The sequence below is a fragment of the Ursus americanus genome, chromosome X (assembly GCF_024610735.1).
Source record: "Ursus americanus isolate L20-20 chromosome X, mUrsAme1.1.p, whole genome shotgun sequence".
NCBI classification, from domain to species: Eukaryota; Metazoa; Chordata; class Mammalia; order Carnivora; family Ursidae; genus Ursus; species Ursus americanus.
This window is the reverse complement of record NC_142164.1, coordinates 60,866,930-61,011,108: the sequence shown is the minus strand read 5'-3', so window position 1 is coordinate 61,011,108 and position 144,179 is coordinate 60,866,930. Positions and strand designations below refer to the sequence as shown.

Sequence of the window (144,179 nt, the reverse complement as noted above, 5' to 3'; positions counted from 1 at the left end):
CCCATCACCAGCCTATCCCATTCCCCCACCCCCCTCCCCTCTGAAGCCCTCAGTTTGTTTCTCAGAGTCCATAGTCTCTCATGCTTCATCCCCCCTTCTGATTACACCCCCTTCTTTATTCCTTTCTTCCCCTACCAATCTTCCTAGTTCTTATGTTCCATAGGTGAGAGAAAACATATGATAATTGTCTTTCTCTGCTTGACTTATTTCACTTAGCATTATCTCCTCCAGTGCTGTCCATGTTGCAGCAAATGTTGAGAACTCGTTCTTTCTGATAGCTGAGTACTATTCCATTGTATATATGGACCACAACTTCTTAATCTAGTCATCTGTTGAAGGGCATCTCGGCTCCTTCCACGATTTAGCTATTGTGGACAATGCTGCTATGAACTTTGGGGTGCATATGGCCCTTCTCTTCACTACATCTGTACCTTTGGGGTAAATACGCAGTAGTGCAATGGCTGGGTCATAGGGTAGCTCTATTTTTACCTTTTTAAGGGACCTCCACACTGTTTTCCGAAGTGGCTGTACCAACTTGCATTCCCACCAACAGTGTAGGAGGGTTTTCCTTTCTCCACATCGTCTCCAACATTTGTTGTTTCCTGCCTTGTCTATTTTTGCCATTCTAACTGGCGTAAGGTGGTATCTCAGTGTGGTTTTGATTTGAATTTCCCTGATGGCTAATGATTTTGAACATTTTTTCATGTGTCTGTTAGCCATTTGTATGTCTTCATTGGAAAAGTGTCTGTTCATATCTTCTGCCCATTTTTTGATTTGTTTGTTTCTCGCATATTGAGTTTGAGAAGTTCCTTATAGATCTTGGATACCAGTCTTTTATCTGTAGTGTCATTTGCAAATATAAGAGGTTTTCTTAGAAACGGATTGGCCTTTTGGGTTGAAGAAACATAGGGCAAAGTTAGCCAGTACTTTCTTTTCCTTCCAAGTTTTTATTTAAATTCCAGTTAACATGCAGTGTAATATTAGTTTCAGGTGTAGGATTTAGTGATTTAGTACTTACATGCAACACCCAGTTCTCATCATAACAAGTGCCCTCCTTCATACCCATCACCCATTTAACCCATCCCCTTACCCACCTCCCCTCCAGCAGCCCTGTTTGTTCTCAATAGTTAAGAGTCTGTTTTATGGTTTGCCTCTCTTTTTTCCCCTATGTTCATCTGTTCTGTTCTTGAATTCCACATATGAGTGAAATCATACAGGCTTTGTCTTTCTCTGACTAACCTCACTTAGCAGATAACTTTGTAGCTCCATCCATGTTGCAAATGGCAAGATTTGTCTTTGTTTATGGCTGAATAATATTCCAGTGTGTGTGTGTACACACGTACCACAACTTCTTTATTTATCAGTCTATGGACATGTGGGCTGCTTCCATATCTTGGCTGTTGTAAGTAATGCTGCTATGACCATAGAGGTGCATATATCCCTTTGAATTAGTTTTTTTGTGTATTTTGGGTAAATACCTAGCAAGTACAATTGCTGGATCCCTAGGGTAGTTAATGTTCTTAACCTTTTGAGGAACTTCCGTACTGTTTTCCAGAGTAGTTAGCCAATACTTTTGTCACTTATGGGACGTTCCTCTATTCCTTTGCCTTGATAGAAAAACGCAGGCACTATGCAGTATCACTTCCATAGTCCACCACTTGTTCTTTTGTTGATGATTCTTGCTTTCCCTTCTAGAGCTAAAGTTGCAGACAAGATCCAGCTGATTAATAATATGCTGGACAAAGTCAATGAGATGATTATTGGTGGAGGAATGGCTTTTACCTTCCTGAAGGTGCTCAACAACATGGAGGTAAGAAACCAATGCTAAGTGGATGTGAAATGGCTCTCCATGAGAAATAGCAGGTTATATAAATTTAAAAAGAAAACCAGTTTCTGACATGAGCCCGCAAAACTCCCATTTTTATTGATTTTGTAAAGTTGGTTTTCTTTTGTCTTGGAATTGATCCTTTATACTGTATCATATATTATTCCTGTCTGCTTCATCAGGTAATCGTGTTCTTAGTATAGAGGCTGATCTTTATCTTGCCTCCTGTGTATAGATTGGCACTTCTCTATTTGATGAAGAGGGAGCCAAGATCGTCAAAGACCTGATGTCCAAAGCTGAGAAGAATGGTGTGAAAATTACTTTGCCTGTTGACTTTGTCACTGCTGAAAAGTTTGATGAGAATGCCAAGACTGGCCAAGCCACTGTGGCCTCTGGCATACCTGCTGGCTGGATGGTGAGTCACTTGGGTGGGTAATAGAATGAGTGAACAAAAACATTTTGATTCCATTCCTTCATTCAACCAACCAGCAGGCATTCTAAAAGAATCCTTACAGGGATCTCTGTCAGAGAGGGCTCCGAATGTAGCAGTGAGACCCTCTTCAAGAGAATCTGGGGGGGGGGGGCGGGGAGAAACATGATTGCTGCTGTCTTCATCAGTAATGGGGGCAAAACCATTTTTTGTTTCTTCATTTATTTAATGTTTGTTGTTGAGTACTTAACTATGTGCTGGGGTTGGTGCTAGGTACTTTCATGACTTGGGCTGTTCTGGATTTTTTTGTTACCTAGAAACCTGTAAAAGAACTCTTAGATGAAAACATTAAGATAGTAGAAGTGTACTGATTATAAACAGGGAAAAATGTATGTGTATATTAAAGACTAAATATTTGGTTGTTAGTGTTCTCCATATACTATCATTTTAATAGCTGTATAAAACTGTATCATGTTGACATATGAATTTGCTTAGTTATTTTCCTCTTGTTAAGCGTGTGGGCATTATTTAGTTCATGTTTCTCAAAGTGTGGTTTCAAGAAAACAGCATCAGCAATATTTTGGAACTTATTAAAAATGCAAGTTTCTGGGCTCTATCCCAGAGTTACTGAATCAGAAACTCTGGGGCTTGCACCCAGCAACTTTTTCTTGCTAGAACGAGTCCTCCTGCTGATTGTGATGCATGACAAAGTTTGAGAACCACTGAATCTAGATAATTGTTTCTCAACCTTGGCACTGGTGACATGTCAGGTAGTTTTTGCTGTGGGAGGTGGCCTGCACATCGCAGGACGTTGAGCGGCATCCCGACTTCTGGTAGATGTCAGGAGAAACCCTCCCCCCCCACCAAGTTGTGACAACCAAAATATCCCCAGACATTGCTCCAGGACCCCTGGGGAGGGACAGAATTGGCCCTAGTTGAAAACTACTGATTTAGTCCTTCACAGTCATAAAGAGTGTGCTTAAGAATGTTTTTATCAAATAACCTGAAGTTTTGCCTTCCATTCGATCTTCCATAAAGGGCACAAGCAGGTTTACAATTTTCAAGACTGAAGGGTGTCTTTGGGTTCTACAAGAAACTCTGGTATTCATTCTTCTTGAGTTCAGGTCTTGGTGGAGGTGGTGTTTGCTTCTTTCTAAGTAGCTTTTCTTGGTAGCTCATCTTTTTTCACTCTGCCCCTTAGGGCTTGGACTGTGGTCCTGAGAGCAGCAAGAAGTACGCTGAGGCAGTTGCTCGGGCTAAGCAGATCGTGTGGAATGGACCTGTGGGCGTGTTTGAGTGGGAAGCTTTTGCCCAAGGAACCAAAGCCCTCATGGATGAGGTGGTGAAAGCCACTGCCAGGGGCTGCATCACCATCATAGGTAAAGGGTCCTTTACAAAGTTAATGCTAGTGTAGTCTGGCAGAATTCTGATCAGAGGAAAGTTGAAGGGAAATGATTAACTTTTACTAGGTTTCTTGGTGCCGGCTGACTCTTGAGAGCTGAACGGGTGTACAGTTCACAGAGGACCCTCTTAATGAGATGGAGTTGGGAGTTCATCATCTACCTTTTGGGCTTAAGAGCATACTGCCTTAGAGTTTGGTGCCAGTCTTTGGTCTTTCTTTTCTCTCCTTTTAACTTGGCTTTTATTCAACAGGTGGTGGAGACACTGCCACTTGCTGTGCCAAATGGAACACAGAGGATAAAGTCAGCCATGTGAGCACTGGGGGTGGTGCCAGTTTAGAGCTCCTGGAAGGTGAGATTCTTCCCTGTTACTCGACTTGTTGGGGGGAAGGAAGGTTGGGGGTTATGCAGTGACAGGTGGGTAGAATGGAGTGGAGATAGTATGTGGTGTTGTCATTAGTGTTCATTATTATCTGGGCAGTACAAATGGAGGAACTTCAGATAACGCTCCTGGCATCCATTTTGGGTGGGGAGGGGCAGAGAGGAAGACTTATTCCAGAGAGGTTATGCTCTAGTAGACCTGGGACCCAAAATGTAAAAGTTAGCCAGCTCTTGGTCATATGTCCTAAGGAAGAGCAGACATGTTATTGGGAAGGTAGGAGGCATATCTGGCTTAGTGGGTCTTATAGTAATGCTCTCTGTGTATGTGTGCTCTCTCAAAAACAGGTAAAGTCCTTCCCGGGGTGGATGCTCTCAGCAGTGTTTAGTACTTTCCTGCCTTTTGGTTCCTGTGCACAGCCCCTAAGTCAACTTAGCACTTGCCGCATCTCTACTTGGCATTAGCTAAAATCTTCCCCCATGTCAAGATTGAGCTAGTGGCCAAGAGATGCAGCACCAGGAACCCTTAAACAGTTGCACAGCATCTCAGCTCCTCTTTACTGCACCCTGGATTTGCCTACATTCTTCAGGATCCCATTTGAATTTCTTAGTGACTAAACCATTGTGCATTCTAGAGTGCATATATTTATATTTTGCCTGTTAAAAGAAAATGAGCTGTGTTAGCTTCTCTTTTTGAAGTAGCTTATTCTGATTAGCTTTGTCATTGTTTTACTACTCAGCATGGAAATAAGATGAAATTCCAATTATAGGTAGGTAGGGAGGCAAGGTGGTGATCTATTCAATAAATAAAAGTATCCATTGAAACTGGGATTTTTTTTTTCTCCTGTCATACTTTGTTAGGGTGAGAACAGACTCTAGAGGAAGGGATCAAACCAGCTACATTCTGAATGCAAGAAATGGGACAGCGTTGGTCGGGGAGGTAGGGGAGATCAGATAAATGCCTACTCTTTTATTGAGGTCACACTTTATGGTGGATAATGTGATAGATGCTGTATTTTAAGTTTTATCTTTATCTTTTACACATGACCATAGTTTTAAAAAATGAAGGCTTATGACAACAAAATATAGGATTCAGCCTATTCCTCCCATTTGTGATTCCCATTCCGCAGAGATGACTGCTTTTTACCTCTTAGCTTTTTTGGGTATTTACCTCCATATTTCTAAGTAACAGACTTACACTTTTAATTTCTTGATTTTTATAATAAAAGCTGTATATTAGTTTCATACATGGGAAGATTGAGCTCTCTTACAGCTTCTGTTCCTCATACTACTCCCCTTCTTCATTCGCCCAGTATAGTTTTGTTACAGATTAGATTGGTAGTCTACATTGTGATTATAAATACTGTTCACAGCTGAGCTATGTTGTATGCTATGATTCTATTATGGACCTTTTTGGGTTTTTTTGGAGTTAGTAAGTTTTGAAAGTTTTCTTTTTTTTCTATGTTCTTCTCACTGATTAGTTTCCAGTGTGTTCAAACTTATAACTCTGTTCATTTTTATTAGAGATAATCTCTCCTGGAGTCCCCTGTGCTTCCACTCTGGTTTGCCCTGGCTGCCTTCTAGGTTTGCTGTACAGCTGTTGCTCTGGGATTTCCTCTTTCCGAAGAAATCCCTTTGGGGTAACCCTGTTGGGGATTCCTTTTACCTCCTGTGAAGGGATTCTAATGTCATTGATTCATTTATTTTCCTTGTAACTTTCCCTTTTCTCTTTCCTGCCATTTTAATGGAGTTTTGGGAGTGAGCAAAAGGTAAACATGTGCTTTCATTTTTTTTTAAAGATTTTATTTTATTTATTTGACAGAGACAGCCAGCGAGAGCGGGAACACAAGCAGGGGGAGTGGGAGAGAAAGAAGCAGGCTCCTAGCGGAGGAGCCTGATGTGGGGCCTGATCCCAGAACGCTGGGATCACGCCCTGAGCCGAAGGCAGACACTTAACAACTGTGCCACCCAGGCGCCCCAACATGTGCTTTCAAAAGGCCATGTTTAATCAGAATTTCTCTGCTGGGCATTTTACATACTAGATGAGTATTTCACCTTTATGAAGAGAAATAAACTCTTGGGGGATCACAGAGATACTAGGCCAGAGCAGGGATTCAAGTCCAGGGTTTGTCTGATTCTAAAGGCTGCTTTTTCATTGTGCCTCACTCCCACAAATGATGCCTCTAGCCTAGGATTATTTGATGAACTCTGGAAAGAACAGCAGAAGAAAATTTTGGTGGTTGTTTTAAACAAAACCATTTTGAAGGCTTGAATTTTTTTAAAATTCATTTGCATTTTGATTAATACTGTCCTCATAGTTGTAGTTAATTTTAAAATGTACCGTGTTTCTGCATACTGCTAATGGTACACTGTACCCTGGTATGAGAAGCAGGAATTCTAGTCTGTTTTTGTATAGGGGGCCCAGAGGTGTTACCCACAGATCCAGCATGTTAATGTCACAGCCTGGCTCGAGCGCTAGCATACTGATGACCTTTTTCCCCTACTGATTACTTTCCCCCAGTATTTTATTATTTCATACGTACAGAGGGAGTAAAAGAGTTGTATAAACACCCATAAACCTAGCACTTAGACTACAACTGCCAATTCATCCATCCATCAATCTCTGATTGTACCTTTTAAGTACTTTCTACTAGACTGTTTCTAGGATAATTCCCCATTTATTTGTGTCATTAATCCAGAAAATGAATGTGGAAACACGAATAGCCAAATATTTGAGTACCTGTGATATACTTAGGACATAATGGAGGAAATCTAAGATAGCATGTCTTGAAGGAATTTATCTTCCTAGTTGAGGAAGATAACCTATAACAACTTGTGAGCACATAAACTAGAATAGTACAAGGGTGTACTTCCTGATTTAATACAGAACTATGAATTACTGATAAAATATTGCGAAGATTTAGGCTAAGTGTGGCAAATTCAATTTTAACCTCCAGATATGTGTATGCCTGTACACAGAAATTACAATCTTCGTGTCATAAACTAATTCAGTCTCTTAAGCTCAGTGTTTCCTGCTTCCCTTGTTTTCCTTTCTATGTCCAAAACTTCCCGCTAGCACATGATAAAAATGTCAAAAAGGGGTATAAAATGAGGAGACACCTTCCTACCTCAGTCCCCTAGCTACCAGTTTCCCTCTTTAGAAACAGCCACTGTAAGACAGGTTTCCTTCGGTCTAGATCTACATATAAAAAGCATATTTCCATGTATGTGTATATATATGAATTAAAAAATATATATGGTAGTGTATACAACTGCTTTGTACCTGCTATTCTGATTAGTGTTGTCTTTCCTAACTTGAGTACTTACCTTCACTCTGGACTCCTTAGGATCAGTGTGCATTATGTTTTCTCTTTCCCGCACATACTGGCTGTATTCCTATATTCATACTCAGATCAAAAACACTTGTTTCTGCTTGTAAAAGGAAGAACTTGGGACCACAATGTCCTCACCACATTTACCATCAGTACCTCTTCTAAAAAAAATGCGCCTGGAAGCTGGAGGACAAGAGCTGCCTTAAGTCATTCTAGAAGCTATATTAGGTAGACATAATTGAGGAAGAGAGTTCTGCAAGATAAAGCAGTCTTCATTTGAAGACTGGCTGACCTAGCAAGTGCCTCAATTATATGTACAAATTTCTGCCAAAGACAGCATGTTATGTTTTTAACAGACTTAAACCCATATTCATTTTTTTATTTTTGCTTTGCAATGAGTCACATGCTGATTCCAAATAAAAGCAAGCGATTTACTGATTATGATTAAGTCACCCATTAAATCTTAATTGCTTTTTGGACCTCAGATTTACTGGGTCTTGTTCATCTTCCTTGAATCCCTTAAATCAAAAATGAAAGATAAATGGTAAGTTCAATTTTTTATTAATAATCTTGGAACAAATACATTAACAATCTCTTAGAGTTACAAACCATTTTACAATTTTGAAGGAATTTTCACATATACCAATTAAACCCTCACAACATCCCTGTGAGGTAGGCAGGGTCGGTGTTATTTTCCTATTACCGAGAACTAGGCTCAGAGGTGAAGTAAGGTCACATAGTTGGTAAGTGATGCAGCCAGGACTAGAACCTAGGCTTTTTGACATGCTGCTTCCCTGAGAACATTCAAGTAATCATATCCTATGCTATATAATGAACATTTTTCTCGTATGATGATCAGACCTGTTTTTACAAGTTTGATACTACCTTTTTCCTACTATGCAAAAAACACCCAGTCTGTGATGAGACATGTCTTCTCTATCACTGGACTCTCTCTTTTTCTCTTCAGTGTATCAAGCACCATCATAATATGGAACTTTCTTGTGTTTTAGGTTTTGAGGATCCTTGGCTAGAAGTTCTAAATTATGATATGATATGAAATTTTATTTTAGAAAACTCTACAAAAGTATTCCTATATTGACTATGTCAAACTTACTTAAAAACAACAAGCCTATTTATATGTTTGAAAGCTTTGCAATCTTTCCCTAGAGAGGAAACATCTTTCACTAAGATGTTTAAATGCGTATAAATGGAAAATAGGGAAAGGTGTTAAGCAACATTACTGGGAAACCTATGCATAGTAACCTAAGTGCAGGTCACATTTTACTGACTTGTTTTTGTTGTTGACCTTCTAGAGAAAGGAAAACCATTAAGAGAATTTTCAGGTCTGATCCTATCTCATATATGGTATCCTCAGCAACAAGCTAGAAAAATGAATTCTACCAACAGAAGGGTTCAAGCAGTAGTGATTGTAGCATATATGTGATAGAAAAAAACACTTGCTCTTCAGTGGTTTTTGCCTAGGTCCAGTGTAAATATACTTACCAAGGCAGATTTTAAGCTATAGCATCATCTTTGTTAAAATGCGAAATGTGAAATGTGGTGGAGTTACTGACTTGAGATATAAACTGTAACTGACCCAAAACTACCTGTTAAAAGCAGAGTAAAGCTCAATGAACATAAAGGCAATGGATAGAACTCAATTGCTCTGGTATGGAGAGAAAAACAGCAAAGCAAACCTTCAGGCATGTAAAGCAGGTTTTAAAAATAGGAAAATGACACTGAACTGTATTATAAGGAATTACACTTCTTAAACTTGAGTTTTGGCCTTCTAAGAGCATTGGGAAAAACTTCAGCCTGTGGGGAAGAGGTGGTACAGAAAATGAATGGGATCTAGAAATGGGGTTGAGGACGTGGGAGGTTAGGGAACCGAGAAACATACACTCAAAATGAATTTAGAATCCCTTTAAATCATCCTTTCCAAAGAAATTTCCTAAATTTAAAGATTTGGTCAAAAGAGTTGGTGAAAACAAAAATTGTGCCTATTTTACCTTATAAAAGTAGTATTTAAATGTAGATTAGAAATTAGCTATTAAAGATTAGTCCACTTATCAGGCTGTAGAAACTGAAAACTTAAGTGCTGCTGTCAGTGATACGTGGCAGAAAACTTCCAAATATGAATTGGCATGGTAGAATTCAACATTAGTCAAAATATTAAACACTTTTTACTTGAAGCCTAATGAAAAAAACATTGGTATGCTTACCTAAGGTACCTAACAGTTAAAAAGAAATTAACAGCTTAACCTAATGTGAAAAATACTTCAGCTACATTTCAGTTTTCTAAGGTAAAACTTGAGAAGATGGAGAATATTCTAGTTCAGTATAATGGGCTCCAAACCAACTACATGTTTGAAATACATCTTGATTGTGTTCTTTACATAGTATCATCATCATCATCATCATCTTCGTGTTTTCTCTTCAATGGGTTTGATTCATTGGCCATGTTCTGTGATGAAACCATGTTGGTGGTAATAAGAATATTTTTGGGCCCAATTATTGAAGGATTAATCAGAACATTTTGAACTGCAGTTGTTGCAGGAACTGTAAACAGGAGAAAACACCCTCAAACTGAATTACCCCAAATCGAAAACATGGTAAATAGTATTCAACAAGGCTAAATACAATTCTAATAACTTTAATAGCATGAGTTTGCAACTATATCATAGAAGAAACTTGGTTATTTATGCTGCATTAAGAGTTGAATAACATTTTTTTAGTACTTTAAAGTACTTTAATATCTAGTACAACATTAAAGTTGTTTTTTTGTTTGACTTAATTACCTAAAATTTTAGCTAGTACTTAGCCATGGGAAGCAGTGCACTGGACTCATCATGGGACATGATGAGGGTCAGAAATCAAATTCCCTTATATGCCAATATTTTATATAAGTAGTTTACTATGTACAGTTAGGTGTCAGAAGATGTAAAACTGAAATATATGCCGTGATAAACTATGCTATAACAGAATTCTACTTATGTATTAGTCCAACTTTATATGTACCCTTCATGAAGTAGTAAAGGTGTAATTTTTATTTGATGTACGCTAAGTTACATCATTTTCTTGAGCTTTAACCCTAAGTGCTTTTCCCTGAAGAGGCCTTAGATTTGTGGACCCCAGCTTATTTTAATTCAGTGTTCTTTGAGAATCTGATGGTCATACTGATTACTCTGCCCTCCCAAAACATTACATATTTGTAAAATTTACATTTACAATTTTAGTGGGCTCATAGGCCCTTCTGAAGAAACCAGATTTGCAGCGTTAACTGCAACCTTCCTGGTATGATATTAAAACAACTCTTGCTATAGGAATACAAACTGTTCTATAATCACAAATTATTCACAAATTTTAAAATTCAAAAACACTTCTAAAAAGCACCACTTTCAAACGTCCCCACCCCCCACCCATCATGTTACCTGATTTGACAGGTGTGGATTGAGAAGGTGGAATCTGCACCGTAAATCTTTGGCTTGTCACTGACACTGGAGGTGCAACTTTACTTGGGGCAGACACTGTCTGTGGGGTTGCTGTAGTTGTAATTAACAGACCATGTTAGTTACAGGACTTCATTATATGGATTCATATTCTGCACTCCTTAGCTTACCAGAAACTACCTTCAAAGCACAAGGAACTAATGAAAGGTGAGGAAAAAAACATCAGAAAGTACAAGCTCCATAGTTCAGATGCTAAAAATTCAGGATAGTATTGTGGTAAAGAATGTAGGCTCCGGGGCCTACCTACTTGAGTTTGAATCCGGGCATTATCACCTACTAGCTGAATGTCCTTGGGCAACTTATCTTTTATTACTTCAGTTTTCTCATCTGTCAAATGGGATAACAGTACCTAGTACATAGGATTCTTGTGAAACTTAAAATAATCTCTGTAAAGCTCCTCAGATAGTATCTGACATTGAATTTTAGCTACATGAAGTTGTGTGTGTAAATAAGCTGGCAGAATAAAGACCCAAGTTTGCTATTCATTACGTTACGTGGCACTTTTAATCTCCGTCACTTACTGAGAATTAGGTAATGTCTACTAGGCTCGTGAAGCTAAATCAACATGCATCTAACAAAAGCATATCAAATACACCTTTCTAGGGTGCCCAGGTGGGTATGAAAGCCATACTGCTATTCTGTACCCAGGTACTTTTTTAAGCAGAAAGGGATGTTGGAGAAAATTTAGTCCAACCCCCTCAATCTTAATTCTACCCATTATTCCAGGTACAATTCAAATACCACCCTATTTCATAAAATTGCCTTGATTGGCTCAGAAGTCATTGCCTGCCTCTGAAATTCCCTTGTCATAGGAGCCTTTATTAGTATCTTACCTTGTTCAGTAAATTACAAGCATTGGCTGACACTTTTTTACCCTTATGAGCATATGGTTTTTGTGCCTTACTCCTAATAGGCACTCAACAAATTTTTGCTTAATGAATTTTGCAAGACTCAAAGACATATACTGACACTATAGTTCTCTTAAAAAATACATTTATGGAAACACGTCTGTTCCTAGTTTTTCCTTTGGGGATGCAGGCTTTCCATACGTCCCTTTCCCTGGAACCAGCAGTCTGCCCAGGGAAGAGTTGCTGAAAAAAACAACTATTCTCCCTAGGGACAAAGAGGAAGAAAGCCTAAATGGGGGAGTCAAGCTCAGAGGTACCCGGGAATCTGGCTTTAGTGCTTTCCCCAACTCAGGAGGTGAGACCTTACTAACATATCTTCATTCCTAGGCAAGGTTTCTGATGAATACAGGGACGGTTCAAAGAATTTGGTGAAGCTTAATGAAACAATATGTATTTTATTTTGTCAAGGAAGTTCACAACAGGTAGATGTTTTCTTGGCCATTACCATAAGGATTTGTTAACATTTAAGTAAGTATGGAGTTTCGCCTTTAAAACAGAACACAGTAGATGCTTAGCTCTTGAAAGTGTTATTAAATTCATTTTTTTAGAGTTAAGAACTTGTATCTTTAATACTGGATTTTAGCAGTTCCCTCATTCCAGATTTAAAAATCTCTAAAACATGTATAATAAGTGTCTAACTGGGATAAAAATCACAACTGATAACTAAAATTGGTTCACTTGCCAACATATGTAACAGATTACCACACCTAGAGTTTGTTTTTAAAAACTGGTATTCCCTGAAGTAATATGAATCCACAGGTAAACAGTATATGAACAAAAAGTTAAACGAATTATATATGCAAATTTCTGTTCACAAAGGTCACGTGCAGGTAAATTAGAAGTGTACAACTAATATTATACCAGGTTGGTTTTAAAATGTTGAAATGAGAATATGAAGAGATTGTCTACACATTGCAAAAACCAAATGCTGCTTATATTAGAGCTATGTGACATCTGTAGGACTCAAGTTAGAAGCCGTAAGAGCCAAAAAACCCCCCCACAAAACCCAATACTGGTCAAAGACAAGGATTATTTCTGAAAATACTTTGTGAAAGAAATCCAGCAGGAATGTAGGACCAAAAAATCAGGAAATCTAAATCCATTTGTTTTATTACCAAAACAATAACATTTAAAAAATGGTTTCTAAAGACCATTATTTCTCCACTAAAAGGAACCAGGGCTCTTTGAAGTGGCTGGTGGTAGGACTGGAGTAAGGAAAATTAAGGTGACCTCAGAACATCTTGTGCAAGTAAGCAAGAAATCCTCAAAGAATGATGGAGACCTCTCACAAAGGGCACAGGAGACAGCTTGAAGGGGCAACATAGTTGACAATCTATTTTTGAAAAGATGAGTATTGAAAACAATGATTTTTTTCTTTGATATACTTAAGCTTTTTGTACATTTTAAACTTCTTTCTTTTGGTTACATTCAAGTAAATGTATCAATGGCGACACACATTTGGGAATTTCTGACTCAGCTTTTGACTTGGATTATAGTTCAAAATCAAGTGCTGAGACACTTCTTTACCAGGCAGAAAAGTCATTCATTCTCTCACTTACCTACAGTAGGAGTGGAAGGTCTGCTACTAACAGCACCAACACTTAACCGTGGTACTAGTCTGCCTTGGTTAGGTCCCTAGGGGATTTAGAAAACTAATTAGTTTTAATGTTCAGATCTGACCCCTAAACTTACCACGAATGAAGTTAAGATTGTTGATGTGAATTTTTAATGGATAACTCATGGCAAGAATGTCCTGTTTTTGTTCGATTCTAAATCCAACATTTAAACAAGGGTTTTCACAAACATGTATAATATAAACATATCGATCTATATAAACATGGATATGAGCACACATACATAAAATTCTATACAGTATTTAAGTTTAGGATAGAGTCTTATTTGGGGATAACAACTAACATCCTTATGATTTTTAATTTTAACTAGTCAATATCTTAACCTAAAAAGAAAGATACTCTTTTATAGCAGAATTCCAGACAAAGGCAGCTAGCTGAATATGGGGAGAACTTTTTCAGTGGTGGGAGAGCCTTAGGTCATATTTCAGAAAGTGACTCCCAATTCCCGATGGTGTACCATTTACTCTAACAGGTGCCACAAAAAAAAACCTGATAAAATGTAAATACTAGGAGTTATGAGACCTGGGAATCCGTCCCAGCTTTGCTACTAATTCCATAGATGAATTAAGGAACAGATCCCTGATGCGAAAATTAACTGTTGAGTTGGATGAACACTAAAGATCCTTTTAGCTCTAAAAATCTTGGATCTTGTATTTGAATATAGTAGCTAACTGCAGACATGATATTTTCAAGGCTATAAATTTAATAGTGTTTAACCTAATCTATCTACAGGAATCTGCTTTTTACAAATTCCCCTAACACATCTCACCTTTTTAAAAAACAAAGCTGACCAAAAATTCTTACCTTTTTAATTAAGGACTTCAGCCTATAGTTTGGAGCTGTTAAGCAATATCTGTCCGGTGGCAGTCTGGGTCCTGCATATGGCTTAATCAGTGGTAAAGGGGTTTGATTTTTCTGCCTTGCAATATCCAGTAAAAACTAAAAAAAAAAATCCTTATTAGAACTACAATTTAAGAAATTTTATGTAAAATGAACTTAAAATAAGTTTGCTCACATCTCTTGGAGGAGGAGAAGTAAAAGATTGATCAGCGCGACACTGGATTGCCAGTCTTACATCATCTGCATCAACATTAGGTTTCTTAGCATGGCTTGAATAAATTTTTGCATCATCCAGGATTGTAGTCACATATCCTTTAAGAACAAAACATTATTAAACATGAAAACAGCTTAATATTTATGGTCACTTTTCTTAATGGGAGGTTCTACTAACTTCTAGAAAGTTGATGAATTTTGGTTCTAATATCTCATTGTCCTATCTACATGGCCAATTGCAAATAGATACTACAGTATAAACACTGTCCCCTTAGCTTGAGCTCCTTTTTACTGCTTTAGGCTGAATTCTATGATATTAACTGTTCAAGCAATTCAGTTGAAAATGTTCTTAAAATAATAAAACAATGTTTTCCAATTCACGAGTTAGGCTAATTTTGGGGTTAACTTACGGAAAGCAAATTCCAACATTTGATTTATAACCCTTGGTTCATACTCCGTAATTCCCATATCCTTCAGGATTTGTGCCATCACCTGTGGATTCGAATAAAAACGCCAGATGCATAATCTAGGTACTGGAAATCAAGACTGGACCGAAGGTAGTATTTATATTTATGATACAAGTTCCCCCTTCTCTGGGCTCCAGACTGTACTCATACACTTTTTCTCAGGAGTGAGTGTCAGGATCACACCAAAAGCTGTCGTAATCTCTGCTGAAAACTTTTTATTTTTTGGCGGGGGTGGGGGCGGGGGCAAAGAGAAGAAAAGGGCCCGGGTTGGCTTTCCCGTCGGGAAAGATAGGGGAGGCTACAGCTGGTTGTCATTTTCGGATGTGGCAATGGGGGAAGCTAGCATCAACACTGGACGTGAGAGTCAGCGCTCACAGACCTGCTAAGACGACAAAGCGTTTGGGCCCCAAGGCCCAGGAGACAAAGCCGGGTGGCTGAACTGCGCACTCCGGCGGGCCGCAAGCCTCCCCCTAGCGGGGCTGCGGGGGTTGCGGGAGACGCGCCCCGGGGTCCAGGGCACCCACGTATCCCACTCCTCCGGGCCGCCCGGGCTGTGCTGAAGCGGGCACGCGAGCCCGTCCTGAGGCCCTCCGCCAGGGCCTGCCTCCCAAGACGCTAGCCGCGCCGAGCTTCATGCCCCGCCTCTCATCCTTCGCACTTACCAAGGCATCTCTCGGAGCGTTCTTGGGAGGCGCCATCTTGCCCGACTCCATGTTATCCTGCCACTCGTCATCCGGGGAGAGAGGGCTGCTCGCAAGCTCCTCGCTCAGGCTCCACCCCTGCGGGGTGCGGAAGGCGGGGTTACAGCGCCAGCCTGGCTGGCTGCTGCTTCTCAGCTGTGGCTCAACCCCGTGGAGTCTGAGGGCAGCAGAACTAGCACTGGAGCCGCGGGCTCGGGAGGTGCGGAAGAGACGGGTAAGTCTTCCCTGAGGAACCCTCGGCCAACACCTGGAAGAGCCAAGAAGCTCGTCTTCCGGGAGCTGTTCTCCGGTAAAATGTACCAAATGGGTCACCCTTGTCTTTTCTGGGACCCCCTCCTCACACCTTCCCTGCTGCTACTCTGGCCCCTTCCATTTCCCTGCAATGCCTGCAGGGGCTCCGTCCACCTGTCCCTGTGATAGGGTTGCCTGGGTAAATTAACACCCAGTTAAATTTGTCAGATCAACAACGAATACATTTTTAGCTAAAGTATATCCCAGATACTACACGGCTGTACTTACCTACAAAATTATTTGCGTTGATCTCACATTTAAATTTAACTTGGCATTCTGTATTTTTGTTTGCTAAATCTGGCAACTCTACCCTATAGCCTGCTCTCCACAACAGCAGGCCTTTGGTCAACTCTCATCATGCTCAAAGCCCTACCATTGTCGCCCATTTCATACTGATGAAAAGCTTAAAGCCTTTGTGGGCCTGCAGGTTCTCTGCTGAAGCCCCTCCAGCCTTGTCCCTGGCCCTGAGTAGTTTCTTCTCTGTCCCTGCTGAGGCCCACCCAGGGCTGTTACTTTGCCTCACAGATGCCCACCCTTCCCTAGTCTCCACACAATAACCTGAGCGACTTTCAAAAAACATGCATCAGTTAACCATCTCCTGGCTTAAAGTGTCCCAAAGAGAACTCTTTCTTATTCCTCCACAATAAACCAATGCCCTAGTGTTCTCCATCCCAGGAAGAGGCACTCTGAGCTTCCCAGGCCAGAAATAGCAGTTATCCATGTTATGCACCCCCTCCCCACAATCCACACTCAGTCTATAGCAGGTCTTATTAGGGCCACCTCCCAAAGTCGCACCACGTCTATCTGTGCCTCCACATCCTCATTCAGTGCTACCACACGAACAGTCCAAACCAACACCCATACTCATCAAGACTACGGAAGTAGGTCCTCGAAATAGGGCTACCCCACATTCTTCACACAACCAAAGGGATCTCTTAGTCATAAATCACATAATTATATTCCTTTCTTTAAAACCCTCTGATGGCTTCCTTCACAAAACAAATTCATACCGATTTCTGGGGGTTAGCAGACCCTTCAGTTTTGGGCACCAGCTTACCTCATCAGGCTCATCTGAATCAGTCATCCACCAGGCAGCCATCTTGAATTTTGCGCAGGTGCCCCAAGAACCACGTGTTCTTAGAACATTATTTCCATTGGGAACCCTGAACTGTATGCTCCTGCAAGCACCTTTCTCAGCTTACTCTGAGCAATCACTGTGTAAAACTAATAGTGATTTTCTCCCTTTGGACTAGGTAGTACATGTACAAGGTACAAAGTTCTAAAAATACATTTTAAAAATAAAAAGAAACCCTTTCTGGCTTGTTCCACCCACTAATTTATCTTTCACAGAAGGCACCACGGTTTACCAGTTTCTTGTCAATGTAATTTACAAATGCTACCTTTTTAATATTTTGTTCCCCCATCCAAATGGTACTATACCATTGGGGTGACCAACCTTTAGAGCGTGAACACAGGACACAGCTGTATTAGATGAAAAGACCTATAATATATAATAAATAATTGTGCAAAAGTGTTATTATTTTAATATAAAAATATGAAAATAGATGTTTATTTAAGAATATGTTTTTCTGTACTGTTCTGTGACATACTATTATTTAAATAAAACAATTGGACTAGTTAACAGTTAAACAATTAGTATTAATAGTAGGACTAAGTAAATACTTGGTGTGAGAAAATATGACAGTGTTTTCATATTTCTGTCCTGTTACAGCAATTTATTTTAATTCTTGAATATTTAAATTTTATAGGTTGTAGTGTATATTGTTAATATACATAAATGTAAGACTTTTAAAAAGGAGAATGTAAATACAATATGACAAGTTAGACATATCATCTGTTGCCCATATTTAGTAAAAAATAACAATGAAATGTTTCTTTTGGCCCTATGGTACAGTAGGATATTTTTACTCTTTCTGTTTATTTTCTAATAATATTTCTCTGAACTGCCTGCAGCCATTAGGACATCCTCGTTTTCTTTTATGTAGTGGTAAAACTGAATATAGTCTAACATACTGTTCACTTTGATATGCATCTCTGGTCTTATCAAGCCCGCATTAGACTGATTCTTGGTGTTAGTCTAGTGTGGTGACATCAAGCTAAATGTCCTTTCAAAAAAAAAGTGTTTGAGGATATAATACTCCTAAGTAATACTTACTAGGAATAGCAGGTTTTTAGATTTGTGGGAGTTAGTTCTCAGTTCTCCAGAAATGTCTATTCATTTAGTACTAGAGGCTTGTCTTGGTAGACCAGCTATTTGTCAGGCAGTTAGGCCCTTTGCATCTATGCGTTCATCCTATAGGCTGTCCGTGACTAAAATGTTCAATTTTTAACATTCCAAAGCACGTTAGATGTCATCATAAACCAAACCTTTTTTTCCCCCTCAGGGAAAAAGATTTTAAAGCGCAGAGGTAATTTCAACTTGTGAAATTGAAGTTGGATTCCAAATAAATTAAAATTTTAGTAAAGAAATGAGAGTCCTGTTTAACTTGGGTGCCTTTCTGGTGAGTCTTTGTTGTTGTTCTGAAGTAGTCTTATTTCCAAAAACTGAGTCTTTTTTTTTTCTGTATGAGTTATTGTTATAGCCTACACATAACATCAGGCAACTTGGACACAGTTAGTTAATTCTTTTCTAGTCTCCATATAACCTCTTCAAAGATCATCAAACAGTTTTAGAGAGACAGCATATATATATATAGATATATCTATATATAGATATATCTATATATAGATATATCTGTTTTACTGCAATCCTTTCACCATTCTCATCCTCAATGTGTTTACAGATTAAAGGACATTTTCCTTGTTCCGCATTTTGAAAAAAAGTTTACAGCAGGCCAACGTTTTAACACCTTTTCTATGGCCAGTAACGATAACAGCCATCATGTAAGGCACATGTTTTATGGAGATTATTCCTTCCATTTCAGTACAGTAAAAAGTATCTTTAGGTGCTTTTACACATTTTGAGTAAACTTAAAAGTGAACAAAACTTCATTATGAAAGCTTCAATAGCCCAGTTAAGAAATCACATTCCTTTTTTTTTAGCACTATTGTGTACAAGATGTATGTACACTTAGCAGATAAGATCTTTTCATTTTCTTTGGTACAAAGTTTATAGACTGAATGGAATATGTCAAACTCAATATTTACATCTATGCTTGAATGTGAACATAGATGAGCAAAATATAGTTTGTATTTGGACAAGATACCAATATTCTTTTGTTTTGGGGCACCTGGGTGGCTCAGTCAGTTGAGCATCCGACTTTTGATTTCGGCTTCGGCCCTGATCTCAGGGTTGTGAGATCAAGCCCCACATTGGGCTATGCACTGGGTGTGGAGCCTGCTTAAGGTTCTCTTTCTCCCTCTCCCTCTGCCCCTCCCCGCTAAAAATATTCTTTTATGTTTTTTATAGTATTTTTAAAATTAAGGTATAGCTGACATACAGTATTATATTAGTTTCAGGTATACAATGTAGTGATTAGATATTTATATACAGTATGAAAGGATCAACATGACAATCTAGTTACCGTCTGTTATCATACATAGTTATTACAATATTATTGGCTATATTACCTATGCTGTACTTTACATCCCAGTTACTTATCTATTTTGTGCTGGAAGTCTGTTCACCTATTTTGCTCATCCTCCCCAACCCTCCCCTCTGGCAAGCACCAGTTTGTTCTCTGTATTTATGAGTCTGTTTCTGTTTTGTTTATTTTTGTATAGTATTCCACATGTACGTGAAATTATATAGTAATTGTCTTTCTCTGTCTTATTTTACTTAGCATTATACTCTCTAGGTCCATCCATGTTGTCACAAATGGCAAGACTTCACTCTTGTTTATGGCTGAATAATAGTCTATTGTATATATATACTACATCTTTATCCAATTTTCTATTGATGAACATTAGATTGCTTCCATATCATGGCTACCATAAATAATGGTGCAGTAAACATAAGGACACATATATCTTTTTGAATTAGTGTTTTTGTTTTCTTTGGATAAATACCCAGAAGTGGAATTGTTGGCTCATATGATATTTCTATCTTTAATTTTTTGAGGAAACTATTTTCCCCATGATTGTTTTTTTGACACTGAGTTGTATGAATCCTTACCTTTTAAAGATTTATTTATTTTATTGAGAGAGAGAGAGAGAGAATATCTCAAGAAGACTCCCTACTGAGTGCAGAGTCTGATGCGGGGCTTAATCTTAGGACCCTGAGATCACAAGCTGAGCTGAAACCAAGAGTTGGGTGCTTAACCAACTGCACCACCCAGGTGCCTTGGGTTATATGAATTCTTAATATATTTTGTGTATCAACCCATTATCAAATATCTTGTTGGCAAATCTCTTTTCCCATTTAGCAGATTGCCTTTGTTTTGTTGATGGCTTCTTTTGCCATGACAAAACTTTATAGTTTGATCTGGTACCAATGGTTTATTTTTGCTTTTGTTTACTTTGCCTGAGGAGACAGATCCAGAAAAATATTGCCAAGACTGTTGTCTTGAATTTACTTGAATTTATCTACTTGAATTTACTTGAATTTAGGAGTTTTATGGTTTTAGGTCTTTAATCTATTTGGTTTATATTTGTATATGGTGTAAAAAGTGGTCTACTTTCATTCTTTTGCATGTTGTTGCCTGGTTTTCTCAACACCGTTGATTGAAAAGAGATGGTCTTTTCCCCATTGTACATTCTTGCCTCCTTTGTCATTGAATGTTGACCGTATAAGTGGGTTTATTTCTGGGTTCCCTATTCTAGTTCATTGATCCATGTGTCTGTTTTTGTGCCAGTGTCATATTGTTTTGAATACTGTAGCTTTGTAGTATAGTTTGAAATCTGGGAGCTTGATACATCCAGCTTTGTTTTGTTTTGTTTTGTTTTCCCCTTCTCAAGATTGCTTTGGCTATTTGGGGTCTTTTGTGGTTCCATACAAATATTAGGATTATTTGCTCTAGTTCTGTGTAAAATTCTCTTGCTATTTTGATAGGGATTGCATTAGATCTGTAGATTGCTTTGGGTGGTATGAACATTTTAACAATATTGGATCTTCCAGTCCATGAGCATGGAATGCCTTTCCATTTCTTTCATCAATTTATCAATGTTTTATAGTTTTCAGAGTACAGGTCTTTCACCTCTTTGGTTAGGTTTATTCCTAGGTATCTTGTTATTTTGGGTGCAGTTGTACATGGGATTGTTTCCTTAATTTCTCTTTTTACAACTTCATTATTGGTGTATAGAAATGCAACAGATTTCTAAAAAAAAAAAAAGAAAGAAATGCAACAGATTTCTGTACATTGATTTTGTATACTGCAAATTTACTGAGTTTGTTTATCAGTTCTAGTGGGTTTTTGGTAGTCTTCCAGGTTTTCTGTATATAGTATGTCATCTGCAAATAGTGCAAGTTTACTTCTTTCTTACTGATTTGGATGCCTTTTATTTCTTACTGTTGTTCGATTGCTGTGACTAGGACTTCCAGTACTATGTTAAATAAAAGTGGTGAGAGTGGATATTATTGTCTGGTTCCTGACTTTAGGGAAAGGCTCTCAGTTTTTCCCCATTGAGGATGATATTAGCTGTGGGTTTTTTATATATGGCCTTTATTGTGTTGAAGTAAGTTCCCTCTAAACCTACTTTGTTGAGGGTTTTTATCATGAATGGAAGTTGTACTTTGTCAAATGCTTTTTCTCCATCTATTGAAATGATCATGTGGTTCTTATCCTTTCTTTTAATGATGTGATGTGTCAGGTTGATTGATTTGCAGATATCGAACAATCCACAAATAAGTCTCATTTGATTGTGGTGAATGATTTTTTTAATGTACTGTTCAATTCATCTTGCTAGTATTTTGTTGAGAATCTTCTCATCCATCTTCATCAGGAATATTTTTTTACTGGTGTCTTTATTTGGTTTTGGTATCAGGGTGATGCTGGCCTCATAGAATGAATTTGGCAGTTTTTGTTCCTTTTTCATTTTTTGGAATAATTTGAGAAGAATAGGTATTAACTCTTCTTTAAATGTGTGGTAGAATTTGCCTGTGAAGCCATCTTTCATTTGTTGGTGTTTTTTTTGATTACTGATTCAATTTCTTTGCTGGTTATTGGTCTTTCAAATTTTCTATTTCTTCCTGTTTCAGTTTTGGTAGTTTATGTTTCTAGGAATTTATCCATTTCTTCCAGGTTGTTCAATTTGTTGGCATATAGTTTTTCATAACAATCTCTTAAAATTGTTTGTGTTTCTGTGGTATTCTTTATTTTTCCTCTCTCATTTGTGATTTTATTTACTTGGGTCCTTTCTTTTTTTCTTGATACATATAGCTAGAGGTTTATGAATTTTATTGATTTTTTTCCAGAGAACCAGTTCCTGGTTTCATTGATCAACAGATCAATTGTTTTTTAAGTTTCTATATCATTTATTTCTGCTCTAATCTTTATTATTTCCTTCCTTCTGCTGGTTTTAGGGTATCTTTGTTGCTCTTTTTCTAGCTTCTTTAGGTTGTATATTTGAGATTTTTCTTGCTTCTTGAGGTAGGCCTGTAATGCTATATACTTCCCTCTTATGATTGCTTTTGCTGCATCCCAAAAGTTTTGGACCATTGTGTTTGGACCATTTTCATTTATTCTTGCATTTATTTCTATGTATTTTTTTAATTTCTTCTTTTATTTCCTGGTTGACCCATTCATTCTTTAGTAGCATGTTGCTTAACCTCCATGTATTTGTGGTCTTTCCAAATTTTTTCTTGTGATTGACTTCTAGTTTCATAGTGTTATAGTAGGAAAGGTGCATGGTACAACTTCAATCTTCTTGAATTTGTTGAGGCTTTTTTGTGTGGCTGATATATGGTCTATTCTGGAGAATGTTCCATGTGTACTTGAAAAGAATGTGTATTCTACTGTTTTAGGATGGAATGTTCTGAATGTATGTGTTAAATCCATTTGGTCCAGTGTGTCATTCAAAGCCATTATTTTCTTGTTGATTTTCTGCTTAGATGATCTGTCCATTGATGTAAGTGGGGTATTAAAGTCCCCTACTATTACTGTATTAATACCAATGAGTTTCTTTATGTTTATTATTAATTAATGTATATATTTAGGTGTTTCCAAGTTGGGGGCATAAATATTTACAGTTGTTCTTGATGGATAGACCCCTTAATTATGATAGAAATGCAATAGATTTCTGTATATTGATTTTGTTTCCTGTGACATTGCTGAATTTTGTATCAGTTCTAGCAATTTTTTGGTGGCGCCTTTAAGGTTTTTTTATATAGAGTATCATGTCTTCTACAAATAGTGAAAGTGACTTCTTCCTTGCCGATTTGGATGCCTTTTATTTCTTTGTGTTGTCTGATTGCTGTGGCTAGGACTTCCAGTATTATGTTAAAGAACAGTGGTGAGAGTGGACATCTCTGTCTTGTTCCTGACTGTAGAGGAAAAGCTTCAGTTTTTCCACATTGAGGATGATATTAGCTGTGGGCCTTTCATATATGGCCTTTATTATGTTGAGGCCTGTTCCCTCTAAGCCTACTTTGTTGAGGGTTTTTATCCTGAATGGATGTTGTACTTTGTGAAATGTTCTTTCTGCATCTTTTGAGGGGATCATAGGGTTCTTATCCTTTCTTTCATTGACGTGGTGTATTACGTTGATTGATTCGTGAATATTAAACTATGCTTGCAGCCCAGGAATAAATCCCATTTGATAGTGGTGAATGATTCTTTTAATGAATTGTTGGATTTGATTGGCTAGTGTTCTGTTGAGAATTTTTGCATCTGTGTTCATTAGGGATATTGTCCCGTGTTCTCTTCTGTAGTGGAGTCTTTATCTGGATTTGGTATCATGGTAATGTTTCCCTTGTAGAATGAATTTGGTAGTTTTCCTTTCATTTCCATTTTTTGGAATAGTTTGAGAAGAATAGGTATTCTTCTTTAAATGTTTGATAGAATTCACCTGTGAAGCCATCTGGCCCTGGACTTTTATTTGTTGGGAGGTTTTTGATTACTGATTCAATTTTGTTGCTGGTTATCAGTCTGTTGAGGCTTTGTATTTCATCCTGTTTCAGTTTTGGTAGTTTATATGTTTCTAAAAATTTCTCTATTTCTTCCAGGTTGTCCAACTTGTTGTCATATAGTTTTTCAAAATATTCTCTTATAATTGTTTCTATTTTTGTGGTTATGTTTGTTATTTCCCCAGTCTCCTTTGTGGTTTTATTTATTTTGTCCTTTCTCTTTTCTTTTTGATGAGTCCGGCTAGGGGTTTATCAATTTTTTTAAAGCACTGACTCCTGGTTCCATTGATCAGTTCTATTTTTTTTTTTTAGTTTCTATATCATTTATTTCTGTTGTAATCTTTATTATTCCCCTTTTTTTCTGTTGGCATTAGTCTTATTTTGTTATTCTTTTTCTAGTTCCTTTAGGCGTAAGGTTAGGTTGTGTATTTGAGATTTTTTGTACTGTTTGAGGTGGGCCTGTATTACTATATACTTCCCCCTTAGGACCGCTTTTGCTGCATCCCAAAGGTTTTGAACCACTGTGTTTTCAATTTCATTTTTTTCCATGTATTTTTATTTCTTTGATTTCCTGCTTGACCCATTCATTGTTTAGTTGCATGTTGTTTAACTTCATGTATTTGTGGCCTTTCCAGATTTTTTCTTGTGGTTGACTTCAAGTTACATAGTATTGTGGTCAGAAAATATGCATGCTTTGATCTCAGTCTTTTTGTACTTGTTCAGTCCTGATTTATGACCTAGCAGTACCTTTAGGGATTTACCTCAGCCAAGCCCACTGACCTTTAAAACTCCAGGCTTTAAGACACGCTGGTTACAAGAACTCATGAAAATCAGTCCTTCTCATTTTCCCAGCCAATGACTTTGGGGAAGTGTTTCCCTTATGCATTCCCATTTGTTCCTCTCTCCTGCCTTTCTCCATGACCATGGCTCCCTCCCCTACATAGTACCTGTGATCCATTTCTCCCCCAAACCACATCTCTACACTTCCTACCTTCTTCACTGTGGCTTCCCCCCCTCCCCTTTAGTTCTGGAGTTTGTTCTGTCAGTCTTCAGGTTGATTTCTGGGGTATTTAGAATGATTGGATAGTTATCTAGTTGTGTTTGAGGGATGAGATGAGCCTAGGGTCCTCCTACTATGCCACCATCTTAGCTCCTTCCCTTAATGCAGCTATTAAATTAAATTAGTTATACCATTACTTTTATAATTATTCATATTATTCAATAAAAGAAGACTAGAAAGCCATCACCAAATTGCTAATTATAATTATTTTTATTTTTTATTTTAGTTTATTTTTAAAGAGTTTTATTTATTTGAGACAGAGCACAAGTGGGGGTTGGGAGGAGCAGAGGGAGAGGGAGAAGCAGACTCCCTGCTGAGCAGGGAGCCTGGTGCGGGGCTCAGCCCCAGGACCTTGAGATCATGACCTGAGCCTAAGGCAGACGCTTGACCAACTGAGCCACCCAGGCATCCCTAATTATAATTATTTTTATATGATAGTTCTACAAGTGATTTTTATGTTTTTGTAGTGGTGTATTTAAATTTTTCATATAAACACACATTCCTTATGTAACAATAAAACACAATGCTTATAACTTATAAGTGGTGTGCTACAACTTTCTATCTCCTCATTTTTCTGGGAAAGTAAGAGGGTCATCTCTGGTCCTTCCATGGGATTGCTAGCTTAGTGGATAAATAATATGTGGAAGAACTGGTGCCCAGATTACCCTCTTGGGCCTACAGTCATGATTATTAAGGAAACAGGAATTTATTTTCTGGAACGTCTAGCTATTTAATAATTTTACCCATTTTTTGCACATCTAGTGTTCACCAGAGTGTCACTTCTCTCACAGTATTTGAGAGTAGAATCGTATAATCATAACTTTCATAGAATTTTAGATATTACAACAATGGAAGAATCCTTTCTATTACATTCCTGACAGATGTAGCTCTCAAACTTGTAATGATGAGAAGTTGAATTCAAGAATCCTTGGAGCAGCCAACTCCATTGTTGGACCTTTACTTGTTAGGAAAACGTTTCTATTGCGAATTGAAACTGGCTCCTGTTACTTTTACGTTGTTGATTCTAGTTCTACTTCAGGGAGCTAGAATCATTGCCTTCACTCTGCAATAGACAGCCTTGCTTGCTTATTTTTCTTCCTTGCCAAAGGATAGTTTTAGACCAGGTACTACCATTGACCACACAAAGATCAGTTTGCCAATCTGTACAATAAGAATAATCATAAGGATGGAGTAAGGATGAATGAGATAGTATCTAATGACCCCTAAAAGAAATTATGAATCCATTAGAAGAAAGGAGCTTCACCAAAGCAATTTAATATCATATGTGATTATTCAACATTTAGGTTGAATCTTGACGTTGAAGAATATTACTAACAAAGCAAGCATCCAATGAGATTACACAAACTTCTTATTCTTTTTCCTGCTGTTGCTGCTCAACTCATCACTCAACTGTTAGAATCATATTCTTTTACTCAGAATTCCTCTGATTTTGCTCTCTAGGGCATAATTCAATTTGCTTATAATACAATTAGACCCCATTGTCACTTCAGAGTAGATGACTATAACATCAAATGAAAGTCAAGGTTTGCCAGAAACTGTTAACTCACCTCTAGATAATAATATATTTTTTAACTTTTGGAAGCATGATAAAGATTTTTGTAGATGAGCTCAAAAAGACTACATTTTAATTCAGATTAAAACATCTGATTGTCTCCTTTATGTGTAGAAATTATATTGGTTAGATTGTCCTCAGCTTCAAGTAACAGAAACTCTGACTCAAATTGTCTTTTTTTTGACCAGTCATTATCTTTTTAATTTTCATGATAGCTTTCCCTTTTTAAAAATATTAAGCACTGGAGGAGATAATGCTAAGTGAAATAAGTCAAACAGAGAAAGACAATTATCATATGGTTTCTCTCATCTATGGAACATAAGAACTAGGAAGATCGGTAGGAGAAGAAAGGAATAAAGAAAGGGGGGTAATCAGAGGGGGGAATGAACCATGAGAGACTATGGACTCTGAGAAACAAACTGCGGGCTTCAGAGGGGAAAGGGGTGGGGGAATGGGATAGACTGCTGATGGGTAGTAAGGAGGGCACGTATTGTATGGTGCACTGGGTGTTATATGCAACTAATGAATCATTGAACTTTACATAAAAAACCAGAGATGTACTGTATGGTGCCTAACATAATGTAATAAAAAAAATTAAGTATTTAAGGGATGCCTGGGTGGCTCAGTCAGTTAAGCATCTGCCTTTGACTTCGGTCATGATTTCAGGGTCCTGGGATCAAGTCCCACATCGGGCTCCTTGCTCTGAGGGGAGCCTGCTTCTCCCTCTGCCTGCCACTCCCTCTGCTTGTGTGCTCTCTCTCTCTGTCAAATAAATAAATAATCTTTTTAAAAATATTAAATATTTAATATGTAGCTATTAAAAACAGACTCCTGCACAAGCAGTGGGCCAAATAAGAAATCAAATGGCAAATCAAAATATGTCTCAAAACAAAAGAAAAACATAATATTCCAAAACCTATAGAATGCGGTAAAAGTAGATGTTAGAGTGAAATTTATGCTCTAAGTGCTAGTATTAAGAAAAAAACAACATTACACCACAAGGAACTAGAAAAAGAAGAAAGGTAGCTGAAATTTAGTAGAGGAAGGAAATAACAAAGAAAAACCAGAAATAAATAAAATACAGACCAGAGTAAACAATAACATAACATTGAAAGCAAGGACCAGTTTTTCCAAAAAATAAACAAATTTGGCAATGCTTTAACTACATTAACTGATGAAAAATAGAGAAGACTCAAAAACCAAAATGAGAAATGGAAGAGAAAACAATACAACAGATAATCACAGAAATACATAGTGAGATAAGAGATTACTATAAATAATTATATACTAACAAATCAGATAACTTAGAAAAAAACCAGATAATTCCTAAAAATGCACAAGTTATCAAGATGGAATCATGAATCTTGAATCTAAGAAATGGGAAATCGTCTTCGACCAATAACAAGAATGAAAGTTGACTTAGGAGTCAAAAATCTCCCAGCACAGAAAAGCCTAAGACTACATGGTTTCATTGAAGAATTCTATCAAACATTTCAAAAAAATAATTATAATATTTATCAAAATCTTACAAATAGTAGAATAGAGGGAACACACTCAAACTCATTCTATGAGGCCAGTATTTTTTTTAATCTTTTTAAGAGATTTTATTTATTTGAGAGCGAGCGACATAGCAAGAGAGAGTACAAGGGGAGAGGAGAGGGAGAAGCGGGCTTCCCTCTGAGTAGGGAGCCCAATGTGGGGCTCAATCCCAGGACCCTGGGACTATGACCTGATCCGAAGGCAGAAGCTTAACTGATTGAACCACCCAGGGGCCCCCAGAACGTACTTTTTGATAAAAGTCTGCCTTCTTTTGTTCAGTGTATCTGTGGGATTCATCTGTATCACCAGTGTATCAGCAGTTCATTCTTTTTCACTGCTAAGTAGGATTCTATTATATTTTTGTGTATGCTTTTGTTTGGACTGTCACCATCCTCTGCTCTTACCTGGCAAGTTCCAAGAGCCAATGGACCACAGTAACTCCTGCCACAACCACGTTCTGCTCTCAGAGCTCCTTCTCTTTGATCCAAGGGAGAAAAAGCTTGATGCCTCACTTAGTACTTACTTCAAGGCATGGGTAGGATACAATTTCAGAATAAAAAGGAGTTTTTTTCTGGATTTACCTGCATTGATCTGCTCTGTCAATATATTTACTAACCACATGTTCAGACCAAAGTATTCAAAAACAGTCATTCTCTTAGCAGGGAGTTTTAGGGGGCTTGTAGTTTTGGTCTTATATTGCTGTGTCCTTTGCATTAGTAACAGGAGTATGGACATGCTTTTCATTTTATGCAAGCATAACTATCAGATCGCAGTGATGCGTAACTAACGCCATCCCTCCATGTTGAATTCCTGGTGGCTTGTGATGAATTGCGTACCTCACCAAACACTCTTATCCACATCCAGTGAGGCCAGTATTATCCTGACACCAAAGCAGGATAAAAATAACGCAAGAACAAAAAGTCTAGTTTGTCCAGTACAACCTTTGCTACTCCAGCTTTCTTTTGACATTCATCTGCATGATAAATGTTTCTCCACCCCCTCACTTTCAATCTAGAGGTGTCTTTACATCTAAAATGAGTCTCTTGTAGGCTGCATATAGATGGGCCTTGTTTTTTTAATCCATTCTGACACCCTTTGTCTTTTGATTGGAGTGTTTAGTCCATTTACATTCAAAGTAATTATTAATAGGTATGTATTCATTGCCATTTTATTACTTGTTTTGTCTTTGTTTCTGGAGATCTCTGATCCTTTCTTTTTTTATGATTTGTGGATTTTCTTTGGCGATATATTTGGATTTCTTTCTCTGGATTTATTTGCATATTTATTTGTGGTTTTTGATATATGGTTACCATTAGGTTTGTATATAACGTCTTCTGCATATAGCACTCTATGTTAGGTTGATGGTCATTTAAGTTTGAACCCATTCTTTACTCCTCCTCACGTTTTAGCTATATGTTGTTATATTTTATATCCTTTTACTTTGTGAGTTCCTTGGCTGATTTTTAAAAGAAATACTCATTTTCACTACCTTTGTATTTCCTACCTTTATACTGTTAGTTTTGTTCTCTCCTTTCCACTCAAAAAATCACCTTTAATATTTTCTGCAGGGCTGTATTAGTAGTCATGAACTTTTTAAGTTTTTGTTTGTCTGAGAAAGTCTTTCTCTCTCTTTCTATTCTGAATGATAGCCTTGCTGGATAGAGTATTCTTGGCTGTGCATTTTTCCGACTCAGCACTTTGACCTATCATGCCACTCCCTTCTGATTTGGAAATTTTCTGCTGAGAAATCCCTTGCTAGCCTTATGGGTTTTCTTTTGTAACTCACTGTCTTTTATCTTCCTCTTTTAAATTTTTTTCTTTATCACTATATTTTGCTAATTTATTACAAAATATCTTGGCAGGCATCTTTTGTTGAGTTTGTTGGGAGTTCTTTGTGCTTCCTGGATCTGGATATGTTACCTTCCCCAGATGAGGGACGTTTTCAGCTATTGTTTCTTCAAATAAATTTTCTGTGCCCCTTTCTCTTTCTTCTTCTGGGACTCCTAAAATGTGAGTGTTGTCATGTTTCATGGAGTCACTGAGTACCCTGTCTGTTTTCATGTTGTATAATTGCTTTTTCTCTCTTGTTCAGCTTGATTACTTTCCATTACTCTGTCTCCTAGGTTATTAATTTCTTCCTCTGTTTCTTGCATCCTGCTGTTCATTACATCAAGTGTATTTCCCATCTTTTTTTAAATTTATTTTTTTAAATTTAAATTCAGTTAATGTTGAATGTATTATTAGTTTCAGAGGTAGAGTTCAGTGATTCATCAGTCTTATATAACACCCAGTGTTCATTACATCACGTGCCCTCTTTAATGTTCATCATCCAGTTACCCCATCCTTCCACTCCCTCCCCTCCAGTAACCTTCAGTTTGTTTCCTATGATTAGGAGTCTCTTACGGTATGTCTAGTGTATGTTTCTCATCTTGTTTATTGAGCCCTTTATCTCTGCCATGTTATTTCTTTTTTTAAAAAAAAGATTTTATTTATTAGTTTTAGAGTGAGAGCGAGAGAGTGTGAGCAGGGCGGGGAGGGGCAGAGGGAGAGGGAGAGAGAGAGAAGCAGACTCACCACTGAGCAGGGAACCCGATACGGGGCTCCATCCCAGGACCCCGGGATCATGTCCTGAGCTGAAGGCAGATGCCCAACTGACTGAGCCACCTAGGCACCCCTGCCATGTTATTTCTTATCTCTGTGTTAAGGGTCTCACTCATGTCTTCCACTCTTTTCTCAAGTCCAGTGAGTATCCTTAAGATCATTACTTTAAATTCTCTATCAGGCATGTCATTTAAATCTGCTTCATTTAGATCACTGGCCATGGCCTTGTCCTCTTCTTTCATTTGGGATAAATTTCTCTGTCTTCTCATTTTGTTTAAGTTTTTGTGCCTTTTTCTCTGTGTTAGGAAAGTCAGCTGTATCTCCTGTTCTTGGAGGGTAATAGCCTTATGAAGAAGAGTTCCTATAGTACCCTGCTGTGTAGTGTCTGCTGTCCCCCAGGGCCTCGTGCTTTTGGGAGTGTCTCCAGTGGGTACTGTGTTTGCTCTGCTGTTCTGTCTTGGCTGCTTTATCCTTTGGGCTAGTCATCTGCAGAGTCTCTCTTTGCCTATTGTGGGCAGCATATTTGGTCCCTGGCCTGAATGTGGCACATTTTAACTAGGTGCGCTTTGGTCTTTTTGTGAAATGAGATGTCACCTGGCTCTGCAAAACTCCTATGTTGGGAGCTGTGGCATGAGCAGAGGTTTGGCTGGTCTTCTAGGGGATGGGGCCTACTGTGCTGGGATTGAGGCACACATGACTAGGAAGGGGGATTCCATGGGAGTGTGAGGGGGGCAGGGCTCAGTGTAAGCAAGTTAGGTAGCAAGTTTCAGTGCTGTGCTGGTTCCCACAGGTGGCCCCGTGCTTATGCTGAGGGGCAGGTATAGGAAAATGATGCCTGACAGTCCCTTTTTCGGGGTCTCTCTGTGAACATTCTCTTGAATGGGCTCTGAGATGAGTGCATAACCTCCCCACTGTGTGCCCTAGGCACTCTTCAGATTGCTGTTTCCACGCTGTGTATCCATAGGTTGTTTGCCTGCCTTTTTTTCCAGAGCAGTACACTGCGCTATGGGCTCTATCCCAGCCAAGCCCACTGACCTTTAACACTCTAGGCTTTAAGCCCTGCTGGTTGCAACAAACCACAAAATTTGGCCCCTCTCACTATCCAAGCCAGTTGCTATGGGGATTCATTTTCCCCACCAGCTCCCCTGTGTGCTAGTCTGTCTCTCACCAGAAGAAATCATTTTAATATAATATGTACAAATATGAGTTATTACATGTATGTTTAATCATTCTGATTACAGGGTAACCACCACTGGGAATATTTTAAAGAGTTTATAATAGTATAAAATGGCTCTCCACTTTCCAACTTCTACTCACAAAGTGCCAACAAGTTACTATTTACCCACTATCAAAGTAATTATCAGGGTACAAGCCAAACAGCTGAATATGTTACTTTGAAAAAATTACAGTACAGACAGTTGGTAGATATGTTTTTATTATTTCATATGAATGTAAGTTGACATATAGAATTGATTTTTCCCACTTAAAATTCCAAAATGCTCTCATAATTATCAAAATTTTGCAAAATATTACTTAGAAAAATTAAGGCAGAGAATAGTTTTCATGAGAGGTTTTAGATAGTTTTACATAATAGTGGAAGTGTTTTTGTTGCTAACGTTCTCAAATTTAAAATAGACCTATTTCCTCATAAAATCTCTTCTATTGTCACAATGAATTTCTTGAGTGTAAGGCAGTTCTTTTACTGTCAGATAAATGTTTACAAGGGTTTCTACCAAATGAGATTTACATTTAAATAAGAATTGAGATGCATCTAGCAATTTCTATATTTGATGTAATTTGTTTTAGAAATTCCTAAAAAGGTAAAATGCATAAAAATACATTAGTTGATTAGAAAATGTTGAATTGTAACAGCACACAGAAGAGCAACTAGTGCAAATCCTATCACAAGGATTAGAACAAACGTATCATCAGTCATTTCTATCGTGGGCTTTTCATCTTTCTCTTCACCAGTGCTGCTTCCCCCCTTTCCTCCACCACCTTTTCCAGGCCCTGGATGTTGCTTGTGTGTTGAGAAAAGAACACTGGGGCTATATGGTCCCCAGAGCTCTTCTTGTATTCCAGCAGAATTCTGATATTGGCGTCCAGCACAGACCTTGAAGCGATAATGTGAATTTGTCACAAAGTTGGAAAAGGAGAATGAAGTGTTTGGTCCTTGGTATATCTAAGGAAAAATGAGACAAAATGCAAATTATATTGTCTTACCAAATAAAAAAGTACGGTATAGTTTTTGGCAACAAGAAAACTATGAATTAACCCATTCACCTCATAAATATGTTCAAAGCAAAACTAAAAGTTTATGCTTACAGTCTCTAATATCATGAGGACCCAGTACTGTTCAGGTAATTTTGTCCAGTTTAAGAAATAACAAAGACTTAAAATTGTTAAACTTTAATTGTGTTTGGTTTGGAATGAGTTGTGCATGTGATCAGTGAAACCTAGAAATATCAAATCATTCAATAGTAATATTTTAATTGAATGAATAAGGCAATTGTCCCCAAATAATATGTACATAAAGCTTTAGGGAGAAGGTAGGACTTTTGAGTAAGATTTCATTACTTTAAATATTCTAAAAGGATATCTTACTCCTCAACAAGAGCTCAATTCCCAGTAGAATATAAAATTATAAAATTTTGAAGACTGAATTTGCAAGAATTTACCAGGTCAGTTCCTTTTTGACTGATGAGTTGAAGATTGTAAACAATGGGATCTCCTTTTATTGGCTCCAAAGACTCCCATTTGATCTCACAAATATTGCTATTCACATGCTGTAATTTAGGTGCTAGAAAAAGAGAATTTCAGTTTAGAGGGTTTCATTTTTCCTAGATAATCTTGAATATGTTGAATTCTGATACAGTTTTCCATGATGATTAAAAGGCAGTCCATGTAGTCTTAATCTAAGAAATATATAGTTATAGTTCTTATTATAAAGCCTTTTGCAATACCATAAGGCATCTGAATGATTGTACTAAAAACTTTTAGAACTTAAAACTGTCAATAATGCATGTTTTGTTTGCTAGTAAGACCTTATTACAAGTTTTATTACTGTTGTTTAATTCCTACTGGTATAATCTTTTGCATTGTATTTTTATGGTGCGTCATACATTTGGAAGCATTTCACATACATTAACCATTTTTTAAAAGATTTAATTTATAAGAGAGAGAGAGTGGGGTGAGGGGCAGAGGGAGAGAATCTTTTTTTTAAAATAATTTTTATTGTTATATTAGTCACCATACCGTACATCCCCAGTTTTTGATGCAATGTTCCATGATTCATTATTTGTGTATAACACCCAGTGCACCATGCAATATGTGCCCTCCTTAATACCCATCACCGGCCTATCCCAATCCCCCACCCCCCTCCCTTCTGAAGCTCTCAGTTTGTTTCTCAGAGTCCACAGTCTCTCATGGTTCATTCCCTCTTCTGTTTACCCGCCCTTCATTCTTCCCTTCCTTCTCCTACTGATCTTCCTATTTCCCATGTTCCATAAAAGGGTGAAACCATATGATAATTGTCTTTCTCTGCTTGACTTATTTCACTTAGCATAATCTCCTCCAGTCCCGTCCATGTTGCTGCAAACGTGTAATCGTTCTTTCTGATGGCTGAGTACTATTCCATTGTATATATGGACCACATCTTCTTAATCCAGTCATCTGTTGAAGGGCATCTCGGCTTCTTCCACAATTTAGCTATTGTGGACAATGCTGCTATGAACATTGGGGTGCACATGGCCCTTCTCTTCACTATGTCTGGAGAGGGAGAGAATCTTAAGCAGACTCTGGGCTAGGCGTGGAGCCTGATATAGGGCTCAATCCCATGACCCTGAAATCATGACCTGAGCTGAAACCAAGAGTCCAGTGCTCAACTGACTGCACCACCCAGGTCCCCCACATACATTAATAATTTTATTTTAGGATCATAGCAACTGTGTGAGGAAAGGAGGGCAGGATCTTTATTTATGTTATTAGTCTCTGTACATTTCAGGAAAATGGGTCTTAAATATATATATAAGATGAGAATAAGGCATTATTGTGGTCTAAGTCATGTTTAATTCCAGTATGTTCCAGTTAGCTTTTCACTGAAAACAAACTACTTCATAATAGTGATTGGAAGTGTATGGAAAGATTGGAACAGCTGAATTTCACAACTGAGAAGGAAAAAACCGCTCAAAGCTTGAGCTTTCATGACTGCAAATTGACCTTGTTATGTATTATAGAAAGCAGTTTATTTCACTGTTCAAATAGGGAGATGAAATTCAGAGTTTCAGAAAATACCAAATATATACTAATTACCAAATATGAGGTTACAAATTTGTACTCAATATGTACGAATATGTACCATATACTAAGTATATTTTTTTAACATCAGTATAATTATACCTGTCAGTTGATGTTTTTTTGTGTTTTAATCTATTTGAGAAAATGTGAGATGTAGCAAGGAATGGATATCATGACAAAGTAGAAGGAGAACTATGATGGGGATCAGGAGCCTACCATTCCAATTTTGGCTCTGCTACTGGCCCACAGTGTTCTTTAGTTAGGTTACTTACCTTTCAGGGAATTCGCTTCTTTCTCTTAAAAAGTGGCTGTGGTAGTAGAGTGATTGGCTGGATTAGTTGATTTCAAAGTTATTTTTAACATATTATTATTTTTAGGGGTAGAGTAGTAGGACCCTAGGCTTGTCATGACCCACTAACACTACTGATAACTATCAGATCACCCTAAATACCCCAGAAGTCGACCTGAAGACTGACAACAAACTCCACGACTAAAGGGAGAGAAGAGGCCACATTGAAGAAGGTAGGAAGTGTGGAGACATGATTTAGGGGAGATATGGATCCAGGATGCCGTGGAGAGAAGGGAGCCCTGGTTATAGAGAAGAGTGAGAGAGAGAGGAACACACAGGGGAATGCACAAGGAAAATGTTTCCTCATAACCATATGATTGGAAAAGAGGAGGGCCTGAATTTCATGAGTTCTTGCAACCAGTGAGTCTTAAATCCTGGAGTTTTAAAGGTCGGTGGGCTTGGCTGGGATAGAGCCCGGCTCTTGGAGAGAATGCAGGCAAACCACCCAGGGGCATACAGTGAGGAAACAGGGATCTGAAGAATGCTTGGGGCACATGGAGGGGGGATTATTCACTCTTCTTGGAGTGCTTCTTAGAGAGGCATAGTTTATGGAGATACCTCTCAGTGAACAAAGCAGATGGCTGGCACCATTTCTCTCCCTGGGCACTCAGCATAAACACAGAGCCACTTATACTGGCTGCCTAACTTTTTTTTTTTTTAAAGATTTTATTTATTTATTTGACAGAGAGAGAGAGACAGCCAGCGAGAGAGGGAACACAAGCAGGGGGAGTGGGAGAGGAAGAAGCAGGCTCCCAGCCGAGGAGTCTGATGTGGGGCTCGATCCCAGAACGCTGGGATCATGCCCTGAGCCGAAGGCAGATGCTTAACCACTGAGCCACCCAGGCGCCCCAGTGGCTGCCTAACTTGCTTACACCAAGTCCCACACCCCTGTGCTCTGGCAGTTCTGCCCTTCTCAAGCAAGCTTGTTTTGTCCTAGTGCGGCAGCCCCCTCCCCTAGAATAGCAGCACTAAACCTCTACCCACACTGTGTCTCCCAACCAGAGAGTTCTGCAGGGCCTCAGTTCTAGTGGAAGTTAGTATCAGGTCTCATTTCACAAGAAGATCGGAGCACACCTAGTTAACACTCACCACATTCAAGCCATAGCCCAAACACTGCCCAGAGAAGGCAAGGAGATCCTCTACAGATGACTGGCCCAAAGGATAGAGTGGACAAAATACAACAGCAGAACACACACAGCACACAGCATAGACACTTCCTGAATTGCAAGGTCTTGGATACCACATGACCTCTTCCTCATAAAGCCATTACTTTCAGGAGCAGGAAACATAAGTGGTTTCTCTAACACAGAGAAGAAGGAAGAGACTTAGACAAAATGCCATGATGGAGGAATTTATCCCAAGTGAAAGAACAAGGTAAGGCCACGTCAAGAGATCTAAGGGAAACAGATATAAGTAACATGCTTGATAGAGAATTTAAAGAAACAATAAAAATATTTTAAAAAGCAACCATCAGGGGTACTTACTGGGCTTGGGAAAACAGTAGAAGCCATCAGGGAGACCCTTACCCCAGAGATAAAAGAGTTAAAAAAGAATAAATCAGAGATGAAGAATGCAATAAGTGAGATTGGAAAGAGGCTTGATGCAATGAATAGCAGGCTGCAAGAAGCACAGGAATGAATTAATGACCATGAAGACAAAGTAATGGAAAATAATGAAACTGAACAAAAGAGAGAAGAATTATAGAAGAAGAGAATAGACTTAGGGAACTCACTGACTCCATCAAATGTAGTAACATATGTATGATAGGAGTCCCAGAAGAAGAGAGAGAAAATGGGGCAGAAAATTTAAGAAAATAAATAATAGCTAAAAACTAAGGGAGTTCATGACCACTAATCAGCCCTGTAAGAAATATTAAATATTAAATATTTTCCACTCATTGAGTGGAAAGGAAAGACCAAAAGTGACAAAGATAGGAAAGGACCAGAGAAAATCTCCAGAAACAGCAAAAAAAACAAGTAATAAAATGGCAATACATATCTATCAATAATTGCTTTGAATGTGAATGGATTAAATGCTCCAATCAAAAGACATAGGGTGTCAGAATGGATAAAAAACACAAGACCCATTGATATGTTACTTATAAGAGACTCTTATTTTTAAAAAATTTTAAAAAATTTACTTATTTATTAGAGCACGAGCCAGGGGGAGGGGCAGAGGGAGAGGGAGAAGCAGGCTCCCGGCTGAGCAGGGAACCCAACACGGGGCTTGATCCCAGGACACCGGGATCATGACCTGAGCCAAAGGCAGATGCTTAACCAACTGAGCCACCCAGGCATTCCAAGAGACTCAGTTTATTTTATTTTATTTATTTAATGAATTTATTTTATTATATTCAGTTAGCCACTGTATAGTACATCACTAGTTTTTGATGTAGTGTTCAGTGATTCATTAGTTGCATATAACACCCAGTGCGCATCACAACACGTGCCCTCCTTAATACCTATCACCCTGTTACCCTGTCCGCCCACCCCCTCCCCTCTGAAACCCTCAGTTTGTTTCCAAGAGACTCATTTTAGACATAAACACACCTGCAGATTGAAAGCGAAGGGATGGAGAAATATTTATCGTGCAAATATATGTCAAAGGAAAGCCAGAGTTGCAATAATTATATTGGATAAACTAGACATTAAAATAAAAGATTGTAAGAAGTGATTAAGAAGGGGGGGTGGGGGAATGGGATAGGCTGGTGATGGGTAGTAAGGAAGGCACGTATTGCATGGTGCACTGGGTGTTATATGCAACTAATGAATCATTGAACTTTACATCAAAAACCAGGGATGTACTGTATGGTGACTAACATAATATAATAAAAAAATATTAATAAAAAAAGAAGGGCAGTATATCATAATAAAGGGGACAATCCAACAAAAGATCTAATAATTGAAAATATTTATGCCCCCAACATGGGATCATCCAAATATACAAAACAATAACAAACATAAAAGACCTAATTGATAATAATACAATCATAGTAGGGGACTTTAACACCCCACATACATCAATGGGCAGATCGTCTGGGCAGAAAATCAATAAGGAAAAAATGGCTTCAAATGACACACTGGACCAGATGGTCTTAACAGATATATTCAGAACATTCCACCCTAAAGCCACAGAACACACATTCTTTTCAAGTGCAAATGGGACATTAGCCGGAATAGATTAGATACTGGGTCACAAATCAGGCCTCAACAAGATCATACTATACATTTTTTTCTGACCACAATGCTAAGAAACTTTAAGTCAACCACAAGAAAAAATTTTGGAAAGATCACAGATACATAGAGGTTAAACAAAGGGCCAAACAGGAAATCAAAGAAGAAATAATACATGGAAACAAATGATAATGGAAACACAGTGGTCCAAAACCTTTGGGATGCAGCAAAAGTGGTAACGAGAGGGAAGTATATAACAATAAGGCCTGCTGCAAGAAGCAAATAAACAACGTAACCTTACATCTAAAGGAACCAGAAAAAGAAAAACACACAAAGCCTAAAGTCAGCAGAAGGAAGGAAATAATAAAGATTAGAGCAAAAATAAATGATACAGAATCTAAAAAGCCCCCAGCCAGATTTGTCAAAAAGAAAAGAGAAAGACCCAACTACCTAAAATCACAAATGAGAAATAACCAACACTACAGAAATACAAACAACTGTAAGACAATATTGTGAGAAACTATATTCCAGCACATTGGACAACCTGGATCAAATGGATAAATCCTAGAGACATAAACTACCAAAACTCAATCAGGAAGAAATAGAGAACTTGAGCAGACCAATAACCAGCAATAAAATTGAATCAGTAATCAAAAAACTCCCAGCAAACATCCAGGCCAGATGGCTTCACAGATGAATTCTATCAAACATTTAGGGAAGAGTTAATATCCCTTTGTCTTAAACTATTCTAAAAACAAACAAACAAACAAACAAACAAAAAAGGAAGGAAAACTTCCAAACTCATTCTTTGAAGCCAGCAGTACCCTGAAACCAAAACCAGAGAAAGACTGCATTAAAAAAAAGAACTATAGGCCAATATCCCTCATGAACATGTATGCAAAAATTCTCAAAGAATGCTAGGAAAGAGAGTCCAAGTACACATTAAAAATCATTTAGTACAGTCAAGTGGGATTTACTCCTGGGCTGAAGTGGTTCAATATTCCCGAATCAATCATTGTGATACACCACATTAATCAAAGAAAGGATAAGAACTATAAGATTATTTCAATGTATGTATAAAAAGCATTTGACAGAATACATCTATTTGTGATAAAAGCCCTAAATAAAGTAGATTTAGAAGGAACATTCCTTGACATAATAAAGGTTATATATGAAAAACCCAGAGCTAATACTCTCCTCAATGGGGAAAAACAGAGCTTTTCCTCTATGGTCAGGAAAAAGCAATGTCCATTCTCACCACTGTTATTTCACATAGTACTGGAAATCCCAGCCTCAGCAGTCAGAAAACAGAAAGAAATAAAAGTCATCCAAATCAGCAAGGAAAAAGTCAAACACTCTTTGCACATGACATGATACTTTATATGTAAAATTCAGAAGAATCCACCAAAAAATTGCTAGAACTAATACACAGATTCAGAAAAGTTACAGGATACAAAATCAATGTATAGAAATCTGTTGCATTTCTGTACACCAATAATGAAGCAGCAGAAAGAGAAATTAAGGAATCAGTTCCATTTATAATTTCACCAAAAACCATCAATACCTAGGAATAAACCTAATGAAAGAGATGAAAGACCTGCACTCTCAACTATGAAACATTGATGTAAGTAACTGAAGAGGACACAAAGGAATGGAAAGACATTCCATGCTCATGGGTTGGAAGAACAAATATTGTTAAAATGTCTATATTACCCAAAGCAATCTACACATTTAATGCAATCCCTACCACCAGCATTTTTCACAGAGCTAGAACAAACAATCCTAAAATTTGTATGGAACCATAAAAGACCCTGAATTGCCAAAACAATTTTGAAAAAGAAAAGCAATGCTGGAGGTATCACAATCCCAGATTTGAAATTACACTACAAAGCTGTAGTGATTAAAACAGTATGGTACTAGCGCAAATATAAACACATAGATAAATGGAACAGAATAGAATATCCAGAAATGAAAATTGGTCGATGACTGAATGGTCAATTAATCTTTGACAAAGCAGGAAAGAATATCCAGTGGGAAAAAGTCTCTTCAACAAATGGTGTTGGGACAAATAGCCCTTTAATTTGTATGGAACCAGAAAAGGCCCCAAATCGCCAAGGAATTGTTGAAAAGGAAAAACAAAGCTGGGGGCATCACAATGCCGGATTTCAAGCTGTACTACAAAGCTGTGATCTAAAGACAACATGGTACTGGCACAAAAACAGACACATAGACCAATGGAACAGAATAGAGAACCCAGAAATGGACCCTCGGCTCTTTGGGCAACTAATTTTTTTAATGTTTTTTTTATTATATTATGTTAGTCACCATACAGTACATCCCTGGTTTCTGATGTAAAGTTCGATGATTCATTAGTTGCGTATAACACCCAGTGCACAATGCAATACGTGCCTCCTTACTACCCATCACCAGTCTATCCCATTCCCCCAACCCCCTCCCCTCTGAAGCCCTCAGTTTGTTTCTCATAGTCCATAGTCTCACATGCTTCATTCCTCCTTCTGATTACCCCCCCTTTCTTTATCCCTTTCTTCCCATGCCGATCTTCCTAGTTCTTCTGTTCCATAGATTAGAGAGATCATATGATAATTGTCTTTTTCTGCTTGACTTATTTCACTTAGCATTATCTCCTCCAGTGCCATCCATGTGGCAGCAAATGTTGAGAAATCGTTCTTTCTGATAGCTGAGTACTATTCCATTCTATATATGGACCACATCTTCTTTTTTTTCTGTATTATTTATTTATTTATTTATTTATTTTTAAATGATTTTTTATTATATTATGTTAGTCACCATACAGTACATCCCCAGTTTCCGATGTAAAGCTCGATGATTCATTAGTTGCGTCTAACACCCAGTGCACCATGCAATACATGCCCTCCTTACTACCCATCACCGGTCTATCCCATTCCCCCACCCCCCTCCCCTCTGAGACCCTCAGTTTGTTTCTCATAGTCCATAGTCTCTCATGTTTCATTCCCCCTTCTGATTACCCCCCTTTCTTTATCCCTTTCTTCTCCTACTGATCTTCCTAGTTCTTATGTTCCATAGATGAGAGAAACCATATGATAGTTGTCTTTCTCTGCTTGACTTATTTCACTTAGCATTATCTCCTCCAGTCCCGTCCATGTTGCAGCAAGTGTTGAGAACTCGTTCTTTCTGATAGCTGAATAATATTCCATTGTATATATGGACCACAACTTCTTAATCCAGTCATCTGTTGAAGGGCATCTCGGCTCCTTCCACGATTTAGCTCTTGTGGACATTGCTGCTATGAACATTGGGGTGCATATGGCCCTTCTCTTTACTACGTCTGTATCTTTGGGGTAAACACCCAGTAGTGCAATGGCTGGATCATAGGGTAGCTCAATTTTTAACTTTTTAAGCGACCTCCACACTGTTTTCCAGAGTGGCTGTACCAACTTGCATTCCCACCAACAATGTAGGAGGGTTCCCCTTTCTCCACATCCTCTCCAACAATTGTTGTTTCTTGCCTTGTCTATTTTTGCCATTCTAACTGGCGTAAGGTGGTATCTCAGTGTGGTTTTGATTTGAATTTTCTTGATGGCTAATGATTTTGAACATTTTTTCATGTGTCTGTTAGCCATTTGTATGTCTTCATTGGAAAAGTGTCTGTTCATATCTTCTGCCCATTTTTTGATTTGTTTATTTGTTTCTCGTGTATTGAGTTTGAGAAGTTCTTTGTAGATCTTGGATACCAGTCCTTTATCTGTAGTGTCATTTGCAAATATATTCTCCCATTCCGTGGGCTGTCTCTTAGTTTTTCTGACTCTTTCCTTGGCTGTGCAGAAACTTTTAATCTTGATGAAGTCCCATAAATTCATTTTATCTTTTGTTTCTCTTGCCTTTGGGGATGTATCATGAAAAACGTTGCTTTGGCCGATTGGACCACATCTTCTTAATCAGTCATCTGTTGAAGGGCATCTCAGTTCCTTCCACGATTTAGCTATTGTGGACAAAGCTGCTATGAACGTTGGGGTGCATATGGCCCTTCTCTTCACTACATCTGTATCTTTGGGGAAAATACCCAGTAGTGCAATGGCTGGATCATAGGGTAGCTCAATTTTTAACTTTTTAAGGGACCTCCACACTGTTTTCTGGGCAACTAATTTTTGACAAAGCAGGAAAAAACATCCAGTGGAAAAAAGACAGTCTCTTCAATAAATGGTGCTGGGAAAATTGGACAGCTACATGCAAAAGAATGAAACTTGACCACTCTCTCACACCATACACAAAAATAAACTCTAAATGGATAAAAGACCTCAATGTGAGACAGGAATCCATCAAAATCCTAGAGGAGAACATAGGCAGCAACCTCTACGACATCGGCCAAAGCAACATTTTTCATGACACATCTCCAAAGGCAAGAGAAACAAAAGAAAAAAATGAACTTGTGGGACTTCATCAAGATAAAAAGCTTCTGCACAGCCAAGGAAACAGTCAAAAAAACTAAGAGGCAGCCCACGGAATGGGAGAATATATTTGCAAATGATACTACAGATAAAAGACTGGTATCCAAGATCTACAAAGAACTTCTCAAACTCAATACACGAGAAACAAATAAACAAATCAAAAAATGGGCAGAAGATATGAACAGACACTTTTCCAATGAAGACATACAAATGGCTAACAGACACATGAAAAAGTGTTCAAAATCATTAGCCATCAAGGAAATTCAAACCAAAACCACACAGAGATACCACCTTACGCCAGTTAGAATGGCAAAAATAGACAAGGCAAGAAACAACAATTGTTGGAGAGGATGTGGAGAAAGGAGAACCCTCCTACATTGTTGGTGGGAATGCAAGTTGGTACAGCCACTCTGGAAAACAGTGTGGAGGTCGCTTAAAAAGTTAAAAATTGAGCTACCCTATGATCCAGCCATTGCACTACTGGGTGTTTACCCCAAAGATACAGACGTAGTAAAGAGAAGGGTCATATGCACCCCAATGTTCATAGGAGCAATGTCCACAAGAGCTAAATCGTGGAAGGAGCCGAGATGCCCTTCAACAGATGACTGGATTAAGAAGTTGTGGTCCATATATACAATGGAATATTACTCAGCTATCAGAAAGAATGAGTTCTCAACATTTGCTGCAACATGGACGGCACTGGAGGAGATAATGCTAAGTGAAATAAGTCAGGCAGTGAAAGACAATTATATGGTTTCTCTCATCTGTGGAACATAAGAACTAGGAAGATCGGTAAGAGAAGAAAAGGATAAAGAAAGGGGGGTAATCAGAAGGGGGAATGAAGCATGAGAGACTATGTACTCTGAGAAAGAAACTGAGGGCTTCAGAGGGGAGGGGGTGGGGGAATGGGATAGGCTGGTGATGGGTGGTGGGGAGGGCACATATTGCATGGTGCACTGGGTGTTTTACGCAAGTAATGAATCATCGAACTTTACCTCAAAAACCAGGGATGTACTGTATGGTGACTAAAATAATATAATAAGAAAATATTTAAAAAATGGTGTTGGGAAAACTGGACAGCAGCATGCAAAAGAATGAAACTGAGCCACTTTCTTATACCATACACAAAAATGAATTCAAAATGGTTTAAAGACCTAAAAGTGAGAGAGGAAATTATAAAAATCCTAGAGGAAAAAACAGGCAGTAAATTGTTTGACATCAGCTGTGGCAACTTCTTTCTAGACATGTCTCCTGAGGCTAGTGAAACAAAATTAAAAATAAGCTATTTGGACTTCATCAAGAATAAAAGCTCCTGCACAGTAAAGGAAAAAACAAAACTAAAAGGCACCTTACTGAATGGGAGATGATATCTGCAAATGACATATTCGATAAAGGGTTAATATCCAAAACGTATAAATAACCTTATGAAACTCAACATATATTAAAATGAATAATCTAATTAAAAATGGGAGAAATGGGTAGACATTTTTCCAAAGAAGACATACAGATAGCCAACAGGCATATGAAAAGTTGCTCAACATCACTGATCATCAGGGAAATTCAAATCAAAACTGCAATGAGATATCACACCATATCTGACAGAATGGCTAAAATCAACAACACAAGAAACAACTGGTCAGATTGTCTGAAATTAACACAAGAAACAATAAGTGTTGGTGAGGATGTGGAGAAAGGGGAACACTCTTATACTGTTGGTTGGAATGGAAACTGGTGCAACTATTCTGGAGAACAGTTTGCAGGTTCCTCAAAAAGTTAGAAAATAGAACTACTCTACAATCCAGCAATTTCACTAGTAGGTATTTACCCAAAGGTTACAAAAAATACAGATTTGAAGGGGTACAGGCAACCCACGGTTTATAGCAGCATTATCAACAATAGCCAAACTGTGGAGAGAGCCCAAAGGTCCATTGACTGATAAATGGATAAATAAGAAGTTGTATATTATACAATGGAATATTATTCCACCCTCAAAAAGAATGAAATCTTCCCATTTGTAATGACGTGGATGAAGCTAAAGTGTATTACGCTTAGTGAAATAAGTCAGTCAGAGAAAGGGGCACCTGGGTGGCACAGCAGTTAAGCATCTGCCTTCGGCTCAGGGCGTGATCCCGGCGTTATGGGATCGAATAAATAAATATAATCTTTAAAAAAAAAAGTCAGAGAAAGACAAATACCACGTGATATCACTCATGTAGAATTTAAGACAGAAAACATGAACACATGGGAAGGGGAAAAAGAAAAAAAAAAAGAGAGAGGAAAACAAGCCATAAGTGACTCTTAATGATAGAGAACAAACTCAGGGTTGATGGAGGGAGGAGGGTAGAGGATGGGCTAGTTGGATGATGGGTATTAAAGAGGGCACTTGTTGTGATGAGCACTGGGTGTTGTATGTAAGTAATGAATTACTGAACTCTACTGCAGAAACCAATATATTTTTTAAAGATTTTATTTATTCAACAGAGATAGAGACAGCCAGCGAGAGAGGGAACACAAGCAGGGGGAGTGGGAGAGGAAGAAGCAGGCTCATAGCGGAGGAGCCTGATGTGGGGCTCGATCCCATAACGCCGGGATCACGCCCTGAGCCGAAGGCAGACGCTTAACCGCTGTGCCACCCAGGCGCCCCTGCAGAAACCAATATTGTACTGTATGTTAACTAACAGAATTTAAATAAAGTGAAAAAACCCCTGCATTATAATGCAGCATTTGTAGTACTAGGTATTTACCTAAGGAATACAAAAATACTAATTAAAAGGGATACAGACACCCTGATGTGTATAGCAGCATTATCTACAGTAGCCTAATTATGGAAACAACCCAAATGTCCATCAATTGATGAATCGCTAGGAAACAACCCAAATGTCCAGTTGATGAATGGATAAAATAGTGGTATATATTTACAGTGAAATATTATTCAGCCACAAAAAGAATGAAATCTTGCCATTTGCAAGGATGTGGGTGGAGTTATAGAGTATTATGTTACATGAAATAAGTCAGTCAGAAAGGCAAATACCATACTTCACTCATATGTGTAGTTTAAGAAACAGAACAAATGAGCAAAGGAAAAAAAAGGAGTGAGAATTAAACGAAGAAACAGACTTAACAATAGAGAACAAACTGATGGTTACCAGAGGGAAGGTGGATGGGGCGATGGATTAAATAGGTGATGGGATTAAGGAGTGCACTTGTGATGAGCACCAGGTGTTGTATGGAAGTGTTGAATCACTATATTGTATGCCTGAAACTAACAGTATACTGAACGTTAACTAATGGATTTAAATAAAAACTTTCAAAAAAGTAAAACATTATAATTTATGGAGTCTTATCAAATTCTAAATTGGACCTTGAATCCATAATTAAGTACTAGAGGCTTTTGCTATTATATTGTTCAACATTTAAAATAGACTATACTGCAGAACGTTATATATGAGCTAGTGGAACTCATATTAATGCAACCTTCATTGTCTGGCTTATAATACTTACCTTTAAGTGTGGCTGGTGGAGTTTTGGATGTAGTGAAAGTATAGATACCAGACAGTGGTCCCTCACCAGCTTCATTACATGCTTGGATTTTAAATTTGTATTGTGTATATTCACTCAGTCTGTGCACTTTGTGAGTCTGACAAGGTCCATGGTAAATGATAGAAAATCTGGGAGTGGGAATCAAGATGGGAGAAGCAGTATTATTAATCAAAGGTCATTTAAATACAAGTAACTCTACATAACTGACTTGAAACTGGGTCCTCAATAAAGCCTAAATAAATCAACATGAAGCCGGGTGGGTACAACACAAAAGGAAAAAAAAATCAGGTTGTAATATCATAATGGCAAGATGCTGGCTTTCATATTCCTCTGGTAACTTCTATTCCTTGGTATTAATGTGTGTTATATAAAGGAAGAAGTGTTTTGAAAGAGCAAAAACACCTAAATTATCAGTAGAAATTTAAGAAAGTATATATAGGGGTGTCTGGGTGGTTGAGTTGGTTAAGCATCTGCCTTCAGCTTAGGTCATGATCTCAGGGTCCTGGGTTGAATCCCTCGTTGGACTCCCTGCTCAGTGGGGAGTCTGCTTCTCCCTCTCCTCCCCGCTCATGCTCACTCATCTTGCTCTTGCTCTCTGTCGCTATCTTTGTCTCTCTCTCAAATAAATAAATAAATAAATAAGAAAGTATATCTAACATAATATACTGCTTTCACATCTATCAGTTCATTGAAACCACTTTGGATTATACATTTAAGATAGGAAATTTTAAAACATTTTTATTAGAATACATGTTAAATAGTACAAATAGCTTACCTTCCAGATTGATTTCCTATTAACAAATTGTAACTTATAAGGTTGGAAAGTACTCCTTTGCTTGAAGAGCTACACCATTTCAGTTTGAGGCTCTGGTGTCCATAGACCACACAATCAAGATGTGGAGGATCAGGTGGTAGTGGCTTGGTTTTGGTTCTTATTGATTGGCTAAAAGGGCTTAGTCCATAATGATTGATAGCTTGGATTCTGATTCTAGTGGTAAGAAAAAAATTGAACTATTAATTTGGATTTAGAAAGGAAAATAAATTTCTACATTTAAACTATGCCTCTAGTCACCCTGTGAAAAGATATTGACCATGCTATTATACTGATTATTATAGACAATTTTTTGAGGCCAAAATCTTGAATTTGCATAATCAGTACTGACAATTTTTGATGAGGAGAAACTGGCTCTTAGTAATGCCAAATTTTTCTAAAACAGTAATATTCTCTTTCAAAAAAATGTGTAGATTATATAAAACAAAGAAATGTAGATTTGTTCAAAATTCTCAAAAAACTTCATCTACCCAGAGTAAGATACAAGCAACTTACTTGTATGTGGTATCAGGCTGTAGATTTTTCAGAAGACACTCTGTTACTCTTTCAACAGTTATAATTTTTCTGTCTCCATATTCAATGTTATATCCAGTGATTGGAGAGCCATGACAATCTGGTTCCTCCCATTGAATAGCAATGCAAGATGATGCCAATTTGGGAGGAACTTTGTTTTCAACTTCATGTAGCATTAGTACTACTGCTGGTACAGTTGCTGGTGTGGTTACTGTGCCAGTTTCTCCGAACAGTCCAACTCCAGCTACATTTGCAGCCTGAAAAAGTATATTCTGTTAGAGCTTCATTATTTTGTTTTGTGCATAAACCATTTTGTTGTATAAAAACAAGACAAAAATTTTAACCTCAAATTCTAAGAAAATGTTTTTTTTTAAAAAATTGAGATAGAATTGCTCTATAACATTGTGTAAGTTTTAAGTGTATAACATGTTGATTTGATACTTTTTTGTTTTTTTAGAGAGAGAGAGCATGCAAGTGGTGGGAAGGGGGAGAGGGAGAGGGAGAGAGAGAATCGTAAGCAGGCTCCATGCCCAGCACAGAGCCTGATGTGCGGCTTGATCTCATGACTCTGAGATCATGACCTGAGCTGAAATCAGGAGTAGGAGGCTTAACCGACTGAGCCATAGGCACCTCTGATTTGATATTTATATATTGCAATATAAAACAAAAATGATTTGAAGATGCTCACAGAGACGCCAAAATCTTTAGGTTGCATACTTAGGAAGGGGAAAAGTCCAAATATGTGAAGGTAAGTGAAGAGTGCTAATATGGATATTTCAGAAAAAATATACCTGAGCTGAACTCATCACTTAGCCAACCAAAGTTTCTTTCTTTCCTTTATTTTCTAGTTACTATCTCTGTTGGTGGTAGCCTGAATTTCACATCAGTTCTCTAAGTTTTATTGATTTTGTAATTTTTTAAAATTTCGAGATCATTGTGGACTTAAATGTATAATTTACACACTTTACCCCAAAAGGAACACTTTGCATAACTATAGTACAATATATAATCTGGAAATTGACATTGATAAAATCCATTGACATTATTCAGATTTCACCAGTTTTACATGCACTCATTTGTATAATGTTATATGTAGTTTTATTACACGTATAGCTTAATATGACGACCAACAGTTAAGATATCCCATTGCAATATCCCTTGTACTACACTTTTATACTCACAGCAACTTCCTTCCCTCTTTTTCTAATCCTTGACAACTAGTAGTTTATTCTTTAACCTATATTTTTGCTATTTCAAGAATGTAATATAAGTAGAATAATGCAATATGTAAATTTTTCAGATAGACTTTTTCAGTCAGCATAATTCCCCTGAGAGATCCATTGAAGCTGTTGTGTGAATCAATAATTTGATTCTTTTTATTCCCAAATAATGAACCATGGTATGAATGTACTGCAGTTTTTAAAACTATTTACATGTTGAAGGACATCTGAGTCATTTCTAGTTTTTGGCTTTTACAAATAAGAAGTTATGTTTTTATTGTAGACATAAGTTTTCATTTCTCTGGGGTAAGTGCCCCAAGGTGCTGGACATATTAGTAAGTGCATGTTAGTTTTGTAAGAAACTCCCATACTATTTTGCAGAGTGGATATAATTCACACCAGAAATGTATGATTAGTCCAGTTTCTTTACATCTTTGCCAGCATTTAGTGTTTTTACTATTTCTTATTAGCCATTCTGATAGGTGTGTCATGTTATCTCATTGTGCATTTCCCTAATGACTAATAATGTAGATATTTTCATGTGTTTACTTGCCATCTGTATATCCTCTTCTGTGAATGGTCTGTTCATGTCTTTTGCCTGTTTTGTAATTGGGTTGTTTGGGTTTTTAATGGTTGACTTTCAAGAGTTCTTTATATATTTTAGGTATTAGTCCATTGTCAGTTGTGTGTTTTCTAAAGATTTTTGTCCAGGCTGTTCTTGTCTTTTTTGTCCTCCTCACAGGGTCTTATGCAGAGTAAAACTTTTTAAGTTTGAAGAGGTCAGGGGCACCTGGGTGGCTCAGTTGGTTAAGCGTCTGTCTTTGGCTCAGGTCATGATCCCAGGGTCTTGGGATCGAGCCCCATGTCGGGCTCCCTGCTCATTGGGGAGCCTGCTTCTCCCTCTCCCTCTGCTGCTCCCCCTGCTTGTGCTCTCTCTCACTCTCTCTCTCTCTCCAATAAATAAAGAAAATCTTTAAAAGTTTGAGGAGGTCAAATTTATCAATTTTTCATTTTATGGATTGTGCTTTTGGTATGAAGTTTAAGAACTCATTGCCTACATTAGATCCTGAAGATCTTCTGTGATTTTTTTCTAAAAGTTTTATAGTTTTATGTTTTAATTTTCAGTTTTCTGTGGTCCATTTTGAGTTAGTTTTTATATAAGGTACGAAGTTTATGTTGATTACTCCAAAGAAGACATTCACATGGATTACAGACACACAAAACGATGCTCAACATCACTAGTCATCAGGGAAATGCAGATCAAAACTATAATGAGATATCACCTCACACCTGTCAGAATGGCTAAAATAAAAAAAAACACAATAAACAACAAACATTGGCTAGGATGTGGAACAAAAGGACTCCTCTTTTTTTTTAAGATTTATTTATTTATTTATTTAATTTTTTAAAATCCTTTGAGGCTTTATCGAACTGTTACAGTACATCATTGGTTTTTGATGTAGTGTTCCATGATTCATTGTTTGTGTATAACACCCAGTGTTCCGTGCAATACATGCCCTCCTTAATACCCATCACCGGGCTAGCCCATCCCCCTCCTCCCTCCCCCCTAAAGCCCTCAGTTTGTTTCCCAGAGCAAAAGGACCCCTCTTGTTCTATTGGTGGGAATGCAAACTGGTGCAGCCACTGTGGAAAGTGGTATGGAGGTTCCTCATAATGTTAAAAACAGGACTCCCCTACAGTCTAGTAATCACACTATTTACCCCCAAATACAAAAACACTAATTCAAAGGGATACATGTACCCCCTTTGTGTGTTGCAGCATTATTTACAATAGTCAAATCGTGGAAGCAGCCCAAGTATACATCAATAGATGAATGAGTAAAGGTGTGGTATATATGTATGATAGAATATTATTCAGCCATAAAAAGGAATGAAATCTTGCTATTCGTAATGACATGGGTGGAGCTAGAGAGTATAATGCTAAGTGAAATAAGTCAGAGAAAGACAAATACCATATGATTTCATTCATATATAGAATTTAAGGAACAAAAGAAATTAGGAAAGGAAAAAGAGAGAGAGAAACCAAGAAACCAAACTCTAAATATAGAAAAGAAACTTTTGGTTACCAAATGGGAAGGGGGTGGGGGGATGAGGTAAATAGGTGATAGGGATTAAACAGTGCACTTGTCATGATCACGGGGTGATGTATGGAATTGTTGAATCACTATATTGTACAGCTGAAACTAATGTAACACTGTATTTTAGCTATATTGGAATTAAAATACAAAAAGTGTGATAGCTATTCTGACAGGTGTGGAGTAATATCTCATGTAGTTTTGCTTCGTATTTCTCTGATGTTTATTAATGTTCATCTTTTTATGTACCTGTTGGACATTTGTATGTTTTCTTTGGAAATATGTCTATTCAGTTGCTCTGCTCATTTTTATTTTTATTTTTTATAATAATTTTTTATTATGTTAGTCACCATACAATATATCCTTAGTTTTTGATGCTCATTTTTAAATTGAATGATTAGTATTTTGCTATTGAATTATATGAGTCCCTCATATATTTTAATCTTTTATCAGATATATGATTTCCAAATATTTTCTCCCATTCCATAGGTTTCCTTCTAACTTTTTAAAAAATATTGTATTTATTTATTTGAAAGAGAGAGAGAGACTGAATGAGAGGGAGAGGGAGAGAGAATCTGAAGCGGACTCCACAGTATCACAGCCTGACACAGGGCTCAGTCCCACAACTGCAAGATCATGAGCTGAGCTGAAACCAAGAGTCAGAGGCCTAATTGACTGAGCCACCCAGGCACCCCACCTTTTAACTTTTTTAATGTTTAATTTGCTGTGCTGAAGGATTTTAGTTTGATGTAGTACCACTTATTTATTTTTACTTTTGGTGCCTATGCTGTTGGTGTCAAATCCAAAATATCATTGCCACAACTATGTCAAGAGGCTTACCCCCTATGTTTTCTCCTAGGATTTTTATGATTTCAGTTTTTTTTTGTTGAAGTCATTAACTCATTTTTGATTGATTTTTGTGTATGGTGTAAGATAGTGGTTCAGTTTCATTCTTTTGCACATGGCTGTCCACTTCATTATTTAGAAGAGGTAATCCATTTCCTCTTGTATTATATTCCACTTGTATTCCTCTATTCTTGGTTCCTGTGATATAAATTAATTGACCATATGTCCTGTTTATTTCTGGGATCTGTATTCTGTTCCATTGATTTGTGTATTGGTTTCTGTGCTAAAACCATAGTGTTTAGAGGAGGAGTTAAGATGGCGGAGGAGTAGGAGACACCTTTTTCAGCTGGTCCCCCGAGCCGAGCTGGATAGGTACCAGACCAGCCTAAACAACCACGGAACCAGCCTGATACGCAGGAAGATGCATCTGGATCTCTACAAATGAACATCTCCAGCGCTGAGTATTGAGGTACGAAGCGGGGAGCCATGAAACCGTGCACAGGTATTGGAAGATAAATGGAAGGGAGAGGGAGCTGCCGCGTTCGGGCGCTGGGAAGCGGCAGCCGCTTGCACGGGGGAGCGGGCGGGGCTTGCGGACGGCACCCGAAAAACAGCAGATTGAGACCGTGAGCCAGAAGCGTGCGCCACCAGGCATCTCGCGGAACACCGGAACCCCGGTGTGCTCACTGGATCCAGACTGAGACCGGGAGCTTCCACACATGAGGAGCATGTGCGGGGCGGCTGGCGGCTGGCAGCGTTAGAAACACAAAGGACAGAGACGCGCCGGCCCTGGAAGTGAGGGCTAGGATGCTGGGTGTGGGGCGCACATCCCGGGACGCTGCAGGGTTGAGCAGCACCAACAATAACAGAGTTAAAGTGGCCAGAACATTAGTAGAGAATGGGCCGCAATCCCTCTGTTCTGTGACAGAGGCTGAAATTTGGCCGCGGCTGCTCTGACTCTCAGAAGAGGCACAGCAAACCGCCAGGGAAAGCCGCCAGAGAACGAAAGCCTGGAAATACCGGCTCAGAGAGTGCCCATCCCCATCCCCCCTCGCAGGGGACACGGAGACTCTACCCAAACAGGGTTGCCTGAGTATCGGAGCGGCAGGCCCCTCCCCCAGAACACAGAAGGCAGGCTGAAAAATCAAGAAGCCCACAACCCGGGCGCCTGGGTGGCGCAGTCATGGAGCGCCTGTCTTCGGCTTAGGGCGTGATCCCCGCATTCGGAAAGGAGTCCCTCATCAGGCTCCTCCACTGGGAGCCTGCTTCTTCCTCTCCCACTCCCCTGCTTCTGTTCCCTCTCTCGCTGGTTGGCTGCCACATAAATAAATAAATAAAATCTTTAAAGAAGAAGCCCACATCCCTAAGATCCCTATAAAACAAGGGGCACGGCCTGGGACCCAGTCAATAATTTGGGCTCTGGACAACCCCGCAACCTCTCCTCATCAGAATGACAAGAAGGAGAAGCCCCCCCCCAGCAAACAAAAGACAGTGAGTCTGTGGCCTCTGCCACTGAAATAATGGATATGGATGTAACCAAAGTATCAGAAATGGAATTCAGAGTAACGATGGTCAAAATGATGAGTAGAATTGAAAAAAGTATTAACGAAAAGGTTACTGAGAATATAGAATCCCTAAGACAGAAATGAGAGCAAATCTGACAGAAATTAAAAATTCTATGAGCCAAATGCAGGCAAAACTAGAGGCTCTGAGGGCCAGGGTCACCGAAGCAGAGGAATGGGTTAGTGAATTGGAGGATGGGTTAATAGAGGAAAAAACCAAAATAGAAGCTGCTCTTAAAAAAATCCAAGCCCACGAATGTAGGTTACGGGAGATTACTGACCCAATGAAATGATCCAATGTTAGAATCATCGGCATTCCTGAGGGGGTGGAGAAAAACAGAGGTCTAGAAGAGATATTTGAACAAATTGTAGCTGAAAACTTCCCTAATCTAGTGAGGGAAACAAACATTCATGTCCAAGAGACAGAGAGGACCCCTCCCAAGCTCAACCACGACAAACCTACACCACGTCACGTCATAGTGCAATTCGCAAATATTAGATCCAAGGATACAGTATTGAAAGTGGCCAGGGCAAAGAAATTTCTCACGTACCAAGGCAAAGGCATCAGAATTACGTCAGACCTGTCTACTCAGACCTGGAATGAGAGAAAGGGTTGGGGGAGCATATTTAAAGCTCTTTCAGAGAAAAACATGCAGCCAAGGATCCTTTATCCAGCAAGGCTGTCCATCAGAATTGATGGAGAAATAAAGACATTTCAGAATCGCCAGTCACTAACCAATTTCGTAACCACGAAACCAGCCCTACAGGAGATATTACGTGGGGTTCTATAAAGGTAAAAAGGCCCCAAGAGTGATACAGAACAGAAAGTCACAGCCAATACAAACAAAGACTTTACTGGCAACATGGCATCATTAAAATCATATCTCTCAGTACTAGGTCTTAATGTTAATGGCTTAAATGCTCCCATAAAGTGCCACAGGGTTGCAGATTGGATAAAAAGAAATGACCCATCCATTTGCTGTCTACAAGAGACTCATTTCAAACCCAAAGATGCATTCAGACTGAGAGTAAGGGGATGGAGTACCATCTTTCATGCAAATGGACCTCAAAAGAAAGCTGGGGTAGCAATTCTCATATCAGATAAATTGGATTTTAAACTACAGACTATAGTTAGAGACGCAGAAGGGCACTATATTATTCTTAAAGGAAGTATTCAACAAGTGGATATGACAATTATAAATATATATGCCCCCAACAGGGGAGCAGCAAGATACACAAGCCAACTCTTAACCAGAATAAAGAGACATATAAATAAAAATACATTAATAGTAGGGGACCTCAACACTCCACTATCAGAAATAGACAGAACACCCTGGCAAAAACTAAGCGAAGAATCAAAGTCTTTGAATGCCATACTCGACGAGTTGGACCTCATAGACATATATAGAACACTACACTCCAGAACCAAAGAACACTCATTCTATTCTAATGCCCATGGAACATTCTCAAGAATAGACCATGTTCTGGGACACAAAACAGATCTCAACCGATACCAAAAGATTGAAATTATCCCCTGCATATTCTCAGACCACAATGCATTGAAATTGGAACTCAACCACAAGGAAAAATTTGGAAGAAACTCAAACACTTGGAGACTAAGAACCATCCTGCTCAGGAATGACTTGATAAACCAGGAAATCAAAAACCAAATTAAACAATTTATGGAGACCAATGAGAATGAAAATACAACAGTCCAAAACCTATGGGATACTGCAAAGGCAGTCCTAAGAGGGAAATACATAGCCGTCCAAGCCTCACTCAAAAGAACAGAAAAATCTAAAATGCAGTTTTTATATTCTCACCTCAAGAAGCTGGAACAGCAACAGAGGGACAGGCCTAATCCACACACGAGGAAGCAGTTGACCAAAATTAGAGCTGAAATCAATCAATCAGAAACCAGAAGTACAGTAGAGCAGATCAACAGGACTAGATGCTGGTTCTTTGAGAGAATCAATAAAATAGACAGACCACTGGCAAGACTTATCCAAAAGAAAAGAGAAAGGACCCAGATTATTAAAATTATGAATGAAAAAGGAGAGGTCACGACGAACACCATTGAAATTGGAAGGATTATTAGAAATTTTTATCAACAGCTATATGCCAATAAACTAAGCAATCTGAAAGAGATGAAATCCTTCCTGGAAATGATAAACTACCAAGATTGAAACAGGAAGAAATTGATTCCTTAAACAGGCCAATTAATTATGAAGAAATTGAGTCAGTGATAAACAACCTTCCAAATAACAAAACTCCAGGCCCGGACGGTTTTCCTGGGGAATTCTACCAAACATTCAAAAAAGAAATAATACCTATTCTCCTAAAGCTATTTCAAAAAATAGAAACGGAAGGAAAGCTACCAAACTCATTCTATGAGGCCAATATTACCTTGATCCCCAAACCAGGCAAAGACCTCCTCAAAAAGGAGAATTACAGACCGATCTCCCTAATGAATATGGATGCCAAAATCCTCAACAAGATCCTTGCTAATAGAATCCAACAGTACATTAAAAGGATTATCCATTACGATCAAGTGGGATTCATACCTGGGATGCAAGCTTGGTTCAATATTCACAAATCAATCAGCGTGATACATCATATCAACAAGAAAAGACTCAGGAACCATATGTTCCTCTCAATCGATGCTGAAAAAGCATTTGACAAAATACAGCATCCTTTCCTGATTAAAACCATTCAGAGTGTAGGAATAGAAGGTACATTTCTCAATCTCATAAAAGCCATCTATGAAAAGCCTACTGCAAATATTATTCTCAATGGGGAAAAGCTGGAAGCCTTTCCCTTAAGATCAGGAACTCGACAAGGATGCCCACTCTCGCCACTATTATTCAACATAGTACTAGAAGTCCTTGCAACAGCAATCAGACGACAAAAAGGGATCAAAGGTATTCAAATCGGCAGAGAAGAAGTCAAAATGTCTCTCTTCGCAGATGACATGATACTCTATATGGAAAACCCAAAAGAAGCCACTCCCAAACTATTAGAAGTTATAGAGCAATTCAGTATCGTGGCGGGATACAAAATCAATGCTCAGAAATCAGTTGCATTTCTATACACGAATAACGAGACTGACGAAAGAGAAATTAGGGAATCCATCCATTTACAAAGGCACCAGGAACCATACGTTACCTTGGAATTAACTTAACCAGAGACGTAAAGGACCTATATTCTAGAAACTATAAATCACTCTTGAAAGACATTGAGGAAGACATAAAAAGATGGAACGATATTCCATGCTCATGGATCGGAAGAATTAACATAGTTAAAATGTCCATGCTACCCAGAGCAATCTACACTTTTAATGGTATCCTGATCAAAATACCGAGGACATTTTTCAAAGAACTGGAACAAACAGTCCTTAAATTTTTGTGGAAACAGAAAAGGCCCCGAATCTCCAAGGAACTGTTGAAAAGGAAAAACAAAGCTGGGGGCATCACAATGCCGGATTTCAAGCTGTACTACAAAGCTGTGATCACAAAGACAGCATGGTACTGGCACAAAAGCAGACACATAAAGCAATGGAACAGAATAGAGAGCCCAGAAATGGACCCTCGGCTCTTTGGGCAACTAATATTTGATAAAGCAGGAAAAAACATCCGGTGGGAAAAAGACAGTCTCTTCAATAAATGGTGCTGGGAAAATTGGACAGCTACATGCAAAAGAATGAAACTTGACCACTCTCTCACACCGTACACAAAACTAAACTCCAAATGGATGAAAGACCTCAATGTGAGACAGGAATCCATCAAAATCCTAGAGGAGAACATAGGCAGCAACCTCTACGACATTGGCCAAAGCAACCTTTTTCATGACACATTCCCAAAGGCAAGAGAAACAAAAGATAAAATGAATTTATGGGACTTCATCAAGATTAAAAGTTTCTGCACAGCCAAGGAAAGAGTCAGAAAAACTAAGAGACAGCCCACGGAATGGGAGAATATATTTGCAAATGACACTACAGATAAAGGACTGGTATCCAAGATCTACAAAGAACTTCTCAAACTCAATACACGAGAAACAAATAAACAAATCAAAAAATGGGCAGAAGATATGAACAGACACTTTTCCAATGAAGACATACAAATGGCTAACAGACACATGAAAAAATGTTCAAAATCATTAGCCATCAAGAAAATTCAAATCAAAACCACACTGAGATACCACCTTACGCCAGTTAGAATGGCAAAAATAGACAAGGCAAGAGACAACAATTGTTGGAGAGGATGTGGAGAAAGGGGATCCCTCCTACATTGTTGGTGGGAATGCAAGTTGGTAGAGCCACTCTGGAAAACAGTGTGGAGGTCCCTTAAAAAGTTAAAAATTGAGCTACCCTATGATCCAGCCATTGCACTACTGGGTGTTTACCCCAAAGATACAGACGTAGTGAAGAGAAGGGCCATATGCACCCCAATGTTCATAGCAGCAATGTCCACAAGAGCTAAATCGTGGAAGGAGCCGAGATGCCCTTCAACAGATGACTGGATTAAGAAGTTGTGGTCCATATATACAATGGAATATTACTCAGCTATCAGAAAGAACGAGTTCTCAACATTTGCTACAACATGGACGGGACTGGAGGAGATAATGCTAAGTGAAATAAGTCAAGCAGAGAAAGACAACTATCATATGATTTCTCTCATCTATGGAACATAAGAACTAGGATGATCGGTAGGGGAAGAAAGGGATAAAGAAAGGGGGGGTAATCAGAAGGGGGAATGAAACATGAGAGACTATGGACTATGAGAAACAAAGTGAGGGCCTCAGAGGGGAGGGGGGTGGGGGAAGGGATAGACCGGTGATGGATAGTAAGGAGGGCACGTATTGCTAGTGCACTGGGTGTTATACACAACTAATGAATTATCGAGCCTTACATCGTAAACCGGGGATATAATGTATGGTGACTAACATAAAATAATAAAAAATCATTAAAAAAATAATAAAACCGTAGTGTTTAGGTTACTATAGTGTTGTAATACGGTTTGAAAGGAGGAAGTGTTATGCATCTCGTTTTTTCTTTGTCAGGACTTCTTTGGCTATTTGGTCTTTTGTGGTTCCATAGAAATTTTAGAATTGTTTGCTTTATTAATGTGACAAATGTTACTAGAATTTTTATAGGGGTTGCATTGAATCTGTAGATTCTGTGATAGTTATAGATATTTTAACAACATTAATTATTCCAGTCCATGGGCACAGAATATCTTTCCATTTATATGTGCCTTCCTCAGTTTCTTTCAACAATGTCTTACAGTTTCAGTAAACAGATCCTTCACCTTGGTCAAATTTATTCCTTAGTATTTTATTCTTTTTGATGCAGTCATAAATGGAATTGTCTACTTAGTTCCTCTTTCAGTTTGTTATTAGTGTATATAAACACAACTTATTTTTTTAAAGGTTTATTTATTTATTTGAGGGGGAAGGGGCAGAGAGAGAGGGAGAAAGAGAATCCCAAGCAGAGTCCCCAGTGAACACGGAACCCAACACAGGGCTCAATTCCACGACCCTGAGATTATGACCCAAGCCAAACCTGAGTCGGATGCTCAACCAACTGAGCCACCCAGGTGCCCCACACAGCTTAGTTTTGTATATTGATTTTGTATGCTGTAACTTTACTAAATTCAATAATGATTTCTTTTTTTTAAGATTTTATTTATTAATTTGACTCTCTCTCTCTCTCTCTCTCTCTCTCACACAGCACAAGTAAGGGGGAGTGGCAGGCAGAGGGAGAGGGAGAAGCAGGCTCCCCAATGAGCAGGTATTCCCAATGTGGGGCTTGATCCCTCTGGGATCATGACTTGAACTGAAGGCAGACACTTAACTGACTGAGCCACCCAGGCACCCTCAATTATGATTTCTAACAATTTTTTTGGTGGAGTCTTAGAATGTTTTACATATAATGTATCATATGAAAATAGGAATGTTTTACTTCTTTATGATTTGGATGCCTTTTCTTTTTCTTCTATAATTACTCTGGCTAGTAGACCATGGACTATGTTGACTAAAAGTGGCAAGAGTTGAGATCCTTGTCTTGTTACTGATCTTGGTAGAAAACCTTTCAGTGTTTTACTGTTGAGAGTAGTGTTAGCTGTGAGTATGTTATATATGGCCTTTATTATGTCAGGGTATGTTCACTTTCTAACCAGTTTGTTGAGAGTTTTTTTTTTTTCTGTGAATGGATGTCTAAATTTGTCAAATGCTTTTTCTATATCTATTTAGAGGATCATATGGTTTTTTATTATATGATTTTTATCTTTCATTTCATTAATGTGGTGTATCACACAGATTGAGTTGCAGATGTTGAACCATCCTTGCTTTCCTGGACTAAATTCCACTTGATCATAGTGTGTGATCCTTTTAATGTATTGTTGAATTTGGTTTGCTAATGTTTTGTTGAGGATATTTCTTGGGGATATTTGCCTGTAATTTTCTTTTCTTGTACTATATTTGTCTGGTGTAGTATTATAATGTTGGTCTCATAAAACGAATTTTGAAGTATTCTCTTCTATTTTTTGAAAGAGTTTGAGGATTGCTATTAATTCTTTAAATATTTGGTATAATTCACCAGTAAATCTGATAGGTCCTGGACTTCTCTTTATTGGAAAGTTTTTTATTACTGATTCAGTTTCCTTACTCATTATTGATCTGTTCATATTCTCTATTTATTCATGATTCAGTCTGTGTAGGTTGTATATTTCTAGGCATATATTCATTTCTCCTACCTTTTTCAACTTGGCATATAGTTGTTCATAGTACTCTCTTATGGTGTTTTGTATTTCTGGGACATCAGTTTTTGTATTTCTGGGACATCCTTTTTCATTTCTAATTTTATTTATTAGAATCCTTATTTCTTGGGATGTCTGGGTAGCTCAGTCAGTTAGGCATCTGACTCTTGGTTTCAGCTCAGGTCATGATCTTGGGGTCATGAGATCAAGCACTGTATCAGGTTCCCTGCTCAGTGGGGAGTCTGCTTCCCCTCTCTCATCCTCTGCCCCTCTCCCAGCTCATGTATTCTCTCTCTCTTTCTCTAAAATAAATAAATAAATCTTTTAAAAAAGAGAATCCTCATTCTTATTTTCTTGGTAAGTCTAGATAAGGGTTTGTCTGTTTTGTTTATCTTTAACTAAAAACACCCATGTCTTAGTTTTGTTGATCTCTATTTTTTTAGTCACCATTTGTTTCCACTCTGCTCTTTATTTCATTTCTTTAACTAGTTTATTGTTAGTTCATTGTGTTATTTCCTTCATTCTACTAGGCTTAGGTTTTTTTTTCTTTTTCTAGTTCCTTAAGGTATAAATTTAGTTTGAGTACTTTCTTTTTCATTATTGTAGCCCATTTATCATTATGAAGTTCCCTCTTAGAACTGCTTTGGCTGTGTTCCATTAAGTTTTGTATGTTGTATTTACATTTTCATTTGTCTCAAGATACTCTTTTTTTTCTCTTTTGATTCCTTATTTGATCCATTGACTATTCAGTAGCATGTTGTTTAATCTCCACATATTTGTGAATTTTCCAGTTTTCTTCTTAATAATTAATTTCTAGTTTCATACCATTGTGGTTGGAAAAGATACTTGGTATCATTTCAATCTTCTCAAATTTATTAAGGCTTTTTTTTGTGACATAACGTATGATCTATCCTGGAGAGTGTTCCATAAAGAATGTGTATGCTGCTGTTGGATGGAATGTTCTGTAAATATCTGTTAAGTCCATCTGGTGCTCCTATGTTGGGTTCATCAGTATTTACAAATAGTATGTCCTCTTGGGTTAGGCCATTTTTTACTGTATAGTAACCTTATCTGTCTCTTATTGCAGTCTTTGGCTGAAAGTCTGTTTTGTCAAATATAAGTAGATCTAACCCCTACCTTCTTTTGGTTTCCTTTTGCATGGAATATCTTTTCTTATTGCTTCACTTTTAGGTTGTGTGTGTGTGTCCTTAGAGCTGAAGTTAATCACTTTTAGACATTATATATAGTTGGGTCTTGTCATTTTATCAGCCACTGTGTGCCTTTTGACTGTAGAATTGAATCCATTTACATTTGAAGTAATTATTGATAGGTTTAGAATTCCTACTACAATTTTAAATGTTTTCTGGCTGTTTTTCCAGAATTCTCATTTCCTTTTTCTTCTCTTGCTCTTTGTGATTTAATAATTTTCTACGGTGGTATCCTTAGATTCCTCTCTCTTTCTCTTGTGTATGTATTATAGGTTCTTGCTTTGTGATTACCTTGAGGCTTATAAAAAACATATTTATAATAGTCTATTTTAAGCTGATAGCAACTTAAGTTTGAAAGTGTCCTAAAGGTCTGTATTTTTACTCTACCCTCTATTTTATGTCTTCAAAGGCACAATTTATATCTTTTTTTTAATTTAATGATTTTTTGTTATATTATGTTAGTCGCCATACAGTACATCCCCGGTTTCCGATGTAAGGCCATACAGTACATCCCCGGTTTCCGATGTAAGGCTCGATGATTCATTAGTTGCGTCTAACACTCAGTGCACCATGCAATACATGCCCTCCTTACTACCCATCACTGGTCTATCCCATTCCCCCACCCCCCTCCTCTCTGAGGCCCTCAGTTTGTTTCTCATAGTCCATAGGCTCTCATGTTTCATTCCCCCTTCTGATTACCCCCCCTTTCTTTATCCCTTTCTTCCCCTACTGATCATCCTAGTTCTTATGTTCCATAGATGAGAGAAACCATATGATAGTTGTCTTTCTCTGCTTGACTTATTTCACTTAGCATTATCTCCTCCAGTCCCGTCCATGTTGTAGCAAATGTTGAGAACTCGTTCTGATAGCTGAGTAATATTCCATTGTATATATGGACCACAACTTCTTAATCCAGTCATCTGTTGAAGGGTATCTCGGCTCCTTCCACGATTTAGCTATTGTGGACATTGATGCTATGAACGTTGGGGTGCATATGGCCCTTCTCTTCACTACGTCTGTATCTTTGGGGTAAACACCCAGTAGTGCAATGGCTGGATCATAGGGTAGCTCAATTTTTAACTTTTTAAGGGACCTCCACACTGTTTTCCAGAGTGGCTGTACCAACTTGCATTCCCACCAACAATGTAGGAGGGTTCCCCTTTCTCCACATCCTCTCCAACAATTGTTGTTTCTTGCCTTGTCTATTTTTGCCATTCTAACTGGCGTAAGGTGGTATCTCAGTGTGGTTTTGATTTGAATTTCCTTGATGGCTAATGATTTTGAACATTTTTTCATGTGTCTGTTAGCCATTTGTATGTCATCATTAGAAAAGTGTCTGTTCATATCTTCTGCCCATTTTTTGATTTGTTTATTTGTTTCTCGTGTATTGAGTTTGAGAAGTTCTTTGTAGATCTTGGATACCAGTCCTTTATCTGTAGTGTCATTTGCAAATATATTCTTCCATTCCGTGGGCTGCCTCTTAGTTTTTCTGACTCTTTCCTTGGCTGTGCAGAAACTTTTAATCTTGATGAAGTCCCATAAATTCATTTTATCTTTTATTTCTCTTGCCTTTGGGGATGTATCCTGAAAAAGGCTGCTTTGGCCGATGTCGTAGAGGTTGCTGCCTATGTTCTCCTCTAGGATTTTGATGGATTCCTGTCTCACATTGAGGTCTTTCATCCATTTGGAGTTTAGTTTTGTGTACGGTGTGAGAGAGTGGTCAAGTTTCATTCTTTTGCATGTAGCTGTCCAATTTTCCCAGCACCATTTATTGAAGAGACTGTCTTTTTCCGACCAGATGTTTTTTCCTGCTTTATCAAATATTAGTTGCCCAAAGAGCCGGGGGTCCATTTCTGGGTTCTCTATTCTGTTCCACTGATCTATGTGTCTGTTTTTGTGCCAGTACCATGCTGTCTGTGTGATCACAGCTTTGTAGTACAGCTTGAAATCCGGCATTGTGATGCCCCCAGCTTTGTTTTTCCTTTTCAACAGTTCCTTGGAGATTCAGGGCCTTTTCTGTTTCCATACAAATTTAAGGACTATTTGTTCCAGTTCTTTGAAAAATGTCCTCGGTATTTTGATCGGGATAGCATTGAAAGTGTTGATTGCTCTGGGTAGCATGGACATTTTAACTATGTTAATTCTTCCGATCCATGAGCCTGGAATATCGTTCCATCTTTTTATGTCTTCCTCAATGTCTTTCAAGAGTGATTTATAGTTTCTAGAATATAGGTCCTTTACGTCTCTGGTTAAGTTAATTCCAAGGTAACGTATGGTTTTTGGTGCTATTGTAAATGGAATGGATTCCCAAATTTCTCTTTCTTCGGTCTCGTTATTCGTGTATAGAAATGCAACTGGTTTCTGAACATTGATTTTGTATCCCGCCACATTACTGAATTGCTCTATAACTTCTAATAGTTTGGGAGTGGCTTCTTTTGGGTTTTCCATATAGAGTATCATGTCATCTGCGAAGAGAGACATTTTGACTTCTTCTCTGCCGATTTGAATACCTTTGATCCCTTTTTGTCGTCTGATTGCTGTTGCAAGGACTTCTAGTACTATGTTGAATAATAGTGGCGAGAGTGGGCATCCTTGTCGAGTTCCTGATCTTAAGGGAAAGGCTTCCAGCTTTTCCCCATTGAGAATAATATTTGCAGTAGGCTTTTCATAGATGGCTTTTATGAGATTGAGAAATGTATCTTCTATTCCTACACTCTGAAGGGTTTTAATCAGGAAAGGATGCTGTGTTTTGTCAAATGCTTTTTCGGCATCGATTGAGAGGATCATATGGTTCCTGAGTCTTTTCTTGTTGATATGATGTATCACGCTGATTAATTTGCGAATATTGAACCACGCTTGCATCCCAGGTATGAATCCCACTTGATCGTAATGGATAATCCTTTTAATGTACTGTTGGATTCTATTAGCAAGTATCTTGTTGAGGATTTTGGCGTCCATATTCATTAGGGAGATCGGTCTGTAATTCTCCTTTTTGAGGAGGTCTTTGCCTGGTTTGGGGATCAAGGTAATATTGGCCTCATAGAATGAGTTTGGTAGCTTTCCTTCTGTTTCTATTTTTTGAAATAGCTTTAGGAGAATAGGTATTATTTCTTCTTTGAATGTTTGGTAGAATTCCCCAGGAAAACCATCCGGGCCTGGAGTTTTGTTATTTGGAAGGTTGTTTATCACTGACTCAATTTCTTCATAATTAATTGGCCTGTTTAAGAAATCAATTTCTTCCTGTTTCAATCTTGGTAGGTTATAGGTTTCCAGGAAGGATTCCATCTCTTCCAGATTGCTTAGTTTATTGGCATATAGCTGTTGATAAAAATTTCTAATAATCCTTCCAATTTCAATGGTGTTCGTCGTGACCTCTCCTTTTTCATTCATAATTTTAATAATCTGGGTCCTTTCTCTTTTCTTTTGGATAAGTCTTGCCAGTGGTCTGTCTATTTTATTGATTCTCTCAAAGAACCAGCATCTAGTCCTGTTGATCTGCTCTACTGTACTTCTGGTTTCTGATTGATTGATTTCAGCTCTAATTTTGGTCAACTGCTTCCTCGTGTGTGGATTAGGCCTGTCCCTCTGTTGCTGTTCCAGCTTCTTGAGGTGAGAATATAAAAACTGCATTTTAGATTTTTCTGTTCTTTTGAGTGAGGCTTGGACGGCTATGTATTTCCCTCTTAGGACTGCCTTTGCAGTATCCCATAGGTTTTGGACTGTTGTATTTTCATTCTCATTGGTCTCCATAAATTGTTTAATTTGGTTTTTGATTTCCTGGTTTATCAAGTCATTCCTGAGCAGGATGGTTCTTAGTCTCCAAGTGTTTGAGTTTCTTCCAAATTTTTCCTTGTGGTTGAGTTCCAATTTCAATGCATTGTGGTCTGAGAATATGCAGGGGATAATTTCAATCTTTTGGTATCGGTTGAGATCTGTTTTGTGTCCCAGAACATGGTCTATTCTTGAGAATGTTCCATGGGCATTAGAATAGAATGAGTGTTCTTTGGTTCTGGGGTGTAGTGTTCTATATATATCTATGAGGTCCAACTCGTCGAGTATGGCATTCAAAGACTTTGATTCTTCGCTTAGTTTTTGCCAGGGTGTTCTGTCTATTTCTGATAGTGGAGTGTTGAGGTCCCCTACTATTAATGTATTTTTATTTATATGTCTCTTTATTCTGGTTAAGAGTTGGCTTGTGTATCTTGCTGCTCCCCTGTTGGGGGCATATATATTTATAATTGTCATATCCACTTGTTGAATACTTCCTTTAAGAATAATATAGTGCCCTTCTGCGTCTCTAACTATAGTCTGTAGTTTAAAATCCAATTTATCTGATATGAGAATTGCTACCCCAGCTTTCTTTTGAGGTCCATTTGCATGAAAGATGGTACTCCATCCCCTTACTCTCAGTCTGAATGCATCTTTGGGTTTGAAATGAGTCTCTTGTAGACAGCAAATGGATGGGTCATTTCTTTTTATCCAATCTGCAACCCTGTGGCACTTTATGGGAGCATTTAAGCCATTAACATTAAGACCTAGTACTGAGAGATATGATTTTAATGATGCCATGTTGCCAGTAAAGTCTTTGTTTGTATTGGCTGTGACTTTCTGTTCTGTATCACTCTTGGGGCCTTTTTACCTTTATAGAACCCCACGTAATATCTCCTGTAGGGCTGGTTTCGTGGTTACGAAATTGGTTAGTGACTGGCGATTCTGAAATGTCTTTATTTCTCCATCAATTCTGATGGACAGCCTTGCTGGATAAAGGATCCTTGGCTGCATGTTTTTCTCTGAAAGAGCTTTAAATATGCTCCCCCAACCCTTTCTCTCATTCCAGGTCTGAGTAGACAGGTCTGACATAATTCTGATGCCTTTGTCTTGGTACGTGAGAAATTTCTTTGCCCTGGCCACTTTCAATACTGTATCCTTGGATCTAATATTTGCGAATTGCACAATGACGTGACGTGGTGTAGGTTTGTCGTGGGTGAGCTTGAGAGGGGTCCTCTCTGCCTCTTGGACTTGAATATTTGTTTCCCTCACTAGATTAGGGAAGTTTTCTGCTACAATTTGTTCAATTATCTCTTCTAGACCTCTGTTTTTCTCCACCCCCTCGGGGATGCTGATGATTCTAACATTGGATCGTTTCATTGAGTCAGTAATCTCCCGTAACCTACATTCGTGGGCGTGGATTTTTTTAAGAGCAGCTTCTTTTTTTTTTTAAAGATTTTATTTATTTATGTGACAGAGAGACAGCCAGCGAGAGAGGGAACACAGCAGGGGAGAGTGAGAGGAAGAAGCAGGCTCCCAGCCGAGGAGCCCGATGTGGGACTCGATCCCAGAACGCCAGGATCATGCCCTGGGCCGAAGGCAGACGCTTAATGACTGCGCTACCGAGGCGCCCCCTTAAGAGCAGCTTCTATCTTCGTTTTTTCCTCTATTAACCCATCCTCCAATTCACTAACCCGTTCCTCTGCTTCGGTGACCCTGGCCCTCAGAGCCTCTAGTTTTGCCTGCATTTGGCTCATAGAGTTTTTAATTTCTGTCATATTTGCTCTCATTTCTGTCCTTAGGGATTCTATATTCTCAGTAACCTTTTCGTTAATACTTTTTTCAATTCTACTCATCATTTTGACCATCGTTACTCTGAATTCCATTTCTGATACTTTGGTTACATCCATATCCATTATTTCAGTGGCAGAGGCCACAGACTCACTGTCTTTTGTTTGCTGGGGGGGCTTCTCCTTCTTGTCATTCTGATGAGGAGAGGTTGCGTGGTTTTCCAGAGCCCAAATTATTGACTGGGTCCCAGGCCGTGCCCCTTGTTTTATAGGGATCTTAGGGATGTGGGCTTCTTCTTTAAAGATTTTATTTATTTATTTATCTGAGAGACAGAGACAGTCAGCAAGAACGCGAACAGAAGCAGGGGAGTGGGAGAGGAAGAAGCAGGCTCCCAGCGGAGGAGCCCGATGAGGGACTCCTTTCCGGAACGCCGGGATCACGCCCTAAGCGGGAGACAGGCGCTCAATGACTGTGCCACCCAGGCGCCCCGGGTTGTGGGCTCCTTGATTATTCAGCCTGCCTTCTGTGTTCTGGGGGAGGGGTCTGCCGCGCCGATACTCAGGCAACCCTGTTTGGGTAGAGTCTCCGTGTCCCCTGCGAGGGGGGATGGGGATGGGCACGCTGTCAGCCGGTATTTCCAGGCTTTTATTCTCTGGCGGCTTTCACTGGCGGTTTGCTGTGCCTCTTCTGAGAGTCAGAGCAGCAGTGGCTGAATTGTCACAGAACAGAGGGATTGCGGCCCGTTCTCCACTGATGTTCTGGCCACTTTAACTCCATTACTGTTGGTGCTGTTCAACCCTGCAGCGTCCCGGGATGTGCGCCCCACACCCGGCGTCCCTACCCTCACTTCCAGGGCCGGCGCGTCTCTGTCCTTTGTGTTTCTAACGCCGCCAGCCGCCAGCCTCCCCGTGCGCTCCCGGATCTCCCGGTCTCAGTCTATGCCCGGGGAGCACACCGGGATTCCGGAGTTCCGTGAGCAGCCTGGTGGTGCGCACCCAGTTCAGGGTCTCAGTCTGCTGTTTCACGGGTGCCGATCACGAGTTCGCCCGCTCCCCCGTGCAGGTGGCCCACCAGCCGCCAGCCGCCCTGCGCGCGCTCCGGGAGCTCCCGGTCTCAGTCTGGATCCAGTGAGCACACCGAGATTCCGGAGTTCCGCGGGATGCCTGGTGACGCGCGCTCCCGGCTCACCGGTCTCAGCCCGCTCTCTCAGTCCGCTCTCTCGTGGGTGCCGTCCGTGAGTCCGCCTTCTCCCCCGTGCGGGTGGCTACTGCTTCCTGGCGCCCGAACGCGGTGGCTCCCTCCCCCTTCCGTTTATCTTCCGATATCTGTGCGCGGTTTCATGGCTCCCCGCTTCGTACCTCAATACTCAGCGCTGGAGATGTTCATTTGTAGAGATCCAGATGTATCTTCCTGCGTCTCAGGCTGATTCCGTGGTTGTTTAGGCTGGTCTGGTACCTATCCAGCTTGACTCAGGGGACCGGCTGAAAAAGGGTCCCCTACTCCTCCGACATCTTAACTCCCCCTCTCACAATGTATATCTTTTTATCTTATGTATACATTAAACTGTTGTAGTTGTTTTTAGTACTTTAACTTTTAACCTTCATAATACATTTATAATTATATTACCTACCAATGTTACATTATAGTATTCAGAATTTAGCTATATAATTACTTTTACCACTGTGATTTATACTTTAATGTTTTCCTGTTACTAATTAGTATCCTTACATTCAGCTTTAAAAGTCCCTTTAACATTTTTTGTAAGGCCAGTGTGTTGGTGATGAACTCCTTCAGGTTTTGCTTTTCTGGGAAATGCTTGATCTCTCCTTTAATTCCGAAGGACAACTTTTCTGGGTAGAGTGTTCCTTGTTGGCAGTTTTTTCTTTCAGCTCTTTTAATATATTATGCTGCTGCCTTCTTGCAAATTTTCTGCTGAAAAATCTGCTGATATTGTTATGGGGGTTCTCTTGCATATAACAAGTTGTTTTTCTTTTGTTGTTTTTAAGACTCTTTCCTTGTCTTTAACTTTCGACAATTATGTGTCTGGGTAATGGGTCTTTTTGAATCATCTTAGTTGGACTTTCTGGGCTTCGTGGATCTAGGTGGCTGTTTCCTTCCCTAGTTTAGGGAATATTTTAGCCACTGTTTCATTGAATAAACTTTCTTCCCTTTTCTCTCTGTCCTTCTTCTGGGATCCCTATAATGCATGTATTGGTTTACTTTATTGTATCCCATAAGTCCCCTGCTTTTTATTTTTTCTTTTGTTCCTATGATTGTATGAGTTTCACTGCCCTGTCTTCAAGTTTGCTGATCCTTTCTCTTCCACTTGCTCTTGTCTACTGTTCAATCCTTTTATCAAATTTTTCAGTTCAGTTGTTATATTTGTTACCTATGTGATTTCTGTTTGGTACTTTTTAACTTTCTATCTCTTCGTTGAAATATTCATTTTGTTCATGCATTGTTCTCCTGACCTTGGTGAGTATCTTTATGACCACTACCATCTGGTCCCAGGAATTCAGCTAGATAGCTAACAAACCATTCTGAACAGCTGCAAACTCAACTGGAGGTTGAAGAAAAGAATAGCTGCAACTCTACAAATAGACAAGCGACCATTTACCGCAAGGTAAGAGGTGCAGAGAAGTGAATCCAAGGTGATATATGGGAAGATAGACTGCAGGGAGAGGGAGCCTCTGTCATTCAGCTACCGGCAAGTGGTAGAGCAGAGGAGCACAAAATTAGAACTTTTAGAAGTCTGCTCTGGTAAGGGACATCGCTCAGGCAGCTCAACCAGGAGGGGGTGTGTGGAACCCTAGCTGAGACAGTGTGGTCTCAGGATCCTCGGGGTTACAGGAAGACTGGGGGTGTCTGAGTGTGGCAGAGCTCCCAGGTATCAGAGGAGAGAAGCCGACCGCAAAAAGTGAGCCCAGTAGTGGGCTCTCAGCTTGGGGTTGCCATAAACTGTGATCCGCAGCACAGTTGGGCCCCTGTGCTTCAAGCAGGGGCCCAACAAGTGGCAGAACCAGGGAGAGCCCCCTTCCTCACCCGGGAGGAGTGGCGCAGAGTGTGTAGCAGGAATCTGCTGGGTTTGGAGGCTCCAAATGGGGTTGTGTGCCAGAGGTCACAGGCCGTGTGAACATGGAGTGCTGGAGACTAGGGAGGCTAGGAGTGACAGGAATGATTGCTTTTTTCTGAGGGCTCACTGAGGAGTGGGGCCCTGAGCTCCCAACTCCTCCAGGGCCAGAGATTGGGAGGCCGCCATTTTCTTTCTCATCCTCGAAAGCTGTGTGGAAAGCCTTCAGGGAACAAAAGCTACAGAGAGCAAACCAGAGCCGATTACTTAGCCTGGCCCCAAGGGTGGAAAATTCCGCCTGGGCCAAAGACATTTGAGAATCAGTGCAATAGGCCCCTCCCCCAGAAGATGCAAGAGTCTGTGGAGTTTGGTATAGGCAGAGGTGGAGATGGATTGAATTCTGAAGGATCTGTTGAGGGGTCTGGCCTGCGGCATTGCGGCTCTGGGCCAGAGATTCCCCCAGGGCCATGTTTGCTCTGACCCTCTAAAGAGAAGTGGAAAGATGCCAGGGAACAAAAGCCATGCAGCCAACCAGCTCACCTTAAGCCCATCCCCCTGACAAGGAGTGGGGCAACTCCACCCAGGCAAAGACCTGAGAAGCTGAGCAGCTGGCCCCTCCCCCACAAGACGGAATGGAAGAATAGGTGAATAAGCTTAAGCTTAATTCCCACAGGACTGTAAAACTCCAGTGCCAGGGGAAAATAATATAGGGAGCTCCAGGTGTTCCCTCATGACTTGCTTATACTTCAGGCTCAAATTTTAATTTCTTTTTTAGTTTCTTTTCTTACTCATTTTCTTTTCTTTTCTTTTTAACCCTGATCCCATTTCAAATAGATTCGTATTTCCCAATGTATGTTTTAAAGTTGCTTCTTAACTTTTATTTTCTTTTTCACATATATGTTTTATAGATTTATAACTCATACTAGGCCGTTTTTCACTCTATTCAATTTTATCTTGATATATATGTAAGTTCTGATTTCTTTGCAATTTTGGGATATCATGTCTTCTGACACAGAGACCAAAAATCAAGCAGGAACAGGCAGATCACCCTGCTGTGTCCACCCTGAGAGATTATAATTTCCCTCCCTGCCCCCCTCTTTTTTCCCCTCTTTTTTCTTTCTTTTCTATTGTTTTGGATAATCTTGGCTTTGATGGCATATCTGTGGTAGTTTTTCACTACTTTGGATTTTTTTCATAGGTGCATTTTGCTTGGGTCGTGGTTGATATTTTGGACCCTGTACATTCTCTCAATCATCCCTCAAGAGAATGACTAGGAGGAGGAACTCCCAACAAAGAAAAGAACCAGAGACAATGTCCTGTGCCACAGGTCTAATGGATATGAGTATAAGCAAGATGTCAGAGATAGACTTCAGGGTAGCAATTATGACATTAATAACTAGGCTTGAGAAAAGCATTAGTGACAGTATAGAATCTCTAAGGGCAGAAATGAGATCTAATCAGGCCAAACTTAAAAATGCTTTGAATCAAATGCAGTCTAAACTGGATACTCTAATAGCCAAGGTAAATGAGGCAGAACAATGAATCAGTGATCTAGAAGATAAGCTGATGGAAAGGAAGGAAGCCTAGGAGGATTAGGATAGGCAGCTAGAAGCCTATGAGAACAGACTTAGAGAAATCAATGACGCCATGAAACATTCCAATGTCAAAATTATTTGGATTCCTGAGGGGTGGAGAGGGAGGACTAGAAGGTATATTTGAGCAAATCATAGCTGAGAACTTCCCTAATCTGGGGAAGGAAACAAGCATTTGTGTCCAAGAGGCAGAGAGGACCCCTCCCAAGATCAACAAAAATAGACCAACACCTCGGCGTATAATAGTGAAACTTGCAAATCTTAGAGCCAAGGAAGCTACCCTGAGAGCAGGTAGGGAGAACAGATTTCTTATGTACAGAGGGAGGAATATCAGAATACCATCAGACCTATCCACAGAGACCTGGCAAGCCTGAAAGGGCTGGCAAGACATATTCAGGGTACTAAATTAGAAAAACATGCAGCCAAGGATACTTTATCCAGCAAGGCTGTCATTCAGAATGGATGGAGCAATAAAGAGCTTCCAGGAGAGGCAGAAACTGAAAGAATATGTGACCACCAAGCCAGCCCTGCAAGAAATATTAAGGGGGATTTAATAAAAGAAGAAAGACCCCAAGAGTAATATAGACCATGAATTTAAAGAGACAATCTACAAAAACAGGGACTTTACAGGAAATATGATGGCACTAAATTCATACCTTTCAATAGGTAAGAATTAATAAGATGGATAAACCCCTGGCCAGACTTATCCAAAAGAAATGGGAAAGGACCGAAATTAAAATCATGAATGAAAAGGAAGAGAACCTGACTAATGCCAAGATAATAGAAACAATTATTAGAAATTATTATCAGCAACTATTAGCCAACAAATTAAGCAACCTGGAAGAATTGGATGCCTTCCTGGAAACTTATAAACTACCAAGACTGAAACAGGAAGAAATAGACAGTCTGAATAGAACAATAACCAATAACAAAATTGAAGCAGTGATCAAAACCTCCCCCAAAACAAGAGTCCAGAGCCACATAGCTTCCCAGAGGAATTCTACCAAACTTTTAAAGAAGAAGTAATACCTATTCTGAAGCTGTTCCAAAAATAGAAATAGAAAGAAAACTTCCAAACTCGTTCTATGAGGCCAGGATTACCCTGATCCCAAAACCAGACAAAGAGTCCATCAAAAAGGAGAATTACAGACCAATATCCATGATGAACCTGGATGCCAAAATACTCAACAAGATTCTAGCCAATAGGATCCAACAGTACATTAAAGGATTAATTTCCACGACCAGGTGGGGTTTATTCCTGGGATGCAAGGGTGGTTGAACATTTGCAAATCAATCAGCGTGACAGATCACATTAAAAAAGAAGAGACAAGAACCATATGATCCTCTCAATTGATGCAGAAAAAGCATTTGACAAAATACTGCATCATTTCCTGATTAAAACTCTTCAAAATATAGGGATAGAGGGAACATACCTCAATATCATAAAAGCCATCTATGAAAAGCCCACAGCGAATACCATTCTCAATGGGGAAAAACTGCGAGCTTTTCCCTTAAGGTCAGGAACATGACAGGAATGCCTACTGTCACCACTTTTGTTCAACATAGTACTAGAAGTCCTAGCCTCAGCAATCAGACAACAAAAAGAAGTAAAACACATTCAAATTGGCAAAGAAGAAGTCAAACTCTCTCTCTTCAAAGATGACATATTATTTTATGTGGAAAACCCAAAAGAATCCACCCCAAAATAATTAGAACTGATGCAGCAATTCAGCAATGTGGCAGGATACAAATCAGTGCAGAGAAATCAGTTGCATTTCTATACACTAACAGTGTGACTGAAGAAAGAGAAATTAAGGAATCAATTCCACTTACAATAGCACCAAAACCCATGAGATACATAGGAATAAACCTAACAAAAGAGGTAAAGGATCTATACTCTAGAAACTACAGAACACTTATGAAAGAATTTGAGGAAGACACAAAGAGATAGAAAAACAATTCCACGCTCATGGATTGGAAGAAGAAACATGTGAAAATGTCTGTGCTGCCAAGAGCAATCTACACTTTCAAATCCATCCCTATCAAAATACCATCAACATTTTTCACAGAGCTGGAACAAGCAATCCTAAAATTTGTACAGAACCAGAAAAGACCCCAAATCACCAGGCGATTGTTGAAAAAAAGAACACCAAAGCTGGGGGCATCACAATGCCTGACTTCAAGCTATATTACAGAGCTGTGATCATCAAGACAGCACGGTATTGGCACAAAAAGAGACACACACATCAGTGGAAAGAATGGACATCCCAGAAATGGACCCTCAATTCTATGGTCAACTAATCTTCGACAAAGCAGGAAAGAATATCGAATACAAGAAGACAGTCTCTTCAACAAATGGTGCTGGGAAAATTGGGCAGCCACATGCAGAAGAATGAAACTGGACCACTATCTTACACCATACACAAAAATAAAATGAGTGAAAGACCTAAATATGAGACAGGAATCCATCAAAATCCTGGAGGAGAACATAGGCAGTAACTTCCTCAACATTGGCCACAGTGACCTCTTTCAAGACATGTCTCTAAAGGCAAGGGAAACAGAAGAAAAAAGGAACTTTTGGGACTTCGTCAAGATAAAAATCTTTTGCACAGCAAAGGAAACAGTCACCAAAACTGAAAGGCAACCTAAGGAATGAGAGGAGATATTTTCAAATGACATTACAGATAAAGGGCTGCTATCCAAGATCTATAAAGAACTTCTCAAACTCAACACCCAAAAAACAAATAACCCAGTGAAAAAATGGGCAGAAGACATGAACAGACACTCCTCCAAAGAAGACATACAAATGGCTAACAGACTCAGGTAACATGCTCAACATCACTAGCCATCAGGGAAATACAAATCAAAACCACAATGGGTTACCACCTTACACCAGTTAGAATGGCAAAAGTTAACAAACTAGGAAACACCAAATGTTGGCGAAGATGGGGAGAAAGGGGAACCCTCTTACATTGTTGGTGGGAATGCAAGCTCGTACAGTCACTCTGGAAAACGGGATGGGGGTTCCTCAAGACGTTAAAAATAGAAGTACCCTATGACCCAGCAATTGCACTACTAGGTATTTACCCCAAAGATACAGAGGTAGTGAAAAGAAGGGGCACATGCACCCCAGTGTTCATAGCAACAATGTCCACAATAGCCAAACTGTGGAAGAAGCTGACATGCCCTTCAACAGATGAATGGATAAAGAAGATGTGGTTCGGGGCGCCTGGGTGGCATAGCAGTTAAGCGTCTGCCTTCGGCTCAGGGCGTGATCCCGGCGTTATGGGATCAAGCCCCACATCAGGCTCCTCTGATATGAGCCTACTTCTTCCTCTCCCACTCCCCCTGCTTGTGTTCCCTCTCTCACTGGCTGTCTCTATCTCTGTCAAATAAATAAATAAAATCTTAAAAAAAAAAGATGTGGTTCATATATATAATGGAATATTACTCAGCCATCAGAAAGGATGAATACCTACAATTTTCATGGACATGAATGGAACTGGAGGGGATTATGCTAAGTGAAATAAGTCAAGCAGAGAAAGACAATTATCATATGGTTTCACTCATATGTGGAACATAAGGAATAGTGGAGAGGACCATAAGGGAAGGGAGGGAATACTGAAGGGGAAGAAATCAGAGAGGGAGACAAATCATGAGAGACTTTGGACTCCCAGAACCAAACTGAGGGTTACAGAAGGGCAGGGGGGAGATGGGTTAACTACGTGATGGGTATTAAGGAGGGCACGTGTGGTGATGAGCACTGGGTGTTATACACAACTAATGAGTCATTGAGCACTACATCAAAAAGTAATGATGTACTATATGCTGGCTAATTGACCATAATAATAAAAAAATAATATTGTATATCACTTAAACTACACTTCAATTGAAAAAAAATAAACTTCTCATTGGGCTTTAGTGACCCAGGGGTAGGAAGAATGTAGAGTGCTAACTAGCCTGAATCACACCACCTTGGTCAGTCCATTGCTGCTGGGTGAGGGTGGAAGTTGAGTTTGCCAACACTAACCCTTCAGGGGATTTAGAATGCTGCTTCCCGCTTCCATCAGAGAGGTGTGGAGGATCATAAGGTCCCTGCTTGGCCATACTGACACTGGTCGTCTGGGGAGTGGGAGCAGAGCACTGCCTGATTTTGCCAGGCAGGGAATGGAAGATTAAGTCTGTGCTTGGCCCTGCTGGAACTGAAACCTCTGGGTAGGGAAACTGGAGCATGTTCTTTGCTTCTGGGGTGGCTTGGATGGTCAGCTTCCCACTCTGCCTATTGGCATTTTAAGGGTGGGGAATAGCAGTAATGTGTGCGGTTTTTTAATTGAGATTTCAATTTCATTTGGCTAGAGTAAGGTGGGCATTCCTTAAGAGATTTTCTCTGGTTAGGCTAGCATTTTCCCAGTCATTTTGTTGGTGGGATGTAGGCTTTTCTTGAAGGTTTTTTTCCTGTCTGTCTCTGTTGGCAGAGCCCCCAGGGGGCTCACTACTGTGTTGTTTTTCAAGTTGTGAGTTCCTTAGGATCTTTTCCTTTGTACATTTTTCTTTCTTTCCATCATTCATAGTCTTTCTATGCTTGTGTGTTGTGTTGTGTGCAGAGCTTTTTTTAGTTGTAAGAAGGAGAACCTGGGAGGTATGGGGATATTCTATCTTGGCTCACATTCCATTGATTTTTACCTCTCAGATATCTTTACAATTCATTAATGTCTTAGCATTCCCACTGTAGCATCCTTAATATTCATAAACTCACCTGTCCTTTGGACAATTGTAGTGGCCTTCTCACAAATACATATTGTCAGACATTTTGCCAAAAAAAAAAAAAATAGGTACCCAAAAAAGTCGACAAAGGATTTAAAAAAAATTACTTCCAGTGATGCAAGGCAATCTGGGAGTTGGAGCTTAGATTTTCAGTATTAGGGCTCCTATGATTTGATGGCTTTAGTTTATAGGGACAACATATCAGATCATTCCAAATTTGGATTCTCTTCCCAAACCTTAGAATCATGTGCCTTATAATTCTAGCAGTTCAGAGAAGAAAGATCATTTCCAGCTAAGGTTTTCAAGGAAGCATTCATGCAAATGCTTGGTTTTATGGGAGAAGATAGGCAATGAATAAAGCATGAACAAATGTGCAAAGCATACTTGGGGTGGTGGTAGAATAGACTTGTTTGTTTGAAATAGTTTCTGAAGTTTTTCCTAATTGATAATTATCACTTTGCATACTTTTTAATTTTACAGATTAACAAGTCACTGGATTAGAAATTTTGACTCAGTGGGTCTGAGTGGTGGTGCAGGAATCGGTGTTTTAAACAAGCATTTCAAGTGATTGTTAAGTTCAAGGTAATTTGGGAAACAGAAGTGTAGAGAAAAGAATGGGAGATCAAGTTGGAAAAAAAAGTAGGTTCCAGATTATGTGGGGTTTTAAATGTTAGCTGAAGGAGCTCAGAATGATGTTGCTGAATGTGAGAAATATTTAACGTTTGGAAGTCTGTGACTCCCTTCTAGTCACCACACTGGAAATGGTGCCAGTATTATGGATGTGGATAGTATAGGTTAATGACTGTCATCTTATTTACATTGGAATAACTGTTAGGATTACCTGAACTCTGCAAAAATATGTAGTTGCAGGAATGAGACCTTTAACTTCATAGCTCAGACAAGGGCCAGTGTAAATCGAGTGCATCGATTCTTCACCTTGTCGCCACTCAAGTCTATATTCAGTGATTTCAGCACCATTACACACAGGAGTCTAAAAGATGCAACGAACACAGAAATTGAGTTCTTCCTATAAATTGTTATTATACTAGATATTGTGGAGAGTTACAACATAATTCTTTCAATATCAAAACTCATAATCTATTAAATGGTATGAGACAAGTGTAGAAATAATTAAACATAAGGCAGAACACTATAACATTAAAAGGCTGAAATAAAATTCAGAGAAAGGACTAATACCACATATTTGAAAATTCTTATTTTTAATATGTTAAAATTATTCTCAAATAGGTTACTTAAAAAAGACCAAACTTAGATATATTAATGTTGCTTAATATTACTATTGATTAGTGGGGTCGAACAAATTCCAGTGTTCTCTGGATTTTGTACAGTTCTGTAATCAGACTTGTCATTTGTTATTATCAAACTAAAGCTTTTGTGTCAATGCTAAAAACCCTCTGCTAGAGTCTGGGAAAAATAGAAGAAAAATTCAAATATACATAGGTGGCTTACTAACTAAGCCAGTTTTTAATTTTTCATCTTGTTTAAATGGGGAGCTATTCACATGGATGCAAAACATTTTTTAAAGCTTCACTAACTCATAGTCATTTGGCTACATTTTTAATGTATCAAGTTGTAGAGTTACATGTACACAAACAGTACCAGAGATTTACCAATGAAACTTTAAAAAATAAGTTCTATAAATTGATTTAATTTTATTATCTCTTGTTTTGGTTTTAAAAATTAAAATAGTCACCTATTGATCACCTATTTGGTTTTCCAAATTTATCAATCTCTATAAATATAGAGTCTGGAAAGCAGGATTACCATAGGATTACCATAGTTTTAGCCATTTATTTATTTATTTATTAAAAATTATTTCATCCATTTATTTGACAGAGTGAGAGTGAGCACAAGCAGGGGGGCAGTTAGAAGGAGATATAGGCTCCCTGCTGAGCAAGGAGCTGGACATGGGGTTCTATCCCAGGATGCTGGGATCATGACCTGAGCTGAAGGCAGATGCTTAACCCACTGAGCCACCCAGGCACCACTCTTTTTTTTTTTTTTTTAAAGATTTTATTTACTTATTTATTTTAGAAAGCACGAGCAGGGGGAGGAGCAGAGTGGGAGGGAAAAATTCTCAAGCAGACTCTATGCTGAGTGTGGAGCCTGATGCAGGCTTGATCTCAAGACCCTGAGATCATGACCTCAGCCAAAACCAAGAGTCAGATGCTCAATCGACTGAGCCACCCAGGTGCTCCTGGTCTTAGTGTTTCTTTCTTTCTTTCTTTCTTTCTTTCTTTCTTTCTTTCTTTCTTTCTTTCTTTCTTTCTCTCTCTCTCTCTCTCTCTCTCTTTCTTTCTTTCTTTCTTCTTTCTTTCTTTTCTCTTCCTCTTTCTCTTTCTCTTTCTCTTTCTTTCTTTTTAAAAAGATTTTATTTATTTATTTGTCAGAGAGAGAGGTAGGCAGGGGGAGAAGCAGGCTCCCCACTGAGCAAGGAGCCCAATGCAGGACACGATCCCAGGACCCTAGGATCATGACCTGAGCTGAAGGCAGAGGCATAACCAACTGAGCCACCCAGGCATCCCTAGTCTTAGCCTCTCTAATAGTACTAGTATCAGGTCTTATGTGTGTTCTAGAACCAGGGTCCGAGATTTATGAATCCTAATCTAAACTCTGACTCCTTAGGGAGTTGTAGACTTTCAAAAAAAAATACTAAACAAATCACTGTGCTCTTATATCCACAAAATTAATAAAAATAAATTCATAACATACCTCCCAACTAACAACAACACAGGTTGGACCCATGCAGGTTAGCACAGGTATACCACATTGAGAAGGAGGGATAGGGACTGGTGCAGTTTCAGACTTCAATGGATGAGATCCAAACTACAAATAAACACGAACAAATAAGAAAACACAAAAATGATTGTGCAGGTATGGTCACTTCCCACCCTGACAGGAAGTAGAAGCATATATTCATCCAAGGTGAAATGAACCATGAATGGGTCAACTGAACGATATAACTTCCCCAGCACTATTCACTGCTTTTAACCAGAAACTGGATTCTTCAGAAATTAATTTACTCAGTATGCATCTCACTTTGGAACTAGGGCGCCCTTGTTTGTCATCTTGGTTATCTTCTGCCTTTTTGACATCTGCAAGTGCTTCAGAGTTTCCATTAGGATGATTATCTACAAAAATGTACAGAATAAACTTTAAAAATTTGCAAATAATTTTAAGGGTGGTCCTTTAAAATAATACAAAATAATTTTAGAAGACACAATGTCAAAACAATAAAGTAACAAAACTCAAATTATATTAATTTGTGTCAATTAACTTTTAAATTTAATTTTAAAATTTAAAACACTTGTGACAAGATGGGTGGACCTAGAGGGTATTTACTAAGTGTTGTGAGTCAGACAGAGAGAGAAATACCATATGATTTCACTTATATGTGGAATCTAAAAAACAAACCAACCGAACAAAAAAAACCAAAAAACCAGACTCTGAAATACAGAGAACTGTTGGCTGCCAGAGGAGTGGTGGTTGGGGGGATGGGCAAAATAGATAAAGGGGATTAAGAGGTCCAAACTTTTAGTTATAAATAAATCATGGAGATAAAAAGTACAGCATGGGAATATAATCAGTAATATTGTAATAACATTGTATGGTGATAGATGGTGATTATACTTATTGTGGTAAGCATGACTAATGAATAGAATTATTGAATCAATGTTGTACACCTGAAGCTAATATAACATTGAATGTTAATTACACTTCAAAGATTATTGTGATTTCAATTACCAAGTAAGAAAGTTTTCTAAATATTTGATTTTGTAGTAAAAAAAAATGCATTTGCTCTGCTTTAATAACAATTAATTAATTAAAATCAGAGGTTACAAAACAAGAAATTTAGGTGATGTCATTCAAATCATACAAGAAGCCTCACCATATTTGATGTTGGTTTCTCTGGTCTTTGCTTCACCATTCAAGGGTGGAGGATGGCAAGATGCAGGAGCAAGAGTAGGTGTTTGAATAGTCAGTATATCTGAAGGCTAGGAGAAATACCAAATACCTTATGATTATCTTAAATTCAAATTCAGTTTTTTAAAACATTTAGTAATATAGGTCATTTAAATCCTCAATTCCCTCTCTGTTTCCTCACCTGGCTTTGGCCTATAGGTGATGTACAAAAGACTCTCAGTTTATATGTAGTACCAGGTTGCAGGTGATCATATAGAAATTCCTTTGTGGTTCCATTGTAGATTATGTTCCAGGAATTCTCTGAAAGGATAAAAGCAAATTTATCTAATTTATTTATAGGTAGCTTATAAATTTTATGGGTACCATTATTACCTCATGTATATACTAAGAAATAAGCATTTTGGAAATCGTGGCCCAGTTACCTATTTACAATAGTTAAATAATTATATTCCTTATAGAATTAGCCATAAAATAATAAAAGATCAGTAAATAAACATAATTTGCTACTAAAAAATGGAGAAATCCAAGTAAGTCCTGAATTAGTTTATATAGTATTTTACCAATGCCAATTTCCTGGTTTTGATAATTGTACTGTGGTTATGTAAGATATTAATTTTAGGAGAAGCTGAGAGAAGGTTATATACAGGAATTCTCTACACTATTTTGACAACTTCTGCATAAGTCTAAAACTATTTCAAAATAAAAACTTCAAAAAAAATCATGATGCACAGTTGTGATGAGCACCAGGTGTTGTACAGAAGTGTTAAATCATTATATTGTACACCTGAAACTAATATTACGCTGCATGTTAACTAACTGGAATTTAAATAAAAACTTTTTAAAAACCTTATAATTAGACTTTGAAAAAAAATCATGATGTCTTACCATCTGAATTTTCACTAACTTCTAAACTGTAACTTGAAATGTATGTCCCACCATTATCTTTGGGTGGTTCTGAAAAAAAAAATAAAATTAAAATTATTCTTGAATAAACTTATAAGTCTTCCACTAGAGCATTATCTTATAAATTAAATTTTTTATGGAGAAAAAAATGCAAGCATGAAACTTAATAGGATATTAATATTAGACATGAAACAAGTAAGATTTTAAAGTTCTTTGGAAGAGATTAAAATGCTAACTGTTTGTACCTTGAAGTAGATTTTGCCAGTTTAGAGGCAAAATGATTTGTACGAACATAATTTCTTGTCAAGATGGCATTTATCATTGATGTGTTTTTTTAAATTGTGGCCTCTATATTAGATATAATCTTACTTGGAATAACTATAATTTTTGAGGGCTCATGTAAAATGTAGTCATTTGTTCATGTGTGAATTAATGAGATAGCAATAGAGAACTATAAAAAATGTCATTTACAACTGAACTCATTTATATGGTGAAATATTTCAAATGCAAATAATTAGGAGAGTATTTTATAGAGTGGAGGGCAATTAGAGGAAGATTTCTTCTCAATAGTTAATATTAAGACAGAAAGGGTACATTTTAAATATAAAAACATTACCCCATCCAATTTTTACTCTGTGTGCATAGATTTTTCCCTTTATATATGGTGTTTTAGGGGATCCAGGCTTATCTGGACAGGTAGTATATTTTACTTCTCCACTGGGGTTACTCCTTCCTTCCAGATTGTAGGCAAAGATCTGTTTGAGTAAAAGAGAATACCTTGGTTGACTACTGGAAATAAATATCTGATATGAGAATGTGCAGTTTGCAAATAATAGTATAAAGCAAGTTATTTGAAGATTTCTGAGAGCTAAATGCAAAATAATGTTTAATTTCAACCAAAAAAGGTATTCATTTTTTATCTCCAGTGAAGAATATAATTTAATATTAAAAATATGATACAAATTAATAAATTATACCACATACCCTACATTTGTATGTAGTACTTCTCTGAAGATTTCTTATAGTGCATGAGAGGTCTTCTCCGTTGTATTTAGGTTTAAAACCCAGCCCCTGGAAATGAAAGACAATGAACTTAGGAATTAGGTTTGGGTTCAAGTTCTAACTTCAGCTGATTTTTCCATCTGGGTGGTCCTGAGCAAGTCCCTTAGTCTCTCTGAACCTTAGTTTCTCTATGAAAAAAATGGAGACACTTTCTACTTCAAAGGGCTCCTTTTTTTCAGGATGTAATGAGATAATGTATATGAAGGCACTTAGCATATTAATCACACAGAACTCTTCTTAAATTAGTTGCTTTATATAAAATGTAAAAAATATATAACATAAAATGTACAGCTGCCTTTTAGGTTGAATAGCCTATTTAGTATAGACTTGAAAGTTCAGAATGCAATGAAAAAATTTGCCCATCCACATCAGGAATCCAGGGAGATGAGGAAAGGTTTTGCCCTAGTAGAAGTATGCAGAGGATCCGTATGACCAAGCAAGGTCATCTGGGATTGGCCCAAAGTTGAAGAACTAACACACTTCACTGTGGATCTCTTGTGTTGTTATGGCTGCTGCTGCTTTTAGCTAATCTTCCAGGACTTAGGTACCTTCAGAACTCCCTGTACTGGCTTGCCTAAACTTGGCTCAGCATTGGTTCCATCTAGAACACAGAGACTTGGGAATCACATGGTTTGATTGAGTAGAAATTAGCTTAATCATAGGGAAAAAAAGAGGAAAGCTGAGAAATAGACTCAACTATAGAGAACAAACTGATGGTTACCAGAAGGGAGGTGGGTGGGGGGATGGGTTAAATAGATGATCGGGATTAAGGAGTGCCCTTGTGATGAGCACTGGGTGTTGTATTTAAGTGTTGAGTCACTAAATTGTACGCCTGAAACTAATATTACACTGTTAACTAACTGGAATTTATTTATTTATTTTTAAAGGTTTTATTTATTTGTCAGAAAGGGAGAGAGAGCACAGGCAGGGAGAGCTGCAGGCAGAGGGAGAAGAAGGCTCTCCGCTGAGCAAGGAGCCCAATGCGGGAATCAGTCCCATCATGACTTGAGCCAAAGGCAGAGGCTTAACCGACTGAGCCACCCAGGTGTCCCAACTAACTGGAATTTAAATAAACACTTTAAAGAAAGAAATTAATTTAAATGTAAATTTTTTCAGTATAAAATGCATGTAAAATGAATCTAAAACTGAAGTTGAAGATTAAAGCATGTGAAAAGAAAACTTACGGATCCTGCTTCTTCCATTTCTAGTACATAAGTAAGACTGTCATTTAGGTTTGTGTTAGTTGGGGCACACCATTCTAGTGACAAATCACAGATTCCTGCTTCTTTTAGCTTAGGAGGTGAAGGTGTTGGAGGCATAGTTCCTGATGTATGGAAAACTGCTATTTCACTGAAATCACTGAAAAGCAAATTAATATTGGAAAAGTTATTTTCAGGTTCTTATTAAAGTATAGACTTTTAAATATTGCAATAATTCAATGTACCTCAAGCCAAAGTTATTTTTGGCAGCTAGTCTGAATGAATATTTTGTAGAAGCATTCAGTTTAAGGATCTTGTGCTGTTTCATGGTACCCATATAACAACTTTTGAAGCCTTCACCTTTGCCCTTAATAATAGATGCAAAATGTTAGAATATTAAAAAATGCTGCAAATATAAAAATTCATCATAACAATAATATACATTTACAAACAAGTGCTTTTAAGAGATAAAATGGTTTACCTCATCCCATTCCAAAAGGAAGCTGTTTATTTTGGAACCATTATCATTGGAACCCTAAATATATCAGAAAGATAAAATTATGATGGTCTGTTTTTACACAGTATATGTACATACACACACTATATAATTAAAGTGATTGAATCCCTCAGTTTGTTTCCCGGGGGGGGGAGGAGGAATGGGATAGGCTGGTGATGGGTTTTAAGGAGGGCACGTATTGCATGGTGCACTGGGTGTTATATGCAAGTAATGAATCATGGAACTTTACATCAAAAACTAGGGATGTACTGTATGGTGACTAACATAATATAATAAAAAATATTATTATTAAAAAAAGTGATTGAAATTACTGTAAAATTAATCTGCTTACATTTTGTTTTTAAAGCCATCCAGATTTCAAAGTTAAAATGCACTTTTTTTTACAGTCTATAAGAGATACCCAAATTCTATGTCTTGTTTTGTTTCCCAAATTTTATGTAATAAAGTTAATAATTAAGAGGTAGATTTATTGGTAGGTACAATTATAAATAAATTTAGATTATAGTAATTGACACTTCAACTTTTACTAATTGAAATTATGATTGACATTTCTTAATTTACTTGATGCTTGACATAGAAAAGAAAGATGATTATGGAAAAAGGAAAAGTGCTAGGGAAATAGGTCAGATGAGGCAGGCATAATTTCATATTTAAATTCAGGACAAAGTAGAAAGAATGTTTTTAAATTAAAACATGTTGAGGAGACTTTGGCAGTAAAATACTTACTTTCCACTGTAAATTCAGGCTGCTCTTGGATCGGTTAATTAGTTTGGGTGCAAGTGGAGGGTCTGGTTCACAACCTGGAGTTGTGAAGCTAACCACTTCAGACATAGTTCTGTGTGCTGAGTTTCTTATGGTTGTAATTCTAAAAATTTAACGACAATTGTAAGTTTTCAAATATTTATCCTTACACGTACTAAACTGGATACTTGAGTTCCCTGATACATATTAGGAGCTAATTAGAAAAAATTTTCTAATAGAGCCAAGTTGGATTGTTACAGGTGATGGCTCCCAAATCACTCTCTCACCAGTACTAAGTGAAAGAAAGAGAACTAATGATGGATTTGGAGGAGGCTGTTTTAAAGCATGAAGAATAGGCCACTCTGCTGGCAAGTAGCAATGTTGACCATAGAAATCAAAAGTAGTAAACTGATATAGACCGGGGAGTCTGCCTAGCTACAGGGTGGGTGGGGTTGTGTAGGATGGAGTTCTTACCTTATAAAATAGGCCGTGGATGGTTGTAGATCAAGTAGAGTAAATATAACCCCATCACCACTGTGAACATAATATTTGTTTATAAATGATCTCACAAATATTTAATAGCTAACAGTCTTTTTTTTAATGTTTTTTATTATATTATGTTAGTCACCATACAGTACATCCCCGGTTTCCGATGTAAAGTTCGATGATAGCTAACAGTCTTAATCCTACATATTCAAATGATAAACAAAGAAACACAATTTTCCTTGAAATTTAGATAACTTTAGCCTATTTTATATGAATGCAAAAAAGCGATACTAATACTACAAGTTCTTCATTTGCATGTGAAATTAATATGGCTTTATGAAGTGAAATTTTATAATTTTTCCCACTGCAACTTCTTCACACTGTAATAATACAGATTTGTCTTTAATTAGCTTATTTAAAATAGTGTTGATATGAAAAACCTCAAAGATACTGTGCATCATGCAATTTATTCATTCAATTACAAAAGGAAATCTTTCTGGGGAGGGCACCTATTTGCTACAGTGGATTGAGTGGCTGTGCTTCCACATCTATATCTTCCTGAAACAGTCGTAAGTACCTAGGTGTACTCTACCAACTCAAAGAGTTCTTTCAGGCTCCAACCCTAGAAATTGCCTCCAGAAAGAGCTAAAAGATTATTATTTTTAAGCAAAGGCTGATACTTCTAAGCAAAGACCACTCAAGGGTATAGGGTGATAAGAGTATTTTTATAAAAAACATATTTATGAAATACATAACACCAGAAAAAGACCAGCGTGTAACCTCCTATAAAACTTAATTTTATAAGTAGCTTTTCATCACATTTTACATATTCCCATCCCTCTACCCAATGGAGAAGATTGTGTATTATAATTCTTAAATTTAAAATTTCTAGCTGCTAATTATAAAGGAAGTAAAACGTTACATGATAACCAATTGCATTTAAAATTTCACTTTGAGTCTCTGAGTAAAGATGACAAATTCTAATAAATGAAGTTTAAGATGTATTATGATTTTTAAAGTGCTGTAGAGACAGCTCCAGATCTCTGACTAATTTCTTGCATAATTGTTTGGTGAGCAAAGGAATTTCTTCTTCCTCACTTGGGATTTCCTTTCTACTGTGCCTTTCTCTGTCTGTTCTCTTTCAGATTACATGTTCCTATTCAGTCGAGAAGCAGTTTATTCAGAGTGGTTGGGTATGCTCTTGCTGTGTCCTCTACTGTATCCTCCCTAGTCCTGGTTGTATTTTTTTTCCTGGTTGTATTTTCTGAGCACATTCCTAAGCTCATCCTGCTGCTAGCATAGCTCCACATTATAACTAGCTTCTGTAATGAAATTTCCAGGAGAGTCTCTCTTAAATCCAATTGCAATGGATTTGCATAGCCTACCATAAAGTGAAACTTTTTTTTCCCCCTAAAATGACCGAAGTGAAAAAAGAGAAGGGAGAATTGGAGGGAACATTTTCTTCCCTAAGTCTAAACTTTTCAAATAGGAAAGCTGTAAACTGAAGAGAATGGATCAGTTGATATTTAAGATCCTTCTCAGCACTAACATAATTATGATTCAATGAATTTCATGGACTGACCTGGCAACCACCCACCATTTATAAAACTATTTTAGTATAAAATTGCATTCAAAGCTTGGAAAAAATGGCAGAAAAAATCTTGAGAACTCAGCCTAGATTTAAGTTGAGGTCTTTAAATTATCATATGATTTCAGTCATTTATGGAACATAAGAAATAGGAAGATCGGTAGGAGAAGGAAGGGAAGAATGAAGGTGGGTAAACAGAAGGGGGAATGAACCATGAGAGACTATGGACTCTGGGAAACAAACTGAGGGCTTCAGAGGGGAGGGGGGTGGGGGATTGGGATAGGCCAGTGATGGATATTAAGGAGGGCATATCTTGCATGGTGCACTGGGTGTTATACACAAATAATGAATCATGGAACACTGCATCAAAAACTGGGGATGTACTGTATGGTGACTAACATAACATAATAAAAAATTATTATAAAAAAGTTGAGGTCTATACATTTAGATAGCATATTTGAATTAAATTATGAGAAATGAGAAATGATTAAAAAGAGACTTACATATATACATTTTTATATTTTCCATTTTTACCACTGTTAGATACTGCCAGTTCAAATGTCACATGAGATTTGGTGTGATCACATTTCTCAGCACCACATAGTTTCCATGAAATAATAGCAGATCTTGTTTGAACATCAGAAACCTAAAATAAATAACAAAAATTCCAGTAGGGTATTTAAAAAATATAATCTGTAATTTATGATATAATCTTTCCCTAAGTCTTTTTGATGCTAAATATATTGTTCTCCTCATATTAGGTGCTTAAATACTGTGATTAAACAATGCCGTTAATATTATCTTTATATTACCATTCTGAATCTTTATGTATTAAATAGTTAATGGAGATTATGAAATTTTAATCAGGTAAAGGGTTCAAATTAAAACTTTTATAGAGAAAAATATCAGTGAACTTGCATACTTTAGAATGAAAAAGTAAATTAAAAGGAATACTTAAATATTCACTTGAGTTACTTACTACAGGTTTCTCAATGTTGAAATAGCATAACTTTCCATGTTCTGTTATGCATTCTAAAAGAAAACATCCCAAAATAAAATATTACATTGGTAAAAACAATAAAAAGAAGTTAGATGTCTATTATCCAACTACAAATACATCATCACCAGGAGAGCTACTAAACACCTAGTAGCAATTTATGTTAAAATTTTAAAAGAAGAGAGCAGTCTAAAGTGTATGTTATTAAACAAACTCTAACAAAAGACAGAGTCCCCAGTTTAAATGAAATAATGTGAATTCATTAGGACTGTAGAGTAATTTGCAATGTTTCACTGGCAGACAACTAGAAAAGAATTACGTGGTGTGCACAGAAGATACATGACACATTTTTGCATGAGGATGGTCGTTTCTCCATGATTTAAAAAGGCAGCTCAACTGTGATTTCATTAAGAGTTTAGGTTTAGGGGTACAAAGAGGACAGGAGGAAATGGAAACAAAATGGCACTTAAATATTTAAGATGCACTGAGATTCCTAAACATTAGGATGTTTATTCCTTGGCAACAAAATTAAACTCCTGACCTTACCTTTTTCTGCAGCATTTGATGATGGGCTCTTTCTTTGTTTTCCACCTGGTTTCTGCTTGATGCTTCCACTACCTGCAGCACTCCATTTCTTTCCATGACTGGTCTCAACATGAGCACTGGCAGTGTTGGAATTGCTGGCAGCATTGGAAGCACTGAGAGCACCGTCAATGGCAGAAGTGCTGGGAGCACTTTCAGAGATGGGAGTGTTGGGAGCGTGGTCAGAAATGGAAGAGCTTGGAGTGCTGTCAATAGGTGATGGTCTGGGAGTACTGTCAGAAGTGGAAGTATTGGGGACATAATTAGTGCTGGAAGGGTCTGGAACACTGTCACTGGTGGAAGGAAGAGCATTGTCTGTGGTGGAAGTACTAGGGGCATGGTCAGTGGAAGAATTGCTGGGAGTATTGTCAGCAATGTAAATGTTCTGAGCATTGGTCACAGTGTAGGTACATGGAGCATTGTCCACAGTGTAAGTGCTTTTAGTGTTGTCTACAGTGTAGGTACCTGATGCGCTGTCAACAGTACAGGTGTGTGGAGCATTCTCCACAGTGTAGGTGCTCAAGGTATTGTCAACAGTGTAGCTACTTGGAGCATAGTCCACAGTGTAAGTGCTTGGAGTAGCAGGAATACTGGAAAAATCATTGGTTTCGTTCACAAGCAAAGAGGTGTTGTTAACTATATAGCTATTCTTGTGTCCGCCAAGTTGGCCTTCTCTCATTTTTTTCTTCATATGTTCTCCAAGGTTAGCAGCCCTTTCATCAAACTGGTTATAATTTGCTCTTCCGTGGGAATAAATTTCTAAAAGAGACAATGGAGTACTGCTTAATAATTATAATAACTACATATCTCAAGGTCTTTTTAATCTTTTCTTCAAACCAAAACCACTGATAAGCCATGTTTTACTTTTAAAATTTTTCTTGTTTTGCTTTAATACAGATATTTGGTGTGTATTTTTATAATGTATTGATATGTACAGAAATAAAAAACCATGACCAAATACAGATAATGTTTTCCTAGGGAGTAATTCCACTTCCAAATTTTAAGGTCCTAAGATGATTGTAATGTTGTAATGTTGACCCTTCAGTGTCTTTTATATTCCCACTGTATGGCATTAATAATCAAAACATTCTTTTATAATTTTCCAATATGATTTTATAGACCAATCAGTAAAAATATATATAAATGTTATATCAAAGTACAAAAATATATAGAAAATTATGTTTATGAGCATTTTGCCTTAAACACAAACCAGTACTTATTTTCATTAATCCTAATATACATTCATGAAATGTGATCATTCATGGAAATGTTACTACTTTCTACTTTTTTCATCATAATAATTTCCCAAAGCTGTTGATCTTAACAAACTCAAAATATTTTCTGTTTAAGAAAATTGTATACTACCATGCTGCTCTTGGTATATAAATGTTGCTGGTGGTGGCAGCAGTGGTGGCAGCTGTGGTGGCAGCTGTGGCGGTGGCAGCTGTGGTGGCAGCAGTTGTGGCAGTTGTGGTGGCAACAGTTGTGGCAGCTGTGGTGGCAGTAGTTGTGGCAGCTGTGGTGGCAGCAGTTGTGGCAGCTGTGGTGGCAGTAGTTGTGGCAGCTGTGGTGGCAGCATTTGTGGCAGCTGTGGTGGTGGCAGCAGTTGTGGCAGCTGTGGTGGCAGCTGTGGTGGTGGCAGCTGTGGTGGTAGCAGAGGTGGTGGTGGCAACAGTTGTGGCAGCTGTGGTGGTGGCAGCTGTGGTGGTGGCAGCTGTGGTGGTAGCAGAGGTGGTGGTGGCAACAGTTGTGGCAGCTGGGGTGGTGGCAGCAGTGGTGGTAGCAACAGTTGTGGCAGCTGTGGTGGTGGCAGCTGTGGTGGTGGCAGCTGTGGTGGCACCAGTTGTGGCAGTGGTGGTGGTGGCAGCTGCTGTGGCAAAGGCTCTTGGATGTAAGGTGGTGGAAATTCCCCTTGAACTGCAGGATACATAAGTTGAGGACCTTGTGTATACGTAGGAGCGGATGGTGCAATGAAGTGTGATACTTGTATAGGAGCAGGCACAGTTGTATTATAGTCAATTGTCTGAGGCACAATGATAATTTTGCGAATGCCATTGTCTTCCACCACCTAAGTTGGAAGACAGAACCATATAAATATATTAGAATTAATAAAAGTTGTCATTTTTTTTACTAAGTTTAAGATTTATATCCTATGCTCTTAATTTAGAAAACCTAAGGAATCAAAAAGTAATAACCAAGTGAAACTATGTCAAGCAGAAGACAAGATAATTCTTCCTTGTCTCTATATGTATGGCTTTCAGAAAGGTAATTTTTTGACAATAGATAATATGTTGACATTGTTTAAAACAATAAAGTATAAAAAACTATACGTGTAAAATTTCCCTCCTAAATTTTATCTGCTCAGTGCCCCCAGTGTTCTTAGTTTCTCATGAATCCTTACAGAATTTGTCTGTATAAGCAAGAATACAGATTATTTTCCTCCTTTTTATTACATAAAAAGTATAATTATTTGCACTATTACTATCTGTACCTTGCTTTTTACACTTAGCAATATATCTTAAAGATCTTTCTTTATCAGTACATAGAACTTCCCCACTTTTTTCCACAGCTGCATAGTACTCCATTATATGGATATCCTCCATTGTACACAATCCTCCGTTGACAAGCGTGTGGGTTTTTTGCAGCCTTCTATGATCACAAACACTACTGTGATGAATAATCTTGTACATTTATTATTCCAAATTTGTGAAAAACACATCTGTAGGATAAATTCCTCAAAGTGGAATTGCTAGGTGAAAAGGTACATGCATTTGTATTTTTGTTAGATATTGTTGAAATAGATAATTCCATTTAGAATCAAACCATATTATATTGACTTATTTAGCATGTTATTGATTTCCACAGCTGTGCAATACAAAAAGACATGTTGTCAATGATAAAATTTTGAGGCCACGAAATATCTTGTTAATGTCTATAGGAGACATACTTCCCTGTCCATTTTAGGTGCTTGGTAAATATTTGAGGAATTTATAAAAAAGTGCCCTTTGTTGTCCAGCAACTGAGAATGAAATACTACTGAACTGAAAATAGTAATTTTAGGGACTAAAGCCTACACACTATTAAAAGCCATTACTGTAGCAATTGTAATAGGTAATTAAGATTGGTTAAGGTACTCAGAAACAAAAAACAATAGGGGATTAATGAATATGATGAGATGCAAATTCATTAGATGAATAAGGAATTATTTACAAGACAATCTAAGGGAGATTTGGTTAAGCTTAACTGCAATTGCTTTTTAGCAACGATGATAACAATAAAATGAACAACTAAATAGTATTTCAGAAGTTCTATCATATAGTGACATATTAACTGTTAAATGATGCCTTAGGGCTAAATACTAAATAAAACCATACTCATATACCTGAGACATGTAACCAGGAGGAAGATATATTGGTGGCAAATTACCACTTGGTGACATCAGAGGTACATCAGCGGGTCCTAAAACAGAATTATTATTAATAAATTTTTTAATAACTTTAAACAAAGTCCATTTAACTTTTCACAGTGAAAAGCCATTTTCAATGTGTCTGTTGCTTACTTGCAAAGGAAACTTAGGTATGAATGTAGATGAATCAAATGCAAATTCATCACAACTGATGGAAAATAAAGCACATAATGGGAAATTGGGTAAAATTTATATTATAAAAACGTTGGTTGGGGCGCCTGGGTGGCACAGCGGTTAAGCGTCTGCCTTCGGCTCAGGACGTGATCCCAGTGTTATGGGATCGAGCCCCACATCAGGCTCCTCTGCTATGAGCCTGCTTCTTCCTCTCCCACTCCCCCTGCTTGTGTTCCACCTCTCTCTGGCTGTCTCTATCTCTGTCGAATGAATAAATAAAATCTTTAAAAAAAAAAAAAAGTTGGCAAATTTTACTGCTAATAAAAACGAAGTCAGCTTTCCAGTAAATTCTTCTTTTACTTATGTATATATTAATAGAAGTTTTACTCTGAACCATAAAATATATTTCTTTTAGTGATGTTACATAATAAAATTTTAATTTTAAGCTTTCATTGATAATGGTAAAGTGAAATAGTTTTTAGAAAACAGAATAATATAGAGAAGGACCCAATGCTACTCATGTGATACCCTGATTTTATACTATGTATTCTTACTGTCTTAAACATACAGTTGCATAGGAACTAAAAATCCAACACAGAATGGAAACTTTTATGAGTCATCATTCTTTATCTGAAATTATTATTACTGCTTAGTTTTAAAAGTATATGTGGTTCTCAAGTCCTAGAATGGTAATTTGCCTTTAATAATGGGGAAAATAATAAATATCAGTTTACAATAAACTTTATATAGCAGCCATATGGAATCCATTGCTAAATGGTAATTTTTAAAAAAATGTTTTAAAAATTTTTGAGACATAGCTCTAGAGCACTTCAGGATACAAAATAATTGGCATAAGAACCAAAAACAATCATCACAATTTGAAATAATACAAAATCTTATAATAAGTAAATATTAATTTTATATTGCTATGAAATCAATTCTATATGCTATAAATTTGATATGTATGTATACTTATATATAGCAAAATAATATGTATATATAAATAATTTATCCCCTTCTTGTATATTGTTCTATCTTGAATACCTACTATAGTGCTAGAACACGAAAGGCACTAATAAAATACTTGAATATATGAATGGATAAGCTCTCTGATGGCATCAGTAGTCATCTCCTACAAGCAAAGAGTCTAAAACTCTCAGTGGCTGTCATTATATCCCAAATATGAACTTTTTCCAATGAAATTCCTGAATTAATATTCAATTTTTAAAAAGTAACTTATATGAAGGTCTCTAGTAAGACTAGCAATGTGAGCCCTGGTTGTTATATTGATACTATGCTTCTATGAGGACTATATAAATTTAAGAGGATTCCATCTGGCTCAAATGGGAAGGGATACTAATGGAATAGTTTACTTGTAAAGTCATTTCATACTAATATTTAAATTTACTCACTTTGCTTTCAAGAAACACACATCTAATTATACCTCTACTGACCTTGGATATTCTGAATGTTCCCATCATCAGACTTGATAGTAAGTGTCTCCCCAGGGTTAACTTGCACCAATATAATCTAGAAATAAACCATTCTTTAATAACATACTTTTCTGTTAATTAATCTATGAAAAATCATTGTCATTTTTTAAAAGTTTTATTTAAATTCCAGTTAGTTAACATACAATGTAATATTAGTATCAGGTGTACAATTTAGTGATTCAGCACTTACATACAGCACCCCATGCTTATCACAAGTGCACTGCTTAATCCTCATCACATATTTAACCCATCCCCCTACTCCCTCCACTCTGGCAACCATAAGTTTGTTTTCTATAGTTAAGAGTCTATTTCTTGCTTTGTCTGTCTCTCTTTTTTCCTTTGCTCATTTGTTTTGTTTCTTAAATTACACATATGAGTGAAATCATATGGCATTTGTCTCTCTGTGACTTCACCTTAGCATTATGCTCTCTAGCTCCATCCATGTCATTGCAAATGGCAAGACTTCATTCTTTTTATGGCTGAATAATATTCCAGTGTGTGTGTGTGTATACCACATCTTCTTTATCCATTCATGAGTCAATGCACATTTGTGCTTATTTCCATAATTTTGCTATTGTAGATAATGCAGCTATAAACATTGGGGGGCATATATCCGTTCAAATTGGTATTTTTCCTTTGGGTAAATACCAAGTAGTGCAATTGTGGATTGTAAGGTAGTTCTATTTTTAACTTTTTGAGAAACAAGACAGGGATGTCCACTCTCACCACTTTTATTTAACATAGTCTCACATGTCCTAGCCACAGCAATCAGACAACAAAAGCAATAAAAGGCATCCAACTTGGCAAGGAAAAAATTGAACTTTCACTATTTGCAGATGACATAATACTCTATATAGAAAGCCCAAAAGACTCCACCCCAAAATTGCTATAACTGATACAGGAATTAGTAAAGTTGCAGGATATAAAATCAATGCACAGAAGTCAGTTGTATTTCTATACACCAATAATGAAGCAGCAGAAAGAGAAATTAAGGAATCAATCCCATTTACAACTGCACCAAAAACCGTAAGATATCTAGGAATAAACCTAACCAAAGAGGTAAACAACCTGTGATCTGAAAACTGCAAAACACTTGTGAAAGAAGTTGAAGTTGACACAAAGGAATAGAAAACCATTCCATGCTCATGGATTGGAAGAACAAATATTGTTAAAATGTCTATATTATCAAAAGCAGTCTACACCTTTAATGGTATCAAAATACCACCAGCATTTTTCACAGAGCTAGAACAAATAACCCTAAAACTTGTATGGAACCACAAGAGACCCTGAATAGCCAAAGCAATCCTAAGAAAGAAAACAAACCTGGAGGAATCACAATTCCAGACTACAAGCTATATTACAAAGTATGGTATTGGCACAAAACCGGACACACAGATCAGTGGAACAGAATAGAACATCCAGAAATGGACCCACAGCTATATGGTCAACTAATCTTTGACAAAGAGGCAAAAAAGATCCAAAGGGAAAAAGACAGTCTCTTCAACAAATGGTATTGGGGAAACTGGACAACAACATGCAGAAATATGAAACTGGACCACTTTCTTGCACCATGCACAAAAAGAAACTCAAAATGGATGAAAGACCTAAGTGTGAGACAGGAAACCATTAAAATCAGAGAGGAGAACAAAGACAGCAACTTCTTTGACATTGGCTTTAGCAACATCTTACTACATATCTCCTGAGGCAGGGGAAACAAAAGCAAAAATAAACTATTGGAACTTCATCAAGATAAAAAGCTTCTGCACAGTGAAGGAAACAATCAACAAAACTAAAAGGCAACCTATGGAATGGGAGAAGATATTTGCAAATGATTTATCAGAAAAAGGGCTGGTATCCAAAATCTCTCAAGAACTAATAAAACTCAGCACCCAAAAACCAAGTAATCCAGTTAAAAAAGAAGACGTGAATAGACATTTTTTCAAAGAAGACATCCAGATGGCCAACAGACACATGAATAGATGCTCAACATCACTGACCATCAGGGAAATGCAAATCAAAAGTACAATGAGATAGCACCTCACACCTATCAGAATGACTAAAATTAACACAAGAAACAACAGGTGTTGGTGAGGATTTGGAGAAAGGGGAACCCTCATACTCTGTTGTTGATGGGAATGCAAACTGGTGCAGCCATTCTGGAAAACAGTATGGAGGTTCATTATTGTCATTTTGAAAAATATTCCGACTCACTGAGTACTGGGGTCTTGAAATGCTCAAGAAGAATACATTTGGATCAATGGACACTTAGGAGAAATTCAATATCCCTAAATAATGGGTCCTCCCCCATCCAAGTAAAACTTAATATAATAACATCATAGAAAATAGGTGCATTGACATGGAAAAACCATTCCCACTCTCCAGGAAAAAAACCCTGCAAAAAATGAAAAACAGAAAGCAAAACTTGTCTGATGGTAAAATTCAGATGTACTTGTTGTATCCAGTATTGAGGACAAGAGGGCCATTTTGTATATTTCTTGGGATGAGCCATTTGTGAATAATTAGTAGTATACTGTGTTCCAACAGTGGTGTCCATATGATAATTCTCCATCTAGTAAGAAAAAAAAGTACATTTAATTTCAGGAAGGTCATTTTTATCTCAGTTCCTTTTGATATGGTGATGTCAAACCAAATTATAATCCAGAAGTACAGTATTTACTTATTTTTGAACTCCAAAGGAAAAAAATTAAGTGATCTTTTCACGTTGTATATGTAGATAAGATTTTTCCTGAATAGGGATGCCTGGGTGGCTGAGTGTCAATTAAGTGGCTGACTCTTGATTTTAGCTCAGATCATGATCTTGGGGTCCTGGAATCAAGCCCGGCATCAGGCTCTGCACAACGTGAGGAGTCTGCTTCAGGATTCTCTGTCACTCTGCCCTCCCCTTGCTTTCTCTCTCTAAATAAATCAATCTTAAAAAAATACGTTTCTTGAATCAATTGCTTTAAATGCATAAATGCTAAATCTAAACCACATTCTTTCTTGAGACCAATGCTGTAGGTAGAAGTCATTGCTGCTCAAAATAATACCTTTAAATATTAGAAAATTGAACTCACAGACATGAATGAGTATGAAAGAAGTATAGTCTGCTTTAGAGTCATATTTTTAGACTATTCTTTGAAAGATACTGTCTTACGGATAGTAAAAACTTTCAACACCAGGACTTTTGAGCTGATCGAGGAAGGCTGAAAAAGCAGCTAAAGCAACCCAAAAGGAGGTTATATGTGGCCTATGCTAATGTTAAATATCTCTAATGGGATTTTAAAAAGCCTACAAGGAAGATATATCAATGTTTGTGAAAAGACTGAAAACTTCCAAACTAAGTGACCAATTATAAAAATGATACACTTTTTCTGAATAAAAGCTAATACTGGATTCAAGAAAGATTTGACCAGTTATGATGAAAAAAGATAAAGCAAAACTATCCTTACCTGATGCGTGGGGTCGCCATTGATAACTGAAGCTATAGGAGGTATTTCGGTAAGAGTAGGTGCAAGCCCATGCTCAGCCATGTCTAAAAAGATTGGCTTTCACAGTAACTGATGTTTCTAAAAAGAGTATAACCATAAATTAAACAAATGAAGTCAAAGTGGTTATTTTAAATGACAAAATCTGATGAAACACACCTTAGAGAAGCTATTTTAAATAATTTTTCTCTCCAGAAATGCTACTTAACTGAAATTGTTTTATGGCAACATTTCAAAATAATCATTGGTCTTCATAAATAAAAATATATGAAATTTGGTGTCAAGAGATTGGAATTGTTCACTCTTCACTCATGAAAACAAGTGAAGATAGCTCCATTTCACAGCATGAAGAATTGTTTAGTTAAACAAGTCATTGGTCATTTGATCCACTCAGATCAAGTCGAATTAATTTCCAATCTATGATTTTAATTGCCAAATAAGACTTCATATTGATTAGAAGGCTGTAGGAATTAACTAGATCCCTTTAAAAAGAATGGGAACATAGACAATTACCTTAACTCAGATACTAAACCCAAATATCTTAAACATAACCCAAAGCTTCAAACCCAAACCTTTAGACTCAAAATACTTTCCAGGTTCAAATACCTCATGTGTAGATAGCACCAAGTGATGAAATATGGTAGGTTAGTCCAGATCCTTGATTCCATAAACACTGGGACAAAAATCAGAAAGAAAAATATGATTCTTTTGAAGGTGGAGAAGGAGGATATTCAAAAGAGGACCTCTTGGAGCTAGTCAAGTCCTCCAAATGAAGTGTACTGTTGTGGTTCACAGCTCCTTGGTAACACTGATGTAAAAGAATGTTCACTATGTCATAATTCTAGTCACTACTTACATCATTTCCTTACCAAGATTTTTATGTAGTCTTAGGAGACTTTTTACTTATAAATACAATTTTTCATAAGTGAGAGACTCAAATTTTTTTAAAAAGAAAACTTTTGGGAGTCATAACTATGGAGCCTATACAGCAGGAAAATGTGTATTTTCTCTTAGGTTAGGGATATAGGAAATAGATGTGTACTTAATGTTTTTTAAATTATCTACTCAGCAGTGAAAAGCACTTTAGGCTAATTTAAATCTCTCTCGTATTACCACAGAATTTGTTTCACTTATGGCAAAAGTCATTGTTCTTCAGCTCACTGGAATGATTACATTGATCAAGATTTGAAACAACCTACAATGACATTTTAAAAATAGAGACTCTGGCAACAAACTCTTTGCGTGTGTGTGTATGTGTGTGTGTGTATCCCCTCCCATCCCTTAACCTCTTGATTTTCATCAGAACTTCCAATCATTGGTGCACATGATACGTCAGTAAGTTCACTGCTGGGGTGGTGGTCCAAGATGGCAGAGGAGTAGGAGATCTAAGTTTCATCTGGTCCCAGGAATTCAGCTAGCTAGCTATCAGACCATTCTGAACACCTGCGAACTCAACAGGAGATCAAAGAAGAAAACAGCAGCAACTCTATGAACAAAAAGGTGACCACTTTCTGCAAGGTAGGACATGTGGAGAAGTGAATCTAAGGTGATGTATGGAAAGGTAGACCGCGGGGGAGGGAGCCTCCCTCAGCTGGCTACCAGCAAGTGATAGAGCAGAGGAGCACAAAATTGGAACTTTTAGAAGTCTGCTCTGCTGAGGGACATTGTTCTGGTGGCTAAGCATGGGGTGGAGCCCTAGCTGGGGCAGTGTGGCCTCAGGATCCTCAGGGTCACGGAAAGACTGGGCAAGTGGCAGAGCTCCCATGTATTGGAGCAGGGAAGCTGGCCGCAAAGAGTGAGCCCAGGAGTGGGCTCTCAGCTTGGGGTTGCCATAAGCCATGATCCATGGCACAGTCAGGCCTCTGCTCTTTGAGCAGGGGCCCAACAAGTGGCAGATCCGGGGAGACTCCCCTTCCTCCCCTGGGAGGAGTGGCTCAGGAGCACACTACAGGAATCTGCTGGGTTTGGAGACTCCAAACGGGGTCATGTGCCTGCGATAAAAATGTTTGGTCACAGGCCGGGTGAGCATGGAGTGTGGCCAGACACCAGGGAGACAGGAGTGATTGAATGCTTTTCTCTGAGGGCTCACTGAGGAGTGGGGCCCTGAGCTCTCAGCAACTCCAGGGCCAGAGATTGGGAGGGCGCCATTTTCATTCTCATCCTCAAAAGCTGTGGGGAAAGCCCTCAGGCACAAAAGCTACACAGAGCAAACCAGAGCCGATTACTTAGCCTGGCCCCTGAGAAGGGTGGTTCAATTCCACCTGGGGCAAATACATTTGAGAATCAATGCAACAGGCCCCTTCCCCAGAAGATTAGCAAGAACATCCAGCCAAGACCAAGTTTACTGATCAATGAGAACTGCAGAACTCCAGCGCTAAGGGAATACATCACATAGAATTCATGGCTTTTTCCCCATGATTCTTTAGATGTTCAACTTTAATTTTTAAAATTCTCTTTATTTTTCTTCTTTTTTTTGAATTTTTCTTTGTTCCCTTTTCAACTAAGCTATCAATTCCTTTATAAAAATCATTTTAATTTTTATTTTTACAGTCATTATCCATCCCTTCATTGTATTTAACCTTTTTTTACTAATAATTTTTTATTATGTAATGTTAGTCACCATACAGTATATCCTTAGTTTTTGATGTAGTGTTCCATGATTCATTATTTGCATATAACACCCAGTGCACCATGCAATATGTGCCCTCCTTAATACCCAGCACCGGCCTATTCCAGTCCCCCACCCGGCTCCCCTCTGAAGCCCTCAGTTTGTTTCCCAGAGTCCATAGTCTCTCATGGTTCATTCCCCCTTCTGTTTACCCCCCCTTCGTGCTTCCCTTCCTTCTCCTACTGATCTCCCTGCTATTTCTTATGTTCCATAAATGAGTGAAACCATATGATAATTGTCTTTCTCTGCTTGACTTATTTCACTTAGCATAATCTCCTCCAGTCCCATGCATGTTGCTGCAAATGTTGTGTAATCGTTCTTTCTGATGGCTGAGTACTATTCCATTGTATATATGGACAACATCTTCTTAATCCAGTCATCTGTTGAAGGGCATCTCGGCTCCTTCCATGATTTAGCTATTGTAGACAATGCTGCCATGAACATTGAGGTGTATATGGCCCTTCTCTTCACTATGTCTGTAACTTTGGGGTAAATACCCAGTAGTGCAATTGCTGGATCATAGAGTAGCTCAATTTTTAACTTTTTAAGGGACCTCCACACTGTTTTCCAAAGTGGCTCTACCAACTTGCATTCCCACCAGCAGCGTAAGAGGGATCCCCTTTCTCCACATCCTCTCCAACATTTGTTGTTTTTGTAGATCTTGGATACCAGTCTTTTATCTGTAGTGTCACTTGCAAATATCTTCTCCCATTCCGTGGACTGCCTCTTAGTTTTTTTGACTGTTTCCTTGGCTGTGCAGAAGCTTTTTATCTTCAATAAGTCCCACAAGTTCATTTTTTCTTTTGCCTTTGGAGATGTGTCATGAATAAAGTTGCCATGGCTGATGTCAAAGAGGTTGCAGCCTATGTTCTCCTCTATGATGTTGATGGATTCCTGTCTCACATCGAGGTCTTTCATCCATTTGGAGTTTATCTTTGTGTATGGTGTAAGAGAGTGGTCAAGTTTCATTCTTTTGCATATAGCTGTCCAATTTTCCCAGCACCATTTGTTGAAGAGACTGTCTTTTTTCCACTGGATGCTTTTTCCTGCTTTATCAAAGATTAGCTGCCCAAAGAGCCGAGAGTCTATTTCTGGGTTCTCTATTCTGTTCCATTGGTCTATGTTTCTGTTTTTGTGCCACTACCATGCTGTCTTGCTGATGAGAGCTTTGTAGTATAGCCTGGAATCTGGCAACGTGATGCCCCCAGCTTTGTTTTTTCTTTTCTTTTTCTTTTTTTAATTTTTTTTATTGTAATATGTTAGTCACCATATAGTACATCCCTGGTTTCTGATGCAAATCTCGATGATTCATTAGTTGCGTATAACACCCAGTGCACAATGCAATACATGCCCTCCTTACTACCCATCACCAGTTTATCCCATTCCTCCACCCCCTCCCCTCTGAAGCCCTCAGTCTGTTTCCCAGAGTCCATAGTCTCTCATTTTCATTCCCCCTTCTGATTACCCCCCTTCCTTTATCCCTTCCTTCTCCTACCGATCTTCCTAGTTCTTATGTTCCATAGATGAGAGAAATCATATGATAATTGTCTTTCTCTGCTTGATTTATTTCACTTAGCATTATCTCCTCCAGTGCCGTCCATGTTGCAGCAAATGTTGAGAACTCATTCTTTCTGATAGCTGAGTAATATTCCATTGTATATATGGACCACAGCTTCTTAATCCAGTCATCTGTTGAAGGGCATCTCGGTTCCTTCCACGATTTGGCTATTGTGGACAATGCTGCTATGAACATTGGGGTGCATATGGCCCTTCTCTTTACTACGTCTGTATCTTTGGGGTAAATACCCAGTATTGCAATGGCTGGGTCATAGGGTAACTCAATTTTTAACTTTTTAAGGGCCCTCCACACTGTTTTCCAGAGTGGCTGCACCAACCTGCATTCCCACCAACAATATAGGAGGGATCCCCTTTCTCCACATCCTCTCCAGCAAATGCTGTTTCCTGCCTTGTTGATTTTTACCATTCTAACTGGTGTAAGGTGGTATCTTAGTGTGGTTTTGATTTGAATTTCCCTGATGGCTAATGATTTTGAACATTTTTTCATGTGTCTGTTGGCCATTTGTATGTCCTCATTGGAAAAGTGTCTGTTCATATCTTCTGCCCATTTTTTGATTTGTTTATTTGTTTCTCGTGTATTGAGTTTGAGAAGCTCTTTGTAGATCTTGGATACCAGTCTTTTATCTGTAGCATCATTTGCAAATATATTCTCCTATTCCGTGGGCTGCCTCTTAGTTTTTTTGATTGTTTCCTTTGCTGTGCAGAAGCTTTTTATTTTGATGAAGTCCCAGATGTTCATTTTATCTTTTGTTTCTCTTGCCTTTGCAGATGTGTCATGAAAAATGTTGCTTTGGCTGATGTCGTAGAGGTTGTTGCCTATGTTGTCCTCCAGGATTCTGATGGATTCCTGTCTCACATCGAGGTCTTTCATCCATTTGGAGTTTATCTTTGTGTATGGTGTGAGAGAGTGGTCAAGTTTTATTCTTCTGCATGTAGCTTTCCAATTTTCCCAGCACCATTTATTGAACAGACTGCCTTTTTTCCACTGGATGTTTTTTTCCTGCTTTATCAAAGATTAGTTGCCCAAAGAGCTGAGGGTCCATTTCTGGGTTCTCTATTCTGTTCCATTGGTCTATGTGTCTGTTTTTGTGCCAGTACCATGCTGTCTTTGTGATCACAGCTTTGTAGTACAGCTCGAAATCCGGCATTGTGATGCCCCCAGCTTTGATTTTCCTTTTCAACAATTCCTTGGCCATTCGGGGCCTGTTCTGGCTCCACAAAAATTTAAGAGCTGTTTGTTCCAGTTCTTTGAAAAATGTCATTGGTATTTTGATCGGGATGGCATTGAAAGTGTAGATTGCTCTGGGTAGTGTAGACATTTTAACTATGTTTATTCTTCTAATCCATGAGCATGGAATATTTTTCCATCTTTTTGTGTCTTCAATGTGTTTCATGAGTGATCTATAGTTTGTAGAATATAGATCCTTTATGCATCTGGCTAAGTTAATTCTGAGATAACATATGATTTTTGATGCTATTGTAAATGGAATGGATTCCCTAATTTCTCTTTCTTTAGTCTCATTGTTTGTATAGAAATGCAAACTGATTGCTGAGCATTGATTTTGTATCCCACCACATTACTGAATTACTGTATAAGTTCTAGTAATTTGGGGGTGGAGTCTTTTGGGTTTTCCATATGGAGTATCATGTCATCTGTGAAGAGAGACAGTTTGACTTCTTCTTTGACGATTTGGATACCTTTTATCCCTTTTTGTTGTCTGATTGCTGTTGCAAGGTCTTCCAGTACTATGTTGAATATGAATGGCGAGAGTGGGCATCCTGTCGTGTTCCTGATCTTAAGGGAAAGCCTTTCAGCTTTTCCCCATTGAGAATGGTATTTGCTGTAGGCTTTTTATAGATGGTTTTTATGAAATTGAGGAATGTACCCTCTATCTCTACACTCTGAAGGGTTTTAATCAGGAAAGGATGCTGTATTTTGTCAAATGCTTTTTCTGCATCAATTGAGAAGATCATATGGTTCTTGACTCCTTTCTTGTTGATATGATGTACCACACTGATAAATTTGTGAATGTTGAACCACCCTTGCATCCCAAGGATGAATCCCACTTGGTCTTGGTGGATAATCCTTTTAATGTACTGTTGGATCCTATTAGCTAGGATCTTGTTGAGAATTTTGGCATCCATATTCATCAGGGATATCAGTCTGTAATTCCCCTTTTTGATGGGTTCTCTGCCTGGTTTGGGGATCAAGGTAATACTGGCCTCATAGAATGAGTTTGGTAGTTTTCCTCTATTTCTCTTTTTTGAAACAGCTTCAGGAGAATAGGTATTATTTCTTCTTTGAATGTTTGGTAGAATTCCCCAGGGAATCCGTCAGACCCTGAACTCTTGTTTTTTCAGGAGGTTTTTGATCACTGCTTCAAACTCTTCATAATTAATCAGTCAGTTTAAATAATCAATTCTTCCTGTTTCAGTCTTGGTAGTTTATAGGTTTCCAGGAAGGCATCCATTTCCTCCAGGTTGTTTAATTTATTTGCATAAAGCTGTTGATAAGTTTCTAATCATTCTTCCTATTTCATTGGTGTTGGTTGTGATCTCTCCCCTTTCTTTCATAATTTTATTAATCTGGGTCCTTTCTCTATTCTTTTGAATAAGTCTGGCCAGTGGCTTGTCTATCTTCTTTATTCTTTCAAAGAACCAGCTTGTAGTTCTGTTGATCTGCTCTACTGTGCTCCTGGTTTCTAATTCATTGATCTCTGCTCTAATCTTGATCTACTGCTTTCTCGTGCATGGATTATTCCTGTTCTTCTGTTGCTGTTCCAGCTTCGTGAGGTGAGAATATAAAAACTGCATTTTAGATTTTTCTATTCTTTTGAGTGAGGTCTGGATGCTTATGTATTTTCCCCGTAGGACTGCCTTTGCAGTGTCCCATAGATTTTGGACTGATGTGTTTTCATTTTCCTTGGTCTCCAAAATTGTTTAATTTCCTTCGTAATTCCCTGGTTTACACAATCATTCTTAAGCATGGTGGTTCTTAGTTTCCTCGTGTTTGAGTTTCTTCCAAATTTTTCCTTGTGATTGAGTTCCAGTTTGAAAGCATTGTGTTCTGAGAATATGCAGGGAATAATTTCAGTCTTTTGGTATCGGTTGAGACCTGTTTTGTGGCCCAGTATATGGTCTTCTTGAGAACGTTCCATGCGCATTTGAAAAGAATGTGTATTCTGTTGTTCTAGGCTGTAGTGTTCTGTATATATCTATGAGGTCCATCTGGTCCAGTATGTCATTCAAAGCTCTTGTTTCTTTGTTGATTTTCTGCGTAGGTGATCTATCGCTGATAGTGGAGTGTTGAGGTCCCCTGCTATTAACGTATTATTTTCTATATGTCTCTTTGTTCTGGTTAAGAGTTGGCTTGTGTACCTAGCTGCTCCCCTGTTGGGGGCATAGATATTTGTAATTGTCATATCCACTTGTTGGATGCATCCTTTATGAATAATATAGTATCCTTCTGTATCTGTAACTACAGTCTTGAGTTTAAAATCTAATCTGTTTGATATGAGAATTGCTACCCCAGCTTTCTTTTGAGGTCCACTGGCATTAAAAATGGTTTTCCATCCCTTCACTTTCAGTCTGGATGTATCTTTAGGTTCAAGATGAGTCTCTTGTAGACAGCAAATGTATGGGTCAAGTCTTTTTATCCAATCTTCAACCCTGTGGCGTTTTATGGGAGCATTTAGGCCATTCACATTGAGAGTGATTATTGAGAGAGTATTTTAATTGATGTCATGTTGCCTGTAAAGTCTTTGTTTCTATAGATTGTAAATTTCTCTTCTGTATTACTCTTGGGGCCTTTTTACTTTTATAGACCCCCCCCTTAATATCTCATGTAGGGCTGGTTTGGTGGCGGTCACAGATTCCTTCAGTTTCTCCTGGTCTTGGAAGTTCCTTATCTCTCCATGAATTCTGAATGACAGCCTTGCTGGATAAAGTAACCTTGGCTGCATGTTCTTCTCAGATAGAGCTTTGAAAATACCCTGCCAACCCTTCCTAGCCTGCCAGGTCTGTGTAGACAGGTTTGATGTTATTCTGATATTTTTCCCTCTGTACGTAAGGATTTTCTTCCCCTGGCCACTTTCAAGACTGTATTCTTGGATCTAATATTTGCGATTTGCACTATGACGTGATGTGGTGTAGGTCTGTTCTCATTGATCTTGGGAGGCGTCCTCTCTGCCTCTTGGATACGAATGCTTGTTTCCTTTGCCAGATTAGGGAAGTTCTTAGGCTACAATTTGTTCAAATATCTCTTCTAGACCTCTCTCTTTCTCCACCCCCTCAGGGATGCAGATGATTCTGACATTGGAACGTTTCATTGAGTCAGTAATCTCCTGTAATCTACATTCTTGAGGTTAGATTTTTTTGAGCCAAGTTTCCGTTTTAACTTTCTCTTCTACCATCCCTTTTTCCAATTCACTTATTCATCTTCTGCCTCATTTACCCTGTCCGTCAGAGCATCTAGTTTAGACTGCATTTGATTTGTAGCATTTTTATTTTCTGCCAGATTCACTCTCATTTCTGCCTTTAGAGATTCTATATTCTTTTTACTATTTTTGTTAATATTTTTTTCAAGCCTACACATCATCTTGACCATTGTTATTCTGAACTCCATTTCTGACAATTTGGTTATATCCATATCCATCAGTTCTGTGGTAGAGGCCATGGACTCTGTATCTTTTCTTTGTTGGGGGGGATTTCTCCTCCTCGTCATTCTGATGAGGAGAGGTTGCGGGGATGCCCAGAGCCCAAATTATTGAGCAGGACCCAGGCAGTGTGCTCTTGTTTTATTGGGACCTTAGGGATGTGGGCTTCTTGATTTTTCAGCCTACCTTCTGGGGGAGGGGCCTGCAGCACTGATACTCAGGCAACCCTGTTTGGGTAGAGTTGCCCCATCCCCTGTGAAGGTGGATGCAGATGGGCACAATGTGAACCAGTATTTCTGGGGTTTTGTTCTCCGGTGGCTTTCCCTGGCAGTTTTCTGTGACTCTTCTGAGAATCAGAGCAGCAGTGGCCATATCCTAGCCTCTGTCTCAGAACAGAAAGATCTCAGTCCCCTCTCCACTGAGCTCTCTTGGCCACTTTAACTCTGTTTCTGTCAGTGCTGCTAAAAACCCTGCAGCATCCCGGGTTGTGTGCCCCACAGCCACTCTCCCAGCCCTCGCTTCCAGGCTGGCACGTCTCTGTCCTTTGTGCTTCTAACACTGCCAGCCATCCCCAGTTCCCGTGCACCCTCCTGAGCTCCCTGTTTCAGTGTGGTTTGCACGCGCTCCGGAGTGCTGGGTTTCCGTCTGGTTGTGTGCGCGCTCCCAAGCTCCCGGTATCAGTCTGGTTCCAGTGAGTGCTCTGGAGCTCCAGTTTTCAGTTATGACATGCATGCGCTCCTGAGCTCCCGGTTTCAGTCTGGTTCCAGTGAGCGCTCGGAGCTCCAGTTTTTAGTCTGGTTGCACGTGTGTTCTTGGGGTCATGGTCTCAGTCTGCTTACTCAAGGGTGCCGGTCTGCAAGTCCAGCCCGCTCCCCAGTGCAGGTGGCTACTGCTTCCCTGCACTCGAGTGTGGTGGTTCCATGCCCCTTCCGTTTATTTTCCGATATCTGTGCGCAAATTCACAGCTCTCCGCTTCATACCTCAATACTCAGTGCTGGAGATGTTAATTTTTAAAGATCCAGATGTATCTTCCTGTGTCTCAGGCTGATTTCATGGGTGTTCAGGACGGTCTCGTAGATATCTAGCTCAATTCAGGGGACCAGCTGAAAAAGGGGTCCCCTACTCCTCTGCCATCTTTTTCCCCTCCCTGGAAAAGTTTTTCTAAACTTATTTTTGTATATATATTTTTCTTTAAAATTTTGGGATGCAGTTTCTTCTAACAGACCAAGATATACCCAAAATCTAGTGTATGGGTCTGTTCTATTCACCAGCCTGTTCGTACTCTTTTCTTTCCCCCCTGGTTTCGGATCTCTTCTGATTTCTTTATTTTATGTTTCTCTGGTGCCATTGTTACCCTTTTAGCATTTTGTTCTCTTGTTCATCTATTCTTCTCTGGACAACATGACAAAACGGAAAAACTCACTACAAAAAAACCCCGAAGAGGTAGTAAAAACTGTCAGGGACCTAATCAACAGGGACATTAGTAAGATGTCAGAACTAGAGTTCAGAGTAACAATTATAAGGATACTAGCTGGGCTTGAAAAAAGCATAAAAGACACTAGAGAATCCCCTTTCTGGATAAATAAAATCTAACCAAGTAAAAATAAAAAAGATTATTAATGAGGTACAATAAAAAATGGAGCCTCTACCTGCTAGAATAAATGAGGCAGAAGAGAGAATTAGTGATATAGAAGACCAAGTGATGGAGAATAAAGAAGCTGAGGAAAGGAGAGATAACTACTGGATCATGAGGGGAAAATTTGAGAAATAAGTGAGACAATAAAAGTAAACAATATTAGAATAATTGGGAACCCAGAAGAAGAAGAAGAAAGAGAGAGGGGGGCAGAAGGTATATTGGAGCAAATTGTAATGGAGAATTTACCTAATTTGGGGAAGGAAACAGACATCAAAATCGAGGAGGCATGGAGACCCCCAAAGTCAATAAAAATAGGTAAACACCCGACCTATAATAGTAAAACTTTTACTGATGCTGAGTGATGTTGAATATTTTTTCATGTGTCAGCCATTTGTATGTCTTCTTTGGAGGAGTGTCTGTTCATGTCTTCTGCCCATTTTTTCACTGGGTTATTTGTTTTTTGGGTGTTGAGTTTGAGAAGTTCTTTATAGATCTTGGATAGCAGCCCTTTATCTGTAATGTCATTTGAAAATATCTCCTCTCATTCCTTAGGTTGCCTTTCAGTTTTGGTGACTGTTTCCTTTGCTGTGCAAAAGATTTTTATCTTGACGAAGTCCCAAAAGTTCCTTTTTTCTTCTGTTTCCCTTGCCTTTAGAGACATGTCTTGAAAGAGGTCACTGTGGCCAGTGTTGAGGAGGTTACTGCCTATGTTCTCCTCCAGGATTTTGATGGATTCCTGTCTCATATTTAGGTCTTTCACTCATTTTATTTTTGTGTATGGTGTAAGATAGTGGTCCAGTTTCATTCTTCTGCATGTGGCTGCCCAATTTTCCCAGCACCATTTGTTGAAGAGACTGTCTTCTTGTATTCGATATTCTTTCCTGCTTTGTCGAAGATTAGTTGACCATAGAATTGAGGGTCCATTTCTGGGATGTCCATTCTTTCCACTGATGTGTGTGTCTCTTTTTGTGCCAATACTGTGCTGTCTTGATGATCACAGCTCTGTAATATAGCTTGAAGTCAGGCATTGTGATGCCCCCAGCTTTGGTGTTCTTTTTTTCAACAATCGCCTGGTGATTTGGGGTCTTTTCTGGTTCTGTACAAATTTTAGGATTGCTTGTTCCAGCTCTGTGAAAAATGTTGATGGTATTTTGATAGGGATGGATTTGAAAGTGTAGATTGCTCTTGGCAGCACAGACATTTTCACAATGTTTCTTCTTCCAATCCATGAGCATGGAATGTTTTTCTATCTCTTTGTGTCTTCCTCAAGTTCTTTCATAAGTATTCTGTAGTTTCTAGTGTATAGATCCTTTACGTCTTTGGTTGGGTTTATTCCTATGTACCTCATGGGTTTTGGTGCTATTGTAAATGGAATTGATTCCTTAATTTCTCTTTCTTCAGTCACACTGTTAGTGTATAGAAATGCAACTGATTTCTGTGCATTGATTTTATATCCTGCCATGTTGCTGAATTGCTCTATGAGTTCTAGTAATTTTGGAGTTAAGTCTTTTGGATTTTCCACATAAAGTATGATGTCATCAGTGAAGAGAGAGAGTTTGACTTCTTCTTTGCCAATTTGAATGCATTTTATTTCTTTTTGTTGTCTGATTGCTGAGGCTGGGACTCCTAGTACTATGTTGAACAAAAGTGGTGACAGTGGGCATTCCTGTTGTGTTCCTGATCTTAAGGGAAAAGCTCTCAGTTTTCCCCCATTGAGAATGATATTTGCTGTGGGCTTTTCATAGATGGCTTTTATGATGTATGGTTCATATGGTTCTTCTCTCTTCTTTGTTAATGTGATCTATGACTTGCAAATGTTGAACCCCCCCCCCCCCGCATCCCAGGAATAAACCCCGCCTGGTCATGGTGAATAATCCTTTTAATGTGCTGTTGGATCCTATTGGCTAGGATCTTTTTGAGTATTTTGGCATCCATGTTCCTCAGAGAATTTGGTCTGTAATTCTCCTTTTTGATGGGGTCTTTGGTTTTTGATCAGGGTAATGCTGGCCTCATAGAACGAGTTTGGAAGTTTTCTTTCCATTCGTATTTTTTGGAACAACTTCAGTAAAATAGGTATGATTTATTCTTTAAGTGTTTGGTAGAATTCCCCTGGGAAGCCATCCATCCCCGGATTCTTGTTTTTTGGGAGATTTTTGATTACTGTTTCAATTTCCTTGCTGGCTGTTGGTCTTTTCAGATTGTTTCTTCCTGTTTCAGTCTTGGTAGTTTATATGTGTCCAGGAATGCATCCATTTCTTCCAGATTGCCTAGTTTGTTGGCATATAGCTGCTGGTAAGTTCTAATAATTGCTTCTATTTCCTTGGTATTGGTTGTGGTTTCTCCCCTTTCATTAATGATTTAGAACTTAGTAGTTTTTATAGACATTTCAGTATTATTAAAGAAAAAGGTAGAATAAAGGCAATATAATATTTAATTTTCTTATTTAGAACCTAATTTAATATCTGTCTTAAATGTAACTCTTATCTATTATACTGGAGTAAAAAACTTGCTACATAATGACAGGACAATTCAATAAGGATTTAGTTGCCAATGATTTTTTCCAGTGTAGTGAATTTCTAGGCTTGCTTAATCAAATATGTCCTCCGATCAAAATCTATTTTTCATTTCATTAGATAGGTCAACGAACTATAAGGTGAAGTACTTTCAGTGCAGTTTGAATGATTTTGCTTTTCAGCCTCTTGAAATCTCTTGATAAAATTCTTTTTTTTTTCAAATTTCTTAAATGTATTATTTGTTTTTTGGGTGTTGAGTTTGATATGTTCTTTATATATTTTGGATACTAGCCTTTATCAGATATGTCATTTGCAAATATTCCCATTCCATGGGCTGCCATTTAGTTTTGTTGATGGTTTCCTTTGTTGTGTAGAAGCTTTTTATTTTGATGAAATCCCAATAGTTCATTTTTGCATGTGTTTCCCTTGCTTCCAGAGACATGTCTAGTAAGAAATTACTACGGCTGAGGTCAAAGAGGTTGTTGCCTATGCTGTCTTCCAGGATTTTAATAGTTTCCTATCTCACATTAGGTCTCTCAACGATTTGAATTTATTTTTGTGTGTGATGGAAGAAAGTGGTCCAATTTCATTCTATTGTGTTCCTGTCCAGTTTTCCCAACACCACTGGTTGAAGAGACTCTATGTTTTCCATTCAATATTCTTTCCTGCTTTGTCGAAGATTAGTTGACCATATAGTTGTGGGTCCATTTCTGGTTGTTCTATTCTGTTCCATTGATCTGTGTGTCCAGTTTTGTGCCAATACCATACTGTCTTGGTGAACACAGCTTTGTAATATAGCTTGTAGTCTGGAATTATGATTCCTCCAGGTTTGCTTTTCTTTCTTAGGATTGCTTTGGCTATTCAGGGTCTCTTGTGGTTCCATACAAGTTTTAGAGTTATTTGTTCTAGCTCTGTGAAAAATGCTGGTGGTATTTTGATACCATTAAAGGTGTAGACTGCTTTTGATAATATAGACATTTTAACAATATTTGTTCTTCCAATCCATGAGCATGGAATGGTTTTCTATTCCTTTGTGTCAACTTCAACTTCTTTCACAAGTGTTTTACAGTTTTCAGATCATAGGTTGTTTACCTCTTTGGTTAGGTTTATTCCTAGATATCTTATGGTTTTTGGTGCAGTTGTAAGTGGGATTGATTCCTTAATTTCTCTTTCTGCTGCTTCATTATTGGTATATAGAAATGAAACAGAATTCTGTACATTGTTTTTGTATCCTGTGACTTTGCTGAATTCATGTATTAGTTCTAGCAATTTTGTGGTGGTGTCCTTTGGGTTTTCTGTATAGAGCATCCTGTTGTCTGCAAAGAGTGAAAGTATGGGAGTCCAAGATGGTGGAGAACTAGGAGACCTTATTTTTGTTTTGTCCCAGGAATATACCTAGATAGCTATGAAATCATTCTGAACACCTGTGAACTCAACTGGAGATCTAAGAAAACAATTGCTTCAACTCAACAGATAGAAATGCGACCATGTTCTGCAAGGTAGGAGATGGATAGAAATGAATCTGAGGCGATATATGGGAAGATAAGCCACAGAGGATGGAGCCTCCATAAGCCGGCTACTAAAAAGTGATATAGCAGCAGAGCCTAAAATCAGAACTTCTAGAAATCTTCTCCAGTGAGGTACATCCCTTCCTGAAAGGTGTTCACGTGGCAAAGCAGAGCAGAATCCTAGGTGGGACAGTGTGTTCTCAGGATCTCTGGGGTCACAGGAAGACCAAGGGTCCCTGAGTGCGCTAGAGTTCTCAGGCATTGGAGTAGGGAAGCTGGCTGCAATCAGCAAGCCCAGGAGTAGACTTTCACCTCAGTGTTCCCGTAACCATGAACCATGGCATGGTTGGGCAACTGCCGAGCAGGGGCCCAGTGAACATCAGAACCTGAAGGAGAAACCCCTTCCCCCCCTGGGAGGAGCCCCACAGATGTGCACTGCAGGAGTTTGCAGGGTTTGGAGACTCAAAATGGGGTCATGTGCCTGAGATAGAAATGCTCCATCGTAGGTTGGGTGAGCACGGAGTGCAGACGGAAACCAGGGAGACCTGAGGGTGCACTGAGGAGTGGGGCCCAAGCTTTAGGCTCTGAGGCTGGATATTGGGAGCCCACCATTTTCATTCTCGACCTCTAAAGTTATACAGAAAGGCTTCAGGGAACAAAAGCCACATCGAGCAATCTGGAGCAGCTTACTTACCCTGGCCCCCTGGCAAGGGCAGTGCAGTTCCACCCGGAGCGAAGACACTTGAGAATCAGTGCAACAGGCCCTTGCCCCAGAAGATCAGCAAGAACATCCGGCTAAGACCAAATTTACTGATCATAGACAACTTCAAACTCCAGTGCTAGGGGAAAATAGTATATAGAATTCATGGTTTTTTTTCCCCCATTATTCCTTAGTCTTTCAATTTTAATTTTTTTCTCTTTCCTTTTTCAACTTATTTCTTATTTTGTCAACTCTTTTTTTAAAAATCATTTTAAATTTTCATTTTTACAGTTACATTCTATATTTAGTTTGTAATTAATTTAATTTTTAATATATATAATTTTCCTTTCAATTTTAGGATGCAGTTCTTCTAATAAAGACCAAAATACACCCAGAATCTAGTGTATGTCTCTGTTCTCTTCACCTGTCTTATCATATTCTCTCTCTATCTTTTTTCTTCTTTTTTTGTTAATCTTGTTAAATTTCCATCTTTACAGTTACATTCTATTCTTTCAATGTATTTAATTTTATTTTTGTATATATATGTTTTTCCTTCCTTAAACTTTTGAGATATAGTTTTTTTTTTCTAAAAAACCAACCAAAATACACTAAGGATATAGTACATTCTATTCTTTCATTATATTTAATTTATTTTTGTATATATATAAGTTTTTCCTTCTTTACAATTTTGGGATCTAGTTTTCTAACAAGCAGACCAAAATACACTCTGGATCCAGTTTATTGCTCTGTTCTGTTCACCTGTCTGATTATACTCTCTCTTTTTAAATTTTTTATTTATTTTCTTTTTGGTTAAAGGTCTCTTCAGATTTGCTTAGTGTATATTTCTCTGGGGTCGTTGCCATTTTAAAATTTTCTTCTTTCACTCATCTGTTCTTCTCTGGACAGAATGACAAGACTGAAAAACTCACCTCAAAAAAAGAGAACAAGAGGCAGTACTGACTGCCAGGGACCTAATCACTATGGATATAAGTAAGATGTTGGAACTAGAATCCAGAATAATGATTATAAAGATACTAGCTGGGCTTGAAAAAAGCATAGAAGACACTAGAGAATCCACTTTCTGGATAAATAAAAGAACTAAAATCTAATCAAGTCAAAATAAAAAAGGGTATTAATGAGGTACAAAAAAATGGAGGTTCTAAGTGCTAGGATAAATGAGGCAGAAGAGAGAATTAGTAATATAGAAGACCAAATGTTGGAAAATAAAGCTGAGAAAAAGAGAGATAAACAACTACTGGATCATGAGGGGAGAATTTGAGGTATAAATGATACCATAAAGCAAAACAATATCAGAATAATTGGGATCCCAGAAGAAGAGGAAAGGGGAGGGGCAGAAGTTAAGAAGTTATATTGGAGCAAATTATAGCAGAGAACTTGTCTGATATGGGGAATGAAGTAGGCAGCCAAGTATAGGAGGCACAGAGAACCCCCCCCTCAAAATCAATAAAAATAGGTCAACATCCCGACATGTAATGATGAAACTTGCAAATCTCAGAGACAAAGAGAAAATCCTGAAACCAACTCAGGATAAGAGGACTGTAAATTTCAAGTATAGAAACATTAGATTGAAAGTAGACCTATCCACAGAGACCTGGTGGGCTAGAAAGGACTGGCATGATATATTCCGGATGGTAAATGAGAAGCATATGCAGCCAAGAATACTTTATCCAGCTAGGATATCATTCAAAATAGAAGGAATGATAGAAACTTCCAGGACAAAGAGAAACTAAAAGAATCTGTGATCACCATACCAGCCCTATAAGAGACAATAAAAGGGATGCTTTAAGCAAGGAGAGAGCCCAAAAGAGACCAGAAAGGATCAGAGACAATATACAGAAACAGTGACTTTACAGGTAATGTAATGGCACTAAATTCATATCTTTCAATAGTTACACTGAATGTAAATGGGCTAAATGCCCCGATCAAAAGACACAGGGTAACAGATCAGAAAAAAGTCAAGACCCATCAATATTCTTTCTGCAAGAGACTTATTTTAGACCCAAAGACACCTCCACATTGAAAGTGAGGGGGTAGAAAACCATTTATCATGCTAAGGGACATCAAAAGAAAGCTGGGGTGGCAATCCTTATATCAGAAAAATTAGATTTTAAACCAAAGAGTAATATGAGATGAAGAAGGACACTATATCATAATTTAAGAGTCTATCCAACAAGAGGATTTAACAAATGTAAATATTGATGCCCCTAACGTGGGAGTGGCCAATCATATAAACCAATTAATATCAAAATTAAAGAAAAACATTGATAATAATACAAAAATAGTAGGGGACTTTAACACCCCCCTCACTGCAATAGACAGATCATCAAAGCCGATCAACAAGGACACAAAGGCTTTGAATGACACACTGGACCAGATGGACTTCATGGATATATTCAGAGCATTTCATCCTAAAGCAACAGAATACAGATTCTTTTTGAGTGCATATGGAACATTCTCCAGAATAAATCACATACTGGGTCACAAATCTGGTCTCAGTTGGTACCAAAAGACTGGGATTATTCCCTGCATATCTTTAGACCACAATGATTTGGAACTCAAACTCAATCACAAGAGGAAACTTGGAAAGAACTCAAATACATGGAGGCTAAAGAGCATCCTACTAAAAATGAATGGATCAACCAGGAAATTAAAGAAGAATTAAAAAAATAATGGAGAGAAATTAAAATGAAAATACAACTGTTCAAAACGTTTATGATGCAGCAAGGCTGTCCTAAGAGGGAAGTAGATAGCAATACGAGCCTTTCTCAAGAAACAAGAAAGGTCTTAAATACACAACCTAAACTTACATGTAAAGGAGGGGGGGAAAGGAACAGCAAATGAAGCCTAAACCCAGCAGGAGAAGAGAATTAATAAAGATTAGAGCAGAAATCAATGAAATAGAAACCAAAAGAGCAGAACAGATCAAAGAAACTAGGAGCTGTTTCTTTGAAAGAATTAATAAGATTGATAAGCCCCTGGCCAGACTTATCAAAAAGAAAAGCGAAAGAACCCAAATTAATAAAATCTGAAATGAAAGAGGAGAGATCACAACAAGGAAGAAATATAAACAATTATAAGATAATATTATGAGCAAGTGTATGCCAACAAATTAGGCAATCTGAAAGAAAGTGGATGCATTCCTAGAGATGCATAAGCTAACTAAACTGAACCATGAAGAAATAGAAAACCTGAACACACCCATAACCATGAAATAAATTGAATCAGTAATCAAAAATCTCCCAATAAACAAGAGTCCAGGGCCAGATGGCCTCCCAGAGGAATCCTACCAAACATTTAAAGAAGAATTAATACCTAATACACTTCTGAAAGTGTTTCAAAAAATAGAAATGGAAGGAAAGCTTCCAAACTCATTCTATGAGGCCAGGATTACCTTGATTACAAAACCAAAGACCCACTAAAAAGAATGACAGACCAATATCCCTGATAAACATGGATGCAAAAATTCTTACCAAAATACTAGCTAATTGGATCCAACAGTACATTAAAAGGATTATTCACCATGGCCAAGTGGGATTTATTCCTGGGTACAAGGGTGGTTCAACGTCTGCAATCAATCAGTGTGATACACCACATTAATAAAAGAAAGGACAAGAACCATATGATCCTCTCAACAGATGCAGGAAAAGCATTTGACAAAGTATAGCATTCTTTTTTGATTAAAACTCTTTATAGTGTAGGGATAGAGGGAACATACCTCAATATCATAAAAGCCATATATGAAAAGCCCATAGTGAATATCATTCTCAATGGGAAAAACTGAGAGGTTTTCCCCTAAGGTCAGGAACATAGCAGGAATGTCCACTATCACCACTGTTGTTCAACATATTACTGGAAGTCCAAGCCTGAGCAAGCAGACAACAAAAAGAAATAAATGGCATCCAAATCAACAAAGAAGTCAAACATTCACTCTTCACACATGACATGATACTCTATGTTAAAAACCCAAAGACTCCACCCCAAAATTGCAAGAACTCATACAACATTTCAGCAAAGTGGCAGGATATAAAACCAATGCACAGAAGTCAATACCACATTTCTATGTGGTAGCAATGAATCAGAAGAAAGAGAAATCAAGGAATTGATCCCATTTACAGTTGCATGAAAACCCATAATATACCTAGGAATAAACCCAACAAAAGAACCTGTGTTCTGAAAACTATAAAACACTTATGAACTAAATTTAAGTCTACACAAAGAAATGGGAAATTATTCCATGCTCATGGATTGGAAGAACAAATTTTGTTAAAATGTCTATGCTACCCAGAGCAATCTACATATTCAACGCAATCCCTACCAAACTACCATCAGCATTTTTCACAGAGCCGAAATAAACAGCCCTAAAATTTGTATGGATAAAGAAAAGACCAAAGTCATGTTGAAAAAAACAAAAACAAAACAAAACCCAAAGCTGATGACATCACAATTCCAGATTTCAACCTCTATTGTAAAGCTGTAATCATCAAGACAGCATGGTACTGGCACAAAAACAAACACACAGATCAATGGAACAGAATAGAGAACCCAGAAATGGAGCCTCAGCTCTGTGGTCAACTAATCTTCAACAGATCAGGAAAGAATATCCAATGGAAAAACGACAGTCTCTTCAACAATTAGTGTTGGGAAAATTGGGCAGCCACATGAGGAAGAATGAAACTGGACCACTTTCTTACACCACACAGAAAAATAAACTGAAAATGAATGGAAGACCTAAATGTGAGGCAGGAATCCATCCAAATCCTAGAGGATCCTCTTTGACCTCATCTGCAAAAAACAAATAAGAATAGATGCTTTATTTTGTCAAATGTATTTCTTCATCTATTGAGAGGATCATATGGTTCTTATCCTTTATTGTATTAATGTTGTGTATCCCGTTGATTGTTTTGCAAATATGAAACCACCTTTGCAGCCCAGGAGTAAATCCCACTTGATTGTGGTGAATAATTTTTTTAATGTCCTGTTAGACTCTATTTGCTAGTATCTTGTTGAGAATTTTTCCATCCATGTTCATCGGGTATATTGGCCTGTAATTTTCCTTTGTAGTGGAGTCTTTGGTTTTTAGAATCAAGGTAATACTGGCCTTGTCAAAGGAGTTTGGAAGTATTCCTGCCATTTTAATTTTTTTCAAACAGTTTGAGAAGAACTGGTATTAACTGTTCTTTAATTGTCTGGTAGAATCCCTCTGGGAATCTATCTGGCCCTAGATTCTTGTTTGTTGGGAGATTTTTTGTTAGTTTCTGTACTTCTAGGAATTTGTCAATTTCTTCCATGTTTCCCACTTTGTTGGAATATAATTTTTCATAATATTCTTTTATGATTATTTGCATTCCTGTAATGGTTATGTTCTCTCCTCTTTTATTCATGATTTTATTTGTTTTGGTACTTTCTCTTTTCTTTTTGGTATGTCTGGCTCGGGGTTTATCAGTTTTATTAATTCTTTCAAAGAACCAGCTCTTAGTTTCATTGATCTGTTCTAATGTGTTTTGTTTTTTTTTTGTTTGTTTCAATATTGTTTATTTCTACTCTGATATTTATTATTTCCCTTTTTTGCTGGCTATAGGCTTTACTTCCTATTCCCTTTTGAGTTCCTTCAGGTGTCGGGTTAGCTTGTATATTTGAACCTTTTCTTGCTTCTTGAGGTAGACCTGTATTGCAATATAGTTCCCTCTTAGGACCACCTTTGTTGCACTCCAAAGATTTTGGACTGTTATGTTTACATTTTCACTTGCTTCTATATACTTTTTTATTTCTTCTGTAATTTCCTGATTGACCCATTCATTCTTCTGTAGGATGTTCTTTAACCTCCATGTATTTGTGGTCTTTCCAAATTTTGTCTTCTGTTTGACTCCAAGTTTCATAGTGTTGTGGTGTGAAAATATGCATGGTATCTTATCTTGGTCTTTTGGTACCTGTCGAGGGTTGGTTTATGATACAGTATGTGATCTATTCTGAAGAATGTGCCATGTGCACCTGAAAAGAATGTGTATTCTGCTGCTTTAGGATGAAATGTTCTGAGTATATCTGTTAAGTACATTTGGTCTTGTATGTCATTTAAAACTCCATTGTTTTCTTGTTGATTTTCTGCTTAGGTGATCTTTCCATTGTAAGTTGGGTTTTAAAGTCCTCTACTATTATTGTATTATTATCAATGAGTATCTTTATGTTTTTATTAATTGATTTATTAATGAATTGATTTATATTCTTGGGTGCTTCCAAGTTGGGGCATAAATATTTACAATTGATAGATCTTCTTGATGGATATGCCCCTAAATTTTCATATAGTACCCTTCTTCATTTCTTGTTACAGTCTTTGGTTAAAAATCTATTTTGTCTGACATATGAATGGTTACTCTGGCTTTCTTTTGATGACCGTTATTATGATAGATGATTCTCCATCCACTCACTTTCCATCTGCAGGTGTCTTTAGGTCTAAAATGAGTCTCTTGTGGGAAACCTATAGATGAGTCTTGCTTTTTAAAATTCATTCTGATACCCTATATCTTTGGAGCATTTCATTCATTTACATTTAGAGTGATTATTGAAAGATATGAATGGGGGCACCTGGGTGGCTCTGTAGGTTAAGCATCTGCCTTTGACTCAGATTGTGATCCCAGGGTCCTGGGATTGAGCCCTGCATTGGGCTCCCTGCTCAGCAGAGAGCCTGCTTCTCCCTTTCCCTCTGCTGCTCCCCCTGCTTGTGCTCTCTCTCTCTGTGTCAAATAAATAAATAAAATATTTTAAAAAAGATATGAATGTAGTGCCATTGTCTTACCTCTGGAGTTGGTGTTTCTGGTGATGTTCTCTGTTCCTTTCTAGTCTTTGTTGCTTTTGGTCTTTTTTTCCCACTAAAAGAGTCCTTCTTAATATTTCTTGCAAGGCTGGTTTTATTGCCACAAACTTCTTAATTTTTGTTTGTCTGGGAAACTTCTACTCTCTCCTATTTTGAATGCCAGTCTTGCTTGATAAAGTATTCTTGACGCATATTTTTCCCATTCAACACGTTGGATGTATTCTGCCACTTTCTACTTGCCTGCAAAGTAGTGGACAGATCTGCTGTGAACTTGATCTTTGTTCCCTTGTATGATAAGGACTTTTTTTCGCTTGCTGCTTTCAGGATTCTTTCCTTTTCTGTGTGGTTTGTGAAGGTACATATGATATGCTTTGGCAATGGCTGGCTTTTGTTGAATTTAATGAAAGTTCTCTGTGCTTCTTGGATTTTGATGTCTGTGTCCTCCCTCAGATGAGGAAAGTTTTCAGCTGTAATTTGTTTGAATAAACCTTCTGTCCCTTTGTCTCTCTTCATCTTCTGGAAGTCCTATGATACAAATGTTTTACATTATGGTGAGTTCCCTAAGTCTACCTTCATGATCCATTACTTTTCTTTCCCTCTTCTCCTCAGCTTTTTTATTTTTCATAATTTTGTCTTCTCTTTCAGTGATTTGTTCCTCTGCTTTGTCCATCAGAATTGTTATGACATCCATTTGGGTTTGCATCTTGGTTATAGAATTTTAAATTTCAGCCTGAGTAGATTTTAGTTCTTTTACCTCTGCAGTAAAGGATTCTCTAGTGTCTTCTATGCTTTTTTGAAGCCCAGCTAGTATCCTTATAATTTTTGTTTTAAATTCTAGTGTAGACATCTTATATCTGTATTGATTACATCCCTGGCTATGAGTTATACTTCCTGTTCTTTCTTTTGGGGTGAATTCCTCCATCTTGTCATTTTGTCCGAGACAAAGCCAAAGCAAAACAAAACAAAACTAGATCCTGGATGTATTTTGGTTTGCTTGTTAAAAGAAGCTAAATATATCCCACTGCCATTCATGCTCTTTCTCTCTAAAAAAAGGAAAAAAACAACAAAAAATACCCCCAAACCACTGTATCATCTATTAACTTGAGGCAAGAAACTCCACCAGGTTTCACCTGCAACACCTATTCTGTTGGGGCACCTGGGTAGCTCAGTTGGCTAATCATCCAACTGTTGGGTTTGGCTCAGGTTATGATCTCAGGGTCATGAGACTGAGCACTGCATTGGGCTCTGTGCTCAGTGCAGAGTCTGCTTGGTATTCTCTCCCTTGCCCTTCACCTCTGGCCCTCCCCCTGCTAGTACTTTCTCTTAAATAAATAAATAAATAAATAAATAAATAAATAAATAAATAAAATCTTAAAAAAAGCTAGATCCAACAATAACAATAAAATAAAATAAAATGAAAATGAAAAATTTAAAATATAAAGTACATATAAATAAAAATTTAAAAAAGAGTAAAAAATTTAAAAGGAATTAAAAAAATAATGAAAAATAAGCAGTAAAAATAAAAAGGAAGTTAGATTTTATTTCTCCTAGAGCTGAAGCTTTGCAGCATTCTATGATCAGCATGTTGTGCATAGGAGGTGCTTGTGCTGGCCTTCTGGGGGAGGGGCTTGTTGCACTGATTCTCAGGTGGATTTGCCCTTATGCAGATGCACCTGCAGGGCACAGTGGGGTGGGGCACATTGTAAGCAGCTCTGGCCTCCACTCAATGGCGCTCTTCCTCCCTAAAAACTTTCAGCATTGGTTCATGGGCTCTAAATGGCAGGCATCAGCTCTCTAGCCCTGGAACTGGGAGTTCACCCCCACCACTCTTCAGGAGGCCCTCAATGAAGAGCAAACAATCACCCCTCTTGTGTCCCAGCTTCCATCAGATTCCTGCTCTCACCCTGCCTTTGTCCAAGCTCTTTTATCTCAGGCACACTTCTAGGTTTCAAAACTCCAAATTTGAGGGACTCCTGCAGTGTAGACTGGTGCTGATCCTCTGGGGAGGGTCTTGCCCTGCTTTTATCATTTGCCAGCCTATTCCAGGAATGTGGTTGCATGACTGCACAGCAGTTCAGTATTTATGGCAAGGTGGAGCAGAGAGCCGGCACTCAGGCTTGCTGTCCTCAGCTGGAGTCCCCACTCCTATGCCTGGGAACGGTGCAGTGTGTTGGCACCACCCATTCTTCTTGCAACCCAAGTGATCTTCAGATCATGCTGTCCACTCCTGGGTCTCTGCCCTCCTTCACCACCAGGTCACCTTTAATCCAGGCATGACCTCAACAGTGGTGGACTTCTAAAATGTCAGATTTTGTGCTCTGCTGCTTATAATACCTTGTGATAGTCTCTGTAAGCAGGGCTCCCTCCCCTCTGCAGCACCCACAGTTTTTATCTCCCCCACATCAATTCCTTTCACCTCCTACCTTCCAGAAGGTTGTCACTTTTCTACTTGCAGACTTATAGTTTTGTTCTCTCAGTCCTCAGATTGATTTCTCAGGTGATAATTATCTGTGTTTGAGGGATGAGGCAAGCTTAGGGTCCCCCTACTCCTCCACCGTCTTAACTCTTCCTCTTGATAAAATTCTATGAAAAACTCCATTTTGCTATTCTGTTGTTCTCAGAAATTTACCTTTATTTCCCTGCTACTTTGCTGCCGTAGGACTATAAATGTAATGCTTTAACATTAAACAGCTCTACTAAGAGTAGAGTAGAGTAGTAGTACATGAGAAAAAGCAGAAAATGTTGAGTGGCATTACAACAAGTGAAGCAAAAATCCTCAAAAACTTGTCATAATAAAGTCTGCATCTGAACAAAAATCATTAACTCTGGTTGAAATAAGGAACAATAGAACAGAGTAAAATAGTAATGTTAGCAGAAAAAAATCTTATTAGCTGGGTAGGAAATGTTAAAATAGATACATTTAAGTTTCGTAGTAGTTTTGATAAATTTAATTTCAAACTGAGTGTAAGTTCCTTAAGGATCCTTACTGTTCCATAAATGCAAAGGGAATGCTACAATTAAAAAACGTTGATTTGATGCCCTACTGCATGTTGCAGTAAAGGGTTTTTGTGCCCCACTCCATAAAGCCCAAGCTAAACCATATGACTATACACAAGTAATACTAAAATAAAGTATAGCAATAGGGGAAGGACTATAAGGGAGTATTCTGCTTTATGAATTTTCATAGAGTTTATTTAATTCAGTTCAGATGACAGTATTAAAAATTATACTAAAATATATAGTAAGAAAATAGACATTTTAAATGATTTCTAATGGATTATTTTGATATCTAATTTTTTATGTACTATGACAAAAGTATAACTTCAGAACCCCATTTAAGTACATTTTATACTATCCCACATGTAATCATTTTGAAGAAATTTGTGAACCTTAAACACTATGTTCAACCTCTTTTAGAGAAGGAAAATACCTCAAAAATTTAACCTGATGAGGAAGCAATGCTTACTTTCCAGAATTATGTTTTAGACTTAGAATTTCCTTATAAGCTTATAATTTGTGTATTTCAATTTAGAATGCGTAGTTTTGATCAAAAAGTGCTTGTGTTCCCTACTCTTTCCTTCAGATGTATTATTCATTAGATAAAGTTCCTTACAGCAACCTTTTATTTTGATTCCAAAGTCACAAATAATTTCTTCTAAAACTGGAAATAAATCATTAAAAAAATGTACTTTTTCCAAAGAACTGCAGTTTAAATTTCACTTCTAGTTTGATAAAAAGTCTATTCTGATACTCTGGCAATAAATGTTAATTATGTAAGCCACTGATCAGGTAAACTAAACCTTGGTGAAAGAAAACGTGATCTTTCGGAAAAGGTAAAATTGGATTGTTTTATAGTGAAAGTCTGAGAATCAAAGGCCCTGAAGTCAAATTCCTGCTTGCTCCTTATTAGGTAAGTCTCGTTTATATTTGTATTCTGCATTACCTAGCACATAGTAGACACTTAAGAAATGTGGAATAGGTGACATCACCAACATGGCAGAAGATTTTTTTTACCATCTTCTCCCCCACCCCCAAAAGCACCAGTTTTGACAATCACCCACAGACAAGAGTACCATTGTGGAAGTCTGGGAGATATCATTTCACACCTGTTAGAATGGCTATTACCAAAACCACAAGATATAACATGTGTTGGTGAGGATTTGGGGAAAAGGGAACACTTATGCACTGTTGGTGGGAATATAAATTGGTACAGCCACTATGAAAAACAGTGTGGAGGTTCCTTAAAGAATAAAAAAAGAGAACTATGTATGTTCCAACAATTCCACTTCTATGTATGTATCTGAATGAAAGGAAATCACTATCTCAAAGGGATATCTGCATCCAATGTTCATTTTAGTATTATTAACAATAGCCAAGACATGGAAACAACTTGTGTCTATTAATGGATGAACATATAAAGAAAATGTGGTATATATACTCAATGGAATATTATTCAGCCATAAAAAGAAGGAAATCTGCCATTTGTGACCACATGGTTGGACCTTGAGAACATAAAGTGAAATAAGACAGAAGAATACAAATACTGTGTGATCTCATTTATATGGGGAACCTAGAGTAGTTAGGATGCCAGAGGAGTAGGGGGACCCTAGGCTTGCCTCATCCCTTGAACACAGCTAGATAAGTATCAAATTGTTCTGAATGCACAAGAAATTGATCTGAGGACTGAGAGAACAAACTGCAAATTTAGAGGGAGAAAACTTCTCTAGGGATGAGAGAGTGGGCAATGCCATATTCTTCCTGTCCATCAGCACTCACGCCAATTTAGTGAGCAACATAACACCCCCCCCCCCGTGTAGCCTGGAACAGCTTACACCAAGCCATGAACCCCTGAACCCTACAGGTTCATCTCCACTATTGCATATCCATCTGAGAATTAGTACAGCAGGCCCCTCCCCCAGAACATGAACACAAACCCCTCACACAAACCAAGTCTACTGATCATAGAGTGCTGCAAGTCTTCAGCTCTAGGGGAAGTAGGATCTAGCTTCTTTTAACAAGCAGACCAAAACACACTTAGTTAAAACTTGCCACACAGTGGACAAGGTCTAAACACCCCACACTACAGGCAAGGAGAACCTCTGCACAGGACTGACGGAAGGAAGGAGCAACCAAAACACAACAGCAGAGTGCACACTCTGAAACACCTCCTCATGCATGAGGCCCAGGACAGTATAGGACCTCTTCTTAATATAACCATTACTCTCAGGAGCAGGAATATAACAGGCTTTCTTAACAATCACACAAAAAGGACAGTGACCTAGAAAAAATGACAAGACAGAAATTCACCCCAAAGGAAAGAACGGGAAGAAGTCATGGCCAGGGATTTAATCAAAACAGATATAAGTCAGATACCAGAAGGAGACGTTAAAACAACAATCATAAGGACACTAACAGGGCTTGAGAGAAGCATAGAAGACACCAGGGAGTCCCTTACCGCAGCAACCCCCCCCCCAAAAAAAAACTAATCAGACCAAAATTTAAAAAAGCTATAACTGAGATGCAAAACTGACTGGATACAATAATAATGAAGATGGATGAAGCAGAGAAATGAATCAGTGATTTAGAAGATAAAATTATGGAAAATAATGAAGCTGAAAAGAAGAGGGAAAGAAAAATATTGGATCACAAATGTAGGCAGAGAGAACTCAGTGACTCTTTAAAGCATAGTAACATTCATATCGTAGGAGTCCCAGAAGAAGATAGGAAAAAGGGGGCAGATGGTTTATTTGAGGAAATTATAGCTGAAAACTTCCCTAATCTGGGGAAGGAAACAGACAATTGAAATCCACGAGGCACAGAGAACTCCCATCAAATTCAGCAAAAGCAGGCCTGGATATTTGCCATGTGTGGTCCTTAACCTACAAGGGAAGAAAGATCAGGTTTGCTGCAGATCTGTCTGCAGAAACTTGGCAAGCCAGAGGAAAGTGGCAGGATATATTCAATGCGCTGCATGGGAAAAATATGCAGTCATGAATACTTTATCCAGCAAGGCTGTCATTTAAAATAGGAGAGAGAGTTTCCCAGACAAAAACTGAAGGAGTTTGTGACCACTAAACCAGCCCTGCAAGAAATATTAAAGGGTACTCTTTGGGAAAGAAAGACTAAAAACAACAAAGACTAGAAAGGAACAGAGAACATCAGCAAAAACACCAACTGTAGAGGTAACACAATGGTACTAAATTAATATCAATAATCACTCTAAATGTAAATGGACTAAATGTTCCTATCAAAGACATAGGGTATCAGAATGGATAAAAAATTGTGACCCATCTATATGCTGCCTACAAGAGGCTCATTTTAGACCTAAAGACACCTGCAGATAGAAAGTCAGGGGCTGGAGAACCATCTGTCATGTTAATGGACATTAGAAGAAAGCCAGAGCGGGACATCTGGGTGGCTCAGTTGGTTGTGTCTGACTCTTGATTTTGGCTCAGGTCATGATCTTAGGGTCCTCGGATCGAGCGTGAGTCAGGCTCGTCACTCAGCAGGTAGTCTGTTCGTCTTTCTCTCCCTCTTCCCCTCCCCCTGCTCACATGCTCTCTCTCTTTCTCTAAAATGAACAATTTTTTTTTAAAGAAAGAGTAGCCATACTTATATCAGACAAGCTAGATTTTAAACCAAGGATTGTAACAAGAGATGAAGAAGGACACTATATCATAATCAAGGGGTCTATCCATCAAGAAGATCTAACAATTGTAAATATTTATGCCCCCAACTTGGGAATATCCAAATATTTAAAACTTCATAACAAACATAAACATATCATCACTGATAATAACACGATAATAGTAAGGGACTTTAACACCCCACTTACAGGAATGGACATATAATCTAAGCAGAAAGTCAACAAGGAAACAATGGCTTTGAATGACACACTGGACTAGATGGACTTAACAGATATATTCAGAACATTTCATCCTAAAGCAGCAGAATACACATTCTTTTCAAGTGCACATGGAACTGTAACCAGAATAGATCACATATTGGGTCACAGATCAATCCTCAAGTACAAAAAGATCAAGATAATACCAACTACATTTTTTAAAAGATTTTATTTGTCAGGGGAGCGGCAGGCAGAGGGAGATGCAGGCTCCCCACTGAGGAAGGAGCCTAATGCGGGTCTCGATCCCAGGACCCTGGGATCATGACCAGAGTTGAAGGCAGATGCTTAACTGAATGAACCACCCAGGCATCGCAAAACCATGCACATTTTGAGACCACAACATTATAAAACTTGAAGTCAACCACAAGAAAAAATTTGGAAAGACCACAAATACATGGAGATTAAAGAACATCCTACTGGGGATGCCTGGGTGGCTCAGGTGGTTAAGTGTCTGCCTTTGGCTCAGGTCATGATCCTGGGGTCCTGGCATCAAGCCCCACAACAGGCTCCCTGCTCAGTGGGAAGTCTGCTTCTCCCTCTGCCCCTGTGTGCTCTCTCTCTCAAATAAATAAATAAATCTTTAAAAAAAAATTCCCAACAAACAAAAGTCCAGGGCCAGATGGTTTCCCAGGGGAATTCCACCAGACATTTAAAGAAGAACTAATACCTATTCTTCTCAAACTGTTCTAAGAAAATAGAAGTGAAAGGAAAACTCACTCTTATGTGGAATATAAAAAACTGAATTCATAAAAGAAGAGTAGGTTGGTGGTTTCTGGGTGCTGGGAGGTGAGGGAACTGGGGTGATGGTGGTCAGAGAGTAAAAATTCCACCAATAAAATGATTAAATTCTGGTGATCTAATGTACAGCATAGTGACTATAGTTAACAATACTGTATTATGGAATTTGCTAAGAGAATAAATCTTAAACATTCTTATCACACACACAAAAGGTAATTATGTGAGTAATTGGAATGTATTAACCTTATTATGGTAATAATTTCACAATATACATGTGTATCAAGTTATGCTGTACACCTTTACCCTATACAATCTTATGTGCCAATTATATCTCAGTAAGATGAAAAAGATTAATTTTGAATAAATGATGAAACTTTTAATGAAAAAAGTCTTACTCTAGTAGACAATCATTTAAAAATATTCCTACTTTCACTGTTCAAAAGGAAACATTCCATTTTCAAAGAAGGGAGAACACTTTAAATAATATAGTTTAATATCTAAGGGAATCATTTCTAAAGCCTCTGATTTATTGATATCTAAGATATACTGGTGTGTGTTTCAGAGTTAGAAATGAAAAATTGCCGCTTTGGAGATAAAAGCAAGTCCATAAAAACCATTCAGTATATTTATTATGCATTTTAAAATCTACAGGTGAATCATTTCAGAGGAATTTATTTTATTTAAACCAAAAAGTAAAATTGTGGACTATTATCTATCAGAATTATATTCCCAGTCAAATTTCTCATGAATAGAATGATTGTATCAGGATCCTGGAAATGGGCTATGAGGGATGGGAATGATGCAAAATTATCAATATTTCTAGCTTTTCACTAAATAAGAGGGCACAAAGAGGTCAGTCAACATCAGATGATATAGTCAGAGCTTACCTCCATGCTCCTTTCAACCCAACCCCAGTCCCTCTTTCAAAAGACCAGTTTAATTCTGAGGCCAAGGCTGGAGTCTACATCTACTCTAAGGTAAGTTCTAATTAGTTTGGACAGTCAACTTTCATCATCTTTTTAACTCACAGGGATATATGCAAGAGGTTTAATCAAAGAAAGCTAACAATAATAGTAGTAGTAGTAGTAGTAGTAGTAGTAGTAGTAGTAATATTGATAATAATGTTAATGATTAAGAGCAACACGTATTGCTCTCTTACCATGGGCCAGGCACTATTCTAAGCATTGTGCATGCATTAACTCTAATCTTCACAATAAACCTATGAAGTAGACATATTATTATGTTGTTATTATATGTTGAGCATCTTTTATGTCATTGGTTTGTGTTTTGTATGGTGTGGGATACAAAAAAAATACACTGTGAATTTCCTGATCTCAAAAGTAAGTTTTTCTTTTGTGAAAGGCCATTTGGAAACAAAGCAAATAAGACAATACAATGTAGTCATTTCCTGAGTTCTTTCTTGTCCTGCATATCCCCTCCAACCTAACTCTGGACCTGATGTCATCATCTCGTGGCCAAAATAGATAACTTACTTAAGATCATTTTCTTTCCAATTCATTCCCTAACCTAATTCACCTGTAGCTTATAGTTTTCCTACTTAGTAAATTCTACCACAGACAAGATGTTTCTCACATGATGTCTTATTTCTTTGGTCTCCCAACTCTTACACAGTCCCCCATAGAAAATTCCTCTTTAATTTGTGAGTCTAAGGAAGGAAAAAACCTTATCAGTTAGTAAAAAGTAGTGCTGGTAGTAAATCTAAAACAAAGTGTTAAGTTCGAAACTGAAATTATATGTGGCCAATAAATGCCATCAACCTGCCTCCCCAAAAGTTTCTTAAGAATTCCCATGTCTCCAGCTACTACTTTTTAAAAAGCTATGGAGTTGGCAGGTTGAGTAAAATATATTCTAAGAAAAATTAATATACATAATTAGGATGAAAATTATAAAGGGTAAATATCATTGAGATGTTTTCCTAAAAATGGACACAAGAGGTAATTTTGGAGAATAAAATATAGAAAACTTAACACAATCAAAAGTACTTTAAATTTTCAGTTGCTACATTCAATAATAAAAAAATGTAGGTTTTGGACCCTGAGGACATTATGCTAAGTGAGATAACAAGCATAAGTCAGAGATAAGAAAGGCAAGTCCTGTATGATATCACTCATATGATTAATCTAAAAAAAGCCAAACTCATAAAAACAGAGAGTAAAATGATGCAGGGACATGGCATATGTTGTTTAAGGGTACAAACTTACAACAATTAGCAAATAAATCCTAGAGATCTAATGCACAGCATAGTGAATATAGACAACAAAATTGTACAATAATCATCAAACTTGCTAGAAGATTAGAATTACTCCAACCACTAAAAAGAAATGATAATTATGTTACATAATAGGGGGGCTAATTATCACTACAATGGCAATCGTATTACAGTATATAAATGTATCAAGTTAGTATGCTATACACCTTAAATTTATATGATATCATATGTCAAATATCTTTTAATAAAAAAATAACTGTAAAGAATAGATTATTGGAGATTTATATGCTACTATTAATTTATATGAATACAAACAGAAATTTAAAGTCAAAACTCTAATAGGGGTTCTGGCTATTAATATCTGCATTTTGAAAGGTATTGAGTATAATTTTTTTAAATGCTATGTAAAATTTAAATATTTTTGGAGAACTTCCATAAATCAGGCAATGTTAAACCAAAAAAGACAAATAACTCTTGAGCAGACTGTATTACACAACAATGAAATATACAGAGAAATAATGCATCATTTGAGATTCAAAAATGATTCCAAATTTCAATAAAACTAGCATACTTAAAGATTGATTTCAGAAGTTAGAACTTCACTATAGAAGTCTCTTTTACTTTGTGAGGTTACTAGAAGTCAGCCGTCTGAAACCTGAAGTCTAGAAGAGGGATATTACCACAGCTCTATCGTGCTGGCACCCTAATTTTGGACGTTGGATCCTCCAAAACTTTGGATAAAAGCATTTCAGGAGGACTGGATGTGTTATGTTGATAGCAAGATATAGGAAGCCGCTGCTGGAGATGATCACAATGAAAGCACCTCTTGGAGAGATTTGAAGATGTGTTTTCAAGGGTGACTGTTCCACATAGCTCAGACACCAGCCACCATATAGTTGAAGGGATGCCGTTGAGAGAGGAGCTAAGATGGTGCAGTAGTAGGAAGACCATAGGCTTGCCTCATCCCTCAAATGCAACTAAATAAATATCAGATCATTCTAAATCCCCATGAAGTCTAACTGAGGACTGACAGAACAAACCACACAACTAGGAGAGAAGAGGCCTCATCGTGGAAAGTAGGAGATGTAGATACGGTTTGGGGAGAACTGGATTGTGGGTGCTGCTGAGGGGAAGGGGTCCTCGTCACAATGAGAGGTGAGAGAGAAAAAGACAGGAGCACACAGGGGATTGCACAAGGAAAACACTTACCCAAAGCCATTGACAGAAAACAAGAGGGGCTTATTTCTGTGAGTTTTTACAACCAGCTGGGTTCAAAGACTGGAGTGTTAGAGGTCTGAGGTGCGGCTGGTGTGGAGTCCTGAGGGCACCGCACTGCTTCCGTGGAGGAGGGCAAATAGCTTGAGGGCAGATGGTGCGATCTGAAGATCACCTGGGATGCACTGGGAGAGGCAGTTCTGCCTTCTTCGAGTGCATCTGGGAGAGGTGGCACTGCCTGTCAGGGAACAAAAGATCCAGTGGGTGCCATTTCTCTCCCACCTCCAGGATAAGTGTAGAGACAACTGCTGAGGGCAGCTAATCTGGATCTTGGCTCCTTGCTGTGCTTTACTCCAAGCTCCATGCCCTTGTGCTTTGGTGTGACTGCCCTTCTGGGACAAACTTGCATCAGTCCCATTGCAGCAAGAGTCTCCCCCAGAGGACCAGCATGAGTCCACACCATGCCAGGTCCCTAAAGTTTGGAGTTTAAAAACTCAGCCAGGCTGCCTGGGATAGAATACAGGTGCACTGTGCTACCAGGCAGTCAGATGCGCTGGACACAAATAGGGTGAAGGCAATAATTTGAGGGACACCTAGGACACATGAGGGAAGACTGTTCACTCTTTTCTGAGGGCTTCCTGGACAGTGGTGGGTGAAAACTCCACTCTCCATGGATGAGAGAGGGGACTAAAACGATTTCTCACTTGTGTCTCTCAGCATAAACTAACTTTAGTAAGCAGCACAATGCCAACAGTGGTGGCCTAAACTGCTTACAGCAAGCCCCCACCCCCCTGTGTTCTGCTGGTGCTGCTTTTCTTGGGCAAGTGTACCCAAGAACCAGCCCGGTGGGCCCCTTCCCCAGAAGACCAGCACAGACCCCTGCATTCATCACTGACCACAAAGTTCTGCAAGGCCTCAGCTCTGGTGAAATTAACATCAGGTTTCTTTTAACAAGCAGACCAGAGCACATCTAATTAAAACCCGTCACACTCTGGGCAAGTTCCAAACACTCCCCACTGCAGGCAAGGAGAAACTCTGCAGAGGACTGACCTGAGGGAAAGAGCAGCTAAAACACAGCAGCAGAGTGCACACAGCCTACACCAGAGACACATCCTGAAGCACCAAGACCTGGACAGTATATGACCTTTTCTTCATAAAGTCATTACTCTTAGGAGCAGAAAACATAACAGGCTTTCCTAACACAGAGACAGAAAAAATGCCAAGATGGAGGACTTCATCCCAAAAGAAAGAACAAGAAAAGGTCATGGCCAGGGACTAATCAAAACAGATATAAATACTTTCCTGCCCCAGAATTTAAAGCAAGAACCATAAGGATACTAGCTGGGCTTGAGAAAAGCATAGAAGACACCAGGAATCCGTTACTGCAGCAAAAAAAGATCTAAAAACTAGCCAGGCAGAAATGAAAAATGCAATAACCAAGATTCAAAACTGACTGAATGTAATGACCACAAGGATGGAAGAAGCAGAAGAATGAATAAGTGATACAGAAGATAAAATTATGGAAAATAATGGCCTGAAAATAAGAATGAAAGAAACATATAGGATCACAAATGCAGAGTTAGGGAACTCAGTGACTCCACAAAGTGTAATAACAATCATATCACAGGACTCCCAGAAGAATAGAGGGAAAAGGGGGCAGAAGTTTTAATTGGGGGAAATTACAGCTGAAAACTCCCTAATCTGGGGAAGGAAACATACATCCAAATCCAGGAGGCACAGAAAATTCCCATCAAAATCAACAAAAGCAGGCCAACACCAAGACATACTGTAGTTAAATTCACAAAATATAGAGATAAAGAAAAAAACCTAACAGTAGGAAGAGAAAAGAAGTCCTTAAATTTCAAGGGAAGAGAAGGTTAGCAGCAAATCTCTTCACAGAAACTTGGCAGGCCAGAAGAGAATGGGGAAATATGCAGCCAAGAATTCTGTATCCAGCATGGCTGTCATTCAGAATAAAAGGAGAGATAAAGAGTTTCCCAGACAAACAAAAACTAAAGGAGTTCGTGACCACTAAACCAGCCCTGCAAGAAAAATTAAAGGGGACTCTTTGGGGAAGAAAGACCAAAAGCAACAAAGACTAGGAAGGAACAGAGAGCTATGATTTAAAAAAATTTTTTTATTATGTTGTTAGTTACCATACAGTATATCCTTAGTTTTTGATGTAGTGCTCCATGATTCATTGTTTTCGTATAACACCCAGTACTCCATGCAATATGTGCCACCTTTATACCCATCACTGGCCTATCCCAATCCTCCACTCCCCTCCCCTCTGAAACCCTCAGTTTGTTTCCCAGAGTCCATCGTCTCTTGTGGTTCATTACCCCTTCTGTTTATTCCTCCTTCATTCTTCCCTTCCTTCTCCTACCAATCTCCCTGCTATTTCTTATGTTCCATAAATGAGTGAAACCATATGGTAATTGTCTTTCTCTGCTTGATTTATTTTACTTAGTATAATCACCTTCAGTCCCAGCCATGTTGCTGCAAATGTTGGGTAATCGTTCTTTCTGATGGCTGAGTACTATTCCATTGTATACAGGGACCACATCTTCTTTATCCATTTATCTGTTGAAGGGCATCTCTGCTCCTTCCACAATTTAGCTATTGTGCACAATGCTGCTATGAACATTGGGGTGCATATGGCCCTTCTCTTCACTACATCTGTATCTTTGGGGTAAATACCCAGTAGTGCAATTGCTGGATCATAGGGTAGCTATATTTTTAACTTTTTAAGGGATCTCCACACTGTTTTCCAAAGTGGTTATACCAACATGCATTTCCACCAACAGTGTAAGAGGGTTCCCCTTTCTCCACATCCTCTCCGGGATTTGTTGTTTCTTGCCTTGTCAATTTTTGCCATTCTTTCTAACTGGCTTAAGGTGGTATCTCAATGTGGTTTTGATTTGAATTTCCCTGATGGCTACTGATGTTGAACATTTTTTCATGTGTCTGTTAGCCATTTGTATGTCGTCATTGGAAAAGTGTCTGTTCATATCTTCTGCCCATTTTTGGATTTATTTATTTCTCATGTATTGAGTTTGAGAAGTTCTTTATAGATCATGGATACTAGCCTTTTATCTGTAGTTTCATTTGCAAATATCTTCTTTCATTCTGTGCATTGCCTCTTTGTTTTGATGACTGTTTCTGTTGCTGTGCAGAAATTTTTTATCTTGATGAAGTCTCACAAGTTCATTTTTGCTTTTGTTTCTCTTGCCTTTGGAGATGTGTCATGAAAGAAGTTGCCGTGGCCAATGTCGAAGAGGTTACAGCCTATGTTCTCCTCTATGATGTTGATGGATTCCTGTCTCACATCGAGGTCTTTCATCCATTTGGAGTTTATCTTTGTGTATGGTGTGAGAGAGTGGTCAAGTTTCATTCTTTTGTATATAGCTGTCCAATATTCCCAGCACCACTTATTGACGAGACTGTCTTTTTTCCACTGGATGTTTTTTCTTGCTTTGTCAAAGATTAGTTGCCCAAAGAGCCGAGGGTCCATTTCTGGGTTCTCTATTCTGTTCCATTGGTCTGTGTGTCTGTTTTTGTGCCAGTACCATGCTGTCTTTGTGATCACAGCTGTGTAGTACAGCTTGAAATCAGGCAACATGATGCCCCCAGCTTTGTTTTTCTTTTTCAATATTTCCTTGGTGATTCGGGGTCTTTTCTGGTTCCACACAAATTGTAGGATTGTTTGTTCCACCTCTTTGAAAAATGTCATTGGTATTTTGATCAGGATGGCATTGAAAATGTAGGTTGCTCTGGGAGGCATAGATATTTTAACTATGTTTATTCTTCCCATCCATGAACATGGAACGTTTTTCCATCTTTTTGTTTCTACTTTAATGTCTTTCATCAGTGTTCTGTAGTTTGTAGAGTATAGATCCTTTACCTCTCTGGTTAAGTTTATTCCAAGATATCTTATGATTTTGGGTGCTATTGTAAATGGAATCAAATTCCTAATTTCTCTTTCTCCAGTCTCATTGTTCGTGTATAAAAATGCAACTGATTTCTGAGCATCGATTTTGAATCCTGCCACATAACTGAATTGTTCTATGAGTTCTAGTAATTTGGGTTAGAGTCTTTTGGGTTTTCCATGTAAAAGTATCATGTCATCTGCGAAGAGAGAGCGTTTGATTTATTCTTTGCCAATTTGAATACCTTTTATTCTTTTTTGTTGTCTGATTGCTGTTGCAAGGACTTCTAGTACTATGTTGAATAATACTGGCGAGAGTGGGCATCCTTGTCATGTTCCTGATCTTAAGGGAAAGGCTTTCAGCTCTTCCCCATTGAGAATGATGTTCACTCTAGGCTTTTCATAAATGGTTTTTATGAAATTGAGGAATATACCCTCTCTCCCTACACTCTGAAGGACTTTAATCAGGAAAGGATGATGTATTTTGTCAAATGTTTTTTCTGCATCAATTGAAAGGATCATATGGCTCTTGTCTCTTCTCTTATTAATGTGATCTATCACACTGATCGATTTGTGAATGTTGAACCACCAGTGCATCCCAGGGATGAATCCCACTTGGTTGTGACGGATAATCTTTTTAATGTACTGTTGGATCCTATTAGCTAGTATCTTGTTGAGAATTTTGGCATCCATATTAATCAGGGATATTGGTCTGTAATTCCCCTTTTTGATGGGGCCTTTGCCTGGTTTTGAGATCAAGGTATTGCTGGCCTCATAGGACAAGTATGGAAGTTTTCTTTCTGTTTCTATTTTATGGAACAGCTTCAGAAGAATAGGTTTATTTCTTCTTTAAATGGTTGTTAGAATTCCCCTGGGAATCCATCCAGCCCTGGACTCTTGTTTTTTGGGAGGTTTTTGATCACTGGTTCATTTTAGTTACTGGTTATTTCTTCCTTTTTCAGTCTTGTTAGTTTATACTTTCCAGGAAGGCATCCATTTCTTCTACATTGCTTAATTTATTGGGAAAGAGTTGTTGATAATAATTTCTATTAATTTTTTATATTTACTGGGTGTTAGTCATGATCTCTTCCCTTTCATTCATGATTTTATTAATTTGGGTCCTTTCTCTTTTCTTTTGGGTAATTCTGGCCAGTGGTTTCTCGATCTTATTAATTCTTTCAAAGAACCAGCTTCTACTTTCGTTCACCTGCTCTATGGTATTTCTGGTTTCTAATTCATTGATCTCCGCTGTAATCTTTATTATTTCTCTTCTCCTGCTTGGCTTAGGCTTTATTTGTTATTCTTTCTCCAGTTCTTTACGGTGTAACGTTAGCTTTTGTATTCAGAATTTTTCTATTTTTTTTTGAGTGACGCTTGTACTTCCCCCTTAGGACTGCCTTTGCAGTATCCCATAGGTTTTGGACTGATGTGTTTTTGTTCTCATTGGTTTCCATGAATTGTTTAAGTTCTTCTTTAGTTTCTTAGTTGACCCAAACATTCTTAAGCAGGATGGTCTTTAGCTTCCAAGTGTTTGAAATGCTTCCAAATTTTTTCTTGTGATTGAGTTCCAGTTGCAAAGCATTGTGGTCTGAGAATATGCAGGGAAGAATCTCAATCTTTTGGTATCGGTTGAGATCTGATTTGTGACCCAGTATGTGGTCTCTTCTGGAGAAATTTCCATATGCATTTGAGAGGAATGAGTATTCTGTTGTTTTAGGGTGGAATGTCTTGCATATATCTATGGGGTCTTTGCCTGGTTTGGGGATCAAGGTAATACTTGCCTCATAGAATGAGTTTGGTAGTTTTCCTTCTGTTTCTATTTTTTGAAACAGCTTCAGGAGAATAGGTTTATTTCTTCTTTAAATGGTTGTTAGAATTCCCCGGGGAATCCGTCAGGCCCTGGACTCTTGTTTTTCGGGAGGTGTTTGATAACTGCTTCAATCTCTTCATAGTTAATTGGTCTGTTTAAAAAAATCAATTTCTTCCTGTTTCAGTCTTGGTAGCTTATAGGTTTCCAGGAAGGCATCCATCTCCTCCAGATTGCTTAATTTATTGGTATAAAGCTGTTGATAAAAGTTTCTAATAATCCTTCCTATTTCATTGGTGTTAGTTGTGACCTCTCCCTTTTCATTCATAATTTTATTAATTTGGGTCCTTCCTCTATTCTTTTGAATAAGTCTGGCCAGTGGCTTATCAAGCTTCTTTATTCTTTCAAAGAACCAGTTTCTAGTTCTGTTGATCTGCTCTACTGTGCTCCTGGTTTCTAATTCATTGATCTCTGCTCTCATCTTGATCAACTGCTTTCTCGTGCATGGGTTAGGCCTTTTCTTCTGTTCCTGTTCCAGCTCCCTGAGGTGAGAATATAAAAACTGCATTTTAGATTTTTCTATTCTTTTGAGTGAGGCTTGGATGGCTACGTATTTTCCCCTTAGGACCGCCTTTGCAGTGTCCCATAGGTTTTGGACCATTGTGTTTTCATTCTCGTTGGTCTCCATAAATTGTTTAAAATGATTTTTAATCTCCTCATTTATCCAATCATTCTTTTTTTATAATAATATTTTTATTATATTATGTTAGTCACCATACAGTACATCCCTAGTTTTTGATGTAAAGTTCCATGATTCATTAGTTGTGTATAACACCCAGTGCACCATGCAATATGTGCCCTCCTTACTACCCACCAGCAGCCTAACCCATTCCCCCATCCACTCCCCTCTGAGGCCCTCAGTTTGTTTCTCATAGTCCATAGTCTCTCATGTTTCATTATCCAAACATTCTTGAGCATGGTGGTTCTTAGTTTTTGAGTGTTTGAGTTTCTTTCTAATTTTTCCTTGTGTTTGAGTTCCAGTTTCAAAGCATTGTGGTCTGTGAATATGCAGGGAATAATTTCAGTCTTTTGGTATCAGTTGAGACCTGTTTTGTGACCTAGTATATTCTGGGTCTATTTTGGAGAATGTTCCATGTGCATTTGAAAAGAATGAGTATTTTGTTGTTCTGGGGTGTAGTGTTCTATATATATCTATGAGGTTCATCTGGTCCACTGTGTTATTCGAAGCTCTTGTTTCTTTTTTCACCTTCTGATTAGATGATTTGTCTATCGCTGGGAGTGGAGTGTTGATGTCTCCTACTATTAACCTATTTTTATCTATATGTCTCTTTATTCTGGTTAAGAGTTGCCTTGTGTATCTTGGTGCTCCCCTGTTGGGGGTGTAGATATTTATAATTGTCATATCCACTTGTTGGATAGTCCCATTAAGAATAATATAATGTCCTTCTGTATCTGTAACTACAGTCTTTAGTTTAAAATCTAATCTGTCTGATATGAGAATTGCTACCCCAGTTTTTTTTGAGGTCCATTGGCATGAAAAATGGTTTTCCTTCTCTTTGCTTTCAGTCTGGATGTATCTTTAGGTTCAAGATGAGTCTCTTGTAGACAGCAAATGGATGGGTCATGTCTTTTTATCCAATCTGCAACCCTGTGGCACTTTAGGGGAGCATTTAGGCCATTCACATTGAGAGTGATTATTGAGAGATATGATTTTAATGATGTCATGTTGCCTGTAAAGTCTTTGTTTCTATAGATTGTAAATTTCTGTTCTGTATCACTCTTGGGCCCTCTTTCTTTTTGTAGAACCCCCTTTAACATCTCCTGTAGGGCTGGTTTCGTGCTTACGAAATTGGTCAGTAACTGGTGATCTTGGAAGGTCCTTATCTCTCCGTGAATTCTGAATGACAGCCTTGCTGGATAAAGGATCCTCGGCTGCATGTTTTTCTCAGATAGAGCTTTAAAAACGCTCTTCCAACTCTTTCTCTCATTCCAGGTCTGTGTAGACAGGTCCGACGTAATTCTGATATTTTTGCCTTTGTATGTTAGAAATTTCTTTGCCCTGGCCGCTTTCCATACTGTATCCTTGGATCTAATATTTGTGAATTGCACTATGACGTGATGTGGCTTATGTTTGTTGTGCTTGAACTTGGGAGGGGTCCTCTCTGCCTATTGGCCATGAATGCTTGTTTTCTTTGCTAGATTAGGGAAGTTTTCAGCTACAATTTGTTCAAATATCTCTTCTAGACCTCTCTCTTTCTCCACCCCCTCAGGGATTCCAATGATTCTTACATTGGAATGTTTCATTGAGTCAGAAATCTTCCGTAACCTACATTCTTGAGATTGGACTTTTTTGAGCCAAGTTTCCATTTTAACTTTCTCTTCTACCATCCCATCCTCCGATTCACTAATTCGTTCTTCTGCCTCATTTACCCTGGCCATCAGAGTATCTAGCTTTGACTGCATTTAATTCATACCATTTTTAATTTCTGTCAGATTCGCTCTCATTTCCACCCTTAGTGATTTTATATTCTCGTTAATATTTTTGTTAATATTTTTTTCTAGTCTACACATCATCTTGACCATTTTTACTTTGAACTCCATTTCTGATAATTTGGTTATATCCATATCCATCAGTTCTGTGGGAGAGGCCACAGACTCATTATCTTTTCTTTGCTGGGGGGGATTTCTCCTTCTCATCATTCTAATGAGGAGAGGTTGTAGGATTGCCCAGAGCCCAAATTATTGACCAGTACCCAGGCGGTGTGCACTTGTTTTATCGGGACCTTAGGGATGTGGGCTTCTTGATATTTCAGCTTGCCTTCTGGGGGAGGGGCCTGCTGTGCTGATACTCTGGCAACCCTGTTTGGGTAGAGTCTCCCTGTCCCCTGCGAGGGGGGATGGGGATGGGTACAATGTGAGCTGGTATTTCTGGGCTTTTGTTCTCTGGTGGCTTTCCCTGGTGGTTTTTTGTGGCTCTTCTGAGAGTCAGAGCAGCAGTGGCCAAATCCTAGCCTCTGTCTCAGAACAGTCTGCTGTCCACTGAGCTCTCTTGCCTTGTTTAACTCTGTTTATGTTGGTGTTGCTAAAAACCCTGCAGCGTCCCAGGTTATGTGCCCCACAGCCGCTCTCCCAGCCCTTGCTTCCAGGGCAGGCGCTTCTCTGTCCTTTGTGTTTCTAACTCCGCCAGCCACCCCCAGTTCTCGCGCGTGCTCCAGAGCTTTGTTTCAGTGTGGTTTGCGCCCTCCGGAGTGCCAGTTCCAGCGAGCGCTCCAGAGCTCCGGTTGTCAGTGAAGGTGCATGAGCTCTCCCGAACTCCTGGTTGCAGTCTAGTTTGAGTGAGCGCATCGGAGCTCCCGTTTTCAGTCTGGTCCCACGTGCATTCCCAGGCTCAGAGTCTCAGTCTGCTGAGTCCGGCCTGGTCCCCAGTGCAGGTGGCTACTGCTTCCCAGTGCCCGAGCGTGGAGGCTCCCTCCCCCTTCCGTTTTTCTTCCAATATCTGTGCGCGGATTCACGGCTCCCCGCTTCATACCTCAATACTCAGTGCTGGAGATGTTCATTTGTAGAGATTCAGATGCATCTTCCTGCGTCTCAGCCTGCTTCCGGGGGCTTTCAGGATGGTCTGGTATTTATCCAGCTCCACTCCAGGGGCCACGTGAAAAAGGGACCCCTACTCCTCCACCATCTTATCTCCTCCCCTCCTGGACTTCATTTTTTATTACAATGATGTAGTGATCAAAATAGTAAGGTACCAGCACAGAAACAGACATGTAGATCAATGGAACAGAATACAAATCCCAGAAATGAACCCACAACTATAAGGTCAACTAATCTTTGACAAAGAAAGAAAGAATATCCAATGAACAAAAGTCAGTCTCTTCAACAAATATTGTGGGGGAAGCTGGACAACAACATGCAGAAGAATGAAACTTGACCACCTTCTTCCACCATACACAAAAATAAACTCAAAATGGATCAACGACCTAAATATGAGACATGAAACCTTTAAAATTCTAGAAGAGAACACAGGCAGCAAGGGGAGCAAAATCTTACTAGAGACATCTCCAGAAATAAGGGAAACAAAAGCAAAAAGGAAGTTTTGGGACTTCATCAAGATAAAAGCTTCTGCGTGACAAAGGAAACATTCAACAAGGCTAAAAGGCAATCTTCAGAATGAGAGAAGATATTCGCAATATCATATCTGATAACAAGTTAGTAACTAAAATCTATAAAGAAATTATCAAACTCAACACCCAAAAAACAAATAATCCAGTTAAGAAATGGGCAGAAGAAATGAATAGACATTTTTTTTTCCAAAGGAGACATCCAGATGGCTAACAGACACATGAAAAGATGCTCAACATCACTCACCATCAGGGAAATATAAAACAAAACTACAATGAGATACCACTTTTCACCTGTAAAAATGGCTAAAATTAACAACACAGGAAACAACAGATGTTGGTGAGGTTACAGAGAAAAGGGAACCTCTTACACTGTTGGTGGGAATACAAACTGATGTAGCCATTCTGGAGAATAGTATGGAAGTTCCTCAAGAAGTTAAAGATAGAACTACTCTATAACTCAGCATTTGCACTACTAGGTATTTCTCCCCAAAATACAGAAGTACTCATTAAAGGGACACATGCATTTGATGTTTATAGCAGCATTATCAACAATAGCCAAATTATGGAAAGAGCCCAAATGTCCATTGAGTGATGCATGGATAAAACGTTGTGATGTATATACAAACAATGGAATATTACTCAGCCATAAAAAGAATGGAATCTTGCCACTTTAAATGACACGAATGGAGCTAGAGTGTATTATGCTAAGCTAAATAAGTCAGTCAGAGAAATACAAATACCATATGATTTCACTTGTATGTGGAATTTAAGAAACAGAAGAGATGAACATAGGGGTTACAGAAAAAAATTGAGGTGACCATAAAATAGACTCTTTTTTTTTTTAAAGATTTTATTTCTTTATTTGACAGAGACAGCCAGCGAGAGAGGGAACACAAGCAGGGGGAGTGGGAGAGGAAGAAGCAGGCTTCCAGCGGAAGAGCCTGACGTGGAGCTCGATCCCAGAACTCTGGGATCATGCCCTGAGCCGAAGGCAGACGCTTAACGACTGCGCCACCCAGGCGCCCCTAAAATAGACTCTTTTTAAAAAAGATTTTATCTATTTATTTGAGAGAGACAGAGCACACAAGCAGAGGGAGAGGCAGAGGGAGAGGGAGAAGCAGACACTCCGTTGAGCAGGGAGACTGATGTGGGCCTCGATCCCAGGACCCGGAGATCATGACCTGAGCCGAAGGCAGACGCTTAACCATCTGAGCCACCCAGGCGCCCCTAAAATAGACTTTTAATGATAGAGAATAAACTGAGGGTTGCTGGAAGGGAGGTGGGTGGGGAATGGGTTAAATGGATGATGGGTATTAAGGCAGGAACTTGTGATGAGCACTGGATATTGTATGTAAGTGATGAATCACTAAATTCTACTCCTGAAACTGCTATTACACTGTATGTTAAGTAATTGGAATTTAAACAAAAACTTGAAACAAAGAAAAAGAAAAGAAAAAAAAATCAACTTCACTATAGAAATACAAGCATGAAGGGTGCCTGGGTGGCTGTTAGTTGTCTGCCTTCTGCTCAGGTCATGATCCCAGGGTCCTGGGATCAAGCCCCTTGTTGGGCTCCCTTCTCAGTGGGGAGCCTGCTTCTCCCTCTGCCCCCTGCTCTTGCTCTGCATCTCAAATAAATAAATAAAATCTTAAAAGAAAAGAAATGCAAAGATGAAAGGAAATGAATACCATCGGAGCTTAATAAATTCTGAAAACATGGAAAGATACACAAGATAAACTATTAGGTAAAATGATTAAACATAAAACGATATATAGCATACATATGAGTAATATGTTTATGCACATATATACATATATGTATAAAGAATAGATTTGTTGGGTATATACTAGGATTTTACCAGTGCCTATCTCTGGGTAGGATTACAGGTGGTATATTTTTTAAAATGTGTTTTCTCTGTTTTCCAAATTTTCTAAAATTAATCTATTTCCCTTTTAAATTTAAAACACAAGTTATTTCACAGAAAAGGAAATTAGAAGGTAAACCTAGGATAAATTTACATCTATACAACAAATATTGGAATACCATAATCAAGATCCTCCTCTCCTCAGCTTGAAGGTTGAAAAAATGGTTTTAAAGACAAATAAAAATAGAACTATTAGGGCACATCATTTAAGTAATGTTTTCAGCTGAGGTTATATATTAGAATTTGCAATGGAAAATTCATACATATGGTAGATAAATATATTTGAAAAGGGACTAGAAAAAATTCCAAATTTTCAATCAATATTGGGTTATTAACAGAAACTGAGGCTGTGTGAGATGCATATCCACTCTTCTGAGGCTATCCTAAAAGGTAGTTAGTGTCATCTCCTCCCCTGTGGATCCAAACTACCTGATGAGGGATAGAGCATCTTTGAGTACAATGATTATAAATAGTGCACCTTCTCCAAAGCAGGCACTGATACTTCATCCTTCTATTGTTACAAATGAAGGGCATGGCCTTACAGCTGCAGCTTCTGGAACAAACATCTGTTCTAGTAGCCTAAAAGATTGTCTTCCTAAATCAGCACAACTTTTGAAATCTGTTTTTGTGAAAAATGTTGGTTGGGCACACAGGTAACTAGTGGAGCTGTGTGGCTTCAGTTCGATGATGGGTCCCATTTGGTCATGCAGGCAGGAGTGTGTTCCATCAGTTATACATCACCAAATGGTCAAAGAACTAGGTTTTGAGAAAATGAAAAATTACCAGAATATATCAAACAGAAATTACAGTGTCTTTCTTCCATCCTTTTGATGTTTTCTAATCCAGCTTCTAGTTTTGAATGATTAAAACTCCTTTTAGATATAAGTCTAATAAATAACATTTTGTTGGCTGTCAGAAAAAAAGAAGATAAGTTCCTCATGAAGAGTTTTTTTGGCATTACCACAAGTCATGGACTATAGGAATAGAAGGTCATCAGCTGACCTAATGTGCCATTTTTAACCCTCAAGTTTCTCCATTTAGAAATACTTAGGTTATAATTTTTTTTTTAAAACTAAGGCCCCCAAGAAAAGCTAGAACTACAAACATCAGTTGTAATTTAAATTATGTTTAGTTCTGGCAAAGGCCTGTGGGATTGTATGTTGCATATGTTATTAATCCTAGACAGACTCTTGAGTTTCTATTTGAATGTTCTGGCCCTTTACCTTTTGATGAAATCAATGATATTTTTGGTGAAATAGATTTAAAGAATGAAGATGTTATAAATTATTGCATCACATTAATATATCAGATATCAGCATTCTTTATGCTGGTGTCATATAATCCTATTTAAAATTATTTTAATCTCTAAAAACATTTAATTTTCTGTGTTGAATGGAATACCATTTCTGTAATAGAGAAATAAGATATTATTAAAAAGGTTTATTTTAAATATCACTTATTCTTTAATTTTAGAAAGGCTATTAACTTTGTGTTCTCAGATTATCATTACAAATCAAATTATGCTGAACATTAAGGAGTGTGACAGAAATAGAGGGGAAGGGGGTGGGGGAATGGGATAGGCTGGTGATGGGTAGTAAGGAGGGCACGTACTGCATGGTGCACTGGATGTTATACGCAACTAATGAATCATCGAACTTTACATCAGAAACCAGGGATGTACTGTATGGTGACTAACATAATATAATAAAATATTTTAAAAAAAGAGTGGAGCGGGGTCTGGTGGGGGCAAGGTGGTGTGGGTTGGGTAGTGGTTTAGGGTGACTGGAAGGAGAAAAGGGTTGATTTCTCCCTGAAAGGTGCTGTAAATTATGAATGAATGCTGCTTATGGTCCTTGATTCCTTTGAATATTTGTGAAGATACTAATAAAATAATTGCTTTCCTAAATGAATTTGGCATCAGCCAAACTCCCTGAAAACAGTTAATTTTCCCTATTGTCGGGATTGCTTACGTAAGGACAAATTTGAGAAAGAAAAAACTTGCAAGTATACTACTGAGAGAAACCCAGACACTTTGATTCAAAGGATTTCATAAGGCACCCATTCAAGTTAGTTTTTA

The 144,179-nt window shown here is 38.3% G+C and overlaps 3 protein-coding genes across 3 annotated transcripts in view; 1 reads left to right on the top strand and 2 right to left on the bottom strand.

Annotated features, from left to right (window-relative positions):
* Positions 1-4,864, top strand: part of PGK1 (phosphoglycerate kinase 1) — a 20,011-nt gene extending 15,147 nt beyond the window's left edge. The window contains exons 7-11 of the mRNA XM_045793703.2: positions 1,696-1,810; positions 2,061-2,240; positions 3,457-3,634; positions 3,909-4,007; positions 4,382-4,864. Coding sequence (XP_045649659.1) covers positions 1,696-1,810; positions 2,061-2,240; positions 3,457-3,634; positions 3,909-4,007; positions 4,382-4,422 — 613 coding nt within the window. The 3' untranslated portion in view covers positions 4,423-4,864. The remainder of the gene's footprint in view (positions 1-1,695; positions 1,811-2,060; positions 2,241-3,456; positions 3,635-3,908; positions 4,008-4,381) is intronic.
* A 4,749-nt stretch (positions 4,865-9,613) lies between these two features.
* TAF9B (TATA-box binding protein associated factor 9b) lies at positions 9,614-15,739 on the bottom strand. Its single transcript, XM_045793704.2, has 7 exons — positions 15,599-15,739; positions 14,880-14,961; positions 14,432-14,568; positions 14,221-14,355; positions 13,342-13,417; positions 10,797-10,907; positions 9,614-9,924 (listed from the first exon to the last, which is right to left on the bottom strand). The coding sequence occupies exons 1-7, from the start codon at positions 15,647-15,649 to the stop codon at positions 9,758-9,760; spliced, it is 759 nt and encodes a 252-aa protein (XP_045649660.1). The 5' UTR covers positions 15,650-15,739; the 3' UTR covers positions 9,614-9,757.
* Positions 15,740-32,564: 16,825 nt separating this feature from the next.
* LOC123789780 (fibronectin type III domain containing protein 3C1-like) lies at positions 32,565-97,169 on the bottom strand. Its single transcript, XM_087860073.1, has 27 exons — positions 97,089-97,169; positions 96,089-96,208; positions 93,601-93,676; positions 91,949-92,025; positions 90,407-90,634; positions 89,932-89,983; positions 88,531-89,325; positions 87,967-88,019; positions 87,491-87,633; positions 85,388-85,447; positions 84,899-85,037; positions 84,137-84,190; positions 83,901-84,022; positions 83,641-83,815; positions 82,379-82,465; positions 82,011-82,149; positions 81,377-81,445; positions 80,673-80,791; positions 80,457-80,562; positions 79,595-79,698; positions 79,280-79,393; positions 77,388-77,537; positions 47,858-48,132; positions 47,306-47,518; positions 46,492-46,658; positions 33,403-33,524; positions 32,565-32,906 (listed from the first exon to the last, which is right to left on the bottom strand). Exons 1-27 carry the CDS (start codon positions 97,167-97,169, stop codon positions 32,565-32,567), a joined length of 4,182 nt encoding a protein of 1,393 aa, XP_087716199.1.
* Between the last annotated feature and the right edge of the window lie 47,010 nt (positions 97,170-144,179).

Coding starts and splice junctions, on each gene's coding strand:
- TAF9B (XM_045793704.2), bottom strand. CDS start 15,649: ATGGAGTCGGGCAAGATGGCGCCTCCCAAGAACGCTCCGAGAGATGCC. Junction 13,418..14,220: donor TGAAGTCCTTAATTAAAAAG/GTAAGAATTTTT, acceptor TAAATCCCCTAG/GGACCTAACCAAGGCAGACT. Junction 10,908..13,341: donor ACCTTCCACTCCTACTGTAG/GTAAGTGAGAGA, acceptor TTACAACTACAG/CAACCCCACAGACAGTGTCT.
- LOC123789780 (XM_087860073.1), bottom strand. CDS start 97,169: ATGGCTGAGCATGGGCTTGCACCTACTCTTACCGAAATACCTCCTATA. Junction 87,634..87,966: donor TCAACATTGAGAAACCTGTA/GTAAGTAACTCA, acceptor TATTTATTTTAG/GTTTCTGATGTTCAAACAAG. Junction 77,538..79,279: donor GTGTTGTTGTTAGTTGGGAG/GTATGTTATGAA, acceptor TGCATCTTTTAG/ACTCCTGTGTGTAATGGTGC.